Below are 144,179 nucleotides of genomic sequence, written 5' to 3' on the forward strand. Positions count from 1 at the left end.
TGTAGCACTAACCAACTCCACCCGTGAAATCTGATATGTTCCTCTGTAACGCTAGCTTACGAGTGTGTATTTGCGTCATTTTTGTATCAGTTCAAATGCCATTTTGACGTCTCCTCGAATCCATTTCAATTCGTCACCTTGTAGTTTTGGCCATTTTTGCATTCTTGATGCAATAATTTACCAACAGCCGTATGTATTGTAGAAGTTTATTTTACTTTATCAACTTCTATGTGCTACCAGTTTCGGCATTACATTGATGCCATCTTCAGGCCCCACTCGTCATAGTCGTAAAATCGCTATCTGTGTCACCTGGCCACCAAGAGCTGTTGCAGGACGATTTGATTCACGGATCCAGTTATATGGCTCCTTCCGTGTACAGCGATTGAACGACTATGACGAGTGGGGCCTGAAGATGGCATCAATGTAATGCCGAAACTTGTAGCACATACAAGTTCATAAAATAAAATAAATTTCTACAATACATGCGGCTGTTGGTAAATTATTGCATCAAGAAGTTCATGCCAGCCGTCGTTCCACCATCCACAATGGATCAACGAAGATTTTTGCATTCAGTCTTCTACTTGCACATTTAGACTTCCTCATTTTTATCAATTCTTCTTTACTAGGCCACCAGTCGCGAATGGTGTTTTCTGGTGGTAGAGGACTTGCTCTGTTTCCATGTTCTTTTGCATATGCTGTTACTTTCAATCTATAGCCCGTACATATGAATATCTTTTTTTCATAACGAAACAAGCTACCAACAAAAATATTGTACTGTTACCGATAACACAAATCACTTTCAGTTCAAGTTCACTGGTATCGTAGACTGCAATGCTGCATGAAAGGCAATACAGTGTTCTGGGTTTGTGTTGGTGGGGCGGGAGGAAGACACTGTTAGCAAACTTGTGAATCTCTGCAACTAATGTTCGTAGCATCGGTGCACTGCTGCTGCCAGTTGAAACCAATGTTGCCAATTAGAGATAGGTTTCCAGCGGCATCGAATATATGGCCATTTTTAAGACTGTCGGGAATTTCAAAGGAAACACTGGACATCTTTATATTAATTTCAAATATAAGACCCATCTGAATTTTTGAGACAATTTTTCGAAGAAGACACATGCTATGTGTGTAACTTAAAACCGTCTGAGGTCTGTGTGGTGTGTGTCAACCCTGTGAAACGTGATGTCCTCGTATGCCGAAATCTGGTGTTTTGTATTCGCTTGTCACTGTCTGACAGATGTTTTTTAGAACGTGTCGCCACATTACTGTGAGATTTAAGTGGGTTTTAGAATCTTTATTAAAAGAACTTTCAATCAGAATAATAATTGTGAAACTATTTAGTTTTGCCTCTTAAGAGAGATTTATAATTACAATGATTTCGTAAAATCACAACATCAAGAAAGGACTGTGCGACATAAACGAAAGTTGGTAAACGTGTTTCTACATCCGAAAGATGATGTCTATTCAAGTTGCATACCAGGTGCATAAGAAAGGCGCTAGTAGTGCCACTATGAAAATAAAAATCAGGTTTACTTTAAATGTACGCTGTAACAGTCCTTAGCGTTAGTTAACCTTTGAGTTTGGACGTGGTGATTTGATGTTAGTCAAGAATGTCTTTAAGGCAGAGTTTGAACGACGTCGTGTAACAGATCTACGAGATATTGGATGTTCTTTCTACGATACCGCAGAAAGGCTTTGCAGAAATATAGTCACTGTACATGACTACTGGCAGCGGTGGTCAGGAGGATGTATGTTCACAAGAAGACCTGGTTCCGGACGGCCACGTGGCACTACCGAGAGGAAAGATAATCGTGTTCGGCGTATGCTCTGGAGCATCTTCTTACTGCATCTGCAGCAGCAATTTGAGCAGCAGTTGACAAAATGGTTCAAATGGCTCTGAGCACTATGGGACTTAACATCTGTGGTCATCAGTCCCCTAGAACTTAGAACTACTTAAACCTAACTAACCTAAGGACATCACATACATCCATGTCCGAGGCAGGATTCGAACCTGCGACCGTAACGGTCACGCGGTTCCAGACTGAAGCGCCTAGAACCGCACGGCCACACCGGCCGGCAGCAGTTGACACCACAGCGACATAACGAACTGTTATAAATTGGTTATTTCAGGGACAACTCTGGTCCAGAGGCTCAGTAGCGTGCTTTCCACTGACCTCAAACCGCTGCCATTTGCGACTTCTGTGGTGTCAAGCGAGAGCTCGTTAGAGGGCAGGGTGGAAGCCTGTTGTGTTTTGCGATGGAAGCTGTGATGGTTGGAGGGACACCAGTGAAGGACCTGCAACCAACCTGTCTCCGTGCTAGACATTCTGGACCTACATCTGGAGTTACTGTCTGGGGTGTGATTTCGCATGACAGCAGGGGCACCCTCGTGATTATCCCACACACTCTGAATGCAAATTTGTAAGTCAGTCTGGTGGTTCGACCTGCTGTGCTGCCATTCATGAACAGAATTCTAGGGTTTTTTTCCCCAACAGGATAAAACTTTCCCACATACCGCTATTGCAACCCAACGTGCTTTACAGAGTGTCGACATGTTGTCTTGTCCTGCTCGATCACCAGATCTCTCACCAGTCGGGCACATAACGAACATCATCGGACGACAAATCCAGTGTCATCCACAAACAGCATTAACAGTCCCTTTATTGACCGGCCAAGTGCAACAGACATGGAACTACATCCCACAAACTGACAACTGCACGCACATTTTCATCCTTGCATTCATCATTCCGGGTTACATCGGTTATTAATGTACCAGCATTTCGAATTTGCAATGGCTTATCTCGCACTTAGATTAACCTGTGATCTTGCAATGTTGTTGTTGTTGCAGTCTTCAGTCCTGAGACTGGTTTGATGCAGCTCTCCATGCTACTCTATCCTGTGCAAGCTTCTTCAGCTCCCAGTACGTACTGCAGCCTACATCCTTCTGAATCTGCTTAGTGTATTCATCTCTTGGTCTCCCTCTACGATTTTTACCCTCCACGCTGCCCTCCAATACTAAATTGGTCATCCCTTGATGTCTCAGAACATGTCCTACCAACCGATCGCTTCTTCTAGTCAAGTTGTGCCACAAACTCCTCTTCTCCTCAATTCTATTCAATACCTCCTCATTAGTTATGTGATTTACCCATCTAATCTTCAGCATTCTTCTGTAGCACCACATTTCGCAAACTTCTATTCTCTTCTTGTCCAAACTATTTATCGTCTATGTCTCACTTCCACACATGGCTACACTCCATACAAATACTTTCAGAAACGACTTCCTGACACTTAAATCCATACTCGATGTTAACAAATTTCTCTTCTTCAGAAACGCTTTCCTTGCCATTGCCAGTCTACATTTTATATCCTCTCTACTTCGACCATCATCAGTTATTTTACTAGCCGGCCGCGGTGGCCGTGCGGTTCTAGGCGCTCCAGTCCGGAGCCGCGCTGCTGCTGCGGTCGCAGGTTCGAATCCTGCCTCGGGCATGGGTGTGTGTGACGTCCTTAGGTTAGTTAGGTTTAAGTAGTTCTAAGTTCTAGGGGACTGATGACCTCAGCAGTTGAGTCCCATAGTGCTCAGAGCCATTTGAACCATTTTTAGTTATTTTACTTCCCAAATAGGTAAACTCCTTTACTACTTTAAGTTTCTCATTTCCTCACCTAATTCCCTCAGCATCAGCCGACTTAACTCGACTAGATTCCATTATCTCGTTTTGCTTTTGTTGAAGTTCATCTTATATCCTCCTTTCAAGACACTGTCCATTGCGTTCAACTGCTCTTCCAAGTCCTTTGCTGTCTCTGACAGAATTACAATGTCATCGGCGAACCTTAAAGTTTTTATTTCTTCTCCATGGATTTTTATACCTACTCCGAATTTTTCTTTTGTTTCCTTTACTGCTTGCTCAATATACAGATTGAATAACATCAGGGATAGGCTACAACCCTGTCTCACTCTCTTCCCAACCACTGCTTCCCTTTCATGTCCCTCGACTCTTATAACTGCCATCTGGTTTCTGTACAAATTGTAAATAGCCTTTCGCTCCTTGTATTTTACCCCTGCCACCTTTAGAATTTGAAAGAGAGTATTCCAGTCAACATTGTCAAAAGCTTTATCTAAGTCTACAAATACTAGAAACGTAGGTTTGCCTTTTCTTAATCTAGCTTCTAAGATATGTCGTAGGGTCAGTATTGCCTGACGTGTTCCAATATTTCTGCGGAATCCAAACTGATCTTCCCCGAGGTCGGCTTCTACCAGTTTTTCCATTCGTCTGTAAAGAATTCGCGTTAGTATTTTGCAGCCGTGACTTATTAAACTGATAATTCGGTAAATTTCACATCTGTCAAGACCTGCTTTCTTTGGGATTGGAATTATTATATTCTTCTTGAAGTCTGAGGGTATTTCGCCTGTCCCATACATTTTGCTCACCAGATGGTAGAGTTTTGTGAGGACTGGCTCTCCCAAGACTGTCAGTAGTACTAATGGATGAAGTCTATTCCCGGGGCTTTGTTTCGACTTAGGTCTTTCAGTGCTCAGTCAAACTCTTCACGCATTATCATATCTCCCATTTCATCTTCATCTACATCCTCTTCCATTTCCATAATATTGCTCTCAAGTACATCGTCCTTGTATAGACCCTCTATATACTCCTTCCACCTTTCTGCTTTCCCTTCTTTGCTTAGAGCTGGGTTTCCATCTGAGCTCTTGATATTCATACAAGTGGTTCTTTCTCCAACTTGCAATGTTAATCACTTAAATAAGTTACCTAGAGAAAAGTATTTCCGAAATTTCATTACTCTAGATTAATTTTTTTTTTGGTGTCGCGATTTTTTTTGTGTGAGTGTATCATGTAAGTTGGAGAGTTCATGAGTTTCCTCAATTTATTGTTTTATTAATTCCATTAGTAAGCTCGGTCACTTTTTGGTGTTATTGATTGTATGTTTAAAAGGGGCAGACCTGATAGCTAGTTATGTTGATTGATGGTTCGTGATTATTCAGGTTTCTGTTGTAGAGCGATGTTCTGTCCCCAATTGCTGCTGCCCTAGGAGCTCTTACAGACGCGCTCTTCCCGCCAACTACAACTCGTGACCCAGTGGCGCCGTGCAACAGTGCTTGGTGTCCGGTCTCTTTCTCCAGCACATCTTTGGGTCGAGATGCAGAACTCATGAGTTCTGTGGAGCTGCAATTTTGAATGCGTTAATTTAAAAGGACACGATTAATAAAAGGAATTTGAGTGGGCCGGACCTATCCTCTACTTAAAGCCCAGTGCTCCACTTCCCAAATTTCTTGGTACTAACTAGTGGCACATTGTTTTCAAGACCACGTACAGTTTAACGTTCCCATCAGTAACATATCCTGTATTTGGCTTGGCCGTATGAGGCTTTGCATTGTCGTGGAGCGGAATAACCCCACGGGTGAGATTGCCTGGTCGTTTTGATTTGATCGCTTGGCGAAAGGTGGCCATGGTTTGCGAGTAACGCTGGACAGTAACTGTTGTCTCGTGCTGCAGGAAGTGAATCAGAAGGGGGCCATTTTTGGTCTCCTTAAAAATGCTCTGAGGGGCAAACGATTCACCTTGGACGACGACGTCCAGCTGTACGAGCCGAACTGGTTAACATCACAGCCCTGGGAATTTTGAGAGACAGCCATTCACCGCCTTGTGTCACAGTTGGACAAGTGTGTCCACAGACAGGGTCAATACTTCTAGCATACAGGTACTGGTTTCTATTATTATGCCTCAGGCTCGTTTATTTTTGAACGCCCCTTATATTAACCTGTAATCACTTAAATATTTGTTACCTGGACAAACGTAGCCTATTCCCGAAACTTCATTACTCTACAAAATTATTTTTTGGTGTTGCAGTTTTTTCGTCAGAATACTACTGCCCGCATTCTAGAATAGAGGGAACCTGTACATTCATTTTATGCTGTTGCATATGGGGATCATCCACATGTGCACGTTTCAGTGCTTGCCATATTACTGTAAATGATTCCGTATTTTGAAACAATAGAACCACCAAGAAAAACTCACCTAGTACACTGCAGTTATCCAACACCTTGTTGGAAGAAACATTGCATGTGTATGATTGGCAAACATCATCAACTTCCCCTAGTACTACATGCATAGCTATTGCCTTCACCTGATAATAAAACATATAGACGAGGGATCCCTCATTTCTGGTTTTTTCATGTTGCATAACACAAGTCTTTGGTTATGGCTCTCTTCTGTATTTTGCAGAACCATTTCAGCAGCACTATGTCCATCAGGCGTCTCGCCAGTATCAGTACTTTGTGCAATCTCTTCTAGAATATTGGTCAAGTGTGTTTGCACCGTGACTAATAGGACTTTTGGGATACAGAGAAGAGCAGCATGAATTATCACAAGTTTGTTCGATCCATGGGAGAGTGTCACAGAGATGCTCAAGATACTGAACTGCCAAGATCTTGGCAGGTGTAAGCTATCAAGAGAGAGCCTACTTACAAAGTTTCAACAACTAGCTTTAAATGATGACTCCACGAATATACTACAGCCCCTACATAATGCTCCCAAAGAGATCATGAAGACAAGATTAGGTCAATTGCAGCACAGACGGGGGCATTTAAACAATTATTCTTCCTGCACTCCATATGTGAATGGAACCGGAAGAAACCCTAACAACTGATACGTAGGGATGTATCCTCTGTCATACACTTCACAGTGGTTTGGAGAGTATAGATACAGATGTAAAATAGGCTGTGCATCACTTGTAGAGAATAACGTCCACAATGAAAGAATACCACAGGAATGCATTCATTTTTTTCTGTTGCAGCGTTTACGACAAGCGTAACAGGGTGAATACATTTACGGAAAAGTTCGCAATTCACTAATTTTCTGACAGTGAAAAATGATCATCTATCAGTTGCTTCTTACTATCTTTTGATTGTTAAAATACGGGGAAAATTTGTCACAAAATTTGTCATCAAATCTGAAGAGAAATTGCGCCGTGTGTAGTGATTCCGTGGTTCCGCAATGTGTACAAAAAGTTTGCAGGACGGCAAGTGTGTAGTGATTTCGTGGCTCCGAAATGTGTACAAAAAGTTTGCAGGACGGCAAGTTACAGGACCCTAGCTGTACTAGGTCAGCAACCATGACTCGCTGAAACCATTTTTTACGCACTTTTCCTGAGCCAAATAAAATGGCCTTTTCGAAAAGGAAACAGCACTAATACCAAGTAAGCAATAGGGCTGAAACTCGCGGTAGTTCATACTTGTCTCTTATGAACATTCTGTGTAAATTTCAACAAAATCGAGGATGGGTGAGCTGGCAGCATCTTCCAGGGTGGAGCACTTAGCACAGAATGACGCCTAAGTTAGCCTACTGAAGAATACGTAGGTGAAAGGTAAAGTAAGCGCACTTCTTCACAATAATGGGAATTTCGGAACTGTCAGTGGAGTCGGGCAAGTAGATTCCGTATCGGCAATATTATTCTCAGTAACGCTATAGGAAGTTTTTACTTCCTTTTCCCCGGTATAGGTAATACATGCTTAAGGTTCACACGCGAGCCACCTTTATTTTACTGATACACTATTTTTCCCTATACCAGTAAACTACAATACTTCTTCTTTTCTGTAGTGTTCATCCCATATAGTATGGGATCCAGTATTTCAGAAATTGACAATTCTTGTTTTAATTTTTAACTTAGTGGCTGGATGCCATTCAGGGGACGCCAGTTATCAAGGTAACGTAAGACCCCATTCACACAGAAATCGCGTGGTGTGGATGTCTGGCGGCGGTGAGTCACGCACGTGGCGTTGACGGAACGTGAGCGATTCACGTTGAAGTGGCGCTGTCAGAGAGATGCGGGACGGTCGTGCAACGAATTAATCAGAATACGTAATCGTCAGACGAACATATTGATCCACTGGGTCGTCTCTAACTTGTAAATGCTGAGCAGCGAAGAAGATACTGAGCACTTCCATTATTGTTGAAAATGGACAAAAGTAGCACATTCTACGTAATGAATTAAGATGTATCCCGAACGTCTCCAGCAATTTTACAGAATGTCTCAAAAGTGATTCTATATTGCGTTAGACAAAACGAAGGACAGAATTCAGAGATAAGAAACGATATAGGAATGTTTCGATCATAATACCTATTTTTCGTATAATATTCACTCGAACGTAAGCTTCAACAGTGCTTATTTTGTGAGAGATGTTCAAAATACACTGACCGAAAAAAAAATCGCTACCAAATAATAATGTAGGGTAATGATATTTCCGGAATAAAATTGTCTTACAGGGGGGAGGCCGCCAATTGTGAAATTCAGATTCGATTCATATTGCGCATAATCAAAGCTCATGGCCAGAGGTGTAATGTGGCAAAGCACCAAGATGCACTTCTCAGCCGTTGTCGAGAAAATCGACAGTTAAAAGAAACCGTTGCGGTGAAATACTCTCTACGATCAGTAATTTTCCACAGCGTCGTGGCGCAGCGGTAAGCGCTCGGGTTCGTAATCCGAAGGTCATTGGATCGAATCTCGCGCCATGCAACTTATTTTTGTTTTTTAGTATTTGTTTTTTGTAATTCAAATATATATATATAATTCCCGGCAATCAGTTGCAACAATTATGCATATAATAAGTTGTTGAAAGTCGTTTGTCGTGGAAAAACTGGCGGCTTCGAACATCATTATGTTTTCCGCAAACAAAGTTATATTTCACAAACCCCTCTCCATCGTTCCGTATCGGAAATGGTTTTTATAAGTGAGTACTCATCAGGTGACCAGATGGAGCGATACTTTGCCTTTTTGGATACTAATAATAGGATATTGACCACATTTTCTGAATACATGCAATCATTGCCGTTTGGGTGATATTTTTGTTGAGCAACGCAATTTTTGGGTGACACAAGCAAACCTAATGTAATTTTAATGTAATGTTTCTAATGACATTTTCCGCTCCGTAGCCTAGTAAATACTGAAATATTGCAACCTCAGAGCTCTACCAGCCTCCAAATAACTCCAGTGCTGATATTGAACTACTATAGATAGGTAAATATGCTATTAGAGTAGTGCATACACATTTTTACTTACCGTAATGCTATAGGACGAATGAAAATCGATTTTCCTCTTCTTTCTTGTTACAAACCCACACATAATTAGAAACTATCGCAACAAAATACAGCACAAAAGTAACACACGGTAGCACTTGGATTAAATTCAGCTGCAAGTAAAACTGAACTGACTAACAACTGAGCTCAAGCGAGGCCAACAATTGGTCTTGGCTAATATAGGGATGGGAGATAGCTGAAAGTGTTATGGATGTATAAAGGGTTTAAATCTATTGTTGGCATTGCTGACTATCGATAGTGTAGCCCTCTTTTGTCGCATGATTGAAAATCAAAATATTTTTCAATTTCACTACTCGGCAACTAGATCGTGTGCAATTTCAATTACGTGAATGGGATGAGTTGATGCGGACAGCCCTTTGCCTACGTCCTTGTGAGGAGTCATGATACACAGAGATCTCGGCCGTAGTGATTAGGTGGTTATGGATTAGTCTGACGCCGCTGCAACATTCACACTACACTCTTTATGCTTTTTAAATGAGAGTAGGTTGTCGTGGAACCCGGTGGGCAGCAACTTTTGTCATGCTCAACAACTCATGCAACATTTTGGAAACTATTCCATTACCGATTTTCGGTTTTTTTACTGCCGCCTCGAATGTGATCTGGTGCTCTTCCAGCACCAGAGCCTTCACTTCTCTGGCGGTTCCTGGTTCTTCACGGAGAGATGATCTGATACTTCATTATTCATCATTCAGACCTGTTTGATCACTCTGGAAGCGTCTGCACTACGTGAGAAACTGCGATGTATGATGATGTGTTGCCATACACTTCCACAAACTCGGGTGGAATTTTTGCAGTATTGTTCCCCTTTAGACACCGCACAGTACTCGACTTTATCAGTAGGCTGAACAATTTATTTTAGCTCGTTAACAGCATGCTAAGGTACTGCCATACAGCGGTTTTAATTTTAACCCGGGCTTCAGACTAGTACTTGCGAATGAACCTTATTGTAACTTCAGTGTAATTGGACACAGGAAAAATTAACTCACCAAGCGGTTGCAGGAGAAAACACACAAAAAAGCCATGGAAATGCACAAGCTTTAGGAGCCAGTGACTACTTGTGGCAGAGAGAGTGGAGGGGAAGGATGAGGGAAGGAGGGAAAGGACTGACGAGGGTTAGAAAATGGGGAATGTTACGGAAAAGTCGTCGGAACATCAAGTCATGGAAAACTTACCGATTGGACTAAAAGGAAAGACTTATTTTTGGGGACTGCACCGGACGAGATTTGAAAACTAGAGAGCTTAAAGGTCTTGCGTATTACCCTGTCGTCCAAATTCAAGCACTTAAGCTTCAAATCTCTTGTGGTGCAGTCCCCAAAAATCAGTCTTTCCTTCTCATCCTGTCCAGTAAGTTTCCCTTACCTGAGGTTCTAGGCGACTTTCCCATAACTCTCCCCATTTCCTAAATCTCGCCAGTCCTGTTCCTTCATTCATAATACACACATTAAAATTTTTTTTTGCATCGCACCGGTTCCGAGAACTCCCGAAGATAGACGTTGACTGTGAAGATTGTACCGCAGACACAGTCCCTTTGACTGTTCAGAGATGTCACTAAAGCCGCCCAAAAATGTAAGCAGCCATGCATGAGCAGCGCCTATTAGACGGAGGGGTTCCAACAGCCGATCACTTCCAGTCATTCCTCACCAAGGAGGAACACGGCTCGTGTTGTTTGTAGTTCAACCATGCCTAAATGGTCAATATCGCGATTCGATCGCATCCGCATTGTTACTTTGTTCCAGGAAGGGCTCTTAACGAGGGAAGTGTCCAGGCGTCTCGTAGTGAACCAAAGCGATGTTGTTCAGACATGGAAGAGATACAGAGAGACAGGAACTGTCGGTGACATGCCTCGCTCAGGCCGCCCAAGGACCACTACTGCAGTGGATGACCGCTACCTGCGGATTAAGGCTCGGAGGAACCTTGACAGCAACGCCACCATGTTGAATAATGCTTTTCGTGCAGCCACAGGACGTCTTGTTACGGCTCAAACTGTGAGCAATAGGCTGCATGATGCGCAACTTCACTCCCGATGTCCATGGCGAGGTATATCTTTGCAACCACGACACCATGCAGCGCGGTACAGATGGGCCCAAGAACATGCCGAATGGACCGCTCAGAATAGGCATCACGTTCTCTTTACCAATGAGTGTCGCATATGCCTTTAACCAGACAGTCGTCGGAGACGTGTTTGGAGGCAACCTGGTCAGGCTGAACGCCTTAGACACACTGTACAGCGAGTGCAGCAAGGTGGAGGTTCCCTGCTCTTTTGGGGTGGTATTTTGTGGGGCCGACGTACGCCGCTGGTGGTCAAGGAAGACGTCGTAATCGTTGTACGATACGTGAATGCCATCCTCCGACCGATAGTGCAACCATATCAGCAGAATATTGGCGATGCATTCGTCTTTATGGGCGACAATTCGCGCCCCCCATCGTGCACATCATGTGAATGACTTCCTTCAAGGTAACGACATCGTTCGACTATTGTGACCAGCATGTTCTACAGACATGAACCCTATCGTACATGCCTGGGATGGATTGAAAAGGGCTGTTTGTGGACTACGTGACCCACGAACCACTCTGAGGGATCTACGCTGAATCGCCGTTGAGGAATTCGACAATCTGGACCAACACTGCCTTGATGAACTTATGGCTGTACACCATGAGAATACAGGCATGCATCAATGCAAGAGGACGTGCTACTGGGTATTAGAGGCAGCATTCTGGACCAGCACCTCTGAAGGTCTCGCTGTATGGTTTTACAACATGCAATGTGTGGTTTTCATGAGCAATAAAAAGGTCGGGAGTGAAGTTAATGTTTATCTCTATTCCAATTTTCTGTACAGGTTCCGGAACTCTCGTAACCGAGGTGATGCAAAACGTTTTTAATGTGTATATATGAATTATATGAAAGTGTAATACCTGTTCTTTCGGACTTTCATAGCCCTTGCATTTGTGATAAACAGTGTGTGGATGACGCAATGGTTAACGCAACTGATTAGGAAGCAGGAGATCCCAGAATCGAGTCTCGTTGTGGTACATATTTTCAGTCGTCGCCGCCGATTTCATATAAAGCCCAGATGCAGCTGATATCAGTTTCTTCTGTTCCTTTCCTTTCTCTCCTGCACCTTCAGTTTACGTAATAACCTTTTCCTTTATCCATCTTCCTCTTCTGCTCCGGAAGCTGGCACATTTCCATAATTATTCTATGTGCTGTCTCCTGCCGCCCTTTGGTGAGAGGATTTTTTATATATTCAGTTATATTTTCAAAAATTTATTATTTTAGGTGATATATTGTAACTTTATGAGGTGATAAAGCTGATGACTGACCCTCATAGCAGCATAGTTGAAAATATTAAAAAACTGAGCGATGTTCTGTGAGCAGTGGACAGCTATCTTTATGTTATTGCTAGGAAGATATCTGTTCAAAAACTGACATTTAATTCTTAATTATATACTCAAGCTAAGCATCTTGTGTACAGTTATGTTAATGAAAGCTCTGGCAGAATGTGAATTATTTGGGTTTAAAGAAGACAACTCATCAAAATGGTGGAAGTAATGAGTCATTGACAGACACACAATAAGTAATGAAAACTGTGCCTTTAAGGAGATCGCCCGCCCGTCCCCCTTCCCCCCTACCCCACACACACTACATTTTGAACCCAAGTGTCGATTTTCCAACATACATAGGGCCTATAGATAAATGCTGCACTGAAATCTGAGCATAAAATTACATGTAACTCACCATACATGAAATATTTCATGAATATGTCACCTTGTACACTATTAACTGTTTGTCAGAATGCAAACTATAGTTTGTTAGACATTTATTGTTGAAACATACAGGAAACACACTTATGGAAGGTACATGATAAATCCACACATTGAGAATTAATGGTGTCTTTAAGTGGAGTTGATTTCCCAGGATATCAAAGTAGCAACACATTTAGCTCCAAAACACAGGTACAGATTATACTAATAAGTAATATAAACAACAATGACTACTTTACAGTGTGACTTTCACTAACTTAAATTTGCAATGCCAGCTTGCAAATTTGTTATAAATTTTGAAACCATTTATAATAGATTATAATCCTTTTTCAGTTACCTAATAACCATTCATCAACAGAACCCTGTTTTCGTACTACTCTGAAACATGTCCAACATATCATGCACACATCAAATACTTATTATAGAATGACACAATTAGTTTATCTTCAGATTTGGGTACTAATATCACCTAACAACAAACATTAATTGTAACATTAAATTTACAGGTAAGGAGCCACATTCAGTAAGAAGGAAGTTTATCACAGGAAATTTCTAAGTAGGACCCGTCTCTTGCACTTCACTTAAAATAGTCTTCAGTTTAAAATATAGGAATTCCATTATTCATAGTGAAAAATGCTTGAGCATGTTTCCAAAATACTTAAATTCATGTTTTGTTGATTATAATGCTTTATCACAAAAATAAAAATACTGATTATCGTAACTTGTCATGTTTTAGCCTTCAGACACCTGTCAGTGGAATGCAAAAGGTGATAGTTTGCTTTCTACATTTGTGGCAGATTTAAAAATACTTTTATTTGGATGCCACTGAAAAATAAAAGTGTATAGTTGGTGGCTATATAAATATATAAAATATATTATATGAAACAAAAATTGCAATGTGTAAGATCGTAGAGTTACAAGGAAGACAATAGAAATACTTCTTGCTGTATGAAAATATCAGAAATATTACAGACAGCATGCAGATTGTCTAAAGTACGGTACAACACAGAGACGGTATCACACCCATGGAATGTAGTTCTCTACAGGTTGTGACACAAACAGGAAATTAGTTACAATAGCAAAGCAGTCTAAATTTCATAGTTGCGGAACTTGCTGACAACTTCACTAGAAGCATCAGATTTCCAATTGACAGTGCCACGAGCACCCCAGTGTATATTTGCACCTCCCTCTGAAGCCCGGCGGTGTGCCTGAGGAGCACTCCCTGAGCCACTTGTGCTGCCACCTTCACCTGCAGTTTCAGGCAGCATCCTATCTTTCGTCTTCAGGGTGGTCCAGTGCATTGACTGAAAAATATTCAATAGTATGAAATTAGGATTTATGAAAAAAAATTTCAAAATAAAGTGAAACTTTTAAGGATCAGCAAACATACTTTGAAGGTAAGGAAATTATGAGTTAGTGGTACTGCAGAATTGCTTTAGGGAGATTGGAGGAGGAGGAGGAGGAGGAGGAGGAGGAGGAGGAGGAGAAGGAGAAAAGGAGAACAGGAGAACAAGAAGAGAAGAAGCTAGGTAAGTCGCTAAGAAAACGGTAAATCTTAGAAAGTTTAAGAGCTTTACCTTAAAATCAAAGAGATAGAAAACAACAAATGGTAGTTTGTATCGTTATTTTTATTGTATAATTATTAAGAAATATGAGGTTATATAATTATAAATTAATTTATTGATTGCCCTGCTTGTTGGCCTCATTCTGTGGATGTACTGGAGCAACTATTGTCCCATCTCTTGGGTGATAATCTGACAGTCTTTTCCTCGTGGTCGTTCCATGTTTACAAATTTTAACTAGTCTTGTGGGGGTCCACCATTTGTGATCCTTCCAATTTCGTTCTCCTATCTCGCTGTATTTACATATATCTTTTATCCCACACAGATGCTTTATACATACATTTTTTCTCTTGTCCCACAATGTTACTCCTTGGATCTGTCTTAGTATCTTCACCTCCATTTCCTTTAACTTTTTTTTATCTTCCCCATTTTTTATTTTGCCCATAGTTGTCAAATTTATTTCACGATATAGTATTTTGCTGTTATCTGCCTATCGTTACTGCCATTGTCACCTTGTTTTTCACGTCCATTTCCACGTTTATAGCTGGTGATAAGAGTCCCTAAATAATTAAAAGTCATTACTTGTCCAATTGACACACCATCCACTTCTAATTTACCTCTTACAGGTGTTTTTGATATTACCATACTCATTTTTTAGAGAGGATTTTCATTTTATATTGCATAGCTATTTTACTGAATTGGTGATTCAACTGTGATTGTGAAAATAAGCTGAAACTGATTTTTATTCATTTGCTCTATAGATCTCATCAAGAAGCAGCCAACTCCCTGTTAATATCTGATAAAACCACTCCCGCCTCGTCACTGAAGTTAAGCAAGGTTAGCCCATGCTCGTTCTTTCGAGAAACATAGGTGACGTGCACATACTTGAGCCAAAGTGGTGCCCCATTGAAAGACTTCCACCAGGCTGTGGTGACACATTGTACAGGTAGTTCGAAAGATCTATGCTAATACAAGAATCCAAATAACTGGGGATAATGAAGAAACAACAAAGGTTATTAATTTAGGAGCTCGACAAGGTTGCAGCCTCTCCACTGCTTTTTAACATATACATTGACGACATTATACGGCAATGGAGAATGAAACTGAAGAACTATACATATAATTTGAACCAAAAAGATTACATTATGACTGTTATTCGCAGATGACCAAGTGTTAATTTCGAATAATGAAGATGGTCTGCAGAGAGCTGCCTACGAACTAAAACATGCCAGATATATTATATGTCAATATCAATCCGAAAAACAAAAGCCATGGCTTTCTGTGGAAAAAATCCAGTAAGAAAAAAATAATTAAAGACAACAAGATTATAGAGCAAGTAGATAGATTCAAATTTCTACGAACCTTCCTGTTGTACAGGGGAGACCTAGATCAAAAAGACAAAATTGTGAAATTTAACTACTTAAATGGCACTATCAGAAGAGCTTTCCAACGTAAAGTAAGAGCAGAATCATACTTAAAATTTTTATAAAGGTATGTCAATACCATCATTACTGTATGGAAGTGAATCTTGGGTAATGAAAAAGAAGATAAAATAAGATTACAAGCCAATGAAATGAAATTCCTCAGGTACATTGCAGAATACGCCAAGCTAGGCTACAAAAGAAACACAGTTGTCAGGAAGGAATTAAATGTTTTCGATATAAACAGTAAGGTTGACGAATACTGACAAAAATGGATATCGCACCTGCTACGAATGGACAAATCAAGGTTACCACTACATTTTTGGCGCTATATTCCACAAGGATAAAGATGTATTTGAAGACCTGCAAAACGATGGAAGGACCAGGTGTAGCTGCAACAGGTTGAGGGAAAGCCGAATGGCCGACGGAAGAACAAGAAGAAGACGAAAATATACACTCCTGGAAATGGAAAAAAGAACACATTGACACCGGTGTGTCAGACCCACCATACTTGCTCCGGACACTGCGAGAGGGCTGTACAAGCAATGATCACACGCACGGCACAGCGGACACACCAGGAACCGCGGTGTTGGCCGTCGAATGGCGCTAGCTGCGCAGCATTTGTGCACCGCCGCCGTCAGTGTCAGCCAGTTTGCCGTGGCATACGGAGCTCCATCGCAGTCTTTAACACTGGTAGCATGCCGCGACAGCGTGGACGTGAACCGTATGTGCAGTTGACGGACTTTGAGCGAGGGCGTATAGTGGGCATGCGGGAGGCCGGGTGGACGTACCGCCGAATTGCTCAACACGTGGGGCGTGAGGTCTCCACAGTACATCGATGTTGTCGCCAGTGGTCGGCGGAAGGTGCACGTGCCCGTCGACCTGGGACCGGACCGCAGCGACACACGGATGCACGCCAAGACCGTAGGATCCTACGCAGTGCCGTAGGGGACCGCACCGCCACTTCCCAGCAAATTAGGGACACTGTTGCTCCTGGGGTATCGGCGAGGACCATTCACAACCGTCTCCATGAAGCTTGGCTACGGTCCCGCATACCGTTAGGCCGTCTTCCGCTCACGCCCCAACATCGTGCAGCCCGCCTCCAGTGGTGTCGCGACAGGCGTGAATGGAGGGACGAATGGAGACGTGTCGTCTTCAGCGATGAGAGTCGCTTCTGCCTTGGTGCCAATGATGGTCGTATGCGTGTTTGGCGCCGTGCAGGTGAGCGCCACAATCAGGACTGCATACGACCGAGGCACACAGGGCCAACACCCGGCATCATGGTGTGGGGAGCGATCTCCTACACTGGCCGTACACCACTGGTGATCGTCGAGGGACACTGAATAGTGCACGGTACATCCAAACCGTCATCGAACCCATCGTTCTACCATTCCTAGACCGGCTAGGGAACGTGCTGTTCCAACAGGACAATGCACGTCCGCATGTGTAGAAGGTGTAAGTCAACTACCCTGGCCAGCAAGATCTCCGGATCTGTCCCCCATTGAGCATGTTTGGGACTGGATGAAGCGTCGTCTCACGCGGTCTGCACGTCCAGCACGAACGCTGGTCCAACTGAGGCGCCAGGTGGAAATGGCATGGCAAGCCGTTCCACAGGACTACATCCAGCATCTCTACGATCGTCTCCATGGGAGAATAGCAGCCTGCATTGCTGCGAAAGGTGGATATACACTGTACTAGTGCCGACATTGTGCATGCTCTGTTGCCTGTGTCTATGTGCCTGTGGTTCTGTCAGTGTGATCATGTGATGTATCTGACCCCAGGAATGTGTCAATAAAGTTTCCCCTTCCTGGGACAATGAATTCACGGTGTTCTTATTTCAATTTCTAGGAGTGTATGTACAGGGTAACCTTTTTGTTTAGCTTTGCTACAACTCCAGCTGTGAGCTCTTATTGCTTTCTATGTAGAGAATCCTTTATGGAAGGCAAATTGACGGGCGGTTCTGTTTGGTGAATAAGTCAGTGTATCATCATAGGCTGCTTTCTCAAACACTTTTGGTAGCAATAATACAGGTTTATAAATACCGGTATTTTGGTTATCTCCAAATTAGAAGATGGGTGTTATTACAGCGTATTTAAATCTGCCAGAAAATAAGAACTCTGCACAGACTGATTACAAAGGAGGCTTAATTGTTGTGTCAATGACACCCTTTTTTCCTTTTTATTTTAATGTTATATTGCCATGAGCTGTGGTGTATGCAGTGTAGTATCGTGAAATGTAGTGGTTAGCGTCACTGCCTGGTATGCTGCATGTTGACAATTCAGACCCGACCGTCAGGAGTTATTTGCTGTTTAGTAATTATAATTTCTGGAAGGATCTTGAAATATTTTGTTTTTGTATATTCTGGAATATATGATGTTTGTTTGAATGCCAGCAATACGGAATATTTTTGTATCAATATCTGCACATTCTGTCCAGGCGATCAATCGTGTTCTTGCTGTACGTCGGTGTTCATAATGAACGTGCTTTCACTGTTGAGTATTGTATTTCAACGGAGACACCACTTTCAGATTTTGACTTTACTCTTGTTACGACGTAACATTGTTTGGAAGAGACGCCTGGTGTTTCAAAACATCTGCATCACTGTGTTTCCAATTATGCCACGTAAACGCCATCGCCTACGTGGACAGGAACTAAAATACAAGCAGTACGTGGACCCGTAGGTCCGTTTATTTGAGACAACCATAGATCTGAAGCCAGCAGTAAGTCACTTGCACATGAGGCGTCCATCAGTGTTTTCTGGAGACGCTAGTCAGGATATGATGAAATGGTTAAAAGGATTTGACCTAATCACCAAATGCGACTGGTAGGATAACATGATGAGTTTGGCAAATGTTCACTTTCACTTGGATGGCACAGCCCAGCAAGGTTCAAGAACAACGAAGAGTAGCTCTATAGGAGACAAATTCCAGGCCGAACCGAAGAAAACATTTGATGACAACCAACAGCAAGCCCTATTAGCAGTTGAATGTGACCCAATGTCGTGGCGAATGACAATTTTATATACAGAATGTTTTGGACTTTTGCAACATTGTGAATTTGGATATGATAGAAGCCAATAAAATACCACATTGGATGAAACGAGTCGCAGAAGGCATGTACCAAACACGTATTGTTAGCGATGTCACAACAGCAGAAGAATCAAGCGGTACAAGGAAATGCAACAAGAAAAACTCTGACGAAGAGTTATAAACGTCTACCGAATGTGGTCCCTTTGGCAACTTAGTAAGACCACCATGATCTCGCTTTCTCTCATATGCCATGTTGTAAGAGAAGAGATACAGCATTTTATGGCACCTAGAACTGATGGACTGCGTATGTATCAATCGTGGGCTCCAATCTCCACCACCGCACGAACGTGCCATGGAGAAGTGACTGCCATCTCGGACTTACACCACAGCTGTCACACACACACCCAGCAACCAACCAAAGAAACTACAACCAAATCCTCTACCAAGTAGAACGCCCCCTAGAAGAACAAGTATTTCGAGGCTGGAGGACTATATGTCAGTCGATTTTCACTGTGGATACCCTTCTACAGGAAAGACGACGAATGTTCAGTGACTTAAGCCACAAGAAGTCAATCACTCATACCAGCCAAATGCAGACTATTATAGTTTACCAATGGGCTGAAGCTCATTACCGTATCATGGATGACATCGCAGAGGGTGACCAAGAGATGAATACACTAAGCAGATTCAGAATGATGTAGGTTGCAGTAGTTACTTGGCGATGAAGAAGCTTGACTAGGATAGAGTAGCATAGAGAGCTGCATCCAAGGACTCTGGACAGAAGACGACGACAACAACAACAACATAGTCATGATGTTATTCTCAAATGAGACTTCTTGCAGGCATCCCAAGAAGTCTATGGATGATCAGAGATCCTGGTTGACGAAGCTATTACAACAAGAACACATACAAAAGATAGCTTATTTGCTGTTGTTATCATCGTCGTCATCAATTGAGATGCTAAGTACAATTGTGAAGATTTTTTTTCCACAAGCAATCACAGTTGATCTCTACAGTTACGTACATCGGGTCAGTGGAACCAGTCCTGGACGGGCAGATTAGTCTCACGCCAGTGTTCCAGTACTGTTACAGACAAGACAGTGGCCGACCGGAGTGGCCGAGCGGTTCTAGTCGCTACAGTCGGGAGCCGCGCGACCGCTACGGTCGCAGGTTCGAATCTTGCCTCGGGCATGGATGTGTGTGATGTCCTTAGGTTAGTTAGGTTTAAGTAGTTTAAGTTCCAGGGGACTGATGACCTCAGAAGTTAAGTCCCATAGTGCCCAGAGCCATTTGAACCACAAGACGGTGGAGAAAGCTGCTTCTGTCAGTAAGATCTGGCCTGATAGAGGAACAATGTCAGCGAGCAAGTCATTCTGCTACAGTTTTCCGATATTTTCACATCTGGAGTGGAGTAAGAGAAACCAAGTGGCCTGTGGTAAAACACCGTATCAACACCGGGAATCGTACACCAATCAGCAGCGCTCATATGAAGTGTCGTCAGCTGAACGATCGATAACCAGGGAGGAAGTGGAGAAAATGCTACAAAATGACATCACTGATCATTCAGAGAATCCTTGGTCCTATGCTGTTGTCTTTCTGAAGGAGTGTGGTAGATGGCGTTTCTGTGTTGACTATCAATGACTGAAAAAATCATGAAGAAAGATGTCTTTCCATCGTTGAGCACTGATGACACTCTAGACCGCTTGGAAGGAGTGAAGTACTTCTCAACTATGGTCATGCAGACAGGCTATTGGTAAATCGAGGTTGACGAGGCTGACCAGGAGAAGGCTACCTTTAATACCCCTGACATCTGAGTTCAAAGTTATGCCATTTACTATGTAATGCTCCAGCCAACTTCGAATGCGTGACTGACAACCCGCTTCGACACCTTAAGTGGACGACTTGTCACTATCTGAATGACATTTTTGTTTAAGACATTTGAAGACCATCTAAGCCACCTGACAACCGTGCTGTAGTGCGTTCACATTGAAAGTCTCTTCCTTAATCCGAAGCAGTGGCTGTTCTTTGCCCAAGAAAGTTTTGGGGGCACCTAGTGAATTACGTTGGTGTCCATCCTGATCCAGAGAAAATACACTGGTGTTCAAAACTTAAGGATGACAGTGGCTTTTGGGTGATATCACTGCCAAGTAACATAGCTCTCTCAAACTTGGACCACACAGAAAAAACCGCCACATTGTAGTACAGAAGGTAATTGAAAGAAATACGCATTCAGACCAACAGAGTGACGCTTTTATTCAAAGGCAATAACTACACTGAAGTCACTGTAGTTCATTCTGGTCCCCTGGACATTGCAGACTCTGGGACACTATTCTTATTAGGGTGTGTGATCACCACAGAAGGCAATGAATTCTCTGCAGTTTTTTTACAATGCTGACCACAAGACTGATTGATAATTTCTCGTGGAGGGGCAATCCATTCGTCCACTAGTGCCCTTGACAACTGCTGGACGGTCATTGTTGCACGTGGACGTGCTGCAATGTGTCTCCCCAAACATGACCCACCCAGTGGGAATGTGGAGTGGATAGGGCAGTCTATTCTCCAGAAATCCTCTCATTCCAAGAGCTGCCCTACTTTCACTGTTCGCAGTCACGCATTGTCATCCATAAATGTGAAGCGAGGGGCGAATGCACCCCTGGAAAGATGAACAACAATAAAATCGACTGGCGAGTGTGCCCTGTTAAAAAGATTTGGAGACCAGTATGCCCATGCAACATTATGCCTATCCACACCGTAGCACCTGGACTACCAAAACCATCATGATCAGCAAGACTACAACTACCTTCATAAGGCACGATGTGGGAACACACCATACACCCATGAACAATGTTGAACTTTATTTTAGTGCTCCAGGTATTATGGTGTGGGCTGGCATAATGTTGCATTGGCGTACTGACCTCCAAATGTCTGAACAAATAATCACCGTTGATGTTGTGACACTATACAGCTACCCAATTCGCATCTTTATAGCGGTGCATTCGGTCTTGACTTCATATTTGTGGATGAGAGTGCGTGACACGGAACAGTGCAGGTGGAGCAGCTCTTGGAATGCTTTTTTTTGTTTAGGGCGCTCAACTACTAAGGTCATTAGCGGCCAGTCACAAACGTTAGTGCACTAATAGCGTAGAAAAAACGCAAGGGGGCAACACCATAAAGTACTTACAAAGACGCAGATGACCAAAGAGATCTAACTCTTTTATTTTGGTTAAGTCCATCAATGTAATAAAACTAAGGACACGAGCAGCTGCTCAAGCGTCATCAGCTAAAAGTTCCTGTAAGGTAGACGGCAGACACAGGACAACAAGAAAGCGAAAAAACGGGGACAGGACAATAAAACATGGCGCACCGTCAATGAATGACCACAGGGGCACTACAGGGCGGGGTCACCAGACAACAGGTAGCGGTGCTAAATCGGCAATGCCCAATCCGCAACCTGGCCAAAGTGACCTCTCGCCGGGAAGGGCGTGAGGAGGTTGTCCAAGCTGTCGGGATCAGTTTGATGGCCCTAAGTTTATTTTCATTGAGAGAGGACCAAGTCTCATGTCACAATGATGAAACGCGCCGACAAAGAACCCCAGTTGATGGGACACGAAAGGAAGCTGTCCGAGGCAGGAGGACAGCAGCCTTGACCGCAGGATCAGCAGCTTCGTTCCCAGGCACATCAACGTGGCCAGGAATCCACAAAAAAAGGACACGAGCACCAGTATCAGCTAGCGACTGAAGGGACCATTGAATTCGTTGCACGAGAGGGTGGTCCGAATATGGGTCATGGAGACTCTAAATGGCGCTCAAAGAATCAGAGCAGATGGCATAGGGAGAATGATGATGGTGGCTGATATACTGAACAGCCAGTTAGAGAGCAAAAAGCTCAGCTGTAAAGCTTGAACACTGGTCAAGGAGCCAGTATTGAAAGGTATCATCCCCAGCGACAAAGGCACATCCGACGCCAGCAGTAGTCTTGGAGCCGTCTGTGTAAATAAAGACATTATTAGCGAGCCTCGAACGAAGTTCGACAAACCTCAAGCGGTATATAGAATCCGCGGTCCTCTCCTTTGGGAGCGAGCTGAGTTCAAGGTGAACATGAACCTGAGCCTGGAGCCAAGGTGGCGTCGGGCTCTCACGCACTCGAAAAGTCCTAGGGAGGGTAAAATTAAGTTGCTGAAGCAGGTGACGAAAGCGAACTCCAGGAGGTAACGGGGTAGAGACATACAGCCCGTATTAGCGGTCGAGAGAGTCGTCAAAGAAGGAGAAATATGACGCGTGGTCGGGCATTGTCCTCAGTCGGCAGGCGTACCGACAAAGCAACATATCGCTGCGGTAGTTTAGGGGTAATGCGGCAGATTCGGCCTACAGACTCTCAACAGGGCTGGTGTAGAATGCTCCAGTCGCCAGACGTAACCCCCGATGGTGGATAGAGTTTAGACGGCGTAAGATGGATGGCCGGACAGAAGAGTAGACAAAGCTCCCATAATCCAGCTTTCATCGGACAATGGACCGATATAAGCGAAGCAGGACCATTCTATCTGCTCCCCATGACGTGCCGCTGAGAACACTGAGGACATTTAGGGAGTGGGTACAACGAGCAACCAAATAAGACACATGCGGAGACCAGCAAAGTTTCCTGTCAAATGTAAGACCTAAAAATCTCCACGAATGGGAGAGCAACGAGACCGAGATGGAAGGATGGTGGAAGAAACTGTTTGTAACGCCAGAAGTTCATACAGACCGTTTTCTCACCAGAAAAAAGGAAACCGTTAGCGACACTCCATGAATATAGACGGTCTAGACAACACTGAAGACAGCGCTCCAGGAGACATGTTCTCTGAGCGCTACAGTAGATCGTAAAGTCGTCCACGAAATCGGAGCCTGAAACGTCAGCTGGAAGGCAGTCCATTATTGGATTGGTAGCTAAGGCAAAAAGGGCCACGCTCAAAACGGAGCCCTGGGGCACCCCATTCTCCTGACGAAATGCATCTGACAAAACAGAACCCACACGCACCCTGAACATTCGATCCATTAAAAATGCATTAATAAAAAGAGGGAGGCGACCGCGAAGGCCCCAAGTGTGCATGGTGCGGAGAATGCCCGCGCTCCAACAAGTGTCATTAGCCTTCTCCAAATCGAAGAACACAGCCACCGTCTGGCGCTTACGCAAAAAGTTGTTCATAATGAAGGTCGACAAGGTAACTAGGTGGTCAACAGCAGAGTGGCGCCTACGAATGTCCACATTGGACATTGGTAAGGAGGTGTGGAGATTCAAGGAGCCAAACCAATCGAGAATTTACCATGCACTCCATCACCTTGCGGACGTAGCTGATAAGGGAGATGGAGTGATAACTGGAAGGAAGGTGTTTGTCCTTTCCTGGTTTGGGTATGGGAACAACAATTGCTTCACGCCAGCGTGTGGGAACATGACCTTCAGTCCAGATGCGATTATAGGCGCGAAGAAGAAAGCCTTTACCTGCAGGAGAAAGGTTCTTCAGCATCTGAATTTGGATAACATCGGGCCCCAGAGCAGAGGATCAGGACCGGGCGAGTGCACTTTCGAGTTCCTGCACGGTGAAGGTGGCATTGTAACTTTCACGATTCGAAGACTGGAAAGAAGGTGGCCGAGCCTCCTCTGCTTGTTTTCGGGGGAGGAGGGCACGGTGGTAATTGGCAGAGCTCGAAACATCCGCGAAAAAGCGGCCGAAGGCATTTGAGACATCCTATGGATCCACAACGACTTCATTCGCTACTGTCAGGCCAGAAATCGGGGAGTGGACCTTGGTGCCAGATAGCCAGCGCAGGCCACCCCAGACAACCGGAGGAGGAGTAAAACTGTTGAATGAGCTGGTGAAAGCCACCCAGCAAGCCTTTTTGCTTTTGTTGATAACACGACGACATTGTGCATGAAGTCTTTTGTAACTGATACAGTTCGCCATCTTAGGGTGGCGTTGGAAGGTGCGTAAAGCACGTCGCCGAGCACGAACAGCGTCGCTGCATGCTGTAGTCCACCAGGGGACTGGGACTCGACGTGGAGAAGAAGAAGTACGAGGGATGGAATATTCAGCAGCAATGAGAATAACGTCCGTGAGGTATGCGACCTGACTATCGCAGCTGGAGAAGTTTTGATCATGGAAGGTCGCCAGGGAGGTGAAAAGCCCCCCAGTCGGCTTTGGAGATGTTCCAGCTGGTGGAATGCGGAGAAAGGGTGTGATGCAGGAGATGGATTACGCAGGGGAAATGGTCGCTCGAGTATGTGTCAGACAGAACATACCACTAGAACCGACGTGCAAGTTGGATAGTGGATATTGAGAGGTCCAAGTGGGAATAGGTATGCGTTGCGTCCGAAAGGAAGGTAGGTGCACTGGTATTTAAGCAGACTAGGCTGAGGTGGTTGAAAAGGTCTGCCAAGAGGGAGCCTCTCGGGCAGGATGCTGGAGAGCCCCAAAGGGGATGGTGGGCATTAAAGTCCGATCAACAAAAATGGTGCAGGAAGCTGGGCAATCAGTTGTATCATGTCTGCCCTAGTAAAGACAGACGATGATGGAGTGTAAACAGTATAAATGGAAAATATGAAATTGGGGAGAGTAATTCGGACAGCAACTGCCTGAAGATCCGTGTGCAATGTGATTGGATCGTAGTAGACATCATCCTGAACCAGCAACATGACCCTTCTGAGCTGGAATACCTGCCACAGGGGGTAGGTCAAAAAGCATCGAAGTATAGTGTGCCTGGTCAATACGATCGCATGGGCGTAACTTCGTTTCTTGGAGACCTATGACAAGCGGGCAGTGCATTCGAAGGAGCAATTTTAGTTCCTCTCTGTTGGACCGAATGCCGCGAATATTCCATTGAAGAAATGCCATTATGAAAACGAAAAGAAAATGAAGAAACAAGAAAGGGTCACCTCGATGGCCGCTGAGGGCCTGGTTTCGAGGGAGCACTGCTGCTGCAATCGATAGGTGGTGAGCCATGGTCCATCAACTCAACGGTTGCGTCTGCCACCTTCCTGAGCTGGTCAGGAGGGGCAGCTTCCTCCGCCGGTGAAAGGCCAGATGATCGGCTACCAGCGGTGCGGCCTGGCGAAACTGAAGGTGGCCGGGGACGGCAACTGCTGGGTGGTGCAGGAGCAGAAACGTGCCACGGCGAAGATGGAGAACTCTTTTTTCTATGAGCTTTCTTTGAAGAATTACGTTTGGCCGAAAGAACAGTTGATGGCTGTGAGGTTTGTGTACGCAAGAAATCTTCGCGTGTCGGTTCTTTTTTGAAGGTCCGAGCATCTGATTTAGAGGTCCTCTTCTTAGCAGCAGCAGCAGATGATGATGTTTGAGCCTTAGGGTTGGTGGGAGGAAGAGGAGACGTTGATCGGGCGATCTTAGCACTGGCCGATCTGACGACCCAATCGCTAAATGTTAGATCGCATGTCTGTGTAGCTACCTCCCTGATAGGCCGAGGAGAGGCGAGAACGGTACTGTATTTTCCTGCCGGTAGCACAGTGGGCTATCTGCTATTTAATAACTTGGGAGCAGCCGAGGTCGACACCTTCTCTTCCACTCGAATTTCCTGTATACTTTTCTCATCTTTGTAGACAGGGCAGGTAGCATGAGGAGAGGAGGTAGCATGGTCGCCCATACAGTTGATGCAACGAGGGGACGGAGGTGGACAGTCACCCTCATGGGCGTCCCTGCCACAGGTAACGCATTTAGCCGCACTTTAACAAGACTGCCGTGTATGGTTAAACCGCTGACATTGGTAACACCTTGTAGGGCTTGGTACATGCGGCCGAACAGAAATGATCTCATAACCCGCATTAATTCATGAAGGCAATTGCACATTGTCAAATGTCAAGAAGATGGTTCGGGTCGGTATGATGTCCTTGTCGACCCTTTTCATGACCCGATGGACGGCCGTCACTCCCTGATCAGAGAGGATAGACAGAATCTCCTCATCAGTTAGCCCGTCGAGTGACCTGGTATGCACCACGCCACGCGAGGAATTCAAGGTGCGGTGGGCCTCCACCCGTACAGAAAATGTGTGTAAGAGTGGCTCGAAGTAATTTTTGGGCCTGGAAGGCGCTCTCTGTCTCCACCTTAGGTGATTGTTCACACCTCCCGAGAAACGGATGGAGGGACCAATCGGCAATCACCCCTCCCTGGGCCTGGCCTTTACCAGGGGGTACGTGCGTGCCTTACTTGTCCACCCAGGGCGGGGAATTAAGCGTTACCCCGTTACCAGCTACGCGTGCGAACACGTGGGTCGGCCTTCAGACACGCACAGGGAGGAAAGAGAGCGGGATAGAGGGATAGAAGAAAGAATCTCAAACGCTGAAGCGGAGATTAAGACACGGAAAAGAAGACAAGAAGAATGTGGCAGAGATAGAAGTAAGGGCATGAAAGCAAGGAGAAGAGTGAATGTAGGGAAAGACCAATAGAGGAAGAAAGTGTGAGGATGGAGAAAAAAAAAAAAGGAAACAGGATCCTGGAGTTTTCAAACATCCGTCTCCCGACGTAGGCTCGATACACTACTCCCAAGAAGAGGGAGTGAGAAAGGGAGATAGGGGGGGGGGGGGGAAGGATTTGGGACGAGGAGGGTAGGGCAGCCCGAAAGGAAGGAGAACTGCACTAGCTCGGGGCCCCATGCTCGCCACGCACGAATCCACAAAAGAGCTGTGGACCCCATGGGAGGGGGGGGGGGCCTTTTGGAATGCGAGGATATCTGGCGAATGGACTGGCCTACTCGTTCCATCCCATCGAGCAGATGTGGGATACGTTGTGGGTATATACTGCTGCACGTCCAAATGCACCAGCGACCGTCCAGCAGTTATCAAGTGCGCTGGTGGAGTACTGGAACGCCCTACCACAGGAACTCGTTATCAACCTTGTGGCCAGCAAGGGAGCACACTGCAGAGAATCCAGTGCCACCTGTGGTGATCAGACACCCTTCTAAGAACAGTGTCTTACCCTCTGGAATGTCCAGTGGACCATCATAAACTGCGGTAACTTAAGGGCAATTATTGCCTCTGTATATATGTGTCATTCTGAAACTTCCTGGCAGATTAAAACTGTGCGCCCGACCGAGACTCGAACTCGGGACCTTTGCCTTTCACGGGCAAGTGCTCTACCATCTGAGCTACCGAAGCACGACTCACGCCCGAAGCTCACAGCTTTACTTCTGCCAGTATCTCGTCTCCTACCTTCCAAACTTTACAGAAGCTCTCCTGCGAACCTCATTGTGTGTCATTCTGTTCTCACTGAGTATTTCTGTCAGTTACCTTCTGTACTATAATGTAGGAGTTCTTTTTATGTATGATCTAAGTTATTCAGCTATGTTACTCAGTAGTGACCCATCATGTGAAACATTCTGGCGTCCTTAAGTTTTTCACACCATTTACAAGCAGTCACATATTTTCCAATACCTCAGCACATTCGTAATGTGATAAGTTGTCTTGGACTGTGCTCGAACTACTGACGATGCATAAAGGACTTTTACTGCAAGGTATGTCCATTGCAAGACCTACTGCAGGGAGAAGCTAAATTTTCCAGAAACGAAGTGCAAGAAAGATCTTATCTTGGCCTTAAGGAGCTGTTATCATCTCTACATTTAACACTGTGTGACTAGAATGTCGAGACAGAACTTCACATTGATACTAGTAGTTTTTGGATATGAGCAGTTGTAGCGGAAATTAAGGGTGGCATTGAAAAGGATACAGCTTACGTTTACACAGTACTTCCAAATCCGAGGTGAACTACTCTAAAACCAAAAAAGAGTGCCTTGCAGTTGTTTGGGCCATTAAAAACTCCAGCGGTATTTGCTTGACAAACCATTCACCGTTGTGACGGTTCATTATTGTCTGTGCTGGCTGACTAGCGAGAAGGATCCCGTCAGTTCATCTGGTGAGACGGGCCCTTTGGCATCCGGAGACCAAGGTCACAATGGTATACCAAAACGGACACAAACAGGACTGCCAACTAGCTTTCAAGGCATTCTTCCTAGCGAAACAACTCTGTGGATGAAATCTCAATCATGACTTTGTTAACTGACATTGCTGCTAAACAGAGGAAAGACCCAGCACCGCTAAAAACCATAGAAGCTTTGAACTAATAGGAATTGATGAAAGGTGGATGCCAGTTAATAAATGGAACATTGTTTTAGAGGAATTATTAAACTTGGAAAAGTGTGGCTAAATAAGGAGCGAAGGTAAACATTAGGCTTTGATACATGTCAGTCTCACCACAATCAAGATTTCATAGGGTAGGGTCGGATGGGGGGGGGGGGGGCGTACGATATCGCATTTTAGCCCTATGACTACCCTTCTTTTCGTTTTCAGGGTTAGATTAATTTATATATTGCCCATTATACCTTATCGACGAGATTATCGGAAGTTATAATTTAAAATATGCTGTTATCTAGTGTAGATTCAAACTCTGAAAATTGACTAGGCATACATAAAATCATAACCAAACTTATTCACAGAGTAGTTTGTAAGTCATACTTTGCATATAAAGGGCTGCCATTATAATTTGAAATTATAATTTAAAACAGGTAACTCTTGTTCGCAGGTAATTACAGACCATTCCTTTATAAGGTGAAACCATGCTTCATTTAGTTTCCAGAAAGAACCAAAATCAGTTGTTGGAGTAATGCTTATTGCAACTGTAAAAACTGAATCACACAGAAAAGACGTAATCGACCATATCTTCCAACTAGAAACTAAGATTTCAGTCACAAAATAAAGTAAAGAGAAGGAAAGAAAAGCTTAAGGTATTATGCTCCTGGCGTTTCGGAAATGTTACGAAGTATGATACAGGCCAGGAATGTCATATGTTTAGAAGAACCTGGATGAAACAAGTTTTACTACACAAATAAACAAATACATCACTATACACAAAACAGCACAGTTCCAGAACACAGTATGTAAGAACATTTACACCAATAATTTTTTTTCTTGGTATGTGCGTACATTGTATTCTGAGTACAGTTGCGAAAAGAAACTCAGCAACTGCGTAACTTATGAAACCATACACGAGCTCTGTAACTTTCAAAACATTCGCAGAATGACTTCCCGAAACATGGCAACTCCTGGTTCGGATTCGCACAGCAGGGAGCGCTGAATAACGTGTCACAACCATTCTCTCTCTCTCTCTCTCTCTCTCTCTCTCTCTCTCTCTCTCTCTGGCTAGAAATCCATGTCATTCATGTGCTCTTACCGAATTCAAGCTGCCGAACACGACTGTAGTTTCCAGTCCCTTGCACATTTGTATTGTCTATCAAGAGGACCACGTGCCCCTACATTAAATTTCATGACAGTTATACTTTCGGCTATATTATTTTATGGTCAGCTACCTATTTCCCTGGCCACCCATTTATCGAGCTCCAAATGGAGTAATTACAGCGTGCAGCAGCAAGGGCGGAGCAGCAGGACTATCTGAGTGCGAAGACATCATCTGTAGCAATCCTGCTGGCACGCTGCCTACTGGCAAAGAGTTGAGAGGCAGCTAAGCACTCAAATAACTGGATGCTGACATCAAGCAGATTATAGAATGATCATTCATCCAGCTTTTATCGTACCGTAGTTAGGTGGAATTATAAATTAATTCCCACGCAGCCTGCTAATTTACAACCAGATGATAGTTCAAATGGCTCTAAGCACTAAGGGACATCTAAGGTCATCAGTCTCCTAGACTTAGAACTACTTAAACCTAACTAACCTAAGGACATCACACACATCCATTCCCGAGGTAGGATTCGAACCTGTGACCGTAGCAGCAGCGCGGTTCCGGACTGAACCGCATAGAACTGCTCGGCCACAGCGGCCGGCCAAACCAGATGAATTTTGTAATCTCCTTAGTGTCTGTATTTTCGGGACTAATGTCAGTTGGTAGTGTATGCCGTGTCTGCATAAATAAATGTGACGCATCTGTATTTGGTGGTGTATTTCCGTGTGCAGTGTTTGCCGTCGCTGTGAAAAGTATTAATTGCATTTGGTGACCAATGTTTTCAAAGGGTCATTTCTACCAGAGTTATTTTCTGAGGGGTGATGTTCATTAGCATCGCTATTTTTGTTTGTTTCTTGTTTACTAATGGGCTAAATATTCTTCGATTTATTTTTAGAGTTTCATTTTTTGAGCAAAATACACCATTTCTATTTTCTTGATAACAGACGGAAAGATTTTACAGTACTGGTGGCAATGGAATTCCAAATCTTGAGTTTGGTTTGTTTTGGTTTTAGGGCGCAAAACTGCTATGGTCATTAGCGCCCGGTCCGTAACTTAGGAAACAGTAAAAATCGAAAATGGAAACCAGCAGCAATGGGAACGAAATTAAAAAAAATGGAGAAACTAAAAGCAGAAGGAAGGCTTAAAAATCAACTACAGAAAGGGGTTGGTTGCCCCAAAAAAAGCTTCAAATGACTGACGTCATCTCACTGGCACTAATAAACTCAAGAACGCGATCGGCCGAGCGCGTGTCATCTGCTAAAATGGACGATATATCAGGAGACAGCTGTAGACGGGCGCGTAACGGAGTAAAATAGGGGCACCCAATTAAAAGGTGTCTTACCGTCCACAGCTGAGAGCAGTGGGGACAGAGTGGGGGAGGATCGCCGGTTAAAAGATGTCGATGGCTAAAAAGGCAGTGCCCTTTCCGGAGTCTAGTTAAAATTACCTCCTCCCGACTACGCGTTCGGGAGGAAGAGGTCCAAGCACAGGGAAGAGCTTTCACGTCCCGCAATTTATTATGGGGGAAGTGTCGACCAATGTGCTTGCCATAAAAGAACAACACGACGACATAAAACGCTCCGTAGATCGGCGAAGGGAATCGATTAAATAACTGGCCGAAGAAGAGAGACTGCAGCCTTGGCCGCTATATCGGCCGCCTCATTTCCACAGATACCAACGTGTCCCGGGAGCCAGAGGAACGCCACCGAGACGCCCCCCAGGTGGAGCAAGCGCAGACAGTCCTGAATCCGGTGGACCAGAGGGTGGACAGGGTAGAGAACTTGGAGACTGAGGAGAGAGCTGAGAGAGTCTGAACAGATAACATACTGTATCCGCTGATGGCGGCGGATGTAGTGGACAGCCTGGAGAACAGCGTAAAGCTCCGCAGTATAAACCGAACACTGGTCGGGAAGCCGAAATCGATTTGGGGTGTCGCCAACAATATAGGCACTCCCTACACCTAACGATGTTTTCGAGCCATCAGTGTAAATAAATGTGGCTTTCTTCATTTGTGCACATAGAGCAGCAAATGCCCGACGATAAACAAGTGAAGGGGTACCATCCTTGGGAAATTGACAAAGGTCACGGAGCAGGCAGATCCGGGGACGGAGCCAAGGCGGTGCTGTACCCTAAGTTGTCAAGAAGGTTTTAGGAAAGCGGAAGGAAAGAGAATGGAGCAGTTGACGGAAGCGGTGGTAGTAGGGAGGAGGGGCGGCCTGCATACCCTACATCCAAGGAGGCGTCGAAAAAAATGTCATGGGCTGGATTAGCAGGCATGGAAGACAGATGGCTAGCATAACGACTCAGAAGGACTGCGCGCCGATTGGACAGCGGAGGTTCAGCAGTCTCTGCATAAAGGCTTTCCACAGGGCTCGTGTAAAAAGCTCCAAACACTAAACGTAATCCACGGTGGTGGATAGAGTCGAGACGCCGAAGAACAAACGGCCGAGCAGAGGAGTAAACTATGCTTCCACTATGCTTGAAGGTGCGATAGAGGCGGAGAAGGACCACTCGGTCCGCTCCCCAGGAGGTACCATTCAGGACACGGAGGGTATTGAGCGATCGCAGACAGAGAGCCGAAAGATAGGAAATGTGGGAGGACCAGCACAGTCTTCTGTCAAACATAAGACCCAAGAATTTAGCGACGTCCGAAAACGGAAGGTTGACAGGTCCTAGATTTAAGGAGGGTGGAAGAAACTCCTTACGTCGCCAAAAACTAACACAGACGGTCTTACTGGAAGAAAAACGGAAGCCGGTTTCGATGCTCCAAGAGTGGAGGCGATCGAGACATCCTTGAATACGTCGTTCAAGAAGGCTGGTCCGTTGAGAGCTGTAGTAGATCGCAAAATCGTCCACAAAGAGGGAGCCCGAGACATCAGGAAGGAGACAATCCATAATTGGATTTATGGCAATGGCAAACAGTACAACACTTAGCACGGAGCCCTGGGGTACCCCGTTTTCTTGGGAGAAAGTACGGGAGAGAGTAGTGTTCACCCGCACTCGAAATGTGCGCTCTGCCATAAATTCGCGAACAAAAAGGGGCAGCCGACCTCGAAAGCCCCAAGAGAACAGTGTGCGGAGGATGCCTGTCCTCCAACAGGTATCGTATGCTCTCTCCAGATTAAAAAATATTGCTACTGTTTGGCGTTTCCGGAGAAAATTGTTCATGATATAAGTGGAGAGAGCAACAAGATGGTCAACTGCAGAACGATGCTTTGGGCAGGTGTTAAAAGACTGCGGAACTCCAGCCACCAAGCTAAACGGCAATTCACCATACGCTCCAAAACCTTACATACACCACTCGTGAGAGAAATGGGGCGATAGCTAGAGGTGAGATGTTTGTCCTTTCCAGGTTTCGGAACAGGAACGACGATAGCTTCCCGCCATCGTCTGGGAAAAGTACTGTCGGTCAAAATTCGATTATAAAGGCGAAGGAGGTAACGCAGGCTATGGTATGATAAATGCAGCAACATTTGGATGTGGATACCATCCGGTCCTGGGGCGGAGGAGCGAGAAGAAGCGAGTGCATGTTGGAGTTCCCGCATGGAGAAAACAGTATTATAGCTTTCGCGATTTTGAGAGAAGAAAGCAAGAGGTTGCACTTCCGCTGCACACTTCTTCGGGAGAAACGCTGGCGGGTAATTTGAAGAGCTCGAAATCCCAGCAAAATGTTGACCCAATGAGTTAGAAATTGCGACGGGGTCCACTAACGTATCACGCGCGACAGTGAGCCCAGAGACCGGGGAGAAACTAGGCGCGCCTGATAACCGTCGAATCCGACTCCAAACTTCCGAGAAAGGAGTGAAGGTGTTAAATGAGCTAATAAAGAATTTCCAGCTTGCCTTCTTGCTATCGCGGATGACGCGACGGCATCGCGCACGGAACTGCTTATAGCGGATACAGTTGGCCAAAGTAGGATGGTGGCGGAAAACGCGAAGAGCACGTCGCCGCTCACGTATTGCGTCACGGCATGCCTCGTTCCACCAAGGAACTGGGGGGTGCCGGGGCAATTCGGAGGTGCGTGGTATTGAACGTTCCGCAGCTGTAAGAATAACATCTGTAATATGTGTGACATCGTCGACGCTAGGAAAGTGACGGTCATCGAATGTCGCTAGAGACGAAAAAAGTGTCCAATCGGCTTGGGCAAACTTCTAGCGTCGCGGGCGCATATATGGCAGTTGAGGCTGCAATCTAAGGACACATGGAAAGTGGTCACTCGAGTGTGTATCATCATCAAGGGCGAACCATTCGAAGCGACAAGCTAGCGGAACAGTACCGACCGAAAGGTCCAAATGAGAGAAATTTGTCGTGGAGGCAGACAAAAATGTAGGGACCCCAGTGTTGAGGCAAACTAGATCCGCTTGGTGGAACACGTCTAGCAATAGTGAGCCACGTGGACAAGGATGTGGAGATCCCCAAAGTGGGTGGTAGGCATTGAAGTCCCCAACCAGCAAATAGGCGGGTGGAAGCTGACCAAGAAGATGAAGGAGATCAGCTCGTGCCATTGGTGTGGACGATGGAATGTATACAGCACAAAGAGAAAAGGTATATCCAGAAAGGGAAAGATGGACAGCGACAGCTTGGAAGGAAGTGTTTAAGGGGATTGGGTGATAATGGAGAGTATCATGGAGAAGAATCATGAGTCCTCCATGGGCTGGAGTGCCTTCAACAGAGGGGAGATCAAATCGGACGGACTGAAAATGGGGGAGAACAACGCGGTCATGGGGACGCAGCTTTGTTTCCTGAAGACAGAAGATGACCGGCGAGTAGGATCGTAAGAGGATCGACAATTCATCCCGATTGGCTCGAATGCCACGGATATTCCAGTGGATAATGGACATAGTGTGAACAGAAAAGGGAGGAATGTGACCAAGGTTGCCGTCAACTCAACGACTGCACAGTGCTTGCGACCGACAGCATGGAATGGCATGCAGCCGAAGGCAGAAGATCTTGATCCATAGGTTGTTCAGGAGCAGCTCCTGCCACAAGCGATCGGCCGCCAGCAGTGCGCCTCGGCGACGCAGAAGACGGCCGAGGGCGATTTCCGCCAGGTGGTGCTGTAGATGAAACACGCCTTGGCGGAGAAGGAGATGAGCTGGGTTCCTTATTAGCCTTCTTGGAAACATGATGTTTAGATGAAGGAGGAACCGATGGTTGTGAAGTTGGGGCACATAAAAAATCTTCACAAGTTTGCTCTTTTTTCGAAGTCTTGGTGTCTGACTTTTGGGCTCGAGATCTAGCAGAACCTGATGAAGGGTGAGCTATAGAGTGGGCAGGCGAAAGTGGTGAGGTTGAACGGGCGATCTTTGCGCTTGCCGATCTGACGACCGTGGCACTAAAGGTGAGGTCTCAAGTCTGTGTGGCCGCCTCCTTTGTTGGCCGAGGAGAAGCAAGGACAGTGCTGTAGTTTCCTGTCTGAGGCACGATGGGCTGTCGACTGGCGAATAGTTTTCGAGCAGCAAAGGTCGACACCTTTTCCTTCACTCTGATTTCCTCAATGAGCTTTTCGTCTTTAAAAATGGGGCAATCTCGAGAGGAAGCAGCGTGGTCACCCATACAGTTGATGCAACGAGGGCATGGAGGTGGACAAGCACCCTTATGGGCATCCTTGCCACACGTAACACATTTGGGCGGATTGGAACAGGACTGGCTGGTGTGATTGAACCACTGACACCGATAGCAACGCGTAGGGTTTGGGACGTAAGGGCGAACGGAAATTATCTCATAGCCTGCTTTGATTTTCGATGGGAGTTGAACTTTTTCAAATGTCAAGAAGACAGTGCGGGTTGGAATGATGTTCGTATCAACCCTTTTCATAACTCTATGAACAGCCGTTATGCCCTGGTCAGACAGGTAGTGCTGAATTTCTTCGTCAGACAATCCATCGAGGGAGCGTGTATAAACGACTCCACGTGAGGAATTTAAAGTGCGGTACGCTTCAACCCGGACAGGGAAGTTGTGGAGCAGTGAAGTACGCAGCAATTTTTGTGCCTGGAGGGCACTGACTGTTTCTAACAACAAGGTGCCATTCCGTAATCTGGAACAAGACTTTACAGGACTTGCAATTGCGTCGACACCTTTCTGAATAGTGAAAGGGTTGACCGTGGAGAAGTCGTGACCTTCGTCAGACCGAGAAACAACCAGGAACTGTGGCAACGATGGAAGAACTGTCTGTGGCTGAGACTCAGTGAACTTACGATTGTGAGCAGACATAGTGGAAGATGAGGAAACCATTGCGGAAGAATCCCCCATGACTACCGGCGTCTCCGATAGCGCGCTCCTCCCTTGTGGGGGCCCTCTCTTAGGTGATTGTTCACACCTTAGGTCACACCTCCCGACAAACGGACTAAGGGACCAATCGGCTCGGGTAATCACCCCTCCATGGGCCTGGCTGTTACCAGGGGGTACGTACATGTCCTACCTGTCTACCCGGGGCGGGGAATTACGCGTTACCCCGTCACCGGCTACACACGAAAATGCGTGGGTCGGCCTTCAGACACGCACAGGGAGGAAGGAAGAGAAAGGGAAAAACAAAGAAAGGGAAAGGAAAGGTCTCAAACGCTGCAGCGGAGGAAAGGGGAAAGAGAAGAGGTAAGGAAAGGAAAGGACAAAGGAAGGATGAAGTCATACAAGCAAAGAAGGCGAAGAATGCGTTACACTTATGAGCGTCTGTCTCCAGACGTAGGCACAAACCATACTCCCAGAGGGGGAGAAAGAGAAGGAAAGAGCCAGAGGTGAGGGGAGGGTGGGCGAAGATGGGGGATAGGGAAGGATGCGGGAAAGGAAGGTATGCAGCCCGGAAAGGAAGGAGGGCCACATTAGCTCGGGGTCCCGTGCTCGCTACGCACGTATCCACAAAAGAGTTGTGGACCCCCTGGGGAGCAAATCTTGAGTATAGCCCTTCCTCTGAATTACGTAGATCTCTGTCTTTCTAGCGAAAGTGTTTTAATCCTAGGAATTATGCACCCCTTATCTCTGCGTCGTGAATGGAGAACAATCGTAATAACTTGTCAAATTACATTCAACTAATAGTTTTGTGAAGTACCGAAGATCAACCGATCTACTGATTGCACAAATCTATTGATATTTTCGAGAACGAAATATTAACACTTAGATTTGATGAATAATGATGCTGCAATGTGTTGCTTCGTAACAACTATCACTACTCACGTATTTTGAAGGTACATATTTGCCAAAATTGCTATAGCCGTAAATGAATTAAACGGAACTTCTGTAACTGAGAAATTGTACAGAGCAGAGTTTAAACTTAACTTAAGCAATACCAGAAGAATCTAACACCTATTTACAAAACAGCTTCAAAAGTCTGATTACCATTGAGTTTGTTTGTTAAATATTTGTCATTAAGAATGTAAGCGAGAAGAAGTTCGTTGGAATTTGCTATGTCCACTCATTCTCTAGTGCTGGATGAATATATTCTGGGTAATTTGCGCGTCATGAGTTAACGCTGCCTTAGGAAATGTCAGCAATTTCTAACAGTAGTATTTGTCTTGCTGTGTTAAATTTACAACATCAGATTATACCTCTTCATAAATCGATTATGACAGCATTTGAAATTTTTAAATTCGCTCAAAAATTATATTAACATCGAAAATGAAATTTTTGTTGTCCCTGAAAGCCGTCAGACAGACAACCAGCAACTGAGGTCGTGCACTATGAACTAGGTTTGCCGTTTGGCAACATAAATGAGCAGCAATGCAATAAGCGAACATTACTCAAGTGTAACTGTCACCAGATGATTGTCAGCTACGAAGACCAGTTGGCAGTAAATGAAATGGGCAGTTAACGGAAAATCCCAGTATCCTCAGAAGGACATTGCAGGCGTGGTTATACTTCCATATTATTGTTACTACTGACTTCTGGCAAAAAAAATATTTTATTTAGGTGCTTTTCACAAGACGAGAATTTCGTAAGTGAAGGAGTGATAAAATACAAAATAAATCACAGTACATATTTAGGGTCATACAGTGAGTGGTACTGTACTTTTAAGAAATAAACATGCTGATCTGAGCTGCTTGATTAGTTGCCGATGTGTTGATTAACTTGTTATCCAGTCATAATCCATGGAAATTTAGACAGAGATTTGCATATAGCATATGAGGCCGTATTTGCTCATTCGGAATTGCGTAATATGAGTCTTGTGAGATTAAAAGTTAATCTGTTGTGAGCTTGTTCAGCCGTCATCTGATCTGTGTCTGGTACAGTTGAATTGTGATCTTTGATTAGCGTAATTATAACATTACACGTTTTCAACCATTTTTAATATTGTTAGCCAAGAATTTATATAGTACACGAAAGTGAAAAAATTGTAATAGTAAACTACGCTACAAACTTATCTTCGCTGTAGGTACTTACCGAATGAACGTGTTCCTTCATTCCAACCCATTGCTTGTAGCTGATAGCAATGCCACTGTTGCGCCACTTGTCGTAGTTGCTTCTTTTCTCGGGGTCACAAAGGACTTCCTTTGCTTCCTGAAAGAACCAAACTATTATGAAATACTTTTTTCAGCAATTTCTTACTCTTAGCTTACTGAAACTTATTTGCTCCTGTGTCTAGAAGAGAGAACATATTATCGAAGTATTATTGTTCTGATAATCAGTTGTGTTTGCAACATGCATTTCACTCTATGACCTGTGCCTGCAGGGTGCTGTCAAATTGAATTTTCGTAACAGCTGAAAATGAAATATACTGCTTGAATTTTTGGACGCAAATGTGTCGAAATTCGGAGGAGCATATTTAAATTAAGAAAACCTAAGTGTTTTAGGTATATTGCATTATTAGCACCTCATCCCGAAGGCGTACTTTGTTGTGGTTCCCAATTTTAGTTGTTTTTCTTGGGATATACTGTAGCTACAGTTTTCATCTTTGCCATACTGGAGTAGAAGCTGTGACGAAACGAGCTAAGTGCAAAATTGATGCATTTCGCACATTGACTTACATATGTTTATATATACAAGCCGACTTCTAGTATTTCCTTTGTGTCTGAGTAGAAACTTGTCTGACAGATATATTCGCTTGAAAACAAATATCCTGAATTTTCATGTACAATTTAAATGTCTTGTGTTAACTGTGCGGCGACCACACACAACACAAAGACAACTCTGAACTCGATATCCTGACATATCTTTTGTATATCTTTGGTTTTTACTCAGTCTGCTCCTCCTCCATGTTCTTGACATGTGTAATATTCGTCTACCGGATAGAGAGATTTAGATAATTAGTTGTGATTCACCGTCCGCTGTAGTACCCAAATTTCACAACTTTCTCAAAACGTATCTGTGTATATTATGATAGAGTGTAATCGAGCACAGTGTCACATAAATTTACTTTTATTTTTTTAATTTCGGAGCAGTAATCTCGTCCAAGAAAAGCATTGATCCGAAATTTCAATTTATATTTTTTTACAATGTTCAGAAGTTACAAGTTAAGGAAGTTTTACACGTGTTGTGTGTTACACTTTTCTTTGTATATCGGATTTTGTGAGTTACAGTTATTGCATCGTATATTTTAACTAGCGTATCGTGTTAAATGTAAGTTTTCTCTTCCAACAATACTGTATATTGTCAGCGATAATCTTACATATCCACTGTTTTAGAGTCTGATCTGTACATTTGTTAATTCCACAAAGTTTCAGTGTATCAGTAGTTTTTATTACCGTTCGTGGTATGATAAAAATCTCTTTGTTGGGTGCTCAGCGCTTCACTTCTTTAAGAAAACTGGTATCACTCGTAGCGTAACGGATACGGAAACTGAAAGAGAACAAGCAAGTTTATTTAAAGTTATTTGTTGACACTTGTATAATACATTGCGCCAGCGACAATGCAACCCCATGTGAATGCTATCCTTGGCGCAGGACGATTTTGTTGCTGTATACAAGAAGGTGGGATTCTCAGTGACTATCGTCACACAACTGGAAGCAGCTGCAGATCAGTGTTCTAGAAGTCTACCAAGAGACATGTACCAGAATACCAAAAGTACATGAAGTAATGTCTACTGTGCATATTGCCCTTTTCTGCAGGCAGTACTCAGGGTATTACATACAACCCTGAACCCAACAAATTTGAGGTGCTATTGTTGAGTTGGCGTTGATTCCTGACAGTTGCGGTAGGCTGAGCGCGGTTGATTTACGGGCCTACTCCAATCAGTGACGTAACTCGATTATATAGACATTTCTCTGGCGATGTCTCGGTGTTGTCACAGCTCTATAGGCGGCTACAGTTTTTGCCTGTAACCGTGAAAGCTAACAGCACAACGAGCTGTCAGGGATCTCTTACATTGTCTCGACTGTACCTCCCACTGAAACAAACAAACTGAGTCCAGCGGGGATGACTTCACCTTTTGGAGAAACTGCAGTGTTCCGTGTCAAGAGGCAGCAAAAGCGAAAGGATGGTGTTTAGTGATCATTTCCCTAAGGTAAAAGATACCAAGGAATGAGAATGATCTCCACGTACATTCTGTCTCTCTGCCTCAAGGGCTCATTCAGCATGTTGAAGAAGCTGGTCCAGTGGACGTTGAGGAAACACGGTGCAAGCAACTGCCGACTGGGTTCCGCGATAATAATTGGATCGTTCTACTGACTGGCTGAGGAAGTTGTGAAGACCAGTAATACTTGCGGAGTTTCGACGAAGTCTGTAGCATTGTATGTGGAACTGTTCATGCCCCCACTGGTCCTGTGTCGAGCGGAAGGCTTGAACCAGTTGCTGCAAAGGTTCAGTGACAAGCTAGTTCTTAGACTTGGACTCCCACAGTACTAGGTACAAAAAGCTAGTTAAAACCCAAAGTAGATATCAGGGAGGCTCTTGCGGACAATTGAAGTGTCTATCCAAAGGACAGGCTAATGGAAAATGGAGGGTGTATTTTTTGTAGTAGGTAGTCAGTGCAGGTTTAAGGCCCAGGTGATAAAAGCTGCTGCTTGGGACACCAAACAGGGGGCGCCAGAGACGCGGCAAGTGTGAGATTTCTGTACATCCTAACAACTAGCAGCCGGTTGGGGGCGCCAGCTGAGAGAGAGAGGTGCACCAGGCGTATCCAAGTGCCAGATTTGTTCACAACGTGTATCACAGTTAGTTCCGAAAACTGACAGTGAGAGAGTACAAGGAGGGGGGGGGGGGGGGGGGCGCCACAAGATAATTCTGTTGTGTGGAAAAAGTTCTCGATCTGACCCTGTGGACAGGTGATAACTTCACTGGGTTGGTAATTGAAGATGAATGCGAGATTGTTTGGGCAAAAATCAGTATTCATGGTGGATATAAACTTATAATTAGATCTTTCTACTACCAGACTCATTCCACATGCCAACAAAAACCTTAGAGGAAATCTCAGTAAACCTCATATTTATGTTCCCCAATCACACTGTCATCATTGAAGTAGACTTTAATCATCCATCAATCAATTGGAATATAACAATTCTGTAAGTGGTTGACGTGGCAAAACGTCCTGCAAAACAGTTATAAATGACTAATCTGAGTGATATCTAGATTGGAAGCCTACTCACGATGGAAAAATATTGGTTCAAATCTAACAGCAACGAAGATTACCAAGTGCAGAGGGCAGCTAAAACAAATAGGTTTGTGTTTTCGTCAATGCAGATGAACAGATAGTGTCATATCTCAATTAGGAAATTTAAATGTTTAACTCAGTACAGAAACATGCTGAAAAAATGTATCTCGGGTTTAATGGATTCGTTGACAATGCACTGGATAGAACAACTGGAACAGTTTATTCTGCCAGTAAAGTAACTAACTTCTAAGGAAACAGATTACTGCAGAACAGGTGTAAAACAGAGGACAGGCCTACAATCTAAATTTAAAGCATTTGGTTGTACATAATGAAAATGCTTGAAGCCTTAAATGACAATTATACCATAAAACTATATCTCTGACCAACTCCAAAGAACTTCATATATATAAGTTGTCAGTGTCAATGAAGTTAGTTATGGGAAGTACAGATATATATCAGAAACAGACGAACTACCAGTTGCAGTCAATTCTTCGAAAAACTACTTTAGCTATGAATTCACCCCATCCAGAAACATACAGCTTCCAGTATTATTTTTGAGAGGTGCGTAAGGGGCCTGAATATGGCGTAATGAATTTGCCAAATTGGTAGCGAGAATAACATCTCAACTGCAAGGCTGTTTGGCGAATTTCATTGTTAATCTGTTTAACTACGTGACATTATGCGAATCACAATGTGTAACTTGCCCTAGTAGGACACAAACTATGAAAGTTGTTCTGCATTTTGCTTTTACGGCAGGCAATGTGTGTTTTTTTCACTTATTTCAGTTCCGATGACCTAATATGGACTCAGTGACGGGCATTAGATAATGCAACGTAAGTCAAGAACGTTATTTCAACTATACCTCAAAGCAAGCACACAAAAGAATAAGGCAAGTTGCCTGGTAAAATGTAACAAACTTCAACCAATCTGTTGCTATGCGAGACTACATTACAGAAGAAACTTTCGTAGTAAAATAATAAACTAATGTACTAGTGACAAATTTCTGATCTTTGACCTTTTCGTGGTGTCCTACATTTTAGGCACTGATGTTCTACATTTTCCTGCAATGTCTACATTTGAACGTTCATGTATTAAATTTCATTTAGTCGAACTGACAAGCCAATGAAAAATTGTCAGTCAGAGTCACAAGCGGGTACTAGACCCATACCAATGGACAATATTCCCACTGATAACCTACTTGTCCTTATGGCTGTGAAAGACCGTACTGCAATGCTCACAGTGTCCACCCAAAGCCTGAGCACTAGAAAACGTTGGACCCGTTGTCAGTGGTTGTTTCTCTTAACTGTCAACAGGCAAACGGTCTTACAATAGTGGCAACATCAGTCCTTGGAAGTTCATCGAAGTTAAACACTGTCAGGCTTGGCTAACACTTAGATGGGTCACCATCCAGGGCTGCCGAGTGCTGTTGACAAGCAGGGTGAACTCAGCCATTGTGAAGCCAATTGAGGGGCTACTTGACACAAGTAGCGACACTGGTCAGGAAAACTGACGACAGGCGAGAGAGCGGTGTGCTGAGCACATGCCCATCCATATCCGGTGATGCCTACAGACTGAGGATGCCATGGGGGCCGGTCGATACTCTTGGGCCTTGAGGACTGTTTGGATGGTGTTTTCTTTTTTTAACTATCTACAGAGGACTCAGCTCCTGCCCCACATTCATTCTCGCCAGTTTCCACTGAGTAGAAGTTACAAACGCCTTATTTCAGTAATTGATATAGCAATGCCGTCACTGGCATACAGAGTGGGCAAATCTAGTGTTTTCACAGGAGTCCCACTTCAGCCTTCCATGCTGTGATAGTCACATGTGGGTTAACACTACTATGTCCCACAGGGATCCATACTTGGCCCATTGGTGTTCACTTAATACACAAATCACAGCCCAAACATTTATCATAATATAGTTACTTACATAGATGGTATAACTACTATTTAGGGATAGTGATACAGAAAATCTGCTAATAAAATTCAAATTAGAAGTAAATAAAGCTATCCAATTGTTTGCTGAAATAAATTTGCACAATAATATTGGTAAAACACTGTTTAAACTGTTATGCACATTATGGAGCCAGAAAATGTTTTCTTATACTATGACAGAACTTATTTTGCCAACATGGAGAAACGTATTCGACGAGTTTGTAAGTAGGCTGTTTATGTTTTCTTATTGGCAATGTTATGTAGCGCTCTGTATGAAAATCACTGGCTGTGCTGTTTTATGTTTTCTTATTGGCAACGTTACGCAGCGCTCTGTATGAAAATCACTGGCTGTGCTGTGTGCAGTCTGTGGCTAGTTTGCATTGTTGTCTGCCATTGTAGTGTTGGGCAGCTGGATGTAAACAGCGCGTAGCGTTGCGCAGTTGGAGGTGAGCCGCCAGCAGTGGTTGATGTGGGGAGAGAGATGGCGGAGTTTGGAAATTTGTAAGACTGGATGTCATGATCTGTTATGTATATTATGATTTTTCAACACTATTAAGGTAAATACATTGTTTGTTCTCTACTAAAATCTTTCATTTCCTAACTATGCCTATCAGTAGTTAGTGCCTTCCGTAGTTTGAATCTTTTATTTAGCTGGCAGTAGTGGCGCTCGCTGTTTTGCAGTAGTTCGAGTAACGAAGATTTTGGTGAGGTAAGTGATTTGTGAAAGGTATAGGTTAATGTTAGTCAGGGCCATTCTTTTGTAGGGATTTTTGAAAGTCAGATTGCGTTGCGCTAAAAATATTGTGTGTCAGGTTAAGCACAGTCCTGTATAATTGTTCAAAGGGGACCGTTTCAAGTTTTAGCGTCTTGTAAAATCTGCCAGAAAGCTAAATCAGACACAACTTCACATATTCCTCCGTTACATCCCATTGTACCCGTTAAATTGAGATACATGGCCGCTGTAGACATTTTTGGTCCGATTCCCAGATCTAATAGAGGTTTTTGTTACATCTTTGTCGCTGTTGAACTCACTTCGAAATTTGTTAACTTCACTCCGTTACGCAAAGCTACTGTTAAATCTGTTTCGAATGCATTTGTAAAACATTTTCTATTTCATGTAGGGCATGTATTGAAAGTAATTTCCGACAATGGACCACAGTTTCGATCTGCTATATGGACACATATGTTACGAACAAGAAACATTTCTCTGAACTATATATCCAAGTATCACGCTTCTTCGAACCCTTGTGAACGACTAATGAAAGAAATTGGTAAACTATGTAGAATATACTGCTATAAAAACATATTGATTGGAATACACACATACTGTCATTCCAGGATGTAATTAACTCCATACCAAATGAATCTACTATGTTATCTCCGACTGTTATACTGAAAAATGTTGAATCACCTAACAAAATTAAAGAATTAGTATCCTTTCCTACATCTCGTCGACTACGACACCATGAAATAATTGACATTGCGCTGAACAACATCAAACGTGCCGCAGAGCGCCGGAGAAGACAGCAAAAACAGGTTTGTACACGCCGTGACTTTCACATTGGACAGAAGATATTAGTACGTACACACTATTTATCCAACAGAGGAAAGAGTAGATGCAGTAAATTTGAGCTTCTATACGCAGGTCCATATAGAATTCGCAGCATTCCTCACCCCAATGTAGTACACGTCGAAACTGAGAAACAGAAAAAGTAAAGGCAATCACCATGTCTCCAATATTAAACCCTTTATTGAATGAACATACTTTATGATTTATCACACTGTAATGCCATTTTCTGATTTTTATGTGACCACTTATGTAATTATATTTATATGAACAATTACTGATGATTATCATATTTTTTCTTGGCAAGTGCTCGGCAAGGTAAGGTTAGCAGGTCGCTTTTCTTGTCGTTACACATCAGACAGTGCATATTTTCCATTTTTCGTGTATGTATGATTGTTTTCCTGTTTTGTTTGTATGCATTACGAACTTTGTAAGATATAACAAACACCAGTTGACTTCGACATTTTGCCTTATGATATCTCAATATCGTGACCTTTTTTTTGCTACTGCATTATGAAACTCTGTACATTTTTGCACCTGAACACTATGTTTTTGACATAATACGTTTTCTGTCATGCTATGCTGTATGCTTAATTATATCACTAGAAACAAGTTTTTATTTAATGGGTATATGATTTAAATGCAAGGTATTAATCCTTTTTCATCATTTGCAGAAAGCAATAACGTGTAAAAGAAATAAATTAAACAAACCACAGTGGATTACTATGAAATGGGAATTTGACCTTCGGAATGAACGAAAGAAAATGGAATACCTTGTGATGAAGAGTAAATGGATCAGAATTAACAAGCATTAACAAGAATATACTATACACATCGTATGATAGCAGTCCTAACTAATATTTTCTTTCAGAATACGAGGCGATTGATGCAAGCTGTCAGACAGAACCACACATCTTAGTTTTAGTGATGAAATATGCTAGAAATAAGAAATTCTATACTATGAATAGTTGTATGAGTAAATGGTAATATGAATAATGAAGTGTCTTTTTTGCAGATGATAACGAATGATGATGAATAGTTATATGAAGAATATGCTAATATGAATAATGAAGTTTTTCTTTGCAGGTGATGATAGTAATGAAGTTATGGTAATATGAATAATGCAGTTTTTCTTTGCAGATGAGGATAATGATGAAGTTTTTATATTTACTGTTAGTAGTTATTTAAGTATTTGTTGCAGTTCGTTTTGACAGTATGTCTTGTGTCGCATGGTATAATGACTGAATGTTTTGGAAAGGACAGCTGGAATACATACATATTGAGTACACGTTTCATTACCTGTTAATTCGAAGTTCACTACTTTTCAGCGTAATATGCGTTTCTTCTTTCAGCTTAATAATCCATTTTGTATTTTTTCCAGGAGAAGCTATTCATGAAACTAATGTGCTATAAGCAGTTAGTTATTAAACCTGATCTAGTACTTGCATTTTTTTTTTACCCATTTGTGTGTGTCATTCAAGAATGTGATCACATATACTCTACTTGTTCATAACCTTGCTACAGCTGACTCATGACGAATGACGTTATTTGCAGCAATAAGTCAAAAGCAAATATTTTCATGCCCCAGCAATTAATTATCGATCCCAAAGGAATGCATTGCCGGCACAAAAAAAATGTATTACCAGTCCCAAATAATGCTACTAGTTTAAGAGATATTTATAGTACTAAATATAATGCAGATTTGTCAGATGTATTGAATCCATTATATCTATTATTGGAACACAGACCTTGAGTAATACTTACAGTGTGTTACATTTTAAATATGTCCTATGTCACTTGAATGATGAGTTCTGAGTAAAAATTTGTCTTATGTCACTTACATGCTATTATATATGAATACCAGCAGCTTGATGCTACACTCATTAACTCTTGTTTTGAATGATGACTTCTGAACAAAGCATAAAAATGGTTTGTAACTGGCCAACGAGTGCCAATGATTACTATAATTAGATGAATTATGTAAATGGTATGCCATTAATTAACTCTTGCTTTGAATGATCACTTCTGAATAATGCACAAAAATGGTTTGTAACTGGCCAATGAGTGCCAATATTTAGTGTAATCAGATGACTTACGAATAATGTTCTGTAATACTCCATACATAGTACAGAAATGTTTAGTAACTAGGCAATGAGTGCCAACAATTACTCAAATCGGTTGATAGACTAGTGTAATTCTCAATGATGACTAGCATAAGACTTAATGTCCTTCACCTTCTGACCTAATTACCAGAAATTACTGCAATATCCGTTTGTCCTGCCTATCCTCATGATCATGGAGCTCTATATTTGGTTTTTGCACTAATTCTACGTTGGTGTACTTTACAGGAATGTGGTGTTGACACATCATGCTGTCCACCACCTTGAACGATGGAGATGTTGTTATGGTCCCACTGTTTGGTGTACCTAATGTACTACCAAAATTAAAACATTGAATATCAATACGACATTTCAGTGTCTTGGCTACACTGATTTATACTGCAGGGAAGAGAACTTCAGATTGTCTCACTTGGTGTTGTGCTTCTGTAGAAAGATATGGACTTTCAGTGCAGCTACGTGCAACCTACTGTGCTACAACCATGATGCGATCCCTTTCCCTTCCTAGTTCTTATAAAATGGTAATATATATATATATATATATATATATATATATATATATATATATATATATACACTCCTGGAAATTGAAATAAGAACACCGTGAATTCATTGTCCCAGGAAGGGGAAACTTTATTGACACATTCCTGGGGTCAGATACATCACATGATCACACTGACAGAACCACAGGCACATAGACACAGGCAACAGAGCATGCACAATGTCGGCACTAGTACAGTGTATATCCACCTTTCGCAGCAATGCAGGCTGCTATTCTCCCATGGAGACGATCGTAGAGATGCTGGATGTAGTCCTGTGGAACGGCTTGCCATGCCATTTCCACCTGGCGCCTCAGTAGGACCAGCGTTCGTGCTGGACGTGCAGACCGCGTGAGACGACGCTTCATCCAGTCCCAAACATGCTCAATGGGGGACAGATCCGGAGATCTTGCTGGCCAGGGTAGTTGACTTACACCTTCTAGAGCACGTTGGGTGGCACGGGATACATGCGGACGTGCGTTGTCCTGTTGGAACAGCAAGTTCCCTTGCCGGTCTAGGAATGGTAGAACGATGGGTTCGATGACGGTTTGGATGTACCGTGCACTATTCAGTGTCCCCTCGACGATCACCAGTGGTGTACGGCCAGTGTAGGAGATCGCTCCCCACACCATGATGCCGGGTGTTGGCCCTGTGTGCCTCGGTCGTATGCAGTCCTGATTGTGGCGCTCACCTGCACGGCGCCAAACACGCATACGACCATCATTGGCATCAAGGCAGAAGCGACTCTCATCGCTGAAGACGACACGTCTCCATTCGTCCCTCCATTCACGCCTGTCGCGACACCACTGGAGGCGGGCTGCACGATGTTGGGGCGTGAGCGGAAGACGGCCTAACGGTGTGCGGGACCGTAGCCCAGCTTCATGGAGACGATTGCGAATGGTCCTCGCCGATACCCCAGGAGCAACAGTGTCCCTAATTTGCTGGGAAGTGGCGGTGCGGTCCCCTACAGCACTGTGTAGGATCCTACGGTCTTGGCGTGCATCCGTGCGTCGCTGCGGTCCGGTCCCAGGTCGACGGGCACGTGCACCTTCCGCCGACCACTGGCGGCAACATCGATGTACTGTGGAGACCTCACGCCCCACGTGTTGAGCAATTCGGCGGTACGTCCACCCGGCCTCCCGCATGCCCACTATACGCCCTCGCTCAAAGTCCGTCAACTGCACATACGGTTCACGTCCACGCTGTCGCGGCATGCTACCAGTGATAAAGACTGCGATGGAGCTCCGTATGCCACGGCAAACTGGCTGGCACTGACGGCGGCGGTGCACAAATGCTGCGCAGCTAGCGCCATTCGACGGCCAACACCGCGGTTCCTGGTGTGTCCGCTGTGCCGTGCGTGTGATCATTGCTTGTACAGCCCTCTCGCAGTGTCTGGAGCAAGTATGGTTGGTCTGACACACCGGTGTCAATGTGTTCTTTTTTCCATTTCCAGGAGTGTATATATATACAGTGCGTGTGCACTTTATGTCATTTGTTAATATGTTTTGTACTCATTGCGTGTCCTAGTTCTTGTAAAATGGTAGAGATATATACAGTGCGTGTGCACTTTATGTCATTTATTAATACATTTTGTACGCATTGCGTATACATTTAGTCATTGCTTGTTATGTTCTGTACTCAGTGCATGTGCACTCTATTTCAGTTCATGTTCTGCACTTATATATACATATGTATATACTTTGTGACTGTAAACTTAGTAAATTAAGTAGATTTTAGAAAAATTTGTTGCTCATGGCAAGTCCAATTGACTCACCATCGCTGCCAAATTTTTTATGGCTTAAAACACATGTTTTTGAGAGTACATTTGTAAGGTGTCAGGCAAATCCAACACCTTCCATGAAAACCCTGACATGATAGCAAATCCGGCAGTATGTCACATAGCTCCGAATAAATCCTGACATTAAATTAACCAAAGTAATATGATCAAATAGTGAGCAAATGGAATACCACAGACTAACACAAGAACACCTAAATGCATATCATACCTTCCCACCGTGAAACAGACGCAGTTCCGACCACCCATAATACCACTGCCTCCGAATTTTACTGTTGGCACTACACACGCTGGCTGATGACTTTCACCGGGCATTCGCCAAACCCACACCCTGTCATCGGATTGCCACATTGTGTACCGTGATTCGTCACTGCACGCAACGTTTTTCCACTGTTATCGTTCAGTGTTTACGTTCCTTACTCCAAGCGAGGCGGTGTTTGGAATTTACCGGCGTGATGTGTGGCTCGTTAGCAGCCGCATGACCATGAAACCCAAGTTTTCGCACTCCCGCCTAACTGTCACAGTACTTGCAGTGGATCCTGACGCAGTTTGGAATTCCTGCGTGATGGGTTGGATAGATGTCTGCTTATTACACATTACGACCCTGTTCAACTATGGGCGGTCTCTGTCAGTCAACAGACGAGGTCGGCCCGTACGCTTTTCTGCTGTACGTGTCCCTTCACCTTTCCGCTTCACTGTCACATCAGAAACAGTGGACCTAGGGATATTTAGGAGTGTGGAATTCTCGCAAACAGACGTATGACGAGTGACACCCAATCACCTGACCACGTTCGATCTCCCTAAGTTCTGCGGAGCGCCCCATTCTGGTCTCTAACGATGTCTAAAGACTACTGAGATCGCTGATATGGAGTACCTGGCAATAGGTGGCAGCACTTAATACGCACTTGAGGGTGTCCGGATACTTTTGATAGCTTAGTGTACATCTCGGGTATTGACCACGAGAAGAAAATTCGAGAAATTAGAGCCATTCTTCCCACGCACTATTCGTGAGTGGAACAGGGTTGGAGGGATCAGATAGTGGTACCGAAAGTACCCTGTGCCTTCGTACGTTGTGTACTAAATTGTACACAACAGAGCAGAACCGTGATTCATCGTTAACGACAGCCAGCACACGGGGAGGTAATCCTCTAGCCCAGCTGCTGCTACCTTCTGTCCAATCGCACGCAATGACAGTGTTGCAGGCAGGCCATTACTTATTCTCAAAGGGCAAAGGCAAATGTGAAGGGCTTTCAATGTGCTTTGTGCAAAGTACGTCGGCCCTCCACAGTGGTCAGAAGTGGTCAACCGGACGAGTATTCCTGCCCGCAGTCGAACTTCGGGTTACTGTGACATCCGAATGCCCCACAGACCTGGATACTGCACAATTCGACCAGCCGGCCAAATGGAGACCCACAATGAGTTCCCTTTCAAACGCCGTCAAAAAGGGACTTCTTGGTATGGAATGGGTGGTAGCTGTCGAAGTGGAGGTATTGTTGGTGGTTGATAGGCTTGATATGGATGGAAATACTGATGTAGTCATCTTTGAGGAGTACGCGACATCTCCTTGTCCTTCAAAGTCATCACCCAGCATCTCTAGCTATTTATGCGCCTGATATACCTTATCAGGCCTGTTAATAACCTAAACATGGACAGCACTAATGCACTCTGTTGGCCGCTCTGTCACTGAGAACTGCAACATACTTGCCGATGGTGTGTACAGGTACGAAGTTACATTGGCATCTGACCATGTCTTCTGCGGGCTTCATATTTTTTTGTCAGACAGTTTACTCTGGAGTAAACCAGAAGAACGACTATGACTAATTTATTATTAGAACAGATGGAGGTAACTACTTTGCGGCAGTTGATAGTATAATGAAAATCTGACTAGCGATACAGGACGTATCAAAGAGCTCAAGAGGTACCTTCCTCGTCTTTAAAGGATCTCTCTAAGTTCTTTTTATCCGATTTGTCTGAAGCTACTTCGTAAAGGATTTCAAAAATTTGTTTGAATACGCAGCGCTCGTCTTCAAAGCGTCCTTTGAGTTCCGGATGGCGCGTGTAATTAGCGCATGGCTACTATAAAACTGCATCACTCAAAAATTATTTTCTGTTCTAATAAGAATCAGCATCTACACTCAAGGAAGAACATCGCAGCACTAAAAAATAATTGGTGCTGAGTAATGAAATTTCGGCAATAAATTTGTTTAGGTAACATACCTAAGTTACTGAGACACGCACACCTCCCTGCAATATTTCATCAAAGGCTTAATCAGTCTTATACGAGGGGTGTTTGGAAAGTCCGTGCAAAGTCCGAGAGATGGCACCACCGGAGCGTATCTAAGTTATGTTTAGTTAGTAGCGTCTTTGGAAAGAACGCACACCAAGTGTCAGCCATATTTCTTTATTTTTGGCATTCGTGTGAATCAAGGAAGTAGTGATTGTCAAAAAATGGACGAAAAAGAATTACTTTATGGGAGGAAAAACGCCTCAGGAGATTAAAGAGAAGCTTGATAAACATTAGAGTGACTCTGCACCTTCGATTAGAACAGTTTATAAGTGGTTTGAAAAATTTCGGAGTAGCCATATGGGCACAAGTGATGCTGAACGTTCTGGACGCTCTGTGGAGGTTACGACTCCAGAAATCCATGATATGGTGATAGATGACAGAGTTAAGGTGCGTGAGATTGCTAGTGCTGTGGGCATCTCGAATGAATGGGTACATAATATTTTGCATAAACATTTGGACATGAGAAAGCTATCCGCAAGATAGGTTCCGCGATTGCTCACGCTTGACCAAAAACGGAACCGTGTGAAGTGTTGCAAGGATGGTTTGCAGTTGTTCAGGAAGAATCCGCAGGACTTTAAGCGTCGTTTCGTCACTGTGGATGAAACGTGGATACATTTCTATACTCCTGAGACGAAACAACAATCTAAACAATGGGTTACAGAGGGAGTATCTGCACCAAAAATGGCGAAGACCATTCCTTCGGCCGGAAGGGTTATGGCGACTGTCTTTCGGTATTCACAAGAGATAATCTTCATCAACTATCTGGAAAAGGGTAAAACTATTACAGGTGCATCTTATTCAGTGTTACTGGACTGTTTTAAAACTAAGCTGCAAGAAAAACGCCGGTGATTGGACCGCGAAAAAGTCCTTTCTCATCGCGACAATGAACCAGCACACACCTCAGCAGTTGTGGTCGCAAAATTAATGGAAATAGGATTCCAACACGTTTCACATCCTGCTATTCTTCAGACTTTGCTCCCTTGGATTAGTATTTGTTACCCAATTTGAAGAAATGGCTGGCGGGACAAAGATTTTATTCAAACGAGGAGGTTATTTCTGCAACTAATAGCTATTTTGCAGACTTGGACAACTTTTATTATTCAGAAGGGATCAACAAACTAGAACAGCGTTGGACGAAGTGTATGAGTCTAAAAATGCCAAAAAATAAAAAAGGTTTACCCCAAACACGTAAGTAGTTTTTATTTTTGCATGGACTTTTCACAAGCCCCCTTGTGTCAAACAAATATTACATGCGGAGATAGGAAATCACGGGAACAACTGAAATAGCGCATCACTTCACTGCAATTTGCATTTATTGTAACACTCGATAACAGACCAAGAAAATGTCTCGAGCTACACTTGACAGATAATAACGCCAGAACAATAATAAACACCTGATTCAGTTTTCTGCACTTTAGTTAAAGTTCAACAGGCAAACAATTTAAGTTCTCCCATAAATATAAATATGCGCTTAGGCGCGTTAAAGAACTGGTTATGAAACACTCACTGATAACATCAAGGCAGGCACACTCCATTTAAAGGGAAAATAATTAGGAAGTTTACACATTGATTAGAACATTAAGGTAAATAACAGGAAAATGCACCGTCCACAACACCTTACGGCGACAGTTAACCTCCAATAAGTTCCTTTCTTTACAATATGACATTGACATTAAGTACAGCTCAATAGTAATACACATATACACACACACACACACACACACACACACACACACACACACACACACACATATATATATATATATATATATATATATATATATATATATATATATATATATATATATATATACACGCGCATAAGCACGATTAAAAACTTGTGGAAAAACACTAAATTGGAAATCGACAAATCTATACTCAAAGGAGTCGCACTCCATCTAAACACCCTAAAAATGGCAACTTAATGGCTACCTAGAGTAGCCAACTTAAGAATAGCATACTTATAGATTGGCTAGAATAAAGGAATAAATAACACATACACGGCTTCTGACGGCCAACAAACTGTGTTGGGCTATTGAGCAGTGATTAAGCTAGCCACAACATACACTAACCAGGTTAGCGGCGTATTTAACGACAAGCGTCGAGCAAGAACCCTGGTCAGAGGTTAATGGAACCAGTACTAATTTACAACTAACTCCAGCATTGAAATCAACTGATGAGAGGTTAACCATTACCGATGTGGCGTACGATGGACAGTCAGTAGACTGAACACTCAGCTGAAACCCAAGTATAATGCTAAGGGACGAAACGCCCAGCCCAAAGCATGTTTAGCGCAAACACCTATTTTGAGAACAAAACAACCATGAAACAACAGGATATTGCAGCTTGCAGTACGAATGCCAGAGCCCGAATGTAGCCCTAACGCAAGGCAGGACTAAAGCACACTAGTTTCTCTCTCAGTTTCCAAAACAATCAAAACTAGCAGGATTCCCTTACACGGCAGACGTGCCAACTCTTCCGTTCATACCCCAGAATCAACTAGCGCAACATAAATCATTCACACATTTCAGATATTTTAAAACAACATACTTAAATACCTTTGTTTACCACAAGTCTTAATTAGTTAACAGGTTAGGCTCTGTTATTGATGCCATACAAATGAGGTATGAAGTTAAGGTCTACAATTGTACTTTGCTATTTAACACGCCTCGTGACGAGGAAAGAAAGCATCCAGCTAATTCAAAGTCACTACTTGGATTCAGTATTTGGTGACGCGCTTAATATCAACAAAGGTGAGAGTCAAGTTAACAGTAACGAGCAGCACACGCAGAGCACGAGCATAAGTTGAGTATTAAATAAACTGCTCCTTGTTCAATAATTTACACACCGACGAAATAATCTTCGCCGAATTACTGCAGACGCCGGAATCCCCCGTTGCTTGCAAATGACGCAAATAGTGGTCAAAACGTCTTACTTTAAGTCCGATGACATCCGTAGGATAGGAGTTTCAATGGACAACCAGTCCTTCTCCCCTTGGATCCACCTGCGACCAAGACAGTAATATTGGCTGCTATCACGGCTTTAACGATGCATCACACCTGACACGAGTCACGCTAAACCATCAACAAAACGGCGTGGCCTCCTGTAAACTCCCAGACGTCCGCAATCAGAATTCTTCCTCCCGACCGACTCTCTCTCGCAAACACGGCAGGCAGCCAGCCGCAGAGAGAGAGCCTATATACAGAGAGAGAGAGGCCATAGGTGAAGTTGCCCGTGATTGGTTGATTGGCTTTGGCGCCATTTTTCTGCCAAACGTCCCTCGCGCTTCCTATGTTCGCCGTGCTTTTGAGTTGAAGTTCAGAAGACTTTTGGAAACGTTTAAAAGGTATTTGAATTATTGAGACACTTGTTATGCGTTGTGCATGCATGTTCGATTTAACTGTATATCGTTTTTAGTACGTAATTAGCGTTTGCGATCTTAAATACTTGTTGAAATAATGAAGCATTTTGTGATGAAGTCGGTAGGCTTACATGTTTGAAGTAAACACGTTAGTAATTTACAGTATTGTTTTTGACATCTGTAATTCGTTCTGCAGACGTTCGTAAACGATGCCAGATTGTGCTGCATTTGGTTGTTCCAATAGAGGCGAAGGTGGATTTCGCATGTTAGCATTCCCATGCAATGAAATCTTTAGCGTTATGCACTTCCGATACAAAACAAATGCTATACACTATATTTTTTTATTTACGTTACTTTCATTGCAATATGTCTAGTAAACGAACTTTAAAGGAGATAAACGCAAGTAACGAACAATTTTTACAGCCACTGTATCACTTTTACTGTACTGTACGTAGTAGGCTACTATGAGTATATTATAGCTGTAAAGAAAGGCATTTAACGAATGATTTCGCCATATTGTCTTGTGTTTTTGATTCGGTGAGTATGTACTCCACTACTGGCTATTCAAAAGTCCCGCCCGCAGTTTGGCAGAAAAATGGCGGCCTTATCGTCCGGTTGGCCACTCTCTCCCTATACAGGCTCTCTAGCCGCAGCAACGCCAAAGCGCTCACTGGCTAGCGTAAGAAAACAGCAGAGCGCGAAACGGGAATTTCAAAATGGAATGCGCTACAGACAAGGAGGAAAAACAGAGAACCAACCGTGACATTTCGTCACGGTTCACTAACACTGCAAGACCACAGGTTAATGTAGGCGCAAGATAAGCCACCGCAAATGTGAAATACTGGTACATTAATAACCAGTGTTACCGCCAGAATGTTGAATGCAAGCACGCAAAAGTGCATTCATTATGTCGCACAGGTGCCGCATGTCAGTTTTTGGGATGCAGTTCCACGCCTGTTGCGCTTGGTTCTCCAATGCGGCAACGGTTAATGCTGTTTGTGCTCGATTGGAAACAGATGTGGTGATCGAGCAGGACAAGGCAACATGTAGACATACTGTGTCGAGCATGTTGGGTTACACCGGCGTTGTTGTTCACGAGCCGGCCGCTGGTGGCCGAGCGTTTCTAGGCGCTACAGTCTGGAACCGCGCGATCGCTACGGTCGCAGGTTCGAATCCTGCCTCGGGCATGGATGTGTGTGTTGTCCTTAGGTTAGTTAGGTTTAAGTAGTTCTAAGTTCTAGGGGACTTATGACCTCAGCAGTTGAGTCTCATAGTGCTCAGAGCCGTTTGAACCACTTTTGTTGTTGTTCACGAATGGCAGCACGACAGTTCGAATCACTACGTTCACGTATAGATTTGCAGTAGGGTTGCTTGGGATAACCACGAGTGCCCCTGCTGTCATAAGAAATCGCACCCCGCGTCATTACTCCAGTAGGTCTAGTGAGCCTAACACGCAGACACGTCGGATGCACGCCATGAACTGGCCGACTCCTAACCAACACAAGGCTATCACTGGCACCGAGGCAGAACTAGCTCCCACAGAAAACGCAATAGATCCCCACCCTGCCCTCCAATGAGCTCTCGCTTGACACTACTGATTTGGGGTCAGTGTGGTTGGGATCTGTCCTTGAAGCAACAGTTCGTGTGTCACTGTAGTGCCAACTGCTGCTCAAATTTGTGCTGCAGATGCAGAACGGTGCGCCAGAGCCATATACCGAATACGATGGTCTTTCCTCTCTGGAGTGCGACATGGCCGTCTGGAGCCCGGTATTCTTGCAACCGTGCGCTCACGTGACCACTACTGCCAACAGCTGTGTACAGTGCCTACATTCCTGCCAAGTCTTTCTAAAGTATCGCAGAAGGAACGTCCAGCTACTTATAGCCCTGTTACGAGACCTCGTTCAAACTCTGATGTCTTGATAGCATATGGAGTCTTTGTCGCCTTAAAGGCGTTCTGGACTAACAACTCACCATGTCTAACTAATCTCAGAGATAGCTAACTGTCACGACCGTTATAGCGCGTATTGAAAGCAAGCCTGATCTGCATCGTCATAGTGGCGCTACTTACGCGAAAATAGAATGAAAATCATCTTTCAGATATAGAAACACGTGTAACAACTTCCGTTTACGTCGCACAACTCCTCCTGGTCTCCCCCCCGCCCTCCCGTCCCGGGATAACATGCAGAAGGAGGTAGAGGAATAATATGCAGAATCATCATCATCCATCTTCCTATATATTAAGCTTTTTGCTTGTGCTTGCAATAAAATCTTCCGCCTTTCAGCCCTAATATGTTTCATGACGTGGAAGTGCCATTAGACTTCAAACTTCCAGTATGTCGTGAAATTTAAAATTTTCCCGGCGAACTAAATATTCAAAAAGATTTCTGGCTTGCAGCCGGTCATCGTTAGCTTCCATCCACGATATTTCGACTGGACAACTGCCAGCCATCCTCAGGTGAGCCATCGAAGACCGACGAAGACGCTTTTTTTTCTTAATTGATTTTCAATTCCCCTCGAAGGGGGCGGGCTGGCAGCAGCTTAGTACGCTGCTCTACAGCCTACAGACTTTTTTAAAAACGGAAGAAGAAAAGATACAAGAAAAACAGGCGAGAAAACAGTGACAAAGTGTAAAAATGGCGGAAAAATGCGGAAAGTTAAAACAGAAAGCAAAAGGGGTTGGCAATGTTAATAAAAGACACAGGAATCAGACAAGTAATATAGTAGACACACAGATAAAAAAACATGGCGACAGTCTGGTTTCTGTTCGCAACAGATAAAAAAATCACACCCAGCGACAGTAGACGAAGACGCCCTCCGTTCCGCAATATATATCGTGCAGCGAGTATTCCGCGCATGCGTCAAAATCATATTAACAGACTAACCACACCGCCCGCCAGCAGCGCCCTCGATGGTGAAACTGCAGAACTCAGCTGTCTTCGGCGTTGTCAACTGCCGCGGCCATCGGAGTCCTCTGACGTCTTCGTCTGGAGCAGATGTTAGAGATGACGGGGTTCCACGCATTATCTAGCTGGTAGCCATTGTCACGGTTCATAAGATTGTCTGTCATGCGAATTTCCACCGATTCTTTTATGACGGAGTCCCAAAAGGATGTTGCTGTGGCCAAAATTGTTGTCTTATCATACTCCACTGAGTCTCCAGTGGAAATGCAATGCTCAGCAACTGCAGACTTGCTAGGCTGCAAAAGGCGAGCACAGCGCTGATGTTCAGTGCAGCGAAATACTCGCTGCACACTATATACAGGGTTATTACAAATGATTGTAGCGATTTCACAGCTCTACAATAACTTTATTATTTCAGATATTTTCACAATGCTTTGCACACACATACAAAAACTCAAAAACTTTTTTAGGCATTCACAAATGTTCGATATGTGCCCCTTTAGTGATTCGGCAGACATCAAGCCGATAATCAAGTTCCTCCCACACTCGGCGCAGCATGTCCCCATGAAGAGTTCGAAAGCATCGTTGATGCGAGCTCGCAGTTCTGGCACGTTTCTTGGTAGAGGAGGTTTAAACACAATCTTTCACATAACCCCACAGAAAGAAATCGCATGGGGTTAAGGCGGGAGAGCGTGGAGGCCATGACATGAATTGCTGATCATGATCTCCACCACGACCGATCCATCGGTTTCCCAATCTCCTGTTTAAGAAATGCCGAACATCATGATGGAAGTGCGGCGGAGCACCATCCTGTTGAAAGATGAAGTCGGTGCTGTCGGTCTCCAGTTGTGGCATGAGCCAGTTTTCCAGCATGTCCAGATACATGTGTCCTGTAACGTTTTTTTCGCAGAAGAAAAAGGAGCCGTAAACTTTAAACCGTGAGACTGCACAAAACACATTAACTTTTGGTGAATTGCGAATTTGCTGCACGAATGCGTGAGGATTCTCTACCACCCAGATTCGCACATTGTGTCTGTTCACTTCACCATTAAGAAAAAATGTTGCTTCATCACCGAAAACAGTTTCGCACTGAACGCATCCTCTTCCATGAGCTGTTGCAACCGCGCCGAAAATTCAAAGCGTTTGACTTTGTCATCGGGTGTCAGGGCTTGTAGCAATTGTAAATGGTAAGGCTTCTGCTTTAGCCTTTTCCGTAAGATTTTCCAAACCGTCGGCTGTGGTACGTTTAGCTCCCTGCTTGCTTTATTCGTCGACTTCCGCGGGCTACGCGTGAAACTTGCCCGCACGCGTTTAACCGTTTCTTCGCTCACTGCAGGTCGACCCGTTGATTTCCCCTTACAGAGGCATCAAATGGTTCAAATGGCTCTGAGCACTATGGGACTCAACTGCTGAGGTCATTAGTCCCCTAGAACTTAGAACTAGTTAAACCTAACTAACCTAAGGACATCACAAACATCCATGCCCGAGGCAGGATTCGAACCTGCGACCGTAGCGGTCTTGCGGTTCCAGACTGCAGCGCCTTTAACCGCACGGCCACTTCGGCCGGCTACAGAGGCATCCAGAAGCTTTAAACTGCGCATACCATTGCCGAATGGAGTTAGCTGTTGGTGGATCTTTGGTGAACTTCGTCCTGAAGTGTCGTTGCACTGTTATGACTGACTGATGTGAGTGCATTTCAAGCACGACATACGCTTTCTCGGCTCCTGTCGCTATTTTGTCTCACTGCGCTCTCGAGCGCTCTGGCGGCAGAAACCTGAAGTGCGGCTTCAGCCGAACAAAACTTTATGAGTTTTTCTACGTATCTGTAGTGTGTCGTGACCATATGTCAATGAATGGAGCTACAGTGAGTTTATGAAATCGCTTCAATCATTTGTAATAGCCCTGTATTGCGGAATCGAGGGGCGTCTTCGTCAGTCTTCGATGGCTCACCTGAGGATGGCTGGCAGTTGTCCAGTCGAAATATCGTGGATGGAAGCTAACGACGACCGGCTGCAAGCCCGAAATCTTTTTGAATATTTCCAGTATGTCTTCCGTCGTTGTAATATTTTCTTGCGCCTCTGCGCTGGACACTCAAACTTCAAGAGAGCTTCTCTGCTAGTGATGCCACTGAATATACTGACGGAAAAAAATCTCAACACCAAGGAGGAGTTTAATAAATGCTGTGTGACTAGGACCCCCCGTCGGGCAAACCGTTCGCCGGGTGCAAGTCTCTCGATGTGACGCCACTTCGGCGACTTGCGCGTCGATGGGGATGAAATGATCATGGTTAGGACAACACAACACCCAGTCCCTGAGCGGAGAAAATCTGACCCATCCGGGAATCGAACCCGGGCCCTTAGGGGGTCCACTGACGCCACGTAAAGGATACGTTCGTTGTATGTCCCACATTGATTTCTGCGGTTATTTCACGCAGGATTGTTTGTCTCTTAGCACTGGCAAGTCTACGCAAACGCCGCTGCTCTCGGTCTTCAGTGAAGGCCATCGGCCGTTGTGTTGTCCGTGGTGAGAGAGAACGCCTGAAGTTTGGCATTCTCAGCACACTCCTGACACTGTGGATCTCGCAATATTGAATTTCCTAACCAATTCCGAAATGGAATGCCCTAAGAGTCTAGCTCCAACTACCATTCCGCGTTCGAAGTCTTAATCCCGTAGTGCGGCCATAATCATATGAATCACCTTAGTACAAATGACAGCTCCGTCAATGAACTGCCCTTTTACACCTCGTGTACGTGATACTATCGCCATCTATATACGCGTATATCGCTATCCCACGACTTCTCACCTCATTGTAATGGAGAGCTACTGAACCGAATTGAAGCGAGAAGAAATTTATGGCACAACTCGAGTAAAATAAGGTATCGTTCGCAGGAGAGCTTCTGTGAAGTTTGGAAGGTAGGAGACGAGGTACTGGCAGAAGTAAAGCTGTGAGGACGGGGCGTGAGTCGAGCTTGGGTGGCTCAGTTGGTAGAGCACTTGCCCGCGAAAGGCAAACGTCCCGAGTTCGAGTCTCGGTCCGGCACACAGTTTTAATCTGCCAGAAAGTTTCATATCAGCGCACACTCCGCTGCAGAGTGAAAATCTCATTCTATCGTATAATAGGCTACAGCCAGTTATTTTATCTAGTACTGCATTAAAGTGCAATAAACAAGACTTACGCCCAACAGCCCGAACAGTTTCCTGATACTTGTTAACAGTTCGATATCGAAACTAGTTACACTCATGCCTACGAGCGACGAATAGGAGTTCTCAGATTTTTGCCGAGTCGGGGAGACGTAAGCCGGAACTTGCTGAGTTGATTCACACAAATCATCTCCAGCCACACTTTGCACTGCCGAGCAGATGAGGTCGCGGGTTGCCACAGCGGCTGACACGGTGACACCATCATTAAATCTCTCGCTTGCGAGGACCTGGCCGGACATTTATTTGATCGAGTTACGAGTGTCCATCGCGAACGTAATTAACGAGCTCCGCTCACCGAAGAGCCTCGAACGTGCAGTTAAAGCGCGGCGAGTTAACTTAGTTTCACGACCCACTTTTACTGCTGCGTTTCGCAGGATAAGTCTGCGTGCAAATTCTCGTAAGTGCTCTTAGAACATAAAGTAGTGGCTATCTTTAGCCCATGAGCTGCAAGATGACGCATATGAAACCGTGCGAGAGTGTTACATACTAACGTTCGTCAACGTAGCGACTCGTCACTGACGTGAACCAAATACCGCATAGATCCATATTACACTACTGGCCATTGAAATGGCTACACCAAGAAGAAATGTAGATGATAAACGGGAATTCATTGGACAAATATATTATACTACAACTGACATGTGATTACATTTTAACGCAATTTGGGTGCACAGATCCTGAGAAATCAGTACCCAGAACAACCACCTCTTGCCGTAATAACAGTCTTGATACGCCTGGAGATTGAGTCAAACAGAGGAGGAGGAGGAGGAAATTAGTGTTTAACGTCCCGTCGACAACGAGGTCATTAGAGACGGAGCGCAAGCTCGGGTGAGTGAAGGATGGGGAAGGAAGTCGGCCGTGCCCTTTCAAAGGAACCATCCCGGCATTTGCCTGAAGCGATTTAGGGAAATCACGGAAAACCTAAATCAGGATGGCCGGAGACGGGATTGAACCGTCGTCCTCCCAAATGAGTCAAACAGAGCTTGGATGGCGTGTACAGGTACAGCTGCCCATGCAGCTTCAACACGATACCACAGTTCATCAAGAGTAGTGACTGGCATATTGTGACGAGCCAGTTGCTCGGCCACTATTGACCAGACGTTTTCAATTTGTGAGAGATCTGGAGAATGCGCTGGCCAGGGCAGTAGTCGAACATTTTCTGTATCCAGAAAGGCCCGTACAGGACCTGCAACATGCGGTCGTGCATTATCCTGCTGAAATGTAGGGTTTCGCAGAGATCGAACGAAGTGTAGAGCCATACACGGAACACGGTGGTCTTTCCTATCTGGAGTGCCACATGGCCGTCTGGAGGCCTGTCTTCTTGCAACCGTGCACTCCCGTGACCACCGCTGCGAGCAGCCACGGGTCGTAACACATCTGAAATGTAACGTCCACTGTTCAAAGTGCCGTCAATGCGAACAAGAGGTGACCCTGACGTGTAACCAATGGTAGCCCATACCATCACGCCGGGTGATACGCCACTATGGCGATGACGAATACTCGCTTCCAATGTGCGTTCACCGCGATGTCGCCAAACACGGATGCGACTACCATGTTGCTGTAAACAGAACCTGGATTTGTCTGAAAAAAAAAAAAAAGACGTTTTGCCATTCGTGCACCCAGGTTCGTCGCTGAGTACACCATCGCAGGCGCTCCTGTCTGTGATTCAGCGTCAAGGGTAACCACAGCCGTGGTCTCCGAGATTGTAGTCCATGCTGCTGCAAACGTCGTCGAACTGTTCGTGCAGATGGTTATTGTCTTGCAAACGTCCCCATCTATTGACTCAGGGATCGAGACGTGGCTGCACGATCCGCTACAGCCATGCGGATAAGATGCCTGTCATCTCGACTGCTAATGATACGAGGCCGTCGGTATCCAGCACAGCGTTCCGTATTTCCCACCTGAACCCACCGATTCCATATTCTGCTAACAGTCATTGGATCTCGACCAATGCGAGCAGCAGTGTCGCGATACGATAAACCGCAATCGCGATAGGCTACAATCCGTCCTTTATCAAAGTCGGAAACGTGATGGTACGCATTTCTCCTCCTTACATGAGGCATCACAACAACGTTTCTCCAGCCAACGCCGCTCAACTGCTGTTTGTGTATGAGAGATCAGTTGGAAACTCACCTCATGTGAGCACGTTGTAGGTGTCGCCACCGACGCCAACCTTGTGTGAATGCTCTGAAAAGCTAATCATTTGCATATCACAGCATCTTCTTCCTGTCGGTTAAATTTCGCGTCTGTGGCACGTCATCTTAGTGGTGTAGTAATTTTAATGGCCAGTAGTGTACATAACAGAGAAAATGTTTTGTTGACAATGTCTTCCGGTTAACAATCAAATTTTAAATGACGTGTGCTCGAAATAACTTGGCCCTCGTAGACTGAGCGGAAGGGGCTCAGAGAAGGGCGCCAGTACCCGGGGCAAGGGAAAGCCACAAAAATTTTGTAGTCAGCTGTGTTTCTTTCAAGACAATGATTAAAAAGTCTGTATTCGCGGGTTTTTAACAACATCGGAACTGGAACTTTTCTTTTGGCCGCTTGCAAGTCGCCATTTGTCTTCCACGATATTAAAAATAATCCATGCCCCCAGTTCTGGTCCTCCTCTCCCCTGCGAACTACCGTGTGGGCGTCCTTTCACACAGTTCAGAGAGGTCACAGTTCGTAGTAATTGACGAAAAGTCATCGAGTAAAACAGGAATGATTTCTGGCGTTTCCCAAGGTAGTGTTATAGTCCGTCTGCTGTTCTTTACCTATATAAACGATTTAGGCGGCAATCTGAGCAGTTGTCATAGATCGTTTATCGTCCAGTAAAGTCATCAGAAGATCAAAACAAATTGTACAACGATTCAGAAAAGATTTCTATGGTGGGAAAATTGGCAGTTGACCCTAAATAATTAAAAGTGTGATGTCATCCACATAAGTTCTAAAAGGAATCAAACTTCGGGTACACGATAAATCAATCAAATCTAAATTCAACTAAATACTTATGATTTACCATTACGGAACAACTTAAATTGGAAAGAACACACAGAAAATGATGCGGGGAGGCGAATCAAACACTGTATTTTATTATCAGAACACTTGGAAAATGTAACAGATCTACTGAAGAGATCGCCCACACCGGAACTTGCCCATCTTTTGGAGTACTGCCACCCGGTCTGAGATCCTTACTAGATAGGGTTAACGGAGTATATCGATAAAGTTCAAAGAAGAGCAGCACTATTTGTATTATCGGGAAATATGGGAGAGAATATCACTGATATGATACAGGATTTGGGGCGGACATTATTAAAACAAAGGTGTTTTTCGTTTCGGAGGAATCTTCTCACGAAATTTCAATCACCAACTTCCTTCTCCGAACGCGAATATATTTTGTTGGCGCCGACTTACTTAGGGAGAAATAATCATCATAATAAAATGAGGCAAATCAGAGCTCGCACGGAAAGATATAGGTATTCGGTTTTGCCGCGCGTTGTTCGAGATTTAAATAAGAGAATTAGTGTGAACCCTCTGCCAGGCACTTACGAGTGATTTGCGAAGTACCCATGTAGATGTACATAGTGATTTTTTTTTGGGGGGGGGGGGGGGGGTCGACAAGGAAGACCAACACACGGCAAGGGAGGTGCATGGTGCATTTCGACCTCTGAAACCTACACAGAAATGCTTATCTTGCATAACCTGTGAGTTACAGCCAGTTAAGTCGCATAGTGCTCAGAGCCATTTGAACCATTTTGAGTTACAGCCTGCTCGTTTGCAAACGATCGTATTATCAGGTTATATCAGTACGATCAGTAATTAGACAGACAGACATTGGAAGTCAATAGTTCCTCAGAGTACTGAAAAATAAATAGCCTCATCAACAAAGGATCAACTAAAGCAAAACATATCCGATCATGCGCTGCCAGAAAAATATCTCAAAACAAAAAGGTGGGACCGAGCGAGGTGGCGCAGTGGTTAGACACTGGACTCGCATTCGGGAGGACGACGGTTCAATCACGCGTCCGGCCATCCTGATTTAGGTTTTCCGTGATTTCCCTCAATCGCTCCAGGCAAATGCCGGGATGGTTCCTTTCAAAGGGCACGGCCGACTTCCTTCCCCGTCCTTCCCTAATCCGATGAGACCGATGACCTCGCTGTCTGGTCTCCTTCCCCAAAAAACAACAACAACAAAAAGGTGGAAAAAATGTAAAATAGCGGACGACGTCGTTTACAAACTGGAATATTTCAATATTTATCCTGTCGAAGGGTGAAAAACACTGGAAACTCATACACAAGTGGAATCAACTAAAAAAGCCACTTGAGCGTGGCTAGTTCTCAAAAATACATCGTGCGAACGTGCACGTAAAATGCGATTGAAAGTTGGCATGACATGCATTTAAGTCGATTTTTGAACTGGACTAGTCTATTTGCTTCGTTGTAGTCGTTAAGTCCCATCTAAATCAGTTTAGTAGTAAACTACAGGGGAAGAAACACTGTCGTCAGTGTTGGAAGAAGTCGTTTCATTCTAAAACAAATTATCTGTTTTGCTCAAGATTTTGAAAGAGCAAGCCTGTTGAAAAATCGCCAAGAAAATAATTCTGATGTTGAAATTTGCTATTTCAAAACAACACTTTCAAATATGAAGGACGTCGTCAGCCTTTGTTAAGAAAATCTATTGATCCTACAGTAAAGCAACTGAATTCTTTTCCAGTTAATGTAGACACAGGAGACATTGAAACGCAACTGCTGAATTTAAAAGCAAGGATTGTGGAGTTCTAAATTTGAACGTCTTTGTGCTGAAACAGAAACAATAGAGAAAAGCTGACGCGAACTTAATTTACAGCTCAAGTGGTCTGCGTCGCAAGACCTGAAGAAGAAAGATGTGGTTTTTTTTTTTTTTTGTTAATACCTGCAATAGTATTCCTGTCTGATATAATCAGCTGACGAAACTAGCGTTTGTTGTTCTTTCTTCCTTCGGATCTACATGTTAATGTCAACAACCATCTTCAACCACGAACCTTATCGCAGTAAACTGAGAAGTCGTCTTATTGGCAAGAACCTGAAATTGAGACTACAATTCAAACCAACAACAGTCACTTTGTCTTACCAGAACTTTCCAAGAAGACGCAAAGTCATCATTTAAATTGGTGCTTGCCAGCATTGGCATGATTTAATTTTATGTATACCTTACAATTTCATTTTATCAATAAGCAATATCCTTATTAAGTATGATATTAAGTTTTGTTAGACATTCCGATAGTTTAAGGACAGCTTAGGGGTACCTTAATAGCAGTAGACGTACTACGACTACTGATATTTTTAAAAATATCGGGAATCCGATATATCACTATTTAAAAAATGTCATTATCGGTCTTCGATAAATCGAAAAAGTTATCGATATACCGACGGAAAGAATATCTACGTATCGGCCAAAAAATATATTGCGCATTGTAAATATACTGTCCAGAGGGGTATTGGTTTATTATTAGATATTCTGTACACCAAACAGCTAGCAGCCTGCTTATCCCCCTACGAGTAAGAATTGAAAGGAAAACGATGCACTTTCACGCCTGGCGATAACCGTTTTGCTAACAATGGTAATAGCAGGTAAGTGGCACAATAAAAGGTGTCCGATCAGTGTTGCCAATTTAGCGACTTTGTCGCTAGAAATGGCGACTTTTGCCTTCGTCTTAGCGGCAGAAAAAGCTTTTTAGCGACAAAAATTATTTAGCGACTTATTTGGCGACTTGTGGAGTACTGACGACTTTTGAAGTACAAATCAAAACTATTTTGGGCCAGTATTTTCATTAACAACAGTAAGATTTTAACTATAGAATGGGTACTGCACTGACTTTGTTCTACATTTACTAAGTTAAATTAAGTTCTTAGCAGATCATGTTGCATTGTTCAGCATTTAGTAAACCTGAATGTGGGAATTGCCTACACAGTAAGAAAACCTTGACTATAGAACAATTCATTATTCATTGCCCACTAGCCTGTTATCGTCGATAGCGTGTCGATCTATAATTCTTCAACTTTTGAACTCCCTTTATTTTTCGAGTTGACAAAAAAACATACGTAATATTAAGTATAATAAAATACATTTCTGTCCAGCAGCCTCTAATTTTTCGAAATGTTAACTCGCAGTCAAATTCAACACATGCACAGTGGTAACACAAGAACAATTCGGTGGGGGTATCTCAGACATTATTACGTTATAAACAATGAACAATAGGACTGATATCGAGTTACCGAGTGAGTAGATTTTTTCATGACCTCTAGTTCGCCTGAGTTTTAATGTATTTTCAGTGATTATAAATTGATGAAACTTATGTTGTGGTGGCTTGCATAATGGATTTACTGCAGAAGAAGAAGCAGTACGCTCAAAAATATCGGGACGCGTGGGAAGCAGAACCTGAATTCAATGGGTGGCTGAACCAAGTCGTTGGAGACTTATCCAAAGCAAGATGTCTAGTATGTGCTACGGAGTTTTATGCTAAATTTTCTGATATTAGAAAGCATTCGAAAACTATTAAGTATAAACAAAAAATTGATTTAAAGGAAACACAAACCATCTTACCTGTGAAAATTTTTCCGAAAACTACAGTTAAAATAGCAAGCAGAGAGGAAGGCTCCCTTTCTTTATTTATTGCTGAACATTGTTCTATTTTAGCTGTAGATCATTTAGGAATACTGTGCAAGAAGGTGTTTTTCGGTGATGAGGGCGCTAAAAACATGCAATTACACCGTACAAAGTGCACTAACAGTATAACTGAAGTTTTGGCTCCATATTTTACACAATAATTGGTTGAAGATATAGGTGACCAAAAATACAGTGTATTAATAGATGAAACCACAGATGTATCAATGTCTAAAATGCTAGGTATCGTTATACGGTACTATAGTGTAAAGAACCAAACCATTAGATCAGCATTTCTCAAACTCTCTGTAGGATAAACTGCTGTTCTTGTGAATTCTTTGAAAGATCTCAAACTTCCAATCGCTAATCTGGTAAGAATTGGCACAGATAATGCTTCTGCAATAGTTGGAATAAACAATGGGCTTTTCGAACAACTCAAGGGAGAATATGGTTTGAAGCATTTGGTAGTGATCCGTTGCATTTGTCACTCTCTTCAGCTTGCAGTTTCGCACGCCTCAGTGAATACCAACTACAGTTCTGTCAGACCATGAAACAGAAGAGTTATTCGATCTTCTGAGTGACGGCGATGATTAGCTCACATACCGGTATGTATATATTTTGCAACCTAATTTGAGTTCTTGCTTTCTTTTGTTACAAATATAGTTGCATATTTCTAGTATATTTGACTACCATGATTGAAACAACAATTTATGTGTTGCGTCAATTATGATAACGTGTTTAATTAAACGTTAGCGTATTTTATATGTATATTGTTGCAAGCGATGCGTCATTTAATTAAGACAATATAGTAATTAGGTATGAGACAATTTTTATTAATATTTTATTACCCCCCCCCCCCCCCCCTCACTGGCTTATTGCACCATTCACAGCAAGAAATTTTCAGTACACCCCTAGTAAAATCAGTTTTAGAGACTTTATAGCGACTTTTGATATTGAATCTAGCGACTCGGGTTATTTAGAGTTGGCAACACTGTGTCCGATTGGTCGGGTTTGTCACATATCGGATATGCTCGGAACACTTCGCTTCGACCTCCCTATTTTTTCATTTCTGCACACTCCAGCCACCTAGCAGCTGCAGTGTCAAAATTGCGTGGTGAAGTTAAACGTTGCAGTTTCTGCCAGTAGCGCCGAGCGCCGGTCACGTCAACATTTCTCCTCACACATCTCCGCCCACCACGAAGACCAGTGTTAGATTTTTTGCCCATCACTTTCAGCAATTGTTTTTGAAGAATGCCGATGTGAAGACACAGCACACTAGTTGCGTTAAAAATGGATTTTTAACTCAATTGGTGTGCTATTACTTCACATCAGAAATCTTGTTATTCCATTCACACCGCTACCCTCCTGTACAATCGGACTACTACTTTGTGCCACCTATACTTGCTTCACGGAGTCAAAGAGACAGTGGAAGTGATGAAAGCTCAAAAAGTACTAAGACTCCTTCACACAGTTGAAGTAAAATTATGTTGTTCTACGAAAAACTTCAAATTTTTATCGAAAACCGCGAAGAAATAAAATATAAAATAAAAATATCGGCGTTGGATATCGTCATTTAGATATCGATATATCTATGTAAGCACATCGGCTAAAAACATCGATATTCTTCAAAAAATATCGGTATATCGATATTTTATCAACTGCCCTAATATGTACCTAGACAGTGTAAGTTTATAAACTCTGGCTCTCAAACGAAATTTCAGTCGTTGCAATGCTGATATTTGGATCTGTTAACTAGTGCGTTTGCTGACCATTAGACTAGATTGATACGACTTTCCTTCACTTTCAATGACTTTCAAAAGATATTTGATTCGGTTCCGGTCTGTCGTCCAATGAACAGCTTACTGTACATCGGACCAGCTTGTGACTTTATTCAAGACGTTGTAGCAGATTGGACTTCTTCATGGGACAAAATAGTATGATGCAAATGAAATATCGGGAATGCCGACGGTAGTGTTCTATGCTGTTCACGATTGTACATCGGAAGCTCCGCGAGGCTGTTCACAGACGATGATGATTACACAGAAACTCAAAGGACAGTGTAGAATAGTTATTTTTGGTCTAAAATAATTTTCACTAATGGAGAATGGCTCGACATGGCACTAACTTACGGAGAATGTCACCAAGTCCAAAGAGCAGTATTTTGCAAGCAAGATTCCACGTAGTTTCATTTAGGAAAAAAAATTGATGCCTAAAACTGTATTTAGTAATAATTTTGGCGTTGTTGTGGGGCAACAGTGATAGAACTTAATGTTTTAATAAAAATCAGTCCAGATCGCGATAAGCTTCTGTCTGTAAGAGCATCCTCAGACCAGACGCTCCAGATGACGTGAGGAACAGGTTCACAGAAATGTTGCTTAATACCGCCTGGTACCGGTCGTTACTCAACCACAATATTATTGCAGCTAGGAGAGAGAGTGCTTAGATCGATCTATCTTGGTTCAGCGCGAAATCGTAGCTGGTAGTGTGTACACAACTGACCTGAAACCACCGACAGTGCGATGGCTTCTTCATAAACAGTGTACTTGTAAACCCGTGTTTCTGGCAACAGCCAGGCACAGTAATATGTTGGTTGAATTATACAAAGTGTTCATTTAATTTTGTTGCTGTTGTTGTTGCTAGTGTCTTCAGATCGAAGACTGGTTTGACACTGTTCTTCAAGCTTGTTTACTATGTGCATAATTGCTGCAAACTGCCTCTATTTGAACGTGTTTACTGTTTTCATGCCTCTCTTCCTCTGCAATTTTTACCCCACCCACTTCTCCCCGTTACTAAGTTGACAAGACCTTGATGCATCACTCCATGCCCTATTAACTAGTCCCTTCGTTTAGTCAAAGTTTGCCACAAATCTCTTTCCTCAGTTTGATTCAATACCTCCACAATTATTCGATCCACCCATTTAATTCTTCTGTCTTCTGTCTCAGCACTTTTAAGGATTTTGTATTCTCATATGAACAATAACAATTTGTTGTCCATGTTTCACTTCAATGCAAGGATACATTTCAGACAAATTTCTTCAGCAAAGACTTCTTAACACTTAAAATATGTGTATTTTAGATGTTACAGAGCGAGGTGGCGCAGTGGTTAGCACACTGGACTCGCAATCGGGAGGACGACAGTTCAAACTCGCGCCCGACCATCCTGATTTAGGTTTTCCGTGATTTCCCTAAATCGTTTCAGGCAAATGCCGGGATGGTTCCTTTGAAAGGGCGCAGCCGACTTCCTTCCCCATCGTTCCCTAATCCGATGGGCCTACTTGCCTCGCTGTTTGGTCCCCTCTCCCAAATCAACTAACCGACTATTAGATGTCAAGTTCAGTTTCCAGAAATTATTTTCTTTCTATAATTCATATTTTTCAGAAATTATTTTCTTGCTATGGCCAATCTGCATCTGCGTCCTATCTACTTCGCTCACTGACAGTTATTTTGATCCCAAAATAGCAAAAAAGGTTCAAATGGCTCTGAGCATTGCGGGACTTAACTGCTGAGGTCATCAGTCCCGTAGAACTTAGAATTACCTAAACCTAACTAACCTAAGGACATCACACACATCTATGCCCGAGGCAGGATTCGAATCTGCGACGGTAGCGGTCACGGGTTTCCGGACTGAAGCGCCTAGAACCGCTCGGCCAGAAGCCGGCTCCTAAATAGCAAAATGCAGCAACTACTCTCAGTCTCTCATTTCCTAATCTAATTCCTTATGCTTCGGCTGATTTAATTCGGCTGCATTCTATTACGCTTGCTTTACTTTTGTTGATATTCATCTCACCGTTTTCCAAGACAATATCCATTTCGTTCAACTGCTGTCTGACCGGAATTACAATATCATCAGTTTTTATTTCTTCTCCCCAAACTTTAATCCCATTTCCAAATATTCTTCTCGGTTTCCTTTACTGCTTGATCAACGCACAGATTGAATTACTTTGAGGATTGGCTACAACCCCTTTTCCTTCCTTTCCCAGCTACTGCTTCCCTTTCACGTCCTTCAGATCCTATTACTGCAGGCTGGTTTCTGTAAAAGTATTAAATAACCTTTCGATTCCTATATTTCATATCCACAATCTTTAGAATCAAAGAGGTTACGAAAAACACACTGGTCGTTACTTTATGAGACTGCTATCTGTACCTGAAATGAAATGATCGTATGGCATTTATTGTCGGGGATATCCCCTTCGGGGTTCCGCCGCCGTATTGCAAATCTTTTTAGTTGACGCCACTTCGGCGACTTGCGTGTCAATGATGATTAACATGATGGTGAAGGACACTCAACTGGCCACACTTTACTGTGGCTGTCTGCTAAAATGGGAAAGAAAAAAGAGAAAGCACACGTTTATAGTATGTATGGTACTTGTCTCCTCCATTCTTCTTCATCTCCTCTTCCTCTTCCCCTTCCCCTTCCCCCTCTATCTTCTCCTGCCCCTTCCTCCCCCCCCCCCCTCTCACTCCATCAGCTCCTTCCCCCTCTCTACCCATCTCCTCCTGGCCCCCTCTATCTGTTGATCTCCCTTTTCAGATTTCCCCCCTGTCCATCTCCTCTTCCCCCTCTCTCTGTCCTTGAGCATTGTTGCAGATTCAGATTCTACGGTGGTATTCCAATCAAACCAATAAGCCTTAATACAGCTTTCCTGTTTGCTAAGAACGTTTCATTATATAGTAAAAGTATATAGTCTATGTGTATCATCGGAAAGGAACATTTTAAGATTTTTGGTGATTATATTTTCCTTCATATATTACATTAATATATTACATATAGTAAATGTAGACATATATTAAAGATATGGTACCCAAAATACGCCTGTATTAGAATGCAGCGTTGTGTCAAAATTTCAAAACGATCGGTCAAGAACTTTCGGAGATACACGATTTTGAACAAACTAACATTAACATTTTTAGTTATATACGAGGTCTGTTTAAAAAATTCCGGAACATTCGCAGTTTCGCAATGGTGTGATGCAGGGAAATGCGGTTGGCACCCCTGCACACACCTGTGTTTAATGTGTAACTGCCGGAAATTTCATTGTTGTACGGTCGTTAGACATTGATCAGTGATGTACTGAGAAGAACATTGTGTCGCATAGTTCGCGTATTGCTAGAGGGCAGAGTTAGAGGAGAAATGCATCTGGATTAAATTTTGCGTGAAACTCAAGGAAACCTTTACAGAGACGCACCAAACGATGAAGGAAACCTATAAGCCGTACTCGGTGTTAAGAATCGTTTACGCGGTGTGTAAATGTTCGGACGGAAGTTCGCCAGGTCAGGTCAAATGTCAAAGCCACGCTGAGAGTTTTCTTTGGCTTTGAAGGATTGGTTCATCATGAATTCGTGCCACACGGAGAATCTGCTAATCGCTGGTACTATCGGGAAGTGTTGCGACGCCTGCGAGAAAATGTGAGAACGAAACTGACGAACGTTGTGAGACAGTTCATGGCTCTTGCATCACGATAACGCACCCGCACATTCATCCTCGTTGGTGCGAGACTGTTTCACAAAAAAGGGAAATCATTGCCACATCCCCGTACTCTCCAGATCTGGCCCCTGAAAACCCCGTTGACAGGACGAAGATTTGCGACGATAGACGACATAAAAGAAAATTCGCAGACGGCGCTTAGCGCGCGATCCAGCAAGAAGCGTACCAAGACTGCTTTCGGAAGTGGAAACGGCGTTGTCAGCGGTGTATGAATTGCGGAGGAGAGTATTTCGAAGAAGACCGTGCGTAAAAATTAAAACGCAAGAACAAAAAAATTTTTCAGATAAAGTTTTGGAATTTTTGAACCAACTTTGTAGATTGTGACTTCTTCAATCGATTGAATGGCAGACTATGTATTTTTGAAATCAAAAAGCGTTTAGGGTGTAACAGATACGCCATATGAAACTTCCTGGAAGATTAAAGCTGTGTGCCGGATCGAGACTCGAAGTCGGGACCTTTGCCTTTCGCGGGCAAGTGCTCTAACATCTGAGCTACCCAAGCACGACTCACGACCTGTCCTCACAGCTTCAATTCTGCAAGTACCTCGCCTCCTACCTTCCAATCTTCACAGGAGCTCTTCTGTGAACCTTGCAGAACTAGCACTCCTGGAAGAAAGGATATTGCGGAGACATGGATTAGCCACAGCCTGGGGGATATTTCCAAAATGAGATTTTCACTCTGCAGCGGAGTGTGCGCTGATATGAAACTTCGCGGCAGATCAAAAATGTGTGCCGGACCGAGACTCGAACTCGGGATCTATGTCTTCTGGTTCGCTGAAGAGCTTCTGTGAAGTTTGGAAGGTAGGAGACGAGGTACTGACAGAATTGAAGCTGTGAGGACGGGTCGTGAGTCGTGCTTGGGTAGCTCAGGTGGTACAGCACTTGTCCGCGAAAGACAAAGGGCCCGAGTTCGAGTCTCGGTCGAAGTTTCTTATCAGCGCACACTTCGCTGCAGAGTGAAAATCTCATTCTAGGTACACCATATGTATGCGATTCCAGAAACTCATGCTACCCCTAGACTATGAGATTGGTCTCCGTTCCAAATTCCATTGCTATCTACTCAATGGGACGAAGTCTGCGACGCCGACTGTAACGGTGCAATATCTGTGGCTCACGAAAAGCCTCTCCGTGCCCAGCATAAGGTAGACAGCGCACGAAAGAACTTGGTCCGTACCTGCGCAGGGGGCGTGATTGGGGAGGTGCAGTTCGATAGCTGAAACCTGCATACGTCACATAACATACAAGCTGCAGATATGAATTACTAACAATACTAACGCAAGAAGCGCATATGGACGGATTCTACGAAAGTCTCTGCACAGTTCTAGATTGCTAGAGGAAAATCTATTCTTTGTCATCTGACAAAGCAGCTAACGTTCTTTGGGGGAAGTCAACTTCCGCAACCAGAAGCGCTGCTCGCTTTTCAGTTTACGGAAATACCTTAACACCCCATCATTTCTAGTCCATTTACCTCATGTGGGTGGACGAAAAACCTTCATTGAGCTCATGTTACAGTGAAGTTATTTTCACTTTATTAAACAATTACGTGCAGTTGGTACTTAAAACAGCTCCACAGTTGGAGCTGTCAACTGTGTACTACTTTGAAGAGCCTGTCCAAGTGTAACACGTTGGCAATATGTATCCGACGATTTCTGTTTCATTGTCTCCATTATCAGTGGCTGGAATACTTTTCGCAGTTTGAGGGTACCAAATATATCACACCAGCCTCAGATCTCCCAACATCTGTAGAGATAGAGAGGCTTCAATTGGCAACCTCTTAAGTTATGGAACTTCAGATATTGGAAACCTAAGTCAAGCAACGAACGACAGACAGCTGATTACTGTTCCATATTTGAACATGACCAGTCTTATTCCATCAGACATATTGACACCCATCTTGGAAAGATACAGGGTGGGCTGCAGTGAGTGAAGTCACTTACCACACATCTGCATTGTGGGACCGAGCGAGCTGGCGCAATGGTTAGCACACTGGACTCGCATTCGGGAGGACGACGGTCCAATCCCGCGTCCGGCCATCCTGATTTAGGTTTTCCGTGATTTACCTAAATCGCCCAGGCAACTGCCGGGATGGTTCCTTTGAAACGGCACGGCCGACTTCCTTCCCCGTCCTTCCCTAATCCGATGAGACACCGATGACCTCGCTGTTTGGTCTCTTCCCCCAAACAACCCCAACCGAAGGTGGAAATGTATATACAGGGTGTTCGGAAATTCCGGTTACAAACTTCTAGAACTTGTAAAGGTGAGTGAATAGATGACATTTTGAATAGCAACCCACGTCTGGAGCGTATCGTTTCCGCGCTACGGACGTTTGGAAACATGTTTGATAGGTACGTATGCAACATTGTAGTCATGGTTGGCGGTTGTTACGTCAGATCGGCTCATGTCATTTGACGTCTATCTTACCTCTGTGAGATGGACAGCGTGGTTGAGTACACGTTTGCAGAATACACAGACATTATCCTTCCGATAGGTGAAGCTCACGGTAAGTTGAAGAGCTGCATGTCGCTTTTATCAGGATCGCTCTCCACAACGTCCGACTCCATCGCTTACCCTTTCCCCCACAATTATGCAACGGCCTCAAGAAAAGATATCTTGGTGCTCCAAGGAGACGCCGCAGACCAGAACTGGCGGAGGCCGCACTTTGCATCACGTTGAAGAGAACCAGTCAACGAGTACACCGAGCAATTTCTTTGGCTGTTAATTAAGTGATGTACTGGGTTACGCCTAATCAATTAGTTACGAAAGTGGTCGGATTACCAACATGTTTTCAAATGGTACAAGGGTTCCAATTCAAAATATTATCTACTCACTGCCATCTACAAGTCCTTGAAGTTTGTAACGGGGATTTCCGAACACCATTGATAGTGACCGGGTCAAATATCTCACGAAATAAGCATCAAACGAAAAAACTACAAAGAACGAAACTCGTCTAGCTTGAAGGGGGAAACCAGATGGAGCTGTGACTGACCCGCTAGATGGCGCTGCCATAGGTCAAACGGATATCAAGTGCGTTTTTTAAATAGGAGCCGGCTAAGGTGGCCAAGAGGTTCTAGGCGCTACAGTCTGGAACCGCGCGACCGCTACGGTCGCAGGTTCGAATCCAACCTTGGGCATGGATGTGTGTGATGTCCTTACGTTAGTTAGGTTTAAGTAGTTCTACGTTCTAGGGGACTGATGACCTCAGAAGTTAAGTCCCATAGTGATGAGAGCCATTTGAACCATTTTTTAAATAGGAACTCCCTATTTTTTGCTACATATTCGTGTAGTACGTAAAGAAATATGAATGTTTTAGTTGGACCACGTTTTTCGCTTTGTGATAGATCGCGCTGTAATAATCACAAACGCATAAGTACGTGGTATCACGTAACATTCCGTCAGTGCGGACGGTATTTGCTTCGTGATACATTACCCGTGTTAAAATGGACCGTTTACCAATTGCGGAAAAAGTCGATATCGTGTTGATGTATGGCTATTGTGATCAAAATGCCCAACGGGCATGTGCTATGTACGCTGCTCGGTATCCTGGACGACATCATCCAAGTGTCCGGACCGTTCGCCGTATAGTTACGTTATTTAAGGAAACAGGAAGTGAGAAACGTCAACCACGATCTGCAACAAATGATGCCCTAGTAGGTGTTTTAGCTGCTGTCGCGGCTAATCCGCACATCAGTAGCAGACAAATTGCGCGAGAATCGGGAATCTCAAAAACGTCGGTGTTGGGGATGCTCCATCAACGTCGACTTCACACGTACCATATTTCTATGCACCAGGAATTGCGTGGCAACGACTTTGAAAGTCGTGCACAGTTCTGCCAGCCACTGGGCACAAGAAATTACGGGACGATGACATTTTTTGCACGCGTTCTGTTCAACGACGAAGCTTCATTCACCAACAGCGGTAACGTAGACCGGCATAATATGCACATTTGGGCAAAGGAAAATCCACGATGGCTGCGACAAGTGGAACATCAGCGACCTTGGCGGGTTAATGTATGGTGTGGCATTATGGGAGGAAGGATAATTGGCCTCCATTTTATCGATGGCATTCTAAATGGTGCAATGTATGCTTATTTCCTACGTAATGTTTTACCCATGTTACTACAAGATGTTTCACTGCATGACAGAATAGCGATGTACTTCCAACATGATGGATGTCCGGCACATAGCTCGCGTGCGGTTGAAGCGGTATTATTGAATAGCATATTTCATGACAGGTCGATTGGTCGTCGAAGCACCATACCATGGCCCGCACGTTCACCGGATCTGACGTCCCCGGATTTCTTTCTGTGGGGAAAGTTGAAGGATATTTGCTATCGTGATCCACCGACAACGCCTGACAACATGCGTCACCGGATTGTCGATGCATGTGCGAACCTTTACGGAAGGCGAACTACTCGCTGTTGAGAGGAATGTCGTTACACGTTTTGACAAATGCATTGAGGTTCACAGACATCGTTTTCAGCATTTATTGCATTAATATGGTATTTACAGGTAATCATGCTGTGAGAGCATGCGTTCTCAGAAATAAGTTCACAAAGGTACATGTATCACATTGGACCAACCGAAATAAAATGTTCAAACGTACCTACGTTCTGTATTTTAATTTAAAAGCCTACCTGTTACCAACTGTTCGTCTAAAATGGTGAGCCAAATGTCTGACTATTACAGCGCCATCTATTACAAAGCGAAAAAGTGGTCCAACTAAAACATTCATATTTCTTTACGTACTACACGAATATGTAATAAAAATGGAGGTTCCTATTTTAAAAAACGCAGTTGATATCCGTTTGACCTATGTCAGCGCTATCTAGCGGGCCAACCATAGCGCCATCTGGTTTCCCCCTTCAAGCCAGACAAGTTTTGTTCTCTGTAGTTTTTTCGTTTGACGCTTATTTCGTGAGATATTGGCCCGGTGACGATCGATGGACCACACTGTATAATGGAATGGGACTGATCATGTTCAAGTCCAGAACATTAATCTGCTGTAGTTGACTGCTTGACTCACGTTCATAGCTGAAGTTCCACGAGTTCTAGGTGAGTTGCATCTGTTGCAGCGAGAGAGAATTTTTGAGTTTGCTTCTTCGGATGTTGGGAGAGATGAAGTTGGGACAATGCATTTGACACCTCTCAAGGTGGAGACAAGAGACAATGGAATCGGCATTGTGAAATACAGATTGACAGCACGTTACACCTGGGACAGGCTCTTAAGTGTGGTAGACAGTTGGAAGGTCCGACTATAACTTCTTTACGTAATAGCTCACTTAACAACTGGTATTAAGTACTCCTTTAATAAAATGGAAATAACCCCACTACATAAACAAGAGTTCAGTGAAGTAATTTTATCTGTTCGCATAAGTACACAGGAAATACTGGGGAGGTACAGTTTGTAGCCTGAAGAACGAGCAGCCTTTCCTGAATGAACAGTACAGCTGCCGTACAGGAGTACTAACAAGGGAACCTCCCCATCGCACCCCCCTCTGATTTAGTTATAAGTTGGTACAGTGGATAGGCCTTGAAAAACTGAACACAGATCAATCGAGAAAACAAGAAGAAGTTGTGTGGAACTATGAAAAAAATAAGCAAAATATACAAACTGAGTAGTCCATGTGGAATATATGCAAAATTAAGTAGATTGTGGGCTCAGTTGCGCCGTGGTCTCGTGGTTAGCGTGAGCAGCTGCGGATCGAAAGGTCTTCGGTTCAAGTCCTCTCATGAGTGAAAATTTTACCTTCTTTATTTTCGCAAAGTTATGATCTGTCCGTTCGTTCATTGACGTCTCTGTTCACTGTAATAAGTTTAGTGTCCGTATTTTGCGACCGCACCGCAAAACCGTGCGATTAGTAGACGAAAGGACGTGCGTCTCCAATGAGAACCGAAAACATTCGATCGCAAGGTCATAGGTCAACCAGTTCCTCCACAGGAAAACACCTCTGGTATATTTTATATGACACTGGTGACGGCATGTGCGTCACATGATAGGAATATGTTGTCGACCCACCTAACTTGTACACTTGGCGAATGGGTGAAAAGATTCTTCTACCTTGCCCGATTTAGGTTTTCTTGTGGATGTCATAATCACTCCCAAAAAAGTGATGAAAATATAAGAGTTTGTCACATAAACTGCAACAAATAAATGCAACAGTTTCACAGTCGCACAGTTTTCCCTGTGCTCTGTCAAAACATATGTTTTTAACGTTTTCAAATTCTTCCGCGTGTAGACCGTCAAATCCTGCATATGTCCAAGCAAATCTGAAGATGAACTGGAATTTTGGAGAGCGAAGTTGATTATGTGTGAGTACCCGAACTTTGATAATTGTCTCAAAATAAAAAATTAAATTTCTTACTCGAGGGAAGATTTGAACCAAGAACCTTTCGTGCAGCAGCTGCTCACGCTAACCACGGGACCACGACGCTACTAAACCAAGAATATACTTGATGTTGCTTATCTTACTCAGTTTGTATATTTTGCTTATTTTTTTCATAGTTCCACACAACTTCTTCCTGTTTTCTCGATTGATCTGTGTTCAGTTTCTGAAGGCCTATCCAATGTGCCAGCTTATAACTAAATCTGAGGGGGGTGCGATGGGGAGGTTCCCTTGTAAGAATGAACTTCACCTCTATCAACGTACCTAGAACAGTGTGCAGAAACTTACGTCCACATGTTTTTCTTACATACATATAATTAGTAATTCATATCTGAATTTGATGTAGTGTTAACGCACTTTCGGGAAAATAAACACCCTCCCCTCCCCCCTCCCACCTGTCATGTCTGCACACGGTGTCGCCACTGATTCATAAAACGCCCCCTGAGGGATCGGTGTAACTTTGTGCAACGGCGAGTAATTGCTTCCTGTGGCGCGGTACAAACCTATGATGGAGGGAAATGTATGACCCCATTCAGACGACCTACGTTCCTTCGCGCTTATGCCCTCCACCCACGCCCCCTCCGTCCTGTCATTCCTCCAGAACACAATAAATCCCTTTCTTTTGCACTTAAACGTGGCACACACATTTACTATTCCTTCTTAACCCACTTCAGTAGTTAGCACACTGGACTCGCATTCGCGAGGACGACGGTTCAATCCCGTGCCCAGCTATCCTGATTTAGGCTTTCCGTGATTTCCCTAAATAGCTCCAGGCAAATGCCGGGATAGTTGCTTTGAAAGGGCATGGCAGACTTCCTTCCCCGTCCTTCCTTAATCCAATGAGACCGATGACCTCGCAGTTTGGTCTCGTCCCCCAAACAACCCAATAAACATTAATTTTACACCATTAAGACACTTTTTCATAATTGTTACACCCCCTACAACACGGAACCTATTGGTCGTAGTGTAAAAATGAAAATGAACTTTTTTTGCATGAAATTTAATGTAGTTTCATTATGTAATGAGAAACATTTTCGCTAGAAGCTGCAGTTTTCGTGATATTCAAGAAAAACCTAAGAAGCTGTAGTCCCATCATCCCCATGCCCACACCGCATCGGTTAGGATCTTTAGTATGTTCCTTGGCTCTGAGCACTATGGGACTTAACATCGGAGGTCATCAGTCCCCTAGAACCTAGAACTACTTAAACCTAACCAACCTAAGGACATCACACACATCCATGCCCGAGGCAGGATTCGAACCTGCGACCGTAGCGGTCGCGCAGTTCCAGACTGTAGCGCCTAGAACCGCTCGGCCACTCCGGCCGGCTATATGTTCCTTAGGACATTCCTTCTACCACAGTGCAAAATTTTCAAGTTGAAGAATTTTTGACACCAGTCAGTCTTTTGTGGTCTTCGTTGCCTGTACTGAAGTGGCCAAACAAAGCAAAACAATGTCGACCACGCAATCTCACATACAATATGACGTCTGTTCATTCCGTAACAAAATTTTTCTACCCTTACCTTTTGCTTATTTTGCATGGTATCCTTCGAAATACTCTCCTCCACAATTGATACACCGCTCCCAACGCCGTTTCCACTTCCGGAAGCAGTCTTGGAAGCCTCTTGCTGGATTTCGCGAAGCACCGTCTGCGAATTTTCTTTTATCTCGTCTGTCGTTGCAAATATTCGTCCTTTCCACGGGGTTTTCAACTTTCGTAAATAAAGTCCGCAGGGGCCACGTCTGGAGAGTAGGAAGGATGAGACAGCACAGCGATTTCGTTTTTTGTGCAACAGTCACGCACCAACAGGGATGAACATGCGAGAGCGTTATCGTGAAACAAGAGCCATGAATTGTCTCGTCACATTTCAGGCTTTTTCCTTCTCACATTTTCTCGCAGGAGTAGCAACACGTCCCAGTAGTGCCATCGATTAACAGTTTGTCCCTGCCGAACGAATTCATGACGAACTAATCCTTCAAAGTCAAAGAGGACTATCAACATGGCTTTGACATTTGGCCTGACCTGACTAGCTTTTTTTTGGTGTTGGAGAGCTTTTGCTGATCCATTGCGAAGATGGAACACGACTGAAGATTGAATCTTGGTCTCAACATCATAGCCGCAGACACACATCTCATCACGAGTTAAGAGTCTTAAGGAACAGCTTGTTCTCATTTGCGCGACCCAAAAGCTCTTCACAGGTTACGACGCGAAGGTCTTACCGAAATTGGCGGCAACACGATGGATCCAATGATGCTGTGTCAGGGTTTCATGACATCATCCACCGGAAATGTTACATTCTTCTGCTATCTCTCGGACAGTCAGTCTTCGATCGGCAAGCACAATTTCGTTTACATTCCTGGCAGGAGTGTCATCGGCAGGCGTCGAAGGCCGTCCTGAACGAGGTCGTCTAACTTCCATCTGGCCATTTTTAAACTGTGTGAACCATTTGTAACAACGAGTACGGCTGAAGCACTCTTCACTGCAGGCTTCCTGCACCATTTGGTGTGTGTGTCTAAAAATTTTCTTGAGTTTCAAATTTTGATACAGACGCGTTGCTCCTCTAACTCTGCAGTCTCGAAATTCGCAAACTGTGCGACACAACGTTCTACTCAAAACAGCGCTGAACAACAACTAACAGACATACGACAATGTACACTACTGGCCATTAAAATTGCTGCACCAAGAAGAAATGCAGATGATAAACGGGTATTCATTGGACAAATATATTAAACTAGAACTGACATGTGACTACATTTTCACGCAATTTGGGTGCATAGATCCTGAGAAATCAGTACCCAGAACAACAACCTCTGGCCGTAATAACGGCCTTGATACGCTTGGATGAAGTGTACAGGTACAGCTGCCCATACAGCTTCAGCATGATACCACAGTTCATCAAGAATAGTGACTGGGGTACTGTGACGAGCCAGTTGCTCGGCCACCATTGACCAGACGTTTTCAATTGGTGAGTGATCTGGAGAATGTGCTGGCCAGGGCAGCAGTCGAACATTTTCTGTATCCAGAAAGACCCGTACAGGACCTGCAACATGCGGTCGTGCATTACCCTGCTGATATGTAGGGTTTCGCAGGGATCAAATGAAGGGTAGAGTCACGGGTCGTAACACGTCTGAAATGTAACATCCACTGTTCAAAGTGCCGTCAGTGCGAACAAGAGGTGACAGACGTGTAACCAATGGCAGCCCATACCATCACGCCGGGTGACACGCCAGTATGGCGATGACGAATACACGCTTCCAATGTGCGTTCACCGCGGTGTCGCCAAACACGAACACGGGTGCGACCATCATGATGCTGTAAACAGAACCTAGATTCATCCGAAAGAATGACGTTTTCCCATTCGTGCACCCAGGCTCGTCGTTGAGTACACCATCGCAGGCGCTCCTGTCTTTGATGCAGCGTCAAGGGTAACCGCAGCCGTGGTCTCCGAGCTGATAGCCCATGGTGCTGCAAACATCGTCGAACTGTTCGTGCAGATGGTTTTGTCTTGCAAACGTCCCCTTCTGCTGACTCAGGGATCGAGACGTGGCTGCACGATCCGTTACAGCCATGCGGAAAAGATGCCTGTCATCTCGACTGCTAGTGATACGAGGCCGTTGGGATCCGGCACGGCGTTCCGTATTACCCTCCTGAACCCACCGATTCCATATTCTGCTAACAGTCATTGGATCTCTCCCAACGCGAGAAGCAATGTATCGATACGATAAACCGCAATCGCGGTAGGCTACAGTCTGACCTTTATCAAAGTCGTAAACGTGATTGTACGCATTTCTCCTCCTTACACGAGGCATCACAAGAAAGTTTCACCAGGCAACGCCGTTCAACTGCTGTTTGTGTATGAGAAATCGGTTGGAAACTTTCCTCATGTCAGCACGTTTTTTAAGTGTCGCCACCGGCGCCAACCTTGTGAGAATGCTCTGAAAAGCTAATCATTTGCATATCACAGCATCTTCTTGCTGTCGGTTAAATTTCGCGTCTGTAGCACGTCATCTTCGTGGTGTAGCAATTTTAATGGCCAATAGTGTAACTTTCGGCAGTTACACATTAAACATAGGTGTGTGTGCGCAGAGATGCCAACCGCATTTCGCTCCAACATAGCACCGACGCGATATTACGGATATTGCGGAATTTTTTGGGTGGACATCGTACAATAAGGGTGTACAAAACTGTAGCGTAACGGCGATCCTGCAAATGTCAAATAACGAGAATGTGTCACGTCGGAACAGTGTACCAGTCCCCTGAGAACCTACAGGGGAAGAATACTTAAAAATACCACTTCCTTCTTTTTTCCGTTTTTTCCCGAAGATATGAAGCCTTGGAAGTACTACTGGCTATGCTTTATTCTTATTATTGAGCGAATACAATAGCTACTAGTTCCTGCATCGCTCTCAGATACAGTTTTTGGAGAGATGTTTGCTTACTCGTTTGCCTCCGAGATAATGAAGATCTGCAGTTACATGCTGTATACAGAAGAGATAGCAACGGGAAATCTAAGTGTGAGTTCGGCACACGTCGCACAACTGAGGCAGCCCTTTGGAACGACGGTATGTATTCGCCAAGCACTCACGAGGAGAATGCGGTTCTGTATCTGTGCCACGTTATTTTGCGCAGACTGTACTCAGTTATCACAGTCGTCCGATCGGTAATCTCCAATAGTTACAGATGAAGGAAAATGTCAGCTGGTGAGCCGCTGATCCGTTCCTAATATGAAACTACAAATTCGAACATTGGCTCGACTTCAGCTTTTAACAATCAAACATTTGCGCCGAGTTTAAAGTCAAGGTGAATGTCAGAAAATATCTTGAGATAAGTCTGGCGCAGAACACTAAAAACTTAGGTTTTTGTTAACCAGTGAACTGGCCCGTAGAGCAAGCCCATAACTATTTACGTATAGAGGGCAGCAATTGGTGCCGACAGAGTGCGTCCCATCCTTTGATCTCAATTATAAGGGGGCAAACTTCCTCTTCCCTTCCAGCTTTATGACATAGGTCACGGCAACGTTGCCTCTCCGGGATAACGACGCCATTAGGGAACAGGAATTGGGTTCGGCGTTTGCTGACGTAGAGAGACTCCATTTGCTTTTGGTGTGTACCGGCGGCTAAAAGAGAAGCTCATTAAGCAGTGACTTGCGTTCTGCCTGCAAGTGACTAGCAGCTATAGGAGTTGTTTGGAGGTATCGACTTTGCTGTCTACTGTGATGATTCCTCACCAAACCGGCCCTTGCAGGAACGTAACGCAACAAGACACAGGTGCGTTCGGTGTGTGTGTGTGTGTGTGTGTGTGTGTGTGTGTGTGTGTGTGTGTAACTTTAGTGTATCATCATCATTGTTTTGGTTAACGTTGATGATGATGGAGAGAGAGAGAGAGAGAGAGAGAGAGAGAGAGAGAGAGAGGGAGGAAGCCCAGTGGTGACTGGTTGGTTTGAAAGGAGGGGGGGGGGGGGGAGGAACCAAACTACGAGTCATTGGTCCCTTGTTCCCAGTAGAACAATTACCCCAAGGGAAAGGATTAAACAAGTACGGCACAATAACAGGAGAAAGGAAGAACCAGAAGAACGACATACGGACAACAAACACTACAATGGACAACAAAATCACAGAGAGATGCAAGAAACAGGGAGAGGAGATTAAAAACAAGAAAGCAGATTACCGTGGCTGGCTGACCATGAGAATAAAACAGGAGAAGTCAGCCACTCTGCAACACATTAAAACCTCCACCCTAAAAGCCCATGGTGGAGGACACAGAGGGACAAAGGACATGCGCTAAAAGTCAGATCAAATGATAAAACCCACCCTCACGAATAAAACGTAAAACTAAAGCTGTTGTTGAGGCATTGTCGCCCAACACCAAAGGTAGGTTGCTGGGAAAGTTAAAAGTCCGCAGAGCGGCTGAAAGTGTGCAGTCCAGCAAGAGGTGGACAACTGTCATTTGGGAGCCACACTGAGGTGGCTCCTCGCGACAGAGGCGGTAACCATGTGTGAGCCACGTATGGCCAATGCAGAGTCGACGGACAACTGATTCCCTAAGAGAAGCCCACAGGGAAGACTTCCACAAATTCGCAGTCTCCTCAATGACACGCACTTTGTTGTGCATACTGTTATGCCGCTCTGTCTCCCAAAGCCGAAAAACCTTGCAGCGTAAGACAGAACGCAGATCAGCTTTACAGAGGCCCATCTCCAGGAGCGTTTCCGTGTAGCCTGTTTGGCTAGCCTGTCAGTAAGTTCGTTGCCTAGGATCCCAACGTGTTCTGGGGTCCACACAAACACCACTGAACGACTGGACCGTTCCAGGGCAGAGATGCATTCCGGAACGTCCGCTACACAGGATGGCGAGAGTAGCATTGGTCGATAGCTTGTAAGCTACTCAGGGAGTCAGAACAGAGAAGAAACGACTCACCAGAACAGCAACGGATCTACTGAAGAGCACGAGATATGGCCACAAGCTCTGCAGTGAACATACTGCAGCCAGTGGGCACGGAATGCTGTCCAATATGGCCTCTGTGGACATAGGCAAAGCCAACAATACCATCAGACATCGAGTCGTCGATGTAAACAGCTTCAGAGCCCCGAACACGCCAAGAATGGAGAGGAAGTGACAGCAGAGAGCAGCGGGGTTAACGGAGTCCTTAGGGCCATGCAAAAGGTCCACACGAAGATTCGGCCGAGGTGTACACCATGGAAGTGTTCGTGAATGGACCTCAGGTAGAGGTCGTTAAGGGTAGGACTCCAGTTTCGAGAGAAGGGTCGCATGCGAACCGCAATCGTGAGCCCTGGCCTGGGCCGCCGTTTCAGGAGATGAACTGCCGCGGGTGGAAAAATGAGTCGGTAATTCGGATGCTCAGGACAACTACGAATGCGTGCAACATAACTGGCGAGCAGTTGTGCACGTCGGATCCGCAATGGAGGGACACCAGCCTCCACCATGACACTGGTCACCGGAATCTTTCTGAAAGCTCCCGTCGCTAGGGGAACGCCACAGAGGTACACTGGGTCGAGGAAACGCAACGCAGGGGGCGCCGCAGAACCGTAAACCAGGCTCCCACAGTCAAGGCGGGATTTAACAAGGGCTCTGTAGAGCTGCAGCAGGGTAGAGCGATCTGCACCCCAGTTGGTGTTGCTCAGGCAGTGGAGAGCATTGAGGTGTTGCCAGCACTCCTGCTTAAGATGACGAAGGTGAGATAGGCAACTCAATCGGGCATCGATAACCAGTCCTAAGAATCGATGATCGTCATTAAGATCAGGTTCCAGATGAACGGTACGACGCTGACGGAAGTGCATGACATAAGACTTTGCAGCTTGAAGCCGTGGGCTAGAGCCCATGACTGCATCTTGTGAATGGCTCCATGTAGGCGCCGCTCATCAGCACCAGTTCTGGAGGAGCAATACGAAATGCAGAAGTCATCCGCATACAGAGAAGGGGAGACCGACGGCCCTACAGCTGCTGCTAGGCCGTTGATGGCCCCTAAAAATAGATATAACTCAATGCGGAACCCTGCAGAATGCCATTCTCCTGAATACAGGGAGAACTATGGGAGGCACCAACTTGGACACGGTAAGTATGGAGCGACAGGAAGTTTTGGATAAAAATAGGGAGTGGGCCCCGGAGACCCCACTCATACAATGTGGCAAGGATATGATGTCGCCAGGTCGTGTCGTATGCTTTACACAAGTCTAAAGAGACGGCAACCATATACTGGCGTCTGGAAAAGGCTGTTCGGATGGCAGACTCGAGGGACACAAGATTATAAGTGGTTGAGCGACCCTGGCGGAAGTCGCCCTGACATGGAGCCAGTAGGTCACGTGACTCCAAGACCCAACCCAACCGCTGACACACGTTCCAGGAGCATACAGAGAACGTTGGCGAGGCTGATGGGCCGATAGCTACCAACATCAAGCGGATTTTTACCGTGTTTTAGCACCGGAATGATGGTGCTCTCCCACCATTGCGATGGAAAGACGCCATCGCACCAGATCTGGTTGAAGACGAGGAGGAGATATCGCTTGTAGTCAGACGAGAGACGTTTAATCACTAACTGTAGATCCGATACGGTCCAGGAGCAGTGTCAGGGCAATGTTCAAGGGCGCTGAGGAGCTCCTAATGCGGAAACGGGGCGTAATAAGGTTCACTGTGGCATGTAGTGAACGAGAGGGCTTTCCTTTCCATCCACCATTTGATGGTGCGAAATGCTGCGGGGGAGGGAGGGGGGGGGGGTTAGTTCTCCGACGCAGAGGCATCAGCAAAGTGCTCAGGAATTGTGTTTGTGTCGGTAGAGAGCACGGCAAGGATGCTAACGCCAGGGACACCTTTTAGGGTCTGGTACCCAAAAAGACGTCTGATATTCGTCCAGACTCGAGAAGGTGACGTATGGCACCCAATGGTCGACACGTACCTCTCCCAACACGCCTGTTTCTGTCGTTTTATAAGGAGGCGAATGCGGGCACGGAGTCGCTTAAAGGCTTTTAGATGCTCTAGGGTAGGGTGCCGCTTATGTCGCTGTAGACCTCGCCGATGCTCTTTAATTACCTCAGCAACTTCCGGCGACCACCAAGAGACTGTCTTTCGCTGGAGGCACCCTAGAGAACGAGGGATCGCGTTTTCTGGCGCAGAAATTATCCTTGTAGTGACCTGCTCAATCACAACATCGATGGCACCACGTGAGGGAGATTCAACGGTGACAGCAGAGATGAAGGCTACCCAATCTGCCTTGTTTAAAGCCTACCTGGGTAGGCGTCCGTGGGCATGACGCTGGGGGAGTGACAGGAAGATGGGAAAGTGGTCACTACCACACAGGTCGTCATGTGCTCTCCAGTGGATAGATGGGCGGATTTCTGGGCTGCAAATTGATGAATCAATAGCCGCGTAGCTACCATGAGCCACACTGAAATGTGTGGCGGCCCCAGTATTTAAGTGGCAGAGGTCGAGTTGGGACAGCCAATTTTCGACGTCTCTGCCATGGCCAGTAAGCATGGTGCTACCCTACAAGGGGTTAAGGGCGTTAAAATCTCCCCAAAGTAGGGGAGGTTTAGGGAGTTGATCGGTCAGTGCAGCCAATACATTCAGGGGTACTGCACCATCTGGAGGGAGATATACCTTGCAGACAGTTATTTCCTGCGTTGTCTGTATTCTGACAGCTACAGCTTCAAGAGGAGTGAAGGGGCACAGGTTCACTGCATACCGAGTTCAGGACAAACCCAAACTCCACCTGGAACACTCTTATATTCGCTACTGTTCTTGTAATATCTCCTGTAGCCGTGAAGGGCAGGGGTTTTCATTGCTGTGAACCAGGTTTTCTGGAGGGCAATACAGAAAGCAGATGCAAAGATTATGGGAAGGCATGAAACACTCAATGAGGCAGTCTACGTCTCAGGGTCACCTGCTGCCATCGACATTTCCTGAACAGGCCATAATCTTCACCTCATCCTCAGACACAGAGCTTGTAGGCATCTGTGGTGTGGGTGCCACGGCAATTCCCTTGGTCTTGGGAGTCTTCTTTCTGGATTTCTCTCGCTGATCCTTGGGTTTCTCTGGCTGGGAGGGCTGCACTGATTCAGTCTCCGGGACTGAGGGTGATCGTGAAGCCCTACAACCAGCTGCCTTTGGGCACTTCAGCCACTGGTGGGTGTCATATTTTCCACCAGCAGAAACCTGGGAAGAGAGTGACCCTAGGGACCCCTTCCTAGCGAGAGGAGCCGAAGAAGACTTACGCTTCTCCAGCTGAGAAGTGGGGACTGGTGTTCCCAATGGTTGGGGGACAGTGCGAGGTAGGTGGTGCGGGAACAACAGGGAGGGAAATGCCCCCCCTCCCCCCCCCCCCCCATCAAGGGGGCAGGTGTAGTCTCCCGGAACTGATGGGGCTACAACTGTTCTCATAGCGGCGGCATAAGAGGAAGTCATACCCACAGGATGTAGGCATTCAAATTTCCTCTTGGCCTCAGTGTAGGTCAGTTGGTCCAGGGTCCTTTATTCCATGAATTTCCTTTCTCGCCGTAAAATCCTGCAGTCTGGTGAGCAAGGGGAATAGTGGTATGGGGTATCCTCCGCCATGCTCTGTTGTAAGGTGGATTGCGGACTATAGATGTAGATGAAGTTCTACTACATGGACAACGAAAAAGTAGGAAGCGATACACTTACTTGCTTTCATTATTTTGTGGGGCTGTCAGTGGTAAAATTTTTTAAAAGATTTGAAATTAAATGTAAAGCTTGTTGGCAGTCGCTAAGTACTCTCATTCTCAAATACTGGAAGAATACAGCGTGGGCAATCTGACAGCTGTGAGTTTCGCTACCTGAAGACATTTTTTTTTTTCCTTTTTGGTCATCAGTCTACTGACTGGTTTGATGCGGCCCGCCACGAATTCCTTTCCTGTGCTAACCTCTTCATCTCAGAGTAGCACTTGCAATCTACGTCCTCAATTATTTGCTTGACGTATTCCAATCTCTGTCTTCCTTTACAGTTTTTGCCCTCTACAGCTCCCTCTAGTACCATGGAAGTCATTCCCTCATGTCTTAGCAGATGTCCTATCATCCTGTCCCTTCTCCTTATCAGTGTTTTCCACATATTCCTTTCCTCTCCGATTCTGCGCAGAACCTCCTCATTCCTTACCTTATCAGTCCACCTAATTTTCGACATTCGTCTATAGTAGTGATGGGGAGCTCGTGAATGAGTCGTTCAAATGAACGCTTCACTCCAGTGAAGTGTGAACTAACCACTCAATTTCAATGAACTGGTACTTCAAACTCTTCACAGATAGCACACTCCACACTTTTTTCTAGTTCACTCACTCTCTTCCCCTCTCCCTCTCCCACTACATCGGCGCTACGTCACTCATTCTCCCTTCCCTTCAGTCCTCCCTCTACTGCCAGTCGACGAATCGCGCGGCGAAATACTCTTAGAACAACAGTTGCACTTTGCTTTCCCATCACCTAAATCGGCGAAGAAACCCCAAATTTCACTACTTTTACGCGATCGCGAGTTGCTAGCCATTGTATAAGCGTGAATAAACACAAAAACTGCTTTCCGAATAAAATAAAGAGGGATTTTACCTGAAATGGTACCAATGACTACAGGTGACAGTTTACGTTTTGAATTTTGAGGGTTATTACTCTCAACAAAAATAAAATCTACAAGAAAACTTCTGAATAATTACTTAACGTAGGTATACAGACTTTGTGACAGTGGTAAACATACTCATTCTATTTTGTAGTTTTCAGTCCATGAATACAACAAATAAGGTTTCACTTGGCAGATAAAGACTTTTTTGGGCGCTTCGTGAGAAAATGTCGAGCTTCATTAAACTTAATACCTTCTTTATATGTGACAGGCTTCTCTGTTTATCTTTCCTTTGTCCCCTTCGACCATGCTCTGTTCAAGTTAGCTCAGACGCTGTAAATGTGTAAAACGTTGCGTGCACGTTACTGCATAGTTCGGCCATCTGTTGGTAAACTTATGAAGTATTACGAAGCTTTATTGTACGAGCGAGGCGATGCCAGCGTGGCCGCGGCTGAGCGGCGAACTGGGCAACTTCGCCAGGCTTCCGTACTTCATGAATGAACTACTTCATTTGAACGCTTCACGGCAAAGAGTGAAATGAATGAAGTAGTTCACGGGAATGAACGAGTTCGACCCATCTCTAGTCTATAGCACCACATCTCAAATGCTTCGATTCTCTTCTGTTCCGATTTTCCCACAGTCCATGTTTCACTACCATATAATGCTGTACTCCAGACGTACATCCTCGGAAATTTCTTCCTCAAATTAAGGCCGGTATTTGATTTTAGTAGACTTCCGTTGGCCAGAAATGCCTTTTTTGCCATAGCGAGTCTGCTTTTGATGTCCTCCTTGCTCCGTCCGTCATTGGTTATTTTACTGGCTAGGTAGCAGAATTCCTTAACTTCATTGACTTCGTGACCATCAATCCTGATGTTAAGTTTCTCGCTGTTTTCATTTCTACTACTTGTCATTACCTTCGTCTTTCTCCGATTTACTCCTAAACCATACTGTGTACTCATTAGACTGTTCATTCCGTTCAGCAGATCATTTAATTCTTCTTCACTTTCACTCAGGATAGCAATGTCATCAGCGAATCGTATCTTTGATATCCTTTCACCTTGTATTTTAATTCCACTCCGGAACCTATCTTTTATTTCCATCATTGCTTCCTCGATGTACAGATTGAAGAGTAGGGGGCGAAAGGCTACAGCCTTGTCTTACACCCTTCTTAATACGAGCACTTCGTTCTTGATCGTCATCTCTTATTATTCCCTCTTGGTTGTTGTACGTATTGTATATGACCCGTCTCTCCCTATAGCTTACCCCTACTTTTTTCAGAATCTCGAACAGCTTGCACCATTTTATATTGTCGAACGCTTTTTCCAGGTCGACAAATCCTATGAAAGTGTCTTTATTTTTCTTTAGCCTTGCTTCCATTATTAGCCGTAACGTCAGAATTGCCTCCCTCGTCCCTTTACTTTTCCTAAAGCCAAACAGATCGTCACCTAGCGCATTCTCAATTTTCTTTTCCATTCTTCTCTATATTATTCTTGTAAGCAGCTTCGATGCATGAGCTGATTGTGCGATAATTCTCGCACTTGTCAGCTCTTGCCGTCTTCGGAATTGTGTGGATGATGCTTTTCCGAAAGTCAGATGGTATATCGCCAGACTCATATATTCTACACACCAACGTGAATAGTCGTTTTGTTGCCACTTCCACCAATGATTTTAGAAATTCTGATGGAATGTTATCTATCCCTTCTGCCTTATTTGACCTCCGATTCTAAAACTGGATCCCCTATCTCTTCTAAATCGACTCCTGTTTCATCTTCTGTCACATCAGACAAATCTTCACCCTCATAGAGGCTTTCAATGTATTCTTTCCACCTATCTGCTCTCTCCTCTGCACTTAACAGTGGAATTCCCGTTGCATTCTTAATGTTACCACCGTTGCTTTTAATGTCACCAAAGGTTGTTTTGACTTACCTGTATGCTGAGTCTGTCCTTCCGACCATCATATCTGTTTCGATGTCTTCACATTTTTCCTGCAGCCATTTCGTCTTAGCTTCCCTGCACTTCCTATTTATTTCATTCCTCAGCGACTTGTATTTCTGTATTCCTGATTTTCCCAGAACATGTTTGTACTTCCTCCTTTCATCAATCAACTGAAGTATTTCTTCTGTTACCCATGGTTTCTTCGCAGCTACCTCCTTTGTACCTATGTTTTCCTTCCCAACTTCTGTGATGGCCCTTTTTAGAGATGTCCATTCCTCTTCAACTGTACTGCCTACTGCGCTATTCCTTATTGCTGTATCTATAGCGTTAGAGAACTTCAAACGTATCTCGTCATTCCTTAGTACTTCCCTATCCCACTTCTTTGCGTATTGATTCTTCCTGACTAATGTCTTGAACTTCAGCCTACTCTTCATCACTACTATATTGTGATCTGAGTCTATATCTGCTCCTGGGTACGCCTTACAATCCAGTATCTGATTTCAGAATCTCTGTCTGATCATGATGTAATCTAATTGAAATCTTCCCGTATCTCCCGGCCTTTTCCAAGTATACCTCCTCCTCTTGTGATTCTTGAACAGGGTATTCGCTATTACTAGCTAAAACTTGTTACAGAACTCAATTAGTTTTTCTCCTCTTTCATTCCTTGTCCCAAGCCCATATTCTCCTGTAACCTTTTCTTCTACTCCTTCCCCTACAACTACATTCCAGTTGCCCATGACTATTAGGTTTTCGTCCCCCTTTACATACTGCATTACCCTTTCAATATCCTCATACACTTTCTCTATCTGTTCATCTTCAGCTTGCGACGTCGGCATGTATACCTGAACTATAGTTGTCGGTGTTGGTCTGCTGTCGATTCTGATTACAACAACCCGGTCACTGAACTGTTCACAGTAACACACCCTCTGCCCTACCTTCCTATTCATAACGAATCCTACACCTGTTATACCATTTTCTGCTGCTGTTGATATTATCCGATACTCATCTGACCAGAAATCCTTGTCTTCCGTCCACTTCACTTCACTGACCCATACTATATCTATATTGAGCCTTTGCATTTCCCTTTTCAGATTTTCTAGTTTCCCTACCACGTTCATGCTTCTGACATTCCACGCCCCGACTGGTAGAACGTTATCCTTTCGTTGATTATTCAATCTTTTTCTCATGGTATAACCTCCCCCTTGGCAGTCCCCTCCCGGAGATCCGAATGGGGGACTATTCCGGAATCTTTTGCCAGTGGAGAGATCATCATGACACTTCTTCAAATACAGGCCACATGTCCTGTAGATACACGTTACGTGTCTTTAATGCAGTGGTTTCCATTGCCTTCTGCATCCTCATGTCGTTGATCATTGATGATTCTTCCGCCTTTAGGGGCACTTTCCCACCCCTAGGACAAGAGAGTGCCCTGAACCTCTATCCGCTCCTCCGCACTTTTTAATACTTATTGTGTAAAACCTTTAAAGTAATATTGTACCTCATAATGAGCAGAGTATGACAATTTGGGTTTCACTGCCGGTACCACATCTGAGTGTCTAGTGGAAAGGTCTGTAAGGTGCTCCATTCAGCCTTGTGAGGCCAACTCAGAAGCTGCTTGAAAATAAAGGCATAGAAACTGACGCTCAAGTCGGCGAGGTAGCGTTCCGTTTTGTACTAGGCTGGGTGAGACACGACTGTTATTTATTAGCAGAAAACGCATCAGCTGTTATTTTATTCAGTTTAGATAGTGAGGTACCAGACGTACTATTACGATAGCGCATGTTATTCTTTGCAAGATTCCGTACCAGTTCTGAAGGATTTAAGTGTAGATGGTATGGCAGCAGGAAGAGGGTAGCCATTCCCTTGCACAATTCAATCAGTGGAATAAAAAGAAGAATGTTGATACCCATCAATGCCAAAAGTTCGGCCTACCTTGTTTTTCTTTTTTTTTTTTTCCTTGTCCAATTCTACATCAGAAGTTTTCCTGTTTTAGCCATGGACGAGATGTGAACAAGAAACTAAACTCTTCATTAACAACAATCTAACTTTGTCTGGCACTGTTTTCTTAACAATACTTTTCGCACACTGCCATTGTGCAACATTTGTTCACAAGTATAATGTGTGTACACCCACAGTTAGTCGAAATAAACCACTGACCGCTTTAATTCTGATGCTTTATATTTTTCGAAAAAAACCTAACGCCGTATACTTTATTTCTCTCTTCCGCATATGATGATTCGTTCATTCTGGCAATTTTAAAACAAACGTGAATTCTTTAAATGGAACAGTTTTTCTCGGAGTTTCTTTGCTAGTCTGCAAATTCAGCTCTGTGCGAAAACTACGAAGTTTTCGCAGATATGATATTTTCTTGTACTATTCATTATCTATCTATAATAACACCTTTACCTATATCATAATGAACATTTACTGTGTCGACTCCTCGTGCTTTAGGGGCAGATATCGGAATCCTCCATTCGACATAGTGCCTTTCATTCCGTAATTCTCACACCACTGACCCAGCCTCTGCTTATCATTTGCTTGCAGCTTCCGTCGCAACTATGACACCTTTTTGCTTCTCATTGTCAGTAAAATTAATGACTGAACAACAAGCTGTTGCAGATTCCAGAGAAGAAACTTGCTGCAATAACTTTTTACGGTCGCACTGCGAAGTAACAAAGGGTGCTACTTTGAACTGGTATGTGATTAATTATTCACGTGACCAAAGTAGTTCCCGCCACTGCCTTGCCGAATAATACTTCCTTTATGGCGGAAAGCTGCGAAGCCGAAAGCAGAACGAGGACCATGTCATTCTGCAAGGTTGCCGTTAGTTACTAAGATAGCTGACCTCTTCATATTCCGACCTATATCGATTATGCTAGATCACTTCCACACTGCTGGATCCTAAAGAGGCTTGTGGTTGTGGCAAAGTTGTATAGGCAAGACGCAGAGCTATTAAAGTAATAAGTAAAAGATCACGAAGTTCAAATACATTTAAAACAAAGTGAAACCTGCGGTAGTGGAACACCACCACACCTTGATCTAGATTTTAATAACATTCCAGTGACAGTCAATGGAAGTAATATAGAGGGAGCGTCCAGGAAGCAGCTGAGGTCTCTCAAAAATGACGCCGATTTCAACAGAGCTTAAGGCTGTAAGCATCCTGTTTCGTGGCTTCCCGCCGTCGAGGAAGCAACTGCCCAGCCAAGGACAGCGAGGAACAATCAATCAGGAAGCTACCTAACGACAAAATTTTCATAACAGTCCCTCATTCTTTCACTAAATGCTGTCATTATGAAGATGACTCACCTATAGTAGCGTGAGTAATTTTACCGATAACTCATTCGTCACTATTAACAGTACCAAATCCCATACCTTCTATCCGATTGCGGACGTGCCCGAATGCTCTGTCCTCCCTCCTATCCTTCACAGACAGTCCAGTCATTTCAGTGTGTCCACCGCCTATGTTCGACGTCAAAGTGCAGTAACTACTCACAGATGGCGGCACTAGAAGTGGAGGGTATATAAAGCGTGTCGGGAACGCGGAAGATATTGCAGTGGTTGTCATAATGCGGAAGCGGAGCGGTTATCTGACGTCAAAATGGCATGATCATTGGCTTTCGGGCCAAGGGTGTAGGCATTTCCGAAACGGCTAAGTTTGTAAACTTTTCGCGTGCCACCGCGGTTAAAGTATACATGGCATGACAGAATGGTGCTATCCAAAACCGGCGTTGAAGCAAATGTGGTGCACCACGGACCATAACGGACAGGGGTGAACGACAGATGCGGAGACCTGCACTGGCGAACAGACATGCAACTGTTAAGCAACTGACCGCCCAGATGAACCAAGAGATTACCTACCGACATGTCTCCTCAACGACTGTTCACCGAACGTTGCTGCTTATGGGCTTCCGCAGCAGACGCCTGATTCAGGCAGCCATGCTGACTGCTGTCCATCGGGGATGAAGGTCGGAATTTGCACGCCAGTACCGATACTTTATGTCCACTGACTGGCGACATGTGGCTTTTTCGGGTGAATCACGTACTACACTCCATCGAGCAGATGGCCGTTGGCGTGTACGGCGTGAAACACCTGGAAGCAAACACCCACTACGATCGTCGGACGGGGCCAGGCCAGAGATGGCAGCGTTGTGGTCTTGGTAATTCTTTCGTGGCATTCACTGGGTGATCTCATCATTCTGAAATGCGCAATGGATGAACTAAGTATTCGCCTATCCTTGGGGACCACGTCCACCACTACATGCAGTTCGCTTCTCACCGGCACGATGGCACCTACCAGCAGGACAATGCAACGTGTCACACAGCTCGCATTGTACGTGTATAGTTCGAAGAGTACCAGGATAAGTTTACCGTACTCCCCTGCCCATCAGACTCCCCGGATTTAATACCAATCGAGTATATGAGGGACCATCTCGATTGCTCTGTTCATGGCATGGATCCTCAACCGAGAAACCTAGAGCAGCTGGCCATGACACTTGAGTCAGCATGGCTCCACATCCCTGTCGTTAGCTTCCATAGCCTCAGTGACACTCTTACTGTACGTCTCGCAGCATCTGCGCTGGAAAAGGTGGTTATTCAGGCGCCTGACAATTGGTCACTTTACTGTGATTGGACAGTGTATCACCGAACCAGATGAGGCAGTGGCCAGCATACTGGACTCGCATTAGGAAAGACGACGGTTCAAATCCGCATCTGACTATCCAAATTTAGGTTTCCTGTAATTTTCGTAAATCGCTCCAGGAAAATGGCAGGGTAGTTCCTTTGAAAGGGCATGGCCGACTTCCATCCCAATCCTCGACACAGTCCGAGCCTTTGCTACATCTCTAACGACATCGGAGTCGACGATACGAGTTTAACTCCTTGTGCAACTAATGGTTCCTCGAGGTCACCCCATGCAAAACCTAGACATTAATTATGGGGCGAATCATCTGTATCTTCAATTTCCTATCTTACCTTATCCTTCTAACTGACACAATAAAATATCTATGACTAACACTCGACTGACAATAAACGAGGAACTCCATCCACAAACCATCTAATAGACTGATGTAACAAAAGTCATGCTATACTTCCTAATATGTCGGACCCACTTTTGCCTAGCATAACGCAGTTATCGACGTGGCATGGACTCATGTCGTTGCAAGTCTCCTGCATAAATATTGAGCCATGCTGCCTCTACAACCGCCCATAATTGCGAAAGCGTTGCCGGTGCGGAATTTTGTGCAAAACTGACCTATCGATCATGACCCAGAAATGTTCGACGGGATTCATGCGGGGGCGATCTTGGTGGGCAAATCGTTCACTCGAACTGTCCAGAATGTTCTTCAAACAGTTGTGGCCTGGTGACATGGCGCATTGTCATCCATCGTCCATGGTTGTTTGGGAACATTAATTCCATGAATGGTCGCAAATGGTCTCCAAGTACCCGAACATGACCATTTTCACTCAATGATCGGTTCACACCATAGCATACCATACCATTATGGCTCCACCACCAGCGTGCACAGCGCCTTGTTGACAGTTTGGGCCCATGGCTTCGTGGGGTCTGCGTGACACTAACTCTACCGCCATCTCTGACCAACTGAAATCGGGGCCCATCCGACCAGACCACTGCTTTCCAGTCGTCTAGAGTCCAATCCATACGGTCACGAGCCCAGGAGCGGTGCCGCAGGCGCTGTCGTGCTGTTGGCGAAGGCACGGGCGTCTGTCGTCTGTTGCTACAGCCCTTTCAGCAGTTATTTTACGTAGTGTTGTTTATTTGCTAGCAATGACTACTTTACGCAAACGCCGCTGTTCTCGGTCGTTAAGTGAAGGCCGTCGGCCATCGTGTTGTCTTCGGTGAGAGGTAACGCCTGAAATTTGGTATTCTGGGCACATTCTTGACACTGTGGATCTCGTAATGTTGAATTGCCCAACGATTTCCGAAATGGAAATGTCCCATGCGTTTAGCTCCAACTACTATTCCGCAATCACCTGAGTCCGAATGACAGAACCACCAAAGCACTGCCCTTTTATATCTTGTGTATGCGATACTTCCGTCATCTGTATATGTGCATATCGCTGTCCCACAACTGTTGCCACAGTGTACCTTCACTGATTTCAAATGGTTCAAATGGCTCTGAGCGCTATGGGACTTAACATCGGGGGTCATCAGTCCCCTAGAACTTAGAACTACTTAAACCTTACTAACCTAAGGACATCACACACATCCATGCCCGAGGCAGGATTCGAACCTGTGACCGTAGCGGCCGGCCGCTTCCAGACTGAAGCGCCTAGAACCGCTCGGCCACACCGGCCGGCTTCACTGATTTCACCCCCATCGATCTAGTTCCGTTCATTTAATTCGTTTCAAAAAGTTCGTTGTCTGCATAAGCGTTTCTCTCATTTTATTTCTCAAGTGACCCTGGGAAGTGAGATAGGACCGCTTTTGTCCTCTGTACACATAAACTATCTGACGGATAAGATGTGCGACTGCTTGGTGTAGTGACGGGAAAGTGTCGTGGTTGAGTGACTGTAGGTGGACGCAGGGTGACTGACAGAATTATCGTTTGGTTTTATCAACAGCAGTTTGCTCCGAATGCAGGACAATACAGCTTAATGCAGGTGAGTAGGAAAAAGAGTCCTTTGACCTTCGAATACAGTGTTAGGGCTGCCTGACACAGTCATGTCGATTAAATATCTAGGCGACATGAAATTTAACGAGCCTGTAACGTAGCCAGTAGGGAAGACGAATAGTCGATTTCTGTTACTTGGACGCTTCTAGAAAGGAATGGTATAAGTTGGCGTCTAGTATGGCTTGCAGAAGGCGGTGATTCAACTTATAAATTCCTGTAAAATTTGCATGGACGATAACATGAGCAGCGTTTTGTTAAATGGAATAAAATCTGACCGTTTTAAAATTAAAATAAGCTAAGATAAGAGATGCTCTGTTCCCTCTTCTCTTTAGTGTAGTCTTGGAGAGACTTAAGGCGAAACAAATTAGTATCCCCTGGGATCCTCCCAAGAAATAAAGTTAAGGTTTTAGCGTATGCGGATGGTGTAGTGCTCATTAGAAAAAGTGAACTAGAGATCAGACTTATTTGTGCAGCTCGTGCGAGAAGCATCCAAACTTTACTTAAAAGATCTGAAAACAAAATACGTTATTGTTCAAGGATCCACAGATGAACAAGACAAGCAATCGTTTCAAAGAATCAGCAAAGAAATTCGGATGCCTTATACAGTCCATATTTCTGGGAGGAATGATAGACGAACAAAATCAGAGATAAGTAGAATAAAAATGAGACTGGAAAATACTAATAGAGCGTCCTACTCCACATAAAAAATTATTCTAGCGTCTAAACTACTGACATGCAAAACAAACAATTACCAGACCAGTCTTAACGTTTGGAGTAGTTGAACTAAAACGGAAGATCAATTGCAAATATCTGAAACAAAGTTTACAGGAAACTATAATAATGAATCGCAAAGCTGGAAAGACAAGACACACAGATCAATCAACATGCTTTCAAACAAGCACCAATGATGAGCATAATAAATTGCAGAAAACTTTAACGGGCACACCAGCAGATGAGAGTTAAAAGAGGATCAAGTGGTTTCAAGAACATTCATGAAAAAGTCGTTTGGTAAGATACACGAAATGTATTCGCAGTTGCGATTACGGGCAACCTCCAACTGTAGAATGGTATGGCGGCATTGAAAATTAGTGCCAGCCCAGGATTCGGACTGGGATTTCCCACTTGTCGCGAGCGGTCGTCTTAACTTTCGGCTACCCGTGCACACTTCATGGGGAGACCCATCTCCGTACGTCTTCGTCCTTGTACTGTAATTCCTGTACAGGGGAGACATTTAATACAAAGTCGCTCGCCTGGTATTCGCAGATAAATACATTTCAGTGGACTGTGTTTATAAGAAGTACTATGCATTGTCCCTTCGCACATTGCATCGTACTTCTTACAAACACTGGCACTGCAATATCGTATTTGGTGAGATACCAAAGGGAAGACCCAGGAATACATCGGTAGATGATGTTCAATGGTTCGCACGCTGACACTTGCTGATGGCAGAGCATTGAAATCTGCAGCAATTTGCGGACGGTTGAACGTAAATAATTGCCAGGAAGCAGCATACGATAGAAGTTAGTTAGTTAGTGTTTTTTTTAACGTCCCGTCGACAACGAGGTCATTAGAGACGGAGCGCAAGCTCGGGTTAGGGAAGGATGGAGAAGGAAATCGGCCGTGCCCTTTCAAAGGAACCATCCCGGCATTTGCCTGAAACGAGTTAGGGAAATCACGGAAAACCTAAATCAGGATGGCTGGAGACGGGATTGAACCGTCGTCCTCCCGAATGCGAGTCCAGTGTGCTAACCACTGCGCCACCTCGCTCGGTCATACGATAGAAGGTTTTGCAGGTAACATACATTGAAGCGCCAAAGAAACTGGTATACGCATGCGTATTCAAATACAGAGATATGTAAACAGGCAGAATACGGCGCTGCGATCGGCAACACCACATAAGACAAGTGTTTGGCGCAATTGTTACATCGGTTACTGCTGTACAGTGGCAGGTTACCAAGATTGAAGTGAGGTTGAACGCGGTGTTCTAGTCCTCGCACGGGCGAAGGGACACGGCATCTCTGACGTAACGATGAAGTGGAGATTTTCCCGTACGACCATTTCACGAGTGTACCGTGAAAAATCAGGAATCCGGTAAAACATCAAATCTCCAATCCTTCAAGAACGGAACCAACGACGACTGAAGAGAATCGTTCAACGTGACAGAAGTGCAACCCTTCCGCAAATTTCTGCAGATTTCAATGCTGGGCCATCAAGTGTCAGCGTGCGAACCATTCAACAAAACATCATCGGCTTGGGCTTTCGGAGCCGAAGGCCCACTCGTATATCCTTGATTGCACAACACAACGCTTTACGCCTCTCCTGTGCTCGTCAACACCGACATTGGACTGTTGTTGATAGGAAACATGTTGCCTGGTCGGACGAGTCTCGTTTCAAATTGTATCTGGCGGATTGATGTGTGCGGGTATGGAGGCAACCTCATGAATCCATGGACCCTGCATGTCGGCAGGGGACTGTTCAAGCACGTGGAGGTTCTGTAATGGTGGGCGTGTCCAGCTGGAGTGATATGGGACGCCTGATACGACTAGATACGACTGACAGGTAACACATAAGTAAGCATCCTGTCTGATCACCTGCATTCATTCATGTCCATCGTGCATTCCGACGGACTTGGGCAATTCCAGCAGGACAGTGCGACACCCCACACATCCAGAATTGCTACAGAGTAACTCCAGGAACACTCTTCTGAGTTTAAACACTTACACTGACCACCAAACTCCCCAGACATGAACATTATTGAGCGTATCTGGGATGCGTTACCACGTGCCGTTCAGAAGAGATGTCCATTCCCTCGTACCTTTATAGATTCATCGACGCCTGCATGATTCATGTTGCCAGTTCCCTCCAACGCTACTTCAGACATTAGTCGAGTCCATGGTACGTCGTGTTTCAGCACTTTTGTGTGCTCGCTGGGGCCCTACACTGTTTTAGGCAGGTGTACTAGTTTCTTTGGCTCTTCAGAGTATGATATCGGCAGGAGAGCTTACAGTCCCTTAGAAGCCAAAAAGAAGAAGAAGAAGAGAAAGGACGAGAAGATAGACACTTAAACTTGTCTATTGTTGCTTCAGTATCTCTTCAGATATGACTGTTAGTGGTACAGCATATGTTTTGTCCTTTTGTGTACCATCATACGCCACAAGCTTCGTGTTGATACCTACAACCGTGTACGAAATATTATGGGTGTCCAAACTACGCCATGTGCTTCGGTCCTACCATCACTACCTTGAGGAACGATGGACGCTGTTTTCATTTCCGGTGTAAGCCCCTCATTAATAATTATGATTGTCTACTTGCCCTGCGCTGGAGTAGCAATCGGTGTTACTTGTTTTGAGTTGTGAAGCTGTTAAACATTTGGAAGTAACAGCACAGTGATTCTTGTGTGTCCTTGCAGCAAATGTAGGACTGAAGCAGAAAGTTTAAAATAGGCGAACTTCTGTCGAAGACGCTTCGCATTAGGCATACCATTCAAGTATAACGAAAACTATGCCGCAGTGGAAGAGCTGGTCAAGGAAAAAGGCTATTACTACAATCTAAATAGCCTCTATTTTGGACTGTTAGTGGTCGTTCACCACAAAATATTGTCCACGATGTGCTGCGATTCAATAAAGTGTCCGCGAGATGGGATTTGTTGACTGCTGAGTTGAGATTGTTGTGTCGACGCCTGTGAGACTATGCGTAGTTTCTAGAATGAAGGTCAGGGACGTCGCCCCGAAGTGTTTGAACGGCTCAGACAACTCAGGGGGGTAAGCATTTCAAAATGCTGAAGAGGCGAAAACCACGACGCACGAATGGCTGCATTCACACCCAAATGAATTTCTCTCACGAGATTTCCACGCACTTCTGAAGTTAGACGCCATGGGGTCTACGCAAAAATTATTCTGTATTACCTCATTTCAGTCATAAGAATTCCATGTCAATAGCAGTCGTAAATTTATCCTTTTCCACCATTTCAACTGTGCATTAATTTTTTATGACCGTAAAAATGAATATGCAACTGGGACAGTGAAATACTTGTTAAACTGAAATTTCAACACAGTTGGGGAATGTACAGTGACAAATATGTCGGCAATTATATATAAAAGACTCCGAGCGAAAGGTTATCTACCATTTTTACAGAAACAGACTGTACTTGCTGCGTCGCATCACGTGAAAGAAGCAGCAACTGAGAAGGGAGTGAGAGAATATTGTAGCCTACCCCCATGTTATTCAATGTGTATATTGAGCAAGCAGAGAGAAAACAAACGAAAAATTTGGAAAGAAAATTGAGGTTCAGGGACATTAAATAACTCTGCAGTTTGACGATAACATTGTAACTGTCAGAGACGGCAAAGGACATTGAAGAGCAGTTGAACGGAAAGGACAGTGTCTTGAAAAGAGGCAATAAAAACAAGAAGACGCAAGGAAATGCAGCAAAATTAAGATGATGCCGAGAGAATTAGATGAACTGGGACGTTAAATGTCGCATATGCGTTTCTGTGTCTGCGTTACGAGATAACTGGCGATGGCCGAAATAGAGGGGATATAAAATGCAGGCTGGCAATAGTAAAAAAAGCGTCTCAGAGAAAGAGAAATATTTTAACATCCAACACAAATCCGTCAGAAAACCCATTCTGATAGCATTTGAAGTGCAGTCTTGCACGAAAGTGAAATGTGGAGTATAAACAGTGAAGGCAATAAGCGAATAGAAACTGCATAGACCGGCCTTTGGGCCAATGACGACGACATGTTGCATTTAACCGTATTTGAAGGAAGCTGCAGTGTAGAACATCGTATGGAATTAGCGTCCGTTTCCTTTTCCTTACCAACAGACCCCGGACAATACTTTCCCCGTATGCAGCAGCGTCGTCACCGAACAAACAAGATCAGGATTTTATGTCCCGTCGACGACGAGGTGATTGGAGACAGTACAAGCTCGGACTGGGGAAAGGCGGCGATGGAAATCGGCTGTGTCCTTTTCAAAGAAACAACCCGACATTTGCGTACAGCGATTCAGGTAAATCACGGAAAACCTAAATCAGGATGGCCGGACGGGGATTTTTGAACCGACGTCCTTCCGAATACGAGCCCAGTTTCTTACCACTGCTTCACCTCCGAACAATGAGAGCGTTACTGATGGTACCTAATAAAACTTATATTTACCTTGAGTACATTAGCGATTCAATACATCAAGTTCCTCTCGTTCCTGCTGAACAATCGCCGTTCACTGTCACGCATCAGGTTTCATTAAGTCAAACATTCTCTCAACCAGTATAATTGGAGAAGGCAAGTGCTCAAGACCTAATGGCTGCAATCGAATGTGTGTATATTTTGATCGTATTTATAATGTAAACTTCTCATTAGAGAAGTTTATTTGCCCAGATCGTATAGACGCGAAATTTAAACGACAGGAAGAAGATGCTGCGATGTGCAAATGATTAGCTTTTCAGAGCATTCGCCCAAGGTTGAAGCCGTTGGCGACACCTACAATGTGCTGACATGAGGAAAGTTTCCAACCAATTTCTCATACACAAACAGCAGTTGACCGGCGTTGCCTGGTGAAACATTGTTGAGTTGCCTCGTGTAAGAAGGAGAAAAGCATACCATCACGTTTCCGACATTGATAAAGGTCGGATTGTAGCCTATCGCGATTGCGGTTTATCGTATCGCGACATTGCTGCTCGCGTTGGTCGAGATCCCATGACTGTTAGCAGAATATGGAATCGGTGGGTTCAGGAGGGTGCTGGATCCCAACCGCCTCGTATCACTAGCAGTCGAGATGACAGGCATCTTATCCGTATGGCTGTAACGGATCGTGCAGCCACGTCTCGATCCCCGAGTCAACAAATGGGGACGTTTGCAGGACAACAACCATCTGCACGAATAGTTCGACGACGTTTGCAGCAGCACTGACTATCAGCTCTGAGACCGCGGCTGCGGTTACCCTTGTCGCTGCGTCACAGACTGGAGCGCCTGCGATGGTGTACTCGACGATGAATCTGGATGCACGAATGGCAAAACGTCATTTTTTTCGGATGAATCCAGATTCTGTTTACAACATCACGATGGTCACATCCGTGTTTGGCGACATCGCGGTGAACGCACATTGGAAGCGTGTTTTCGTCATCGCCACACTGGCGTATCACCCGGCGTGATGGTATCGGGTGCCATTGGTTACACGTCTCTGTCACCTCTTCTTCGCATTGACGGCACTTTGAACAGTGGATGTTACATTTCAGATGTGTTACGGCTCTACTTTTCATTCGATCCCTGCGAAACCCTACATTTCAGCAGGAAAATGCACGACGCATGTTGGAGGTCCTGTACGGGCCTTTCTGGATACAGAAAATGTTCGGCTGCTGCCCTGGCCAGCACATTCTCCAGATCACTCACCAATTTAAAACGTCTGGTCAATGGTGGCCGAGCAACTGGCTCGTCACAATACGTCAGTCACTACTCTTGATAAACTGTGGTATCGTGCTGAAGCTGCATGGGCAGCTGTACCTGTACACGCCATCCAGGCTGTTTGACTCAATGCCCAGGCTTATCAAGGCCGTTATTGCGGCGAGAGGTGGTTGTTCTGGGTACTGATTTCTCAGCATCTATGCACCCAAATTGCGTGAAAGTGGTATCACATGTCAGTTCTAGTATAATATATTTGTCCAATGAATACCCGTTTATCATCTGCATTAGTTAAACTCGTACAGAAGTCTTCAACATGTAAAGTAATTTTGAAAGTGATCGACCTCGTGGTGGTTGCCGAGCAGCTGTTCTGTTGGCATGTTAAATTGGCATCAGATCTGAACAAGTATTGCAGGAATTTTTTTACAGTCTAATAACCGTCATTTGTCATGAAGAAGAAATTCTAATACATTTATTACATATAATCTACATATATAGACCATTGTGTCATTCTTCGTAGTGGAGTGTCATTCAGTCTTTGGGAACAACTGCGATATAAGTAAAAACGGATATGGAAAATCCACTGCGAAGAATATGAAACGTAACATGACTGAGGTGAACATACCTCATTTAAGAAGACACTCCGTGGTGACGATATACATTATACAATAAAATCATGATCGTGCCAAATACGAAAGTTTCTGATCAAAAACACTTAGCCATTCAACGCTGGATTTTCCATAACTGCTTGTACTTATGTTACAGTTGTTCCGCAATATGTTCATTGCTAAATGACAGTACAGTACGCAGAGTGGTGCAATGGTCTATGTACGTAGATGGTATATAAAACGTATTAGAATATCTTCTTTGTAGCAACGATTGTTAGACCGTAAAATTTTGTTGTAATACTTTTTTAGATCTGTAGGTAGCAACTGAAGGAACTAGTTGTGTATATGTTTTGTGTAAGAAGATTACATTTTATTCAAATTCAGAGATTGCTCTTCTGCATAATGGTAGATGAACAACTACATTTATATTTTATGTATATTTTTATCACCCATCGATATTTATTTGCAGCCCTCTGTGTTTGTGTACAAACCATGTTTGACAATGAACTACTCTGAACACTACAGAAGCCGAAGTCATTGAAAAACAATAGCGTGTAACAGACTATTATAAACAGCTTACCATAAAAATCTGAACATTGGCGTATGTATGTAGTTAACAAAACTTACAAAGTTGTATTTTCTGAAATACAAGTGGCTCTGTTGTACGTCCTTCGTCATCAGAGTGCAAGTGTGGAGTTTCCATGAAGTGATAAAATAGCGAAATGAAACAGCTCGTTTCAGATATCAGGATAGTACGACCGCTGTGGATGTCGATCTCGACTACTGCAGCGAGGATATGCCGAAATTCATGTAGCGTGTCCCCGTATCGTTCTTGTCAAGTGAGGAGACTTCTACATTTCGCTGTGTGCTTATCATATCACTTCATTGAAATTGCACAAATGCAGCTGTATAACGAACAAGGAACAATGTATGACGATACCCCAACTTTTATCATTGGAAATATGACTTATTTCTGCTTGTACCAGCATTTATTGTTTCAACTAAATGCTTAACTTTTCCCAAATACCTTATTTATGACTCCTGTGTCCGCCCCCGGTAGCTGAGTGGTCAGCGCGACGGACTGTCAATCCTAAGGGCCCGGGTTCGATTCCCGGCTTGGAGATTTTCTCCGCTCAGACTGGGTGTTGTGTTGTCCTAATCATCATCATCATCATTTCATCCCCATCGACGCGCAAGTCGCCGAAGTGGCGTCAAATCGAAAGACTTGCACCAGGCGAACGGTCTACCCGACGGGAGGCCCTCGTCACACGCCAGTATAATTATGACTCCTGTGAACCTGATGGTCATGACAGTGTGTTACAAGACGCTTTTTGTTCTATAGTGACTTGTCCTTGAGTATTTTTGAAAGTCGTTAACCTTCAAACACTGACTATACGGAAATGCAAGGTTTTCCGCGTAAATGAACTTACTGATGATTGAACGGACATCTTCGTATTTTAAAATGATTTCTATTAGATTTCAACAGTTCGAGCTTCGGTACTTTCCTTGTCAGAAGATATAAACGCAAAACGAGTCATGGAAAAAAAAACGTAGAAGTACCGTGTTGAGGCCTTGCCAAGGTCGTGACCATGGCGTTGACACGGAGCAGTTTATATAAATAGCGAAAACTAAGCCACGATGGCCGGCGTTGGCTTCAAACCCTGCTCCTGAACAGTACTAGTCTTTGGTTTCCCCGACGAGTCACTTCGCTGACGCGCCAGAAACATTACTGCGTTGTAATTAAGTACTGAGGTCTGTAGTACGGATCCAAACGATAAACGAGGCCTTTTCAGCTGCCCTGGCAGATAAGTAAGGTCAGGCGACACTAAGTGGGGGATTCCTCTGTTATTCCAAAAGCTCGCGCGCGATGAGTTACATTGGCGTTCACCAAAAGCGCGTTGTTCTGTCGTACGAGACAAACACTGCTAGGCGCACGGACGGACACCTGTTGGAAATCTGAACTGCGTCTCGCATTAAATCTGCCATGTTTGTGCCAAGATTTCAAAGCAACGAACATAAAAGAAATTAAAATTATAACCAGCCGACCAGTTGCAATGGATAAAGAAATTCTTTACCTAGTTTTCGACAAACATAAATTTGTCTTCTTCAGAAGGTAGCAATTTTACATTAGTAAGGACTAATGTACCATCGCCGTTTTTACAATTGTCGGCATAGATCCATTTGTCAAACATGAAAGATAGCCCTAGAATTAGGGTTTGTCGCGTAAACACAAAATAGTTCATGGATCTTGCAGAGCTCACAACCGAGTCGGTTGTATTTACGTGACAAATCTAGGGCTATCTTTCATGTTTGACAAATGGATCTATGCCGACAATTGTAAAAACGGCGATGGTACATTAGTCCTTACTAATGTAAAATTGCAACCTTCTGAAGAAGACAAATTTATATTTGTCGAAAACTAGGTAAAGAATTTCTTTATCCATTGCAACTGGTCGGCTGGTTATAATTTTATTACGTGGAACCGCTGCTGTTGTGCAGCTATGTTCAAAATATAAAAGAAATTACTAAAGGCATCTCAGAACCGTTCTTGCAACTACTAAAAATGAGTATTTATTTTACCATATCTGGATCAGTTGCCTGGAATCGAACATATTTACAATTTTATTTTTGGCTCTAAACCTAAAACAGTTCGCTTTAAACGACATCGAAATTATAGTTTAATTTTGCTTACATCTAGAAGTTCCGTGTGAACGCACATTTCCCAGGTATTCTTGGGTTTAGCATTCATGTTTGTGGCCTAACAAAAAATTCAAATGGCTCTGAGCACTATGGGACTTAACTTCTGACGTCATCAGTCCCATAGATCTTAGAACTACTTAAACCTAACTAACCTAAGGACATCACACGCATCCATACCCAAGGCAGGATTCGAACCTGCGACCGTAGCGGTCGCGCGGCTCCAGACTGTAGCGCCTAGAACCGCTCGGCCACTCCGGCCGGCTGTGGCCTATCATTATCGTGTTGCAGCACTTCACATTTTCTCACATGAAACACTATGAGGTATTGCACCATTAATGTTTGTGTGTTCTGAACATAAGCCTATATTTTCTGTTTTTAGTGTCGTCAATTTGGTTTTCCTTTGGTCCAGAAACGCTCTTTTCATGTATCGTTTTATTTATGTTGCTATATATTAATTTATGTGAATGGCATCAAGGGAAATTAATGAAGCAGTGAGAATTGGGGGTGGGGAGGGGGGGAGTGCCAAAGACGAATACAAGATGGTGAATGCAGAAGTAAGGAAGGGAAAGTGGGTTGGTTATGAGTTGGAGCAATGGCGAAGGAGGCAGGTAGATGTGAAATGAAGAGGGTAAATACGCGTTTTTAGCAGTTGCGAAGACTGATATGAGACACCACTAGTGTTCTGAAAACAATTACGTACACCACAGACACACAGACGAAGATGGAAGTTATCAAAACAACCAAGGAGCCTGGAAAAACTGGAAGACAGTAACTGCATGTCTTACCTGCAACTGCTGAAACTTCGCTTCGGCTTCTTTGTTGCCCTCATTCTTGTCCGGATGGTACTGGAGAGCTCTGACCTTGTATTCAGCGACAATCTGTTCTGTCTGGAAGACAAAGTACACGACAGAAATTAGTTAAACTCGTACAGAAGTCTTCAACATGTAAAATAATTTTGAAAAAAAAAACAGACTGTTTGGATTGCAGTCGCGTATTAATCAGCGTCTGTTTTTCGACCTTCTACTGTGACGAGTTTTACCGAAAGTGATCGACATCGTGGTGGTTGCCGAGCAGCTAACTACAGACATATTCACTCGATACACTGTGAGGAAAAACTGCGGACCTTCTGCAAACCCTCACGGAAAACCACATGCATGAATGTTCTGAGTAGCGGGGGTTACCAAAGCCAATCAAGAGTGGACTCAAATGGGTGGTACTTTGAAGTCGATCACCTCTAACTGGTAATTAGAGAAATTTGCACTATCGATCGATTGTTTTTATCGGTTTTCATACACATTTCCTGACGAAACGCGAGAAAAAAGACGCACAAATCTATAGGTCTACATCTGACGTTGAGCTGTTGTGGAATTTAGGAACATGTTTTATGCGCTCATATTATGACGTTTGTGGATACCAAAAATTTCCCCCTATAGGGATCAACATGGGTTCCGAAAACAACTCAGCTCTGTTTGTCCACGAGACTGAGAAAACAGTAGATTCAGGCAGCAAGGTAGATGACGTGTGCCTTGACTTCCGGAAGGCGTTTGATACAATTCCGCACTAGCGCCTGATGAGAAAAAAAATACGAGCGTAGGGAATATCAGACTAACTATGTGATTGGACTGAAGAGTTTCTAGCAAATAGAGCACACGTCATTCTGAACGGAGAGAAGTCTTCAGACGTAGAAGTAACTTCAGGCGTGCCCCGAGGGAGTGTTATAGGACGATTACTCTTCACAATATACGAGAGTGATTTATATTTACGTTAAAAACCCTCGAAGTGACGTAGCTGACCCTGACAAGTAATTTCATACGACACATGGGGTAGTATATGTCGGGAAATACTCCAGAAATGGAGATAAATGTAGAATATGAGACGTCACCAGATGACGTACCTCGCCCCAAGTGCAGCTGTTGGGCTTGGGCGTGAAGGGATAACTGAGCGATGGAATATTTGAAAACGGTCCAAACTTCGAACAGCTTTTGTAAATGCGCATGGTTGTAAACGCAAAGTCAAAAAATTATTGTCGTCGCTGTAACCAAATAAAAGCTTTTCTTATTCTATGTTCCTTTTCTACTGTCCGGTCTTTTTTGTTTACAAACATTATTTAGTAAACAAGACGTAGCTCACTAACTGGTAACGACTCATTTACTTGTGACAGGTAGGGTTTGTTGTACTGTACTTCACAATAAACACCGGAGACTGTAAATGGAATAATATATCTTATGTAAATGTAAACACACAATTGTCTAACTCAATGAAAAAATACAACCTGCCAGACACAAGGCTCGAACTGTGAGCTCCACCATAGACGTGGGCCCAGAGTCACACCGACGTCAATACTTGACTTGGATTGGAATGATCAGACGCGACAGACCGATAAGCTCCACCGACGCAAGTGAGGCGAGGTACGTCATTCCCAACATTTGCGACCCCATGTGTCAAATTACGTGTCGCAATGTCACCTTCGTCGCTTCGGAGGTTTTTAAATGTTAATAAGAATCACTCTGTATATACATGACCTAGCAGATAACATCGGAGGTTTTATGAGGCTTTTCGAGGATGATGCTGTTGTATACAGGTAAGTCGGAACGCTAGAAATTGTACGAGGGTTGCCCAGAAAGTAATGCACCGCATTTTTTTTCTTCAAGAATTCTTTATTGAGCATGATGAGAATTAAACACACGAAATAATGGCGTTTCATCTACACACCCTATTTTTCCACTTAATCTCCACACCGTTCTGTGGCCTTTCTCCAGTGCAAAACAACGGCGTGTATGCCCTGTCGGTACCAATACTTACCCTGGTGGCGGAACCAGTGAATCTCCTCGTCGTCCTCGAAGTGTCTTCCACGAATGCCATCCTTTGATGGCCCAAACAAGTGGAAACCCGCGGGGTCTAGGCCAGGGCTGTCAGGTGTGACAACCGTCGATGGTCTCCCAGTCAGCTGCAAATCGTGGAGGTCCGCCGATCGCCTTCTGATGACCTCACCCACCGTTAACTTTACTTCCGTCGACAGCATATGCTCCATAGCTTTGCACAAACGTTTGTGAATATTCCTCACAGTTTCTTTCTCTGCAGTGAGAAATTCAATGACAACACGTTGCTTGTAAGGTGCAGGTACATCACCTATATACGCTATTTTGAAACTGTCCTGCTTCTACGCTATCTGTCGGAAGTGACTAAAACTAGACGCTCTCACTCAGGAGACTTCAAATAATACATGTGTAACGTTTCGCATTCGTAGCACTGTTTTCGGTTCACTACTTTCTGGGCACCCCTCGTAGCGAAATCCAGGAAGACCTGCAGCAAATTGACGTTTGGTGCAGGGAGTGAAAATTGATCGTCAACATGAATATGATGTATTGCGCGTAAATAGACAGAATTACCCATTACTGTATGATTACGCAGTTGCAAAATGGTTCAAACGGCTCTAGCACTATGGGACTTAGCATATAAGGTCATCAGTCCCCTAGACTTAGAACTACTTAAACTTAACTAACCTAAGGACATCACACACACCCATGCCCGAGGCAGGATTCGAACCTCGACCGTAGTAGCAGCGCGGTTCCGGACTGAAGCGCCTAGAACCGCTCGGCCACGTCGGCCGGCTTACGCAGTTGCAGAACAATCAATGGAAGCAGTAAGATCCCTAATGTATCTATGGGAATGCATAGGGAGCGATTTGAAGTGGAACGAGCACATAAAACTAATCGCAGGTAAGGCAGATGCCAAACAGATTTACTGGAATAAGCCTCATGAAATTTAGTCCACCCATAACGGAGGTAGCTTATAGCAAGCTCGTTCGATAGGATTTACAGAGCGAATAGAGAAGAACAGCGCACTTAGTTATAGTTCATTAAGTTCGCGTGAAAGTGTCACGAAGACGCTTAGTCAGCTCTTGTGCCAGACTCTGCAAGAGGCGTTCTGCATCATGGTATGGTCTACTTTGAAGTTCCGAGGGCGTACGTTTCTAAAAGAGTCAACGAATATACGTATTGTTTCCTCCTACGTGTATCTCGCGGAAAGACCATGAACGTAAAACTAGAGAGTCGAGCCCACACAGTGTCTTGCAAAGAATCGTCCTAACCATTCACAACTAGGACAGGAAAAGGGGGAACTGACACTGATTCACAAAGTACCCTCCGCCACACACCGCAAGGTGGACTGCGGAGTATAGAAATAGTACGAATGTTTTACCCTTCCACTGCCGCTTGAGTTGATGGACTTCGACGGCTCTAACAATGGAAGCGTACATCCAAAAGACCACCGATTTTGCCCTCCTTTCACTACGATTGTAGTGCACAGTTAGTCCTAGTATGATGCACTCCTCAAGCGTTTTCGAAAAATGTTTAAAATTTCGCGAGGATGTTGAAGACCTATGGGAGTACCAGCCGTCCAGCAACGATGTTGGCGCAACCGGCTAAGGCAGCGAAGTCTGCTCTAACTGCGTTCGACTCAATTTTTTATCCCTCTCCCCTTATCTGCCATCAAACATTCGTATGATGATTCTTCAGTGACCATTGAAGGCCCCGGTATCAGCTCAATTTCAGAAATATAGTAAATATACCTGTATCTTTGCAGTGTACAGCAATGAACGATCGTCTTGACCAGTTACGAACTAATTTTGATGATGTCGAGCTCTACAGCTGATACTAATACTACTGCAAACCACCTCAGCTGTATTACTTCACGTTTATTGTGGTGTGATCGGCTTCGTTCGTTATCCGAATTTGACGCGCCAAGTAAACTGAGAACTTTTTATGCGTCTTCAGGTTGCCTGAAGTTGGACAAAACAGAGAATTAGGCTATAGCTAAAACATCTTAACAAATAAAGCAGACAACTCACACTTATAACAGCTTTATACTGAATCCTCAGTGAGCTGTACTAAAGGCGTAACAAATAGCCTGGCTGCCGTATGTGATGTTAAAGAACATCGCTGATCATAAGCATTCTACAGCATGCTGCGTACAGTAACAGCATACGATAACCACCACTTTGGTTGCTTTAGTTCTTTTACATTTCCAAAGACAACGCCTATTTTGTAATTACGTTATTAATGAATTCGTTCTGTGAGATCATAATTATAGTTTTTCATAAACTTTACATAACTCATTTGCAACTATACTATATAATTCTTCACTTACTGTCATAGCTGTCAAATGACGATGTAGTGCAGTATAAGCACTGTCACTTGTAGCCTTGTTATTGTGCATAATTGTGTTGTTAACTTTCGTTCGGTTCTACTTTTCAATTGTTTGGATTTATTGTGCACTCTTTAATATCAGTTCTGTACTTCAAGTTTCGTCACTACTTTTAACGGTTATGACCGCACAGTCGCCTATCGCACTTGACAGAGGCCAAGTACTATGTTTACATGTTCAGTTCCGACGTGGAGCGATCTTGGCTGGGCAATTTACAGTACGCAGCCACACTTCTGCCAAGCCGTCAGCAGAATGTTTATGATCAGTTGGGGTTGTTTTGGGGGAGGAGACCATACAGCGAGGTCGTCGGTCTCATCGTATTAGGGACGGACGGGGAAGGAAGTCGGCCGTGCCCTTTCAAAGGAACCATCCCGGCATTTGCCTGGAGCGATTTAGGGAAATCACGGAAAACCTATATCAGGATGGCCGGACGCGGGATTGAACCGTCGTCCTTCCGAATGCGAGTCCAGTGTGCTAGTCACTGCGCCACCTCGCTCGGTTTATGATCAGTGTATTTGGATTTCGTCTTTAACATTAGATATGATAACCAAACCATTTGTGTCACGATTTCAGTACAACTCGGTGAGGCTTTAATGTAAGGCTTTTATCAGTGTGAGTCACCAATTTTATTCGTTAAGATGCTGTAATTTTCCTGCACTGTTTCACTGCAAGCAATATGAAGATGCGTAACGAACGAAACCGGTCGTGACAGGATAAACATGTAATAATACAGCTGAGATGGATTCCATTAATTATAAATGTTACGAACTGTTGACTGCCAACCCGAAAATTTGACGCGGTCTGCAACACAACAGGTAGAACAGCAGGAAACCCCGGCCGACTATGAACACAGGACTCAGCTGCTTTCTACTGACGCTTCAAAAGCAATACAAATACAGTGTTCATTATTCGAAACAGGTACAGCTCGTTATGACTCCATTGCGACATGCGCCTGAATGTCTCGATATATAAATGTTAATTTCATCACGATTTATTAGTATACACGAATGTCCCACCATGATTATCATTACTACTACTACTGCCATTATTATTATTATTATTTCTTTCCTTTCTCAGACATTATTATTATTATTATTATTATTATGTCCGCCCCCGGTAGCTGAGTGGTCATCGAGACAATGTCAATCCTAAGGGCCCGGGTTAGATTCCCGGCTGGGTCGGAGATTTTCTCCGCTCAGGGACTGGGTGTTGTGTTTTCCTAATCATCATCATTTGATCCCCATCGACGTGCAAGTCGCCGAAGTGGCGTCAGATCCAAAGACTTGCACCCGGCGAACGGTCTACCCGACGGGAGGCCCTAGTCACATGACATTTCATTTATTATTATTTTTCTTTCCATAGAAAGATCATTCCTTGTAGCAATATTAGTGTTTGGTGGGAGTTTAGGGAAACAAAGAAAATTACGTGTCTCTAATGCAGCGCGGATACTTTTCGTCTGTAGCCTTAGCCAATTTCAATAAGATCGCGGAGCGATAGCAGGCACTCTCGTATGGTATTCAACAGATTCATAAAAATTTGAACCTCGATTACTCAAAAATGTTTGAGGAGCGTATCATACTAAAATTTCATTTTTAACACCTAAATATGTACTAGAATAGTGCGACATATGAGTAAAATTGATGATCCATCGCTCTGAAGGCAATTACTGGTAAAAAAAAAGTTGCTCAATAATAGGTGACGGCAAATAGTTCATAACTAATGTAATAGTCTCATTTCTTTTGTGTCATTGTATGTACAATCAAACTTATTTCAGAACGAGAATAAAATTTCTTAATGGTTGATCACAACTAAATTATGTATTTAATATTATAGAAAAGAGATATAGTGAGCTGGGTTTTATGGAATCAGGAGTGCAAAAGTCTGAAATCTGCGAGGGCTCATTGTGGTTGCTCAGCGTACCAAACTATAGAGATGAAGGAATCTCCACAGGGGAGGTAATCTAACTTCATTTGGAAAAAGCTTAACCCGTCGATGAGGTCAACAGAGATGAATCACAAGGACGAGGTGGGAAAGAAAATCGGTCTGGTCTTTTCAAAGGAAACATCCCAGCATTGACGATGAAGGCGATTTAAGGTAATTACGGTAAAACATAAATCTTCGTGATAAAACTAGGACCTGAACTCCCAGTTCTCCTGACTCGCGCCTTGGCCTCTGTGTCATCTATCACTGTTTGTTTACAAGAAGTATTTGTGTTGTTAACGTAATTAACGAACGAAATAGACTATCGATGAGGTGCTATTTTTATCAGTGAAGACAAATACTGCCATCAATTCATTAGATAGCACACTCAGTACTGGCTGGACGCTAGAGTATAACAGTGTTCCTCACTCCTTGAACCTTGATTGCGGCAACAGATTTATCTGTAGCATAGCCCGACGTCTACGTTGGCGCCAAATTTAACATACTTTGTTATATACTGTTTTTTAAAAAACCTGTGGGGTAAATTCAGAAAAGCTGTATTAGATAATACACAAATATCCAACGAGATGGTGCAATATATATATTGTCGGACACAAATTACGAAAAATGCAAGGTGGGAGGACACTACGTAATTATTACCCTGATTAGAATCTGCTTAAGCTCATGTTAATTTGAAAACAGCCGATGACATGTAAACTGTCATTACATCAGAGCTATTAAATGACGTTACTGTCTGCGAAGAAGTAGTCTCACAAAATTTTAGTCATATACAATCAGATGTTAAACTATCAAGGATTAGCAACTACAGAAAAAAGTAAGAGAACAAAATTAAGAAATAGTGCAATCCAATCAAAAATGACCTCAGAGGGCAGTCAAAGGCGAAGGGTTAACAGAAATGGTGTGAAATGTGAAACACACACGTTATACACGGTTTATAATATTTCGCGAAAACCTACTTAGAAAAGTACGAGTTGGGTAGTCTCTGGGCAGAATTGAATATCTAACTCCACTACCTCTCTGGCGGCCCCTCCTATCCTACAGATAGCCCACTTAGAGTTCGTGAAAGTAGAATACGGCGTATAATAAATCTTTTCCTCTCCAATGTGAATTGTATGAGAGAAAAACTTAATACTGTTACTAAAAAAAGTTCCCTTCACCACACACTTTGCAGTGAGAATACACGTAGATACAAGTAATTTAAGAATGATTATAAAGATGGTAATAGATGTAGTATGATAGAAACAGTACGCTGCAGGGCAAGCGAAATGCGTTTGTGCTGAAAAAATTTACTGCTGGCGATTTGCGAGAAAGATTTGACAGTTGCGTACCGAATCAAAGACGGACTTACTGTGGAATTCTCGTCGCAGCCGAGCAGTGCGTAGAAATCCTCCTCCTCTTTGCGGGTGTAATTGAGAATGCTGTCTATGGCGCTCATCTTGAAGTGTTCTCTTGTTTTCCGCCTGTGTTTGGCGCTCGACTTCCTTGTACTGTTAACGGGCAGCCGTGGAAATACCGCCGCGCTCGCTAGCGGTTCTGCCCCGACACTGAGCGGCAGCAGACGACGTAACTCCGCCGCTGTCTCGCCATTGGTCGGTGCAGGCGACAACGCCCGATTCGCTCTCGGAAAGTCAGCCGAGCGCGGGCAAGTTCGCAGCATCACCGCCAGGAGCAGCACCCGTGCGGGAAGCACTAGCGTTCACTCCGCCTGTAAGGTCCTTGGAACACGTAACGCTGCCTGAGAAATTCCGATACATTCATGTGGCTTTTACCACTTCGTGAAGGTCGTGACCCCGTTTGTACGTAAAGTGTGCCGATTACGCCTGACCGGCGAAGAAACTCTTTGAGTGTCCGTATCGACAATTTCACAGTTCCACGACATGCCGAGTTTGCGGTTTCGCTTGGTATATTTCTTGTAGTGAAGGAGCTATCGCTGAGTGATCTCGTGGCTCTCGCTTCATTCTGCACTCTTTACGATAACGCTACAATCCTCCCGCAGAGTACGGATGGCCACAGTTACCACGTCAATTATCCTGTCTCTTCCTAAAAGCTTCTCAGAAAGACTAATATGACGATTTATGGAATTTCTGCTTCCAGGTAAAGCGTCTTTTACATGATACAGAGTCTCAAGCAACGGTCTGACGTCCACGTTTCACAGAAAGTAATAACGCTCAAAGAGAACGATATCGAGAATCTTAGTTGGACTTTGCCAATGTCGTAAGAGAAGAAAAAAATGATTCAAATGGCTCTGAGCACTATGGGACTCAACTGCTGAGGTCATTAGTCCCCTAGAACTTAGAACTAGTTAAACCTAACTAACCTAAGGACATCACAAACATCCATGCCCGAGGCAGGATTCGAGCCTGCGACCGTAGCGGTCTTGCGGTTCCAGACTGCAGCGCCTTTAACCGCACGGCCACAGCGGCCGGCGTAAGAGAAGAAATGCGCGTATTTTAGACTACTGTATAATACTAAACTACATATGTAGAACAGTTAAAGAACGTGTAGTAAATGGCTGATAGAACTAACGATACAACCATCGAAAGTTTATTTGATGTATTGTACTTCGGTATTTGCTTGTATATTACGTACAACTGTGCAGAAATTGACCTTCAAGAGGGACAAACGTAATTTACTGGGCACAAATATGCGAACGGATCCATCACTGTTCAATTACACTATCGGCGATAAACTGCTGGAGACAGTCAAGGAGTAACAGTTCGGTTCGATCTTAAGAGCTACACAAGGTCCAATTACCCCCCATCGCGTGCCCTCATATTCGTAGTTGGTCACATTGTATTAATGTGAGACCATTACAGAGGATAACTATTATTTATTCCAGAGTGTATGTGTGTACACAATCGTGTTTTAATCGCGGAGTATGATTCTCCTCTATGTACGACGTGAAATTCTCCTCGACATGGCCGACTTCGTGGCAGTAAATGCACGTCAATAGCATCTTTAACCCTTCGGTGGGCCCGCCTTTCATACTTCCATGACTGGGCGCGTTGCGGCTTTTGCACCGCAATTAGTTTTACATTTTTAACCTAAGGAGAAACAATCATCCCATCAGTAATAGATAGGTAAAACGCATCAATTTCTTTTTCCGTAATTTCAGCACTTTCTTTTGGATCTGGCAAAACTTTCAGGATGTTCTTGGCCTTCATTTTAGAAGAAGAACGAAGCGGTTCACTTATCCAAACAGTTTCATCGAATCCTACGTAAAATCGGTAATCCCCTCGTCAACCAGGTGGTCATCTGTTTCCTCTGCTGATTGTTCGGGGTCACTGCTGTGGTTTTCTTCTTCAATAACGTCCTCTTCCGACTCAGATTCACATGAATCTGGCAATTCTTGTAATTCTTCTTCTGACAATTCTGCAGTACTTTCTCATAGTCTTCAGGACGCACAATTAGACGGTGCCTGTCAAATGCCTTCTTTTTCTTCATTTCCACGCTTTTATGGGATCTAATGAAACACATGTTATTGTGAAAGTAATATATTGTAGCAAATCAATATCCAAGACGGTAAAAAGTAATGAAAATTGCATATGGGAACTTTGATTCGATTCGAATATTCATTATATACTAATGTAAAGAAAGATTGCCTTGAGGCGAAAGAAAAACACAAGTACAGAAAATACATCATAAGGAGCGGCAAACACATCGCAAAAGCAACACTCACGGTTCAAACAACAATAGCGACCAAACTGCTGAAAGCATGAATCGCACAAACGTAGCAGGTGGTGACGTCCGTTGAGAACAACAAATCCGTATCTGGACGTGGATGTAATTGTAACGCTATCTGTGATACTAACAGAAAACTAAATCTTGCGGCTATCTGCCGCAAGCGCGCCCACCGAAGGGTTAAAGTAAATGTGTCTCGTAGCGAGTGGCAGTAACCTTCCGATAATACAGTGTAGCAAAATGATAGAAGAGGACTTCAGGGTGACCACTCCGGTGGTGCAGGCAAATGGACAGAACTACGTCCAGTCCCTTTATCAGGAAATACCTCATTGAGATATTGTCTGACGGCAGTCGCATAATGGGCTCGTGCTCCATCCTGCTGGAACCATTCGCAGCCGAGCAGTCCCTGATCATGCAGACGTGGAATAAACCTATCACGTAACATGGCGAGATTCGCAACGTGATCCACAGCAGCGTCAAAAACATATGGACTTACCAAATGGGTTGCAGATATTGCAGCCAAGGTCACGAGTTGTGGCGAGATGTATTCACGTGGATTTTTCTTTACCCCAGAAATAAACGCTTCTCGTTTTTGCATTACGATATATTGCACACTCGTTGGGGAAAAACACTTTTCCACTGGAAGGAAAAGTTGTAGAGACATCAAGCATTCGCCTACAAGTTTGATAACGTTTTTCTATGTCATTATCACTGGATGCTTTTACAAACGAAGGTTTAAATGCCTTTTACTTCAAATCATTCTTTATGTGTTTTTCTAACGTCGAGTATGGAAGTCCGTCTTCCTGTGACCACTTACGAATAGACTTCTCTGGCGAACAAACGTTCGACAGATGCTGCAGCTTCCACACACGTTTCCAGTCGTGTTGGTGCTCTTCCTGAACGGGTCTTATCTTTTCTGCAACCAGTTTCAAAGAGCCTCTTCTTCCACGGTAAAACTGTTGGTCTTGGTAGAGAAGGTTTGTGAAACCTTATAGTGAAATCTTTCTGAATATGTCTTACTGATTATTTCCTGTGTGGTGTCGTTCATGAGCCTACGTGCAAATTGGGATTCGTTCTTCCATGCTGTAGTTGAATTCATCAGCCGTGATATAGATACAGGGTGTTTCAAAAATGACCGGTATATTTGAAACGGTAATAAAAACTAAACGAGCAGCGATAGAAATACACCGTTTGTTGCAATATGCTTGGGACAACAGTACATTTTCAGGCAGCCAAACTTTCGAAATTACAGTAGTTACAATTGTCAACAACAGATGGCGCTGCGGTCTGGGAACCTCTATAGTACGATATTTTCCACATATCCACCATCCGTAGCAATAATATGGCGTAGTCTCTGAATGAAATTACCCGAAACCTTTGACAACGTGTCTGGCGGAATGGCTTCACATGCAGATGAGATGTACTGCTTCAGCTGTTCAATTGTTTCTGGATTCTGGCGGTACACCTGGTCTTTCAAGTGTCCCCACAGAAAGAAGTCACAGGGGTTCATGTCTGGCGAATAGGGAGGCCAATCCACGCCGCCTCCTGTATGTTTCGGATAGCCCAAAGCAATCACACGATCATCGAAATATTCATTCAGGAAATTAAAGACGTCGGCCGTGCGATGTGGCCGGGCACCATCTTGCATAAACCACGAGGTGCTCGCAGTGTCGTCTAAGGCAGTTTGTACCGCCACAAATTCACGAAGAATGTCCAGATAGCGTGATGGAGTAATCGTTTCGGATCTGAAAAATGGGCCAATGATTCCTTTGGAAGAAATGGCGGCCCAGACCGGTACTTTTTGAGGATGCAGGGACGATGGGACTGCAACATGGTGCTTTTCGGTTCCTCATATGCGCCAGTTCTCTTTATTGACGAAGCCGTCCAGGTAAAAGTAAGCTTCGTCAGTAAACCAAATGCTGCCCACATGCATATCGCCGTCATCAATCCTGTGCACTATATCGTTAGCGAATGTCTCTCGTGCAGCAATGGTAGCGGCGCTGAGGGGTTGCCGCGTTTGAATTTTGTATGGATAGAGGTGTAAACTCTGGCGCATGAGACGATACGTGGACGTTGGCGTCATTTGGACTGCAGCTGCAACACGGCGAACGGAAACCCGAGGCCGCTGTTGGATCACCTGCTGCACTAGCTGCGCGTTGCCCTCTGTGGTTGCCGTACGCGGTCGCCCTACCTTTCCAGCACGTTAATCCGTCACGTTCCCAGTCCGTTGAAATTTTTCAAACAGATCCTTTATTGTATCGCTTTTCGGTTCTTTGGTTACATTAAACCTCCGTTGAAAACTTCGTCTTGTTGCAACAACACTGTGTTCTAGGCGGTGGAATTCCAACACCAGAAAAATCCTCTGTTCTAAGGAATAAACCATGTTGTCCACAGCACACTTGCACGTTGTGAACAGCACACGCTTACAGCAGAAAGACGACGTACAGAATGGCGCACCCACAGACTGCGTTGTCTTCTATATCTTTCACATCACTTGCAGCGCCATCTGTTGTTGAAAATTGTAACTACTGTAATTTCGAAAGTTTGGCCGCCTGAAAATGTACTGTTGTCCCAAGCATATTGCAACAAACGGTGTATTTCTATCGCTGCTCGTTTAGTTTTTATTGCCGTTTCAAATATACCGGTCATTTTTGAAACACCCTGTATATATCAGCACGTGCAACAATAAGAAGCAACAATTGATTAACATGTGTGTAATACGTAGGGGTTAATAGGACTTTGTGATCAATCTGTACAGGGGAATAGGCACAGGAAACTATCTATAGGAAAAGCAGGTAACAGGCTGAGATTCATTCGAGGAATCTTTAGGAATTATGATTCACCATTGTGTCGTACAAAACACTCGTTCGATCGATCCGTGATATTGCTGGTTTGTCTGGAATACTTAACAGGGTAGGATGGCCGCCTGCTTAGCTGGGTGGGCACGTGTCTGCCTAACATGCAGCGGGCCCGGGTTCGATTCCCGGCCAGTTTGGAGATTTTCTCTTTCTCGTGGGATGGGTGTTGTGTTGTACCCAACATCAACGACGCGCAGGTCGCCTAATAGGGTGTCACTTGAAATAAGTCTCGCAACCGGCGGCCGAACTCCACCAGTTGGGGTCTCCCGGCCAACAATGCCACACTATCGTTTCATTTATTCATAGGATTAACAGAGCAGCTCCAAAGAAGACCCGTGTATTTCGTAACGTGGTCGTTTAGTAAGTGCTAGAGTGTAAAGGAGATGCTCACCGAACTCTAGTGGCAGACTCTACAACAATACAGCAGTTGGGCATCACGGAGAGGATTTTTGTTAAAATTCCGAGAGCGTACTTCCAAAGAAATCGGATAGCATGCTACGTCCTCCATCACAGGTCTCGCGAAATGACCACTAAGAGGAAAGCAAACAAATTAGAGCTCCTACGAAGGCTTCTCGACAGTTCTCGTCGCACACTATGGTGTTATGTTAGATATTTAGTTTTTGAATGCAAATTTGGGTTCGTACTTGACCATGTGTTTCCATAACCACATACATTCATCTCAGTCGCAAAGAGGTCTAATAATTCATTTGTATATAATTTCTCTTTCCGACGAAACTCGATTCTCTTCAAGATGTAAATCACTGAATCAAAATTTAGTTTCAGAAACAGTGCTGCAATTTTTCTTGTCACCAACACGAAAGAGGAAAGTCGTTAGGAGAGTAGCAGAGATTCTAACATTAATTAGTTGCTTCAGTTTGAATTGTCGTCAGTTAACTCAATTATTCGTCACAGAGTGACAAAGAGATTGTTTCTGCAGTCATCATCATCTTCATCTTGGACAGTTTCCAGCCACTGGCTGGGTCTGTCAGGAACACAAGCCTCTCCATCGTGTTCTGTCTTTCCACCATTCCCCCTCTTCCACCTTCGTCCAGTTCTCTCCTCTTCTCATCACACATTCCTTCACTCCCTTCACCCATCTATCTCTTGGTCTTCCCCTGGGCCTCTTCCCCTCCAGTTGCAGATCAAACATCCTCTTTGGAATTCTTCCCTCATCCATTCTCTTCATGTGTCCATACCACTGCAGTCTTGATTTTTCTATCCTGTCCTGTACTGGTTCCTCCTTTAGTCTTTCCCTCACATACACATTTTACAATCTGTCTCGTCTTGTTACACCCAACCTGCTCCTCTGGAACTTCATTTCACTAGCCTGTATTCTACTTTTGTCGCTTTTGTGCGTTACCCATGTCTCACCTCCGTATGTCAATATGGGGACAAAGTAGGTTCGGTATATAATTCCCTTGGATTTCTGTGGCACCTCCTTGCTCCAAATAAGCCCCCTAATGCATTTGTAGAACTGCCCTGCATTTCTGCACCTTTCATTTATTTCCATTGCGTTTCCCCCCTTACTTTCAATCACGCTTCCCAGGTACTTGAAGTTCTCTACCACTTGTAGTTTTTCTGCAGTAAAAAACGTAAATAAAATTCTTCGCTCATGTAAAAATGCACTCAGATTCTTCTGCTTGAAAATAGTCTGTACAGACTTCTCCTGAGCTCAGTGGTTGTAAAAGAAAGTGCAGGGTGTATCAAAAAGAATCATTCGATGTATAAAAAACCATAACTATTACGTTACTTGAGATATGTGCGTGAACAACCTACTGTTGGAAAGAGTAAACTCTCTAGTTTTACATGGTTCCCGCTAGGTAGCAGCAGTGTGAGCCCATTTTAGTTCTAGTAAAAATCGTGTCGGGTCAACAGAAAGCGTTTTGGGTTGTAAGTTTTGCGCAATGCGGGTCAGTAACAACTGTTCAGCGTGACTTTCGTGCTAGGAATGGTGTGGATCCTTCTACAGCACAGAGCATCAAACGATGGCATGAACCATTCCGAGAAACAGGTTGTTTGTATGAAGGCAAATCACCGGAACGTCCCCGAGCGTCTGGCACAGACGTCGAACGCATCCGCCATTGTATCACAAGGAGTCCGCAGAAATTCGTTCGCCGTGCAGCTCGACATCTCAGCATGCCCCCGATGTCCGTCGGGCGTGTGTTGCGTCGACGGTTACACATGAAACAATAAAAAATTCAGCTACTGCAAGCTCTTCGTGAAGGCGACAAGCAACAACGTGTGGAGTTCTGTAATTTCATTTTTGACAAGATGGAAGATGACAGCTTTCTTCCACGCTTAGTGTTTAGTGACGAGGCAACATTCCATTTAAACGGGAAGGTGAACTATCCTAATGTGAGAATACGGGGTACGGAACAGCCACATGAAGTTATTCAACATGAGAGGGACTCTCCAAAATTTTATGTGTTTTGTGCAGTTTCACGGGAAAAGATGTATGGTCCATTTTTGTTTGCCGAGAACACTGTTACAGGAAGCATATATCTCAATATGCTTGAGAACTTCTCCTGACCATATGTGATTATTTCTTGTGGAGGTTTATAAAAGATTCTCTTTATGTGCCTCCGTTACCAACAACAATGAATGAACTGAGCCATCGCATAACAGCAGCAGTGGAAGCTGTAACTCAAAACAGTTTGAATACAGCATTGACATATCCCATGCGTGTCAAGGGGGGGGGGGGGGGGGAGGGGAACGGCTTATTGAACACCTTTGAAAAGGTATGGAAAAAAAAAGTTATTGAGTTTCCTGTTCATCAAAAAAACAAAATTCATTGTATATGTTTATTAGTTTCAGAAATATAGACATGCCAAAGAGGATATTTCTCTTTGATACGCCTTGTACATAAGTGGATGAAAAATAATCTTCGTAATTTCAATAAATCAGTCAACTAGTCTAACATAAATGATCACCACCAATATTCTTCTTTTTCTTTAGCATTTTTTCCGTCTGGTGGCAGGGTCCGCTGAATCGATTCCCTTTCTGTATTTTGTTCGATTGTGAGCCATGTCTGGATGAAAGTTTACAGCTTTCAGTGTGCTGACACATCGTTGTGTTGGTGGTACCTGGGTCTTTTTCCTGTGACTTTCACTGTATATGCTGCCTTTGCAATGGTGGCGTTCTTTGCGCGCAGCACATATCCAAACCGTCACACACTACTTTCTTGCATTTTATTCTTGATCGGTGTGACCCCAAAACCTTTCCTGATAGTATCTTGGCCGGCTTGGCCGAGCGGTTCTAGAAGCTTCAGTCTGGAACCGCGCGACCTCTACGATTGAAGGTTCGAATCCTGCCTCGGGCATGGCTCTGAGCACTATGCGACTTAACTTCTGAGGTCATCAGTCGCCTAGAACTTAGAACTACTTAAACCTAACTAACCTAAGGACATCACACACATCCATGCCCCAGGCAGGATTCGAACCTGCGACCGTAGCGGTCGCTCGGCTCGAGACTGTAGCGCCTAGAACCGCATGGCCACTGCGGCCGGCGCCCCGGGACTGATGACCTCAGATGTTTAGTCCCATAGTGCTTAGAGGCTTTTTTTTATAGTGTCTTCGAAACGTGTTCCAGTCGAATGATGCTGCCTGTCCATCTAAGGATCTTAGTCTATGAGCCGCAATCGTCGTTCTGCCTCTTATGTTGACGGTACCGATGAGAGCAACAGGTTGGATGACAGTCCATCAGATCTTTGACTTCAGATGATCCACAATCCGACGATCGCAAGTGACGCATGCTGTCGTTCGCCTCATCATCCAGGCTGCCTGCGTTCTTACGTTGACCTCGTCTATAAGCTGGCCATAGCTAGAGACTATAGAACCGTGATACTTAAATTTTGATACCATTGGTAGATATTCACCATCAAATTTGATGGTCCCATCTTATGGTGGATCTGATGTCACGTACTTAGTTTTCTTTTCGTTCAGCCTTAGACCAAATCGCGCAAGTCTGGGCATTCCACTCTTGTGTTTGGTGCTGGAAATAAAATTTGTCCTCTGCAGCCATCATGACATCATCAGCGTAGAAAAATGTCCATAGTAGTGACATGTGCAGGTTTGTTGTGATAGTGTCCATTGCAAGAATAAGCAGCAATGGTGATAGGGCAGAGCAGTGACGCGTAAGTCATTTGATGCTCAGGAGCCGCTTGGACACAGAGTCTCGGCTCTACACACAGATGCTGTATCCAGTTAACAAGACACTCTGGGATGCCATGTTCTAGAAACGTTAACCACTTTAGGTCGTGTGGCATCCGATCGAAAGCCGTTCCGAGGTCTACAATCACCGCCAATGACTTTATAAGCAATATAAGCTACGAAGTCTCCGTCATTTTAAAGCCAACTGGAAAACAGCAGCCACATTTTGCAACGTCATGTTAAGTGATGCTAACCGTTGTTAAGTACGGACTCATTTGGTTTTCTTTGTTATACAAGAACATATGCTACTCCTAGTCAAGGTTTTTCTTTATCTATTTCCCGCACGACGCTTTTCGAGGAATGATCCCTGTTATGAAGTGCATTTTTCGGGTGCTGTGAGATCTTCAGCGTGACATTGCGATGTGCGAGCAGCTGCATTATTCCTATAAATACTGGTGAATTTGTTTATAATGTTTACTTATGGTTATTATACCCCTGATTCGAATTGCGCACTGGTGTTTCACGCTAGCGTGTGCTGTCTTACGAATTTATCAAAGAGGTATATTTATACAGATCTTTGATATTTATAAAGAAAACAACGGTAGTTGATGTAAATAAATATTTTAGGGCGTGATTCAAAGGCTTAATAATCTTTGATTTTGAAGCTGTCGTGTAGACTTCAGCAGTTCTAATGGAAGACAGGACTGCATCTTACTTCTTCGGTATATTCAGAAGTGGAGCATTTTCCTTGCAATGAGACAAGTTGTTTCAAAACGTCGCACCCAAATACTGTAGCCACAGCCTTGAAGCCTCATATAGAGACCTTTAACCAACGGTTCATAGTTACAGTTTGTCTCTTTATTCCTGAGATACGTTGTTTTGCATGCTTCACTTGCTTTCACAGCTTCCCACGTCTCACTTGTAATTTTACCCTGGACAAATAGATGTACTGATCCACACCAAACACAGTACAGAGACATAACTTGATAAAGCGCTTCGAATGGAATTGTTGATGACCATGGAGATTCAGAAAAAACAATGTAGAAATTTGCTAAATTCGATAGTTACGTACAAGAAAGGTTATAAATGAAAACGTTCTGATGCTCACCTAAAGTAAGATACTCCAACTGTTTCATTCCTACTAAAATTGTCTGTTGAACATATATTATTTGTGCCATATGAAGAATAAAATTTTTTAAAAATTTATCTTTCGATCACACAAACGTATGTTTTTCCAGCATCTGTTGGATCCTCCCAAATTATATGTTCGGTGCGGTAAACGTTACAAAATATGGCGGCCATTGTTTGTTGCTCCCACCCAGAGCACAGTAACGCACAGATAGCCTCTTTGTGTTGATTATATGCGTCTTTGATCATCAACTTCCGCACAACATCAAACTTTTATTCACATCGAAGTTAATTTGATAGAGTCTCAACATCAACTAGCTGTTAAAACATGTTGACCAGAGCAAGAAATGATACAGATTCATTTTTAATAATAAACATTCTAGTGCTTTGATACTGACTGGAGATTGCAGGGATGAAACGCGAGCACTTCTATGAGAAGAGAGAGCCTTCCCTGCTTCGGAGCTGGTGACCAGGCACTCTACAGCACGGATCGGTCTTCAGAGGTGTAAAGCATTCTCCCGAAGAACAGCTGTTACCTGAAAATAAAAACACAGTTTTTTGTAGTTAAACAGTAAACGTGTATCTGGTTCAAAACAATAAAAGTGTAAAATTGTGTAGTGTATGCATTCCATCAGCTGTTTCCAAGTACTGAGTGCCTCACGTAAGTTTGTGACACTGCAACACCATTCGTGAGTAAAACACAAAAGGGGGAAATTGTGGTGGCTTTAAAATTATCCTCTGCCACACACTGTAATATGGCGTTTAGGTTATGTGGGACATGTAGACACTTTCATTTTTTTTCCTCTTGTCACCGATGTCCCTTACATTTTTAAGGTTATTAGCTTATTTTTTGGTATTCAATGAAGCTGATGTGACCTCTATTTTTATTCCATGTGTCATATGAAGTATTTGTACACTGGATATTTTTCAAACAGAAGACTTCAATAGTCAACATGGTAACGTCGCAGAGGTTCTGAGTACAAACCGTGTGATCTTTGGATGTCAGTAGCATTTTCGTAGCCAGTAGCATTCTGTGAATAGTGCACTGCCTGATTGGAGAAGCAAACTGGTGGGGGGGTGGGGGGGGGGGGGGGGGGGAGGAGGAGGTAGGCGCAGAGAGGGGGAGGGATAGCAGGGTGGGGGTGGGAGACTGTAAAGTGCTGCCTGTAGGAGCACACAGGGACGAGTTGGAGAGAGGGTAGAGCAGCTAGGTGCCATTGTGTGATTAGACGATGGTAGGTGGGTGGGGAGAGTAGCAGAAGAGAGAAGTGAAAAGACTTAAGTGTATTGGTGGATTAGAGGGCTGTGTAGCACTGGAATAGAAAAAGGTTGGTTCAAAATGGCTCTGAGCACTGTGGGACTTAGCATGTGAGGTCATCAGTCCCCTAGAAGTTAGAAGTACTTTAACCTAACTAACCTAAGGACATCACATACATCCATGCCCGAGGCAGGATTCGAACCTGCGAGTGTAGCGGTCGCGCGGTTCCGGACTGAGGCGCCTAGAACCTCTCGGAACAGCGGCCGACTGTAGTGGCTTCACCTCAAAAGACATGTACCACGCGATCAAGTCTACCCGCCGGGAAGCCCTCGCCGCACATTTCATTTCATTTCATCTTACGTTAAAGGTTTAGCGTAATAAGACAGAGTATTAAACTTAGAAACTGTGTGTATGTCATGAGGTAGCGTAACTTACGGCACGCAAATGAGCCAGACTATATTCATCCAATATTTCATAATGAGAGGACTCAGTCAGTTCCAACGAACTTCACAAGTAATTTCAAACCTTTCCGCCCTCCGTCCCAAGATAAAGAAATAAAAAAAAAGCTATCGCTTACTTTAGTGATTCTCAACCTGTGGACCGCGACTTTCTAGGTGAACGTGATAACGCTAAATGGGGGGATCGAGCTTATTGAAAAGAAAAAAATATGAATTCATATACTGAGTAATTTAGTGAAAGCAAAGCAAAATATATGTTTGACATAACAAAGGAATTAAAATCCACGTTTACACTAAAAAAATAAGTAAAATGTAAATGTCGTGCGACTAGGGCCTCCCGTTTGGTAGACCGTTCGCCGGGTGTAAGTCTTTCGATTTGACGCCACTTCGGCGACTTGCACGTCGATGGGGATGAAATGATGATGGTTATCACAACACAACACCCAGTCTCCGAGCGGAGAAAATCTCCGACCCAGCCGGGAATCCAACCCGGGCCCTTAGGACTGACATTCTGTTGCGCTGACCACTCAGCAAACGGGGGCGGACACGTTCATACTGATACAATGCGTTTATAAATGGGACTTGTAATAAATCTTGCCTCCTCATAAACTTCGTACTTCGATTGAAATGTTCCATTCCGTATAAATTTGGCCTGACTTGTGTTAATTCCCATACTTAAATTATATATTCCACATCTAAAGATAATTTTGCAGACTTTTGATCACCAACACACTAATTTTTTCATAATATAATTTTATTTTTCACATTGATCCATTTAGCAAAATCGATCTTTAACACTGAAAATTGTTAACTGAAATGCGTCAAAAAGCAGTTTACACTGAAACTAATATCATTATGCTTTAGTTTCCATGTAAACGAAATTTTTGTTTCATTTTTAATTTTCCTAATATTACCATCGGTAACTCAACCGACAATTATAAAAGACAGGAAGCTAATAGTTTTTATATCGTTCAAAATTTGCAACCTTCATTATTAATTATTAGGCACATAAATCTTTATATAAATAATTATTTCCAGTAAACATTACGTAAATTATACCTGAAAAGTAATTTCGATTATAAAGTCACAATAAAATTCATTTGAACTACATCATGTTGCCGGCCGCAGTGGCCGAGCGGTTCTTGGCGCTTGAGTCCGGAACCGCACGACTGCTACGGTAGCAGGTTCGCATCCTGCCTCGGGCATGGATGTGCGTGATGTCCTTAGGTTAGTTAGGTTTAAGTACTTTTAAGTTCTATTGGACTGATGATCTCAGATGTTAAGTCCCACGGTGCTCAGAGCCATTTGAACCATACATCCTGTTCTAGAAGGATCTGGAAGCTACGTACGTAATAATTATAGAAATTTTACTCTCCAAACGCACTATAATAGCTCCAGTTGTTGTCGAGAGTGGTCAGTGTAACTAACAAATTCTTTCTAATATGTTGAAATGATGTTCAATGCATTTACTTAAGAGGTGTTTTTGTAGAAAGTGTCAAGAATTTATGAATAAATGCTGTTCATGTCAAAAAGCAATATTATTCAAGCGCCTTTTACTGAAACAAAAAACCTAGGACTTGTTAATTGGAAAGCATAAAAAGGAACCTACACCCTAGTCAACATGTGAGCCGTAGCAAGATAAGTAACGTTTATCTGCTAAGACAATGTTTCTGCCCTTACGAAATTATTTAAACGTTGGCAACAGTACAGTAGTTAATTCAATAGGATATTTACTTTGTGTACATCTACGAACATTTTGGTAGCGAGGTTTACGTAACTTTGGCTGTATGAGCATTGCACAAAGCAAGTCAATTCCTGGCTATACGACCTTCATTTTGACTTGCATTCATTGTAACGTTCACATGTCTTCCTTTGTAGTACTGATGTATTTGCATTGCAATACTGTGAAAGCAGGCGGAATGTAAACACAGCTGTATACTCTAACGATAATTCCCAGCCTCTGCACGATTAAAAAATCTTCGCACTTGATAGGTTCCAGAATCGTGTTCTTTTTCGTAATCAGTTGCGCGGCAATTGGTCTGTCCCCGGGGGAACAAGCTCCACCCTTCGTACACAGCGCAGGCAGTTATCACGTGCACGAGATTTGTGGCTCTACAAAATCATATGTGACACAAAGGCGTTAGGATCGAGTCGAAATTTTATGTCATCCACACATTGTGTCTTCTACTTGTGGTGAATAAACAGCTACAAGCAAGTGCCACATTTAAAGACGATAGTGTCTATAATGTGCATTCACAAACTCATTTTACCTGCATGCGTCATTTTCGCCATTGCAGCTGATCGGTACGAAGCATGTATGTCCGCGAGCTGTCCACACTGGAAGACAAAGAAGAAAATCCCCCCCCCCCCCCCCCCCTCACGTCCTCGCTCCCCCGAAACGGCCGTACTACTTTCCCTCTGCTTCCCGCACTCCCCTGAAGTAATCCATCAACTTCAACTTTCTGCACTACCTGTGAGGCAGGGAATAACAGGGAGCCATCGATCCTGGATTTGGCAGTGTAGCGCATCGGTGTGGCGAAATATCAATAAACTTACTAGTTCTTGATAATTTGTAACTTTTTAGCTTTAGCTTCAGAATACTCAAAAGAAATTTCTATAAATACATACACAGGGTCATTTTTTCCACCGTGTGATCGACGAGAGGATACGAAACAAAAAAGATCTAATGAACTTCTGCCCGGAAATGCAAGGTTTCCATGCTAGAGACCATTCATTTTTATTCGATCATACACTGTTACAGACTCTGCGGTTTAATACGCGCTGTACCAACGAGTTAAAATTTCATCGAGTGGCTGAGATACTAGTTACAGCGCTCCTAGCGGCAACCAACGCTAACTCGGCCGCCATGTTCTCCTTAGTCAAAACATTAGGAAAGCGTTACTGTTGTTTGTGTTGGAAGTGTGTCAGCTGTTGTGATATTACTGCAATATTTAACTTTTCTAGTTTACTTTTTTGTTACAAAATATAAAGTCAACATGCCTGCAGTGTGTTCAGCGTTCAACTGCACAAATCGCAGCGATAAAACAACAAATATTTCATATTATAAGTAAGTATATTAGTACCGAAATACGACACACGTTTTTTAATGTTTATTAAAGAGTCATTTGCATTGGAACTGTAATTATGCTTAAGGCAAATGCAGGAAGTAATTTATTTATCGTTGATAACAGATTTCCTTTAAAAGATAAGAAAATTACAAAAAGATGGGTTATAAATATGAAGCAAGAAAACTGGTTTCCTACTACAGCCAGTTACCTCTGTTCAGCTCATTTTGAAGAGAAATTTATGTACCACACAAATGTCCAGAGGTGCCTTTTGTCAAAACCAGTACCTACTACCTTTAACTTTCCACCACATTTACAAAAGCAAGATAAAGTATTACGACCACAACCCAGAAAGCGATCTTTCGACAATTTGCAAGATAGTGCTATTACAGTGACATCATTAGCACAAAGTAAGTCAATAATTTAATTTTACTCCGTGTTCTTATTACTTTGAATTACATACTTTCTATTATAATCTTATGGTGTAACTCTGTTATAAACTTATGATGTAACTACATTCTTTCAGTGCCTGTCGGACCCACATCTGTTTCTGCTGACCACAATATCTGTCTACCAAGCCCTAAGAAGTTGAAAACACAATATAACAGAGTACAAGCAGAGAATGTGCGACTAAAGAAGCGGATAAAGCAAATGAAGCAACTTAGTGTACGACACAAAAGAAGAATAGTGCAGTTACAGACTTTAGTTGCTGGTTTGAGAAGAAGGCTATGTAGTTCAGTTTCTGATATGTTAAACAGTGAACATGTAGTTGGTTTGTTGAAGGAGCTATTGGAACTTCAGTGCAGTTCTAAAGTATGCCATTGTTCTCAGCAAATAAGGAAATTTGCCCTGACCCTACACTTTTATTCTGCCAAGGCATACAGCTACTTACGAAAATTTGTGAAATTACCCCACCCAAGAACGCTTCGACTTTGTTGTTGAATTACTATGCTTGTGTTAACTACTTGTAACACATATTTCAAATAAATTCTCGTTCACAGTGTACTGGTTTTTGAGGCTTTGACTGTTTACTTTGAAATAGCGACAAAAATATCGCATTTCTGCGCCCGTTACTGTTTCTAATAGTTAACCACAGCATGTTTAGAAGTTTCACCGTAATATTCTGGTGGTACCTGCTCTAATTGCATTAATTTATGGGCAACAAGTAACGTTATAGTGGATGGACAGACTTATTTGAGTTGTCTTGTAGTGTTATCTGCATCGAAAAGTTTAGCCATATTTCGACAAAAACATCCCTTTTTGCTGTCAGTGTACACTGAAATCACTGCTGTCTATTGCTTGTTTTAGAAAAAATAAAGCTAGTATGGGCTATTTCAAGTAAGTCAAACGCAGTTACAAGGGGGCGGGACACAGCAGACGAATGCCTTGACTAAAGAAAACATGGCGGCCAGAACTTCAATTTGCTTCAAACATGGCGGACCTATAGCCACTCTATGAAATTTTAACTCGTTGCGCTGTACCATGCTGTCATAGTTACCGTATGTGTTGAAAATGCTTTCCATGTGCCTCAACGCATGTGTGTACGTGACGTAGCATGTTCTGTCTCACACGTTCATATCGGCCAGGCCACAGCTCTTGCGAAATATTGTATTTTGACACCCTAGTTGTGACGACGTTTCTCCATAGGCCTAATCCAGTACTCTTTCGCATAAGCTTTCTACAATTACCTTTTCTGTCATCTGGACTATGTGTATGCTATAGATGACAGGCGACTTTTAGTACTGCGAATACATGTGCCTTTAGTCTATTTCAGGAGATTTAGTAAATATTTTGGTGTTAGTACATATGACTGTTGACATTTTTAAAAATATCGGGAATACAATATATCGATAATTTAATAAAATATCATTACCAGCTGTAGATATATCGAACGAAAGTATCGATATATCGACGGTAAAAGTAGCTACGTAATTGCCTGCAAACATATCGGCTGCACATTGTAAATATACGCCCGTTTTAGAACTGTATATTTAAGTGTTGATTTATTATTAGATATTCTCTACATCAACAAGCTAGCAGCCTGCAAGAATTGAAAGGAAAACGATGCACGTTCACACTTGGCGATATCCTCTTTGCTAACAACGGTAACTCCATTAAGCGACACAGTAAAAGGTGTCCGATTGGCCCGTAGTTCGCTTTCGTCACATATCGGATTTGTCGGGAGCACATCATGTCGACTTCCCCGTTTTTCTTCGTTTCTACAACCGCCAGCCTCCTAGCAGGTGTTGTGTGAAAATTGCCTGATGAAGTCAAACGTTGCAGTTTCTGTTATAGTCCGATCCACCAACTACGGCAGATGGTGCATGTCGAGGCACAGATGGGGACTGTGTTGTTGGCGATTCTAAACGACAACGCGGTACGCGCATGCACGTGCTTTCCGCTTGAAAAAAGCGTATATCCTGCAAATTACGTCTCTCGCTTGCTTCTGCAGAATTCATCGCGTACCACCACCATTGGCGATGACAATTCGCAACAAATGGGATAGAAATTCACTGAACAATTCGCTATTATCACGTTTAATGCTCGCATTAGCTACGGCATTAACAGCAGAGCGCTCACAATACTACTAAACGCTCATTGGTTTTCGCAGAATGCGTGACGTAGGTGCGCAGAATAAGCCTAAATACGACCGCCATCGTTCGTGACTCCACAAAGACCAACGTTGTAGTTTGAATGTTTGTTCATCATTTTAAGCAGCTGTTTTTGAAGAATGACGATGTGAAGAAATAACACACTAGTTGCATTAAAAAGGCAAATGGTGAGCTATTTCTTCTAATCACTTTACCACTCCCCAGAACAATTGGATTTCTTCTTTGTGCCACCTGTACTTGATTTCCACAATCTAAGAGAAAGACTGGAGGTGGTGAAAGCTCAGAAAGTAGTAAGACTCCTTCACACAGTGAAAGTAAAATTACACTACTGGCAATTAAAATTGCTACACCAAGAAGAAATGCAGATGATAAACGGGTATTCATTGGACAAATATATTTTGCTAGAACTGACATGTGATTACATGTTCACGCTATTTTGGTGCATAGATCCTGAGAAATCAGTACCCGGAACAACCACCTCTCGCCGCAATAACGGTCTTGACACGCCTGGGCATTGAGTCAAACAGAGCTTGGATGGCACATACAGGTACAGCTGCCCATGCAGCTTCAACACGATACCACAGTTCATCAAGAGTGGTGACTGGCGTATTGTGACGAGCCAGTTGCTCGGCCACCATTGACCAGACGTTTTCAATTGGTGAGAGATCTGGAGAATGTGCTGGCCAGGGCAGCAGTCGAACATTTTCTGTATCCAGCAAGGCCCCTACAGGACCTGCAACATGCGGTCGTGCGTTATCCTGCTGAAATGTAGGGTTTCAAAGGGATCGAATGAAGGGCAGAGCCACGGGTCGTAACACATCTGAAATGTAACGTCCACTGTTCAAAATGCCGTCAGTGCGAACAAGAGTTGACCGAGACGTGTAACCAATGGCACCCCATACCATCACGCCGGGTGATATGCCAGTATGGCGATGACGAAAAAATGACGTTTTGCCATTCGTGCACCCAGGTACGTCGTTGAGTACACCATCGCAGGCGCTCCTGTCTGTGATGCAGCGTCAAGAGTAACCGCAGCCATGGTCTCCGAGCTGATAGTCCATGCTGCTGCAAACGTCGTCGAACTGTTCTCGCAGATGGTTGTTGTCTTGCAAACGTCCGCATCTGTTGACTCAGAGATCGAGACGTGACTGCATGATCCGTTACAGCCATGCGGATAAGATGCCTGTCATCTTGACTGCTAGTGATACGAGGCCGTTGGGATCCAGCAAGGCGTTCCGTATTACCCTCCTGAACCCACCGATTCCGTATTCTGCTAACAGTCAATGGATCTCGACCAACGCGAGCAGCAATGTCGCGATACGATAAACCGCAATCACGATAGGCTACAATCCGACCTTTATCAAAGTCGGAAACGTGATGATGCGCATTTCTCCTCCTTACACGAGGCATCACAACAACGTTTCACCAGGCAACGCCGGTCAACTGCTGCTTGTGTATGAGAAATCGGTTGGAAACTTTCCTCATGTCAGCACGTTGTAGGTACTCTGAAAAGCTAATCATTTGCATATCACAGCATCTTCTTCCTGTCCGTTAAATTTCGCGTCTGTAGCACGTCATCTTCGTGGTGTAGCAATTTTAACGGCCAGTAGTGTATGTTCTACTACAATTTCAAAAGAACAACTTCAAATATTTACCGAAAATTGCGAATAATATATAAAAAAAATATCGGCACGCAATATTGCTGTTTCGATATCGATGTAACGGTGAAATGTACCTTGGACATGCGAGTATATCGGTGCTTTGTGGGATAAACTTCAATATATCGATACGTCAGTGTGCCGATATTTTATCAACAGTCCTAGTAAGTATAGAAATTCGAATAAAACATTCCATGTAATACGTACTCAGTTTTAGTGGGGTACAGATATACAACTGTCAGTATGTAACAAAAACAAATACTCATAGAAAATTATAAGATAGGGTAAGTGATTAAGTCTGATTTTCGTAAATTCCGCCTCCGACTCAGCGTTCGTTCGGCTTCTCTGGAGAAATCACGTGTACGCCCTAACCTATCTGAGGTCGTGTTGACATTCTTTTATGAGAGCAGCTCTATTCACAATCCGATCACTTCGCCTCCTGTGTTTATGTTCCTTTGTAGACTTCGCCATTCAGCCATCCGCCGGGCGAAAATATACAGGGATAAGATCCGGATACCTTGCTGACCAATGAACATGACCATTTCTCCAGGCTCATCTTCCGGGAAATTTCAAGTTTAGGTGATGTATTACATGACGACTAGACTGAGCAGGGGATCACTCATGTGGGACGGACATACCCATTCTCTTCCGTTAATGCAAGAAGCTCCTTTTCAAGGAAGTCTAGCTAATGGAGTTCTACAAGACGAAGCCGTAGCACAAGACACCATCAACTGATTCTGTCATACGAAACATTTACGGAAACGCGTTCTTGAAAATGTATCCCCACAAAGGCACATGGGTTTTTGTAAGACCATCGATGTGAGTTAGACGTGTTATTGATTCCGTCGCGAGTGAAAGTGGCTTCATCAGTTAATAGGATTACTCGGATGACTTGCCATTAGCCGACGTCAAAATTCCGATCGTCTATCTTCATTTCCTTCTAGTAAATGTTGAATGCACTGTCAGTGATAAGAATAGAGTCCGCGCATACGTATTGTGCGTTACATTCTTGAACGCTGAACGCCGATACGTGCAGAAATTCGGAGTGTGCTTATTGAAGAACTACGTTCTACCAACTGCATAACATAGTTCATTTCGACGTTCCAAAGGGAGACGCCTTTACGCCCAAAGAGTGAAGACTGCCTTCGCCATTTTGGTGAATCACCCAAACCCTCCAGATGTCAGATAACCAGATCTAGATCAACAGTTGTAAGTCGATAGACTATCAACCAAAACTCCGATTTAATTTGTACTATGTGCTGTCGTCCAACAGAACGGGCATAAACGTTAATTGAAAGTAACACCAGGACTATCAGAGCATAGGAAAAGAGTATCTGTGATACCTAGTAAGCGTAGCTTCTATGGAGATGCCGGCACGGTAGCTCAGCGTGTTCGGTGGGAGGGATAGCTACCTTCTGAAAAAAAAAAAAACTGAATGAACGGATCAACTAAGAACCTAAACGGGTTCTTCGGACGTCCGCCCTTAACAAATTCAACGAACAATATAGAACAAAATGAAACAAACAAAAAAAGGGTAAATTGGTAGAGCGATAGGCCGTTGGTCACGGATCCTGGGTTCAAATCCCAATGCTGATAATTTTTGAGCTGTATTGCTTGTAGAGAGCTAGGTCATTGTATCAAGGGTCCTCGGTTAAAATCCCAATGATGATATTTTTTTAACTGTGTTGTGTGTGAAAGTGTTATATGGGACAACATTTTCCTGACATGTAAAAGGGCTGTTTAGAGTTCACAACAATGTCTCCTTGGAAGTATGCTTTCGCTTTGTTTCTTTGGAAGTAGCAAATATGTAGAGTACATTTGTAATACCACAGAATATACAATCAGAACAGAAAAATACAGAAACAATTGCGTCGCACGTGCGGAAGTTATAGTAATAATAATACACATAATAAAACTGACAGTTGTAAACAGAAACAAAATAATGCATCTAGTGTACACGGAGCTGCCATATGCAGTCAGTTATTATTATTATTATTATTACTATTAGTACTTCCCCAATTGTTTCTTTATTCTACTGTTCAATTGTTTCTGATTATTCTGTGAAACTACAAATGCACTTCATCACTAATCGTGTCTGTTCTGTCGCACATGTCCGACAGAACGCCACACCTATCTATACAAATGTATTCTATAGGTTTGCTACTTCCAACTAACGAAGCGAAAGCAGACTGCCGAAAGAAAATTTCTACAACTCCGAAAAGTCTTTTTACGTGTCAGGAAAATGTTGTCCCATGTAACAGTTTCACACATAATACAGTAAAAAAATTTGTCATCATTGGGATTTACACCCGAGACCCTTGGTTCAACGAACTATCGCTCTACCAAGTCACCCTCGGAAGCCACAAGTAATGCGTCTCACAGACAGGCTTTTTCTGTGCTCTGGTAGTTCGGGTGTCACTTTTAATTAACGTTTACGCTTGTTCTGCTGGACGACAGCACATAGCACGAACTAAATCAGTGTTTTGTTTGATACTCTACCAACATACAACGTTTGGCCCAGATCTGAGTGTCTGATATCTGGAGGTTTGAGTCTCAGCGAAGTGTTCGTAAAGAAGCTCTGCACTACGATAAGACTCACGCAAGATGGCGAAAAGGCTTCAACTGACGTCTGTGCTCATCATAGATAACATCTCTTCTTTATTCTAACCTTACTGACACGTTCAGATGAGAAATGGCTGCTGGACATTTAGTATCAAAAAATGGCTCTGAGCACTATGGGACTCAACTGCTGTGGTCACAAGTCCCCTAGAACTTAGAACTACTTAAACCTAACTAACCTAAGGACAGCACACAACACCCAGCCATCACGAGGCAGAGAAAATCCCCGACCCCGCCGGGAATCGAACCCGGGAACCCGGGCGTGGGAAGCGAGAACGCTACCACACGACCACGAGATGCGGGCATTTAGTAAAAATACGAGTAAACACTCTTAAAAATGGTACTCTGCGATTAGGATATCATCTACTATGTTATCTAAAAGCAGCATCAGCGTTTCCATTACAAAACCAGTGCACACATAGCATGTCGGCGACGACAGGATTTTTAACCACCTGCAGCAGTCTCAAATGGTACAGTAGTAGAAATGTCCAACAAATTACAATTGTAGTCACCGTTTAATAATTCAGTTATGTAAAGCCAAGAACAGATTCAAAACTTGATCTTAGAAACAAAAATGACAATCGATAAATAAACCTATAGTAACTTCTCATGTGCGAGGCTCAGAGTCACGCAGAATTTTTTGAAGGACATCATATTCACAGTTGACTGTAGAAATTATTTATTACACAGACGCATTTTCGATCTTTGGGCCGTTATCAAGCGGGACTGCAAAAGCTTAAAAATACCAAAAATAAAGGACAGAGAATTTGTATAGACTTGCACAAACATGTAGGCAGTAGTACAATACAATTTTTTTCTACAGCGCCACTTGATAATTACACTAAGGATGAAATTGCAGTTGTGAAATAAATAATTTCTGCTGCCAACGGCGAATATGATGTTCTTTAAAAAGAACTGGACATGCCTTATGTGGACTGTTTCACCCGAATTTACCTATACTACCATCTCATAAATATTTAGTATTCCTCCTGAAACACTTCATGGGGGAGAGTATGGTAGTGTCAGATATGCAAGCCTCTTCGAAAATATAATATTTTTGGAAAATTGTATTAGAACATTTGTCACATTATACAGAGGGGTCCAAAAAATGTATGCACTGTTTAAAAGTCCATAACTGGCAAACTAATTGACGGAGTTGTCTCATCTTTGGTAGTGTAATAGTTTGTAGTTCCGGCAATCGCCACACAAGCGTTGTATTGCGTTGTTTTGTTTTGCGAGGTGACATTCGCCAGATGTTCAAATGTTCAAATGTGTGTGAAATCTTATGGGACTTAACTGCTAAGGTCATCAGTCCCTAAGCTTACACACTACTTAACTTAAATTATCCTAAGGACAAACACACACACCCATGCCCGAGGCAGGATTCGAACCTGCGACCGTAGCGAGCGCGCGGCTCCAGACTGTAGCGCCCAGAACCGCTCGGCCACTCCGACCGGCGCCAGATAGTCAGTGTTTTGTTCTTAGTTGCACCTAGTTAATCGAGTATACATGGCTGGCACAAGGCTTACATTCGATGAAAGGAAGTTAGTTTTGAAGTGGTATTTTAAGTACGAAAAAATCAATGAGGTTCAACGGCAATGGCAAAATGAGTATAAACAGAGCCACCGACACGTTTAAAGTTTCGTCGCATTCGAGACATATTTGAAGCCGAAGCCTGTGTTAAAGATGTACAAAAACAACAATCTGGACGACCTGTAACAGTAACAAGTCCAGCTAACTTCCGTCGTGTGTTACAATTCACTCGTTCACCACAGAAGTCTGCGAGACAGTGTGCCCGTGAAACTGGAGTGAGTCGCTCAAGTGTTCGGCGAATTTTGAAGACAGCAAAGTGGAAGTGCTACATCCCACGATTGCTACACGCAATGAACGAGGACGACCCAGATCGTAGAATGGAGCACTGCGAGTGGTTTGTTAACATGGTGCGCAACGATGATGAGTTTGCAGAGGTGATTGTATGGTCTGATGAGGCACAGTTCAAACTCAATGGTACAGTAAATCGCCACAATTGCATCTACTGGGCCGCCGAAAATCCGAACGTCCATGTAGACAAAGCCGAGAATTTGCCAGGAGTAAATGTGTGCTTGATTGGGCCATTCTTCTTTGACGGCACAGTTACCGGTGAGATGTACTTCAGAAGTTTCAGACATCCATTTTACCTACCATCCGAGACTTGTATGGAGACGGAAGAGTTTACTTTCAACAAGATGGTGCCCCAGCCCACTACCAAAATCGTTTTAGGGCGTATCTCGACGAAAATCTATCAGGAAGATGGATAGGCCGTAGAGGTGCTGTGGAGTATCCACCATATTCCCCAGACATAACTCCTCTGGACTTTTACCTGTGGGGAACACTAAAGGACGTCGTTTATCGACAAAAGCCACGCACATTGGATGACCTTCGAGAATCCATCGTACATGCATGTGTAAATATCCAGCTGAACACGTTGCAGTCAGTAGTTCGTGCTGCAGTTCGACGGCATCGTTTGTGTGTGGATGTTAATGGTGACCATTTTGAACACCTACAGTGACTTTAAGTTGGACTTCGAGCTACACTTTCACCAAAAATGAGACAACTCTGTCAATTAGTTTGCAAGTTGTGGACTTTTAAACAGTGGATACATTTTCTTGGACACCTTGTATAATACTATGATAGTTATATAAGAGGTACACAAAAATAACTGTTATAAGAATATAATTTTTTGGTTATGTAATACATTTTCCATCCTTTGCAACATGGTCGTTTAATTTTTTGAAGGGTTGTATCACATTGAAATTATAATGTGTAAAAATTTCATTTTTGTTCGAAAGAGTTTTAATTGAATGGTAAATGGCTATAAACCTGAACTTGTCCATCAGTTCACCTAGTGTTTCAAAGAATTTGCCGAGCTGTTCCTTGATGAATCTTCTTGCTCGGTGCAGACTTGAGGAGACAGTTGTCATCAGCCTTAAATCTTCATGTCTTCCAATAAAAGTTACTTTAAAAGTGTTTAAGCACTTTAATTTTTGTCTTATTGAAAGGATGCTTCATTTTTCATATACGCTGCATACACATTGGGTTAGTGGTATAAATGGAGATATTGTGATCATAGGTACATTAATATGTACCCACTTTAATATATTAGTTGCTTTTTCTCTGCGTCTAACAGTCTTCCCGCAAACATCTCATGTAATTTACTACCTTACGTTTTTTGCACGTTCATAACTGCACCATTAAGTGGACTACGCCTGGTGGTGGTGGTGGTGGTTAGTGTTTAACGTCCCGTCGACAACGAGGCCATTAGAGACGGAGCGCAAGCTCGGGTTAGGGAAGGAGTGGGAAGGAAATCGGCCGTGCCCTTTCAAAGGAACCATCCCGGCATTTGCCTGAAACGATTTAGGGAAATCACGGAAAACCTAAATCAGGATGGCTGGAGACGGGATTGAACCGTCGTCCTCCCGAATGCGAGTCCAGTGTGCTAACCACTGCGCCACCTCGCTCGGTTTTTAAGTAGCCTACACATCTTTACTCAAAGGCATAAGCTGGCCTTTTAAACCGTTAACATGATCGTAGAATACTGTTTTCCGTTCAGTTATCTTCTAAAACAGTTTTGAAGGCTACCTCTTTGTTTTGCCTCACAACTGTAAGTCTACAGTTTAGTGTATTTCCATCTCGTTTCCCCAGTCGTCATTTCAAGGAGTTTTTCTACGGATTCCTTCATTTTATTTTCTCCACATTTATGTTCTGTCCTCTCCATCGGTGCCTATTAAAAAATGAACAGCAAAAATTTAAGTTTTTGTGCTATCTATGTAGTCCGATACAACGCAAATTTATTTTGTCTGGCACAGCCTGAACGTACTCTGTAGGTACATGATGAAAGGCCTCCAGGATATCGTAAAGTTAATATTTATTAAAAAACAAAAAATTGAAACACCAATAGATCATAAGCTTTAGCAAAGACGGTAATTATGAATCATATATGGTAAGGATCCCAGACTGCTCAGTAGTACTGCAAAAGAGGACGGACAAGCGTAATGTGGGCAGTCTTTTTAGCAGATCTGTTACTTTTTCTAAGTGTTCTGCCAATAAAACGCAGTCTTTGGTTTGCCTTCCCCACAACTTTGTCTATGTGTTCCTGCCAATTTAAAATGTTCGTAATTGTAATTCCTAGGTATTTAGTCGAATTTACGAAGTTTAACGGATTCCTTTAACACACATGTGGGTGACCTCACACTTTTCATTATTTAGGGTCAATTGCCAATTTTCGCAAAATACAGATATCTTTTCTAAATCGTTTTGCTATTTGGTTTGATCTTTTGATGACTTTACTAGACTATAAACGACAGCTTCAACTGCAAACAACCTAATACGCCTGCTCAGATTGTCTCCTAAATCGCTTAAAC

The 144,179-nt window shown here is 43.8% G+C and overlaps 1 protein-coding gene across 1 annotated transcript; it reads right to left on the reverse strand.

Moving 5' to 3' along the window:
* Nucleotides 1-12,913: 12,913 nt before the first annotated feature.
* LOC124595235 (J domain-containing protein) lies at nucleotides 12,914-117,856 on the reverse strand. The gene is made up of 4 exons (XM_047133893.1): nucleotides 117,643-117,856; nucleotides 109,934-110,035; nucleotides 38,477-38,593; nucleotides 12,914-14,176 (listed from the first exon to the last, which is right to left on the reverse strand). Exons 1-4 carry the CDS (start codon nucleotides 117,727-117,729, stop codon nucleotides 13,961-13,963), a joined length of 522 nt encoding a protein of 173 aa, XP_046989849.1. The 5' UTR covers nucleotides 117,730-117,856; the 3' UTR covers nucleotides 12,914-13,960.
* Between the last annotated feature and the right edge of the window lie 26,323 nt (nucleotides 117,857-144,179).

This window comes from Schistocerca americana, chromosome 2 (genome assembly GCF_021461395.2).
Source record: "Schistocerca americana isolate TAMUIC-IGC-003095 chromosome 2, iqSchAmer2.1, whole genome shotgun sequence".
Classification (NCBI taxonomy): Eukaryota; Metazoa; Arthropoda; class Insecta; order Orthoptera; family Acrididae; genus Schistocerca; species Schistocerca americana.

Bases quoted from the DNA above. Each gene is read 5' to 3' on its own strand.
- LOC124595235 (XM_047133893.1), bottom strand. From the start codon at position 117,729: ATGAGCGCCATAGACAGCATTCTCAATTACACCCGCAAAGAGGAGGAG. The intron at 110,036-117,642 runs GTAAGTCCGTCT...TTTGTCTTCCAG, and splicing joins GCTGCGACGAGAATTCCACA to ACAGAACAGATTGTCGCTGA. The intron at 14,177-38,476 runs GTAAGTACCTAC...AATATTTTTCAG, and splicing joins TGAAGGAACACGTTCATTCG to TCAATGCACTGGACCACCCT.